Below are 144,179 nucleotides of genomic sequence, written 5' to 3' on the forward strand. Positions count from 1 at the left end.
TTTCTGTCAGGTCCCTTTGTAAATCATAGATTCATTAGCAGGGCATAAAATCAGCCAACTTTCCAGTGTTGCTTTCTGCAGCTTTAGCATGTTGAAGTGGTTTACAGAGGGACCCGGTAAATATTGGGGACTGAATGGGAGGATTGGAACAGGGAATAAGAGAGAGGAACCAGAAGAAGCGCCTTTCAGCAGGATTTTTGTTGCTGGCATCTCTGTGTTTAACACAGAACCACACCTCAAGGAGAGGCAGGGAGATTCAGGTCTTAGACCTGAATGACACTTTGGAGATATAGGGCACAAAAACAATTGCGTCTTTGAGAAAGTTAAATGTGTTTTGCTGGTGTCTGTGCAAGTTACTACTAGTGAACATTCTGTTTCTTTTTCAAGTGAAGAAGATTGTGTATAGTGCAGATAAAAGAAGTGTATTCATCTGCCACCATGCTCTACAGAGAAAGCTGGCCAAGTTTACCCTCAAAAGAGAATCAATGATAAAGACCTTCTCCTCTTGCTCATGTTGTTTTCCTTTGTCCTTTATTGCTTTCCCTCTACCATATTTACTTCAGTAATTCAAAGCATGCAGTCTGAAAAGTTCCATGAAATTGCCGGACTTATTCTCTCTGTTGGTTGGGAAGTCTTGGTGGCAATTCATATTCATTTCCCTTTCCCATTTACCCCTCCTTGCCTTAAGATATTCTCAGACAGATGGTTTAATTCAGGTGTTTTCTATTTTATGCTTTGCAATACATTAATCATAACAGTGACTAGGTGACACAGTTATATGAGAATTAGTCATCTCCTATTCATTGGCTCACCAGTAATTTGAGTTGTCTGACTCTCAGACTGATTTAAAAAAGTATCTAATTATCCTAGGAAGGCTTCTTTGAAAACATATGAAAGTATTTTTCAGTCCATTAAAACTCTAATGTGATTCTTTATAGATAATTATTCCAGTAGGTAATTGCAATCTATATATAAATAATGGAAATCTATATAGTTGCTAGAACTTTATCCTTCTCTGTTGGAAATGTCTGAGGAGCCCCCAGGGATTCTCACAGAAACTAACTTTAGCTTACAAAATCTCATCTTTTCAAGCTGTCATTGGAGAGGTAGGCTTCTAAGGACCAGACAGAGGGGGAGCCTTCCTTAGCTGGTCTAATCACCCATTATGTTAGATGTTTGATGTGTCTGCACTTCTCTTGATAATAAACTCAGACACTTAAGTAGGCAGACTCTGACTTTCATCCTGCAGAGATGTATAAATAGAATCTCCTGCAATTTACTGGGTCTGGGGGAGAAGGTATTTTGTATATGAGGTATCCTGAATTGTGTGCAGATGCATAACTGTATCTTGTACATGAAAAAATGTAGAGAAAGGTGCTAATGTCTAGGGAAAGTTTTGTGCCAATATATGTTATCCTAGTTGTGCTCCAGTCCATTCCACTACCATCTTCCTATCTGTTCTGCCTGGCAGGTTACTGAGCCATGGAGACCACCTATAGCATTGTTTAAATAATGAGAAAACTGGAGAGAAAATTGTGAAAGTTCAGAGCTTTGCTGTGGATGCTGCTCCAAGTCCCATAGAGTCTCACGGTATTAGGAACGGGTGCCAGTATAGAGGCAGCAGGTGTGATAGCATGAAAAGGTGATTTCAATAGCAGTAAAGTAGTTCACAAATTTGAGATCATGATCCCAAGAGGCTGGTGTCCTGAAAGTATGACATTTTCAGTTCTAAAATGGGATTTGCTGCACAAGAACAGGGTACAAAGCCCAAACGAGCCACTAAGAGAATAGACCCCTCAAAAAAGAGAGAGAAAGAGACAAAGGAAAAAATAAAAGCTCTCTCCTATTGATAGGCAACACTGGAAACTGGACTAAGAAAGTGAGGGTGAAGCAAGATTTTAGTCTCAGTCCTCTGTGTTGTGTCCTCTGCTCATGTTCTCAGAGAAGAACAAGGGACTCAGAAAGCAGTGCAAGAAAACATGCAGAACTGCAGTGGCAATGAGCAAAGACATAGCACAGCTGTTTCCAAATGGGAAAGCTGAATATGTAGTTTTCAAGGAAGGCATGGAGCCTCACCAAAGCCTTCAAGCAGCTAATCAATAAAGGGATAAATGGATATTTCTTTCCACATGGATAGAGGTGGCTGCTATGCCAGGTTTACTCATGAGGATGAAATGTGAAAAACAGAAGAATAAGCAAGAGGAAAACATTTGCTATACAAAAGGCTTAGTGAGGCTTCCAGCTGCAGACTGGGACTCCACTTCCCCTAGGACTGAATGGAGGTGAGTAAGCTTATGTACTGCCACATCCCTGGAGGTGCTCAAGGCCAGGCTGGATGGGGCTTTGGGCAACCTGGTCTGGGGGGAGGTGTCCCTGCCCATGGCAGGGGGTTGGAATTAGATGATATTTAAGGTCCCTTCCAACCCAAACCATTCTGTGGTTCTACGATTCTATTTATAACTGCTTCATCTAGAGGTATAGGAGAATACATACCAAATAATAACTTTCCTGGGAAGTTGTATTTCTGTTCTTTCTTTGTGTCAGTATTTGGAGATCCTCCCCTTCCCTTTCAAGCGAATGAAGTGTCCCAGCTCTGATCTGACTCTGGTCGTATTCAGACAGAGCACCTGGGACTTGGTGGAAGAGAGAATGTTGAATCAGTAAAAAAAAAAAAAAAAAAATAAAAAAAAAATCTGTTAGCCAGTCATGCAGCACAGGTGGTTCGCAGGGTATACATGCCTTGCAAAACACCTGTCCTCTGGGTAGTTTTGCAAAAAGATAAGAGATGACAAAAAAAAAAAGTTGGTAATGTAATAGTAACACCTCTCTGAGGAGTTCCTGGCAGCTGACCACTTAATGTCAGTGGTCCTAGGTCTGCCCAGCAGCCACAAACATGGTGGTTAGCTGCTCGATCTTCCAGAGAACTTTAAAAATAGTAGCTCACACCAATGGGTTCTTATTGTGTTTAAGAATAAGCAAAGTATATCACAAAGCTGACAGAATGAGGGGCTTGATATATTAATTCTTGGGGCTGAATGAGATTTCTTTTAACTTCCTGTAAATGTCTACATTTTTTGTATTAGGAAGTATTATTTTTCATCCAGATCTATCTCTCTTTTTCTCTCTTTTTTTTTTTTTTGGCTGTTCAGCTGTGTGGAAATAAATCATGTTATTATTAAAAGTGAAAACAAGGTTTATCTCACTGGGGTGTAATAAATCTTGGTTAAAATACAGTTTGTTATTTTAATGCAGTGATTCTATATTTGAAAAATGTTAAGGTTGTGACAAAAATCAACAAAAAACAGGAAATTCAAAGTTAATGTTGAATTGCATCCATAAAGCACCTCATTAAGCCTTGTATCCCATATGGAATCATATAGTTTCCAAAGACATATGTAATTGTTCATAATAAAAGGGCATGTCAAAGACAGAATCAGTGGATGTTCCTGATCCAGCAAAAACTAATCCTAGTGTTCATATGCTCTGTAATCCATGAGAGGTGGTTCCATCAAGACTTAAACAGTGAAGCACTCTGTTCAGGGTAATCTGGCAAAAAATAAAGCCCCAAGGAAACAAACAAAACCTTGAGTCAGGTTTCAATGCAAGGTGTATGGTGGATTGCTCCATGCTATTAATTCACTGTGCCTTGCTACTAGTCACAGTTTTCAAAAATGACCTGGTGATTTGGGATCAAAACTTTTGGCTGAAGGAGATTCATATTGAAAAGATTAAAATTTCTCATAAGTTATGTTTTACAACAAGATCTCAATCATCAAGCATTTGCACTGATGCACAGGCAAATGTGGGCTGGAGCCCTCTGAGGTTTCCTGCAGGATCCCTATGGGGCTGATAACTACCCCAGTGCTTCCAGAGTCTGTAGCTTTAAAGCAAACCCACTATGTACGTGCACTGCCAGGCCTTGCACAAAGTTTTGAAAGCTCTTTGAAGTGACCTGGAGAGAGAATTTCCCAAATCCCCAAGATAGGGCTTACATTTATTTGGATTTGTTTCTAGAAAATCAGATATTGGGGGAGGGAGAAAATATGAAAAAATTAAAAATCAATGTTCTGCAATTTCCTACCATGTCCCATATATATACATATAATTTGGGGTTCCACTTTCTTTTACTTTTGTCTTTACATTTGAAATTGTGGGAAAAGACCCTCTATTTATGAAACACACAGAAATACTGTGTAGCTCCTCTGCTGTGCCTGGGAGTGTTCTCCAGTAGGCCAGCTTATAAGGGGAGAGGCTGGCTTTTTCATTAGGCAAAAGGGCAGGATAAAATGGTTTTGTTTTTAAAACCTTGCTTACCTTATTGTGTGAAGTATGTGGGTAGTCTAAAGCTTTAAATGCTGCAGTAGTCCTCGGTGACAGTAGTATTGATTGTCGCCTGATGCCAGGCTGGGAGGAGGAACTGTGAGGTCAGGGGCCAAAGTGAGAGCCAAGACATGGAAGCTGAGAGGGTATGTTCTTCCCTACAGGTCTGAGCTGAGCAGGCAGGATGGGAACTAGCATCTGTATGCTGTTCTGGAGCCAGCGTCAGTGCTGGGAGTTCATCCCTAAATGGTAGGCTGCTGGAGCACTGTCTTAGCTGCTGGAGGGAAGAGAAATCATTGGAGGCATGTGCTGGCCTGGTGGAAATCCCAGGAGAGGAGACAGCAGCAGGGGAGAGCAGGGTGTGCTACTACCATAAATGAAGTGGGCTGAATAAATTCAGGTGAACGTGGGCAGGAGCTCCATGGGAGCTCCTTCTGTCCCATCCATGGGACGAGTGAGGTTTGATTTATATGTACATACTGGAACACTTTAAAGCATTTTTATATAAAACAAAAAACAACCAGGAAGAAGTAGCTCAGTGCTGTCACTGGAGGTAATAACACTCATACCATGCCTGGAAAGTATGGGTAACCAAACTACACTGAATGCTCCCAGAGGCCAAAGAACTTCAAGCAAAGAGGATTAGAGGCTTTTGAGCTTGCTGTCTGTTTGGGAAAGGAAAAAAGAAAAAAAAAATAGAAGGGAAAATATTTTTGTTGCAAGAACTCTGAAAACCTTAGCTACTACTGACCACTTTCTAAAAGCCTGGAAGCACTGCAATATTTCATCTAAAATTCTATCTGTTTGGATCCTGCCTGCCTGAGTCTGGATTTTATAAGTGTTTATTGGACTCTTTATAGGTATCTGAACACAATATGCTGAGCAACTGCACTCTGATTATCAAGATCCATTAAGCTGTCTCAAATCAGGAGCCCCAAAATTGAAATATCCAAAATCATCAGTCATTTTGAAAAATGTAGGCCATCTCTTTTCCTGTCTTTCCTCTTTGCTAGCTAGAGCTCTCTTTGATATATGGCCCTTTTACATTTTTCCCCAGCAAAGAGAGATTAAGCTGTAAGAGAAGAGCCAGATCTGATTTACCTGTCACTCAGAATCAGCAGCTTTTGGGCTACAAAGTGTACAAAGTTCTTTTGAATTGACTGTCGCAAAAGCAGTTTTACTGTTTGTTGTCTTAATGTTTTCTCAATACCATCAATGTGTAGGCTACATTTTGGATCTAACGTATCTATAGACTAGCCTAATGGGCAGAGAAACATTCTAAGTATTTTAGTGTTATTGGTTTAATTTTGATTTGAAGAAATTCATTCAGCCTTGTTTGGGATTTATTTCACTAGAAACGGAATTGGAAACACAGCCTCTAGGTACCTGCAGATAGTACGCCATGGCCAGATTCAAAATCATTCCACTCACCCTTGGAGTGTGCTGGCACAAATTGATTAGTAGTAGCAAGCAGATTAACACATGGTTGGTGCTGAGGTACCGCTTCAATTCAGAGCTTATTTGCCACCACTCATAACATATGTTTAGATATGCTATGCTCCTATATTAAATCTGTTTTGACTACTTAGAGCCCTAAAGCAAGTTGTAGGCTGAGTTTAAGCACCCAATATAGCAATATCGTCCACCCACAGATGTGCTAAAAAGCTCTGGGAGTCTCTGGGGCTTCCCCACTTAGACTTAATGTTTCCTACTTTTTCCTTAGATCTCTCTTTGGACCAATAACATCCACAAAACTAATTTCTCCATTTCCGTTCCCCCAAAAAGCAGGATGTTTATGTCCAAACTGTCTCTTGGGCACTGTCCCTGATGTGTGCTACTCCTCTGGCAAGGGCCAAAACTTCATGCCCGTAATTAAACTTCCCACTTGATTACAATCAAGTGCCAAGCCTTGACACTGTGTTATTAAGTGGTATATATACAGCTCTAGATGCTACTGCAAGGGGACAGGTAGGTGCTTGAGTGCTTAGTTTCTCCATGTACACTTTTTTTATTCAAGCTAATTGTTTAAGGCTTTTTTTCCTGAAGAATACAGAAAAACAAACAAACAAACAAACAAAAAAGACTTTTAAACCTGGCTGACTATATAAGCCACCTAAATTCACGTGTAATCATCTACTGTCCTGATTTTCTGATGTGTTTAACTCCACAGCACTTTCTAAAGAACTTTTTAAGTACCTATGTTCGTTCCAGTCCATTACTGGACTCAAGCTCTCTTACTCATTCCCATTATGGTCAGCATGTTTGAAAATCATATGATTTTTATTTTAGAAACTAAATAGCAAACCAGAACTTCATAGATTTGAATATTTTGATCACAGCTGTCTGTCTTGAAAAGCTTCTGACAATAACATTGTTAGTACTTCATCCTGCTGAATTATCAAACTGACAAATAATCCTCTCTTTTCACTTGTCCATGCCAAAATGTTGATTCTTTAGTAAGAAGTACATAAGCAACTGAGTTAATTATAGCCATGTTTAATGTTTATTAGGTAAATCTGAGATTTAAATTTTATTGTACTTTGAAAATCGTAATCTTATTGAATAGAAAGCTTCTAGAAAAGGTTTTGCAAGCAGGAATGATTAGAAGAATTTAAAGTTAAAAAAAAAACCTCAGTCCTTTTAATATGATCTCTACATTAATCTTGACATTGCAGTAGTATTGCTATAACTATAAAAGCATGTCTAGAGAAAGTGAAAATGTTACACATTTACAATACCAAGTAAACTGAAATGCTCTAATTTTTGCAGGTATGTGAATATATTAATTCCTCTTGTATTTCCAGTTTAATATAATGATTTTTTCCTCACTTAAACTGTTATATGGATCTCTGCATCATGAGACCATACTCAACCTCAAAAGTAGCTGCATTTTGATGGTGAATGAAACAAGTCATTACACAGTTCAGTGTGTTAAAGTGCTCTGAGACCCTCTGGGAGAAGGTATTATATATATATATATGTACCAGAGGTATTATTTCAAGGCAGCAATTCTGCCAAATGTTCAACTGAGACTGAAGCCTTACAGCTGAGTTGTTAACCTCTGGAAACAGGAGTTTAAACTGCATGTGCTGACCTAACCTTACCTCCGGGGGAGCAAATGGTAATAATGAAAAATTATGCAGCTTTCACCTCCTCTCCAAAGACAAAACAACATTTTAAGCTTAATTTTATGCTCTTTTTCTCCACTTAATTTAGGCATGCTTGTTGGCAAAATAATAATTCTTGTGCTTAGTAAGCAGTATTTCAACCTTCTGACTCCCATTCAGCAGGAAAATCATGAGGGCAGGTTGCTTTCATCCTTGCTTTGTAAGCAGAAAAGAATTCATCTCTTGGCCTTCTCAGAGCCTCCTTCAAAGACTGCAACAAACATACAAGGTACTCGTGCCGGATACCCAATAGGTCCCAGCATATAAAATCACAGAAACAAGCAAGGTGAGGAAAAATGATCAGAGGTAAAAGATGACAGGAAAATTATTGCAGATGTATCATCTTTGGTTGTCATCTTTAAAGAGGAGGAAAAGAGAGAAAATACAATTATTTAGTAGGCCATAAGAGAAAGAGCAAAACAAAACTTGTCATCCTTTCTCAGGCAGGGAGAAGGGGAGAGCCTGTCCTGCTCCATTTATAACAAATCTTTACAAACTCTTGGAGGTAATTGTCACAAAGCAGCCTCATGGGGGGTACTGCATTTATTCGTCAAAAGTGGTTATCACTGCATGTAACAAATGCTTTATTTCTTTTTCTCTGAATATCTGACTTACAAATTGAATGTGAGAGTCTGCTTGCAACTTCCAGTAAGAGGGCCTTAACTACTGATTACTGAAATACAGTAAGATATGGCAAGGAAAATATTACTCAAATAATAGTATTTATCATGCTCCTACGCTCTCCCCTGAGCTTCCTCTTCTGGCAGGAAATGGATAGGTTAGTAAAAAGAAAATATGATAATCTTTATGCTTTGAAATCAGTTAAAATAAAAAATAAAGCAAATAAATGCAAGATAATCATTATTGCACCATTTACATAGTCTGTAACCCTATCAGGTTTACAGAGGTGCTGCACAGAAAAGCAGCTTTCTCTTTCCCAGCCTGTCTTCTTCATTAGCTTCAGATTGTGAATCTTTTCACCTGGCCCTTTGCAAGTAAATTAGGACACTTTTCCATTGTGTCTTAGCTAATTGCTAATACAATCCAGCTGGTTTTTACTGCCTTTTTTTTTATTATTATTTGTTTGTTTTCTTCCACAAAAGACACAGAAAGCCATGGACATAGATTTAAAAATAATGGCTACAGCCATGAATAGACAAAAAGGGTAGAAGGAAAGACGAGCAGTCCCATGCACTCCATTCCTGCCACTTTTGTTTTTTCATTCACCACCAATAACATCCCTCTCTGCAGTCAGGCCCTCAACCTGTCCCACTGCTGGTGGGGAAAACTGAGGCAGGACTTCACCTTTTAGCTCCGGACAGTGACAAAGTGCAGCTGTACGACTTCAGGGTGAGAAGGAAAACCCAAAGCAGAGATTTAAAGTGCTGTGCCTTTTCACTTTTGGGGCAGGGAGATTTGAGCTTGCCTGGTTACTCATTTACCAGGGTTTGCTTACCAAATATAATGTTCCCTGGTTAAGGAAAGCATTCCCTTTTCTGTCTTTACTGTGACAACATCCGGGCAAGAGAAGGGAAGTTCAGCCCCAGAGGCTGGTTGGCAGTTCCTGTCACCAGCCCTCAGCTATGGCTGTTTCTCAGATGCCTGTATCCATGTGTCATAACAAGTCACGGAAGCAAACCATGGTCTGCAAACTTCGTGTCTCAAGAGGCTGAAGTGCATAAGACCAGGCATAGTTGGTCCCTGGAACATCTCTGCTGCAATGCTTTCAATCTGATTTGAAGGTAAGGGTACATACTGAGAGGGTGGTAAGTTTTGACAGCTCTCAGTGATCCATTTACCACAAAAATTGGGATCCACTAACCTAAAGTGATCTGTCAGCTTCAGGCTGTTCTCTCCTAGAACTTAACAACAAAAACCCAGACTTCTTGCTGGTGTGTTCACTCTGTCCTGCTCCCAGCAATGTCAGCCAGGCTTCCTGGGTTCTCCTGACATCTATGTCAGCACTCCATCAGAAAGCAAACACACGTCCTTTGTGAATTATAACACAATGTCACCATGATTTCACAAAGCTCTTAACATCTTCTTCTTTCCATAACTGAGGGCATACTCAAAAGTAAATAGTAAACTAGGGTAATCTTTCCACAGGTTTGGAGCAGTCTTTGTTTGGATTCTTGTTAATAAAATGTTTCATAAACCACATTGATCATCAGGATGAGTGGACTTTCTTGTCCTGTCAGGAAAAGAGGACAAGAGGAAAAAAAAAAAATCTAGTGACTTTTCAAATCCTTGGACAAAAAGTTTGGATAAAGTTTAGATTTTTGCATATATTTTACTCCTTTATTGTATTTCATCAATAAAACCAGTTTTTCAAATTAACCATAATTACAATTAAATGGAGGTACTAGTATGATGTTCTGTTGACTTAAGCAAATTGCTCATTTTTATGTTAGGGACAGGCAAAGATCACAATCAGTATCAATTAGAACACTTTTTATTAATTAAACTGCAACTGTTAATAGAATCAAGCTGTTATTGTTAACAGCAAATAACTGTCTCTGCAGTAAATTCACTTACCCCAGCTGTGCCCAGAGACAGAAGCAGTGGCTTATTCTGACATGCCAGTGGCATCTTCAGAAAGTCCCCAGGAGACCCTTGTCCCATCAGGCATACATGTAGTCCTGAAGCCTTTTTTTCACAAAGAACAACCACTGCTTCACCACACAAAGTCCAAGTTGTGCAGCCCGTTGCTGGTGCCCATACATGTTGGTGGCTTTTGTCTGGCCTTTGGTGTCCTGAGTTTCTCCATTCTTGGGGATCTGGTGGGACTGCTGGTTTCTGGGGCTACTCATTTCTTTGGAGAGCTCCCAGCATGTTACCTTTCCACTGGTTGGCCTACTGTTTTCTGGTAACTGTATCTGTACTCACACACATGGATGACCAAGGCACATTGTCATGGTTTAGTGGGTAATACTGGTAGTAGGGGGACGGTTGGAGTAGATGATCTTGGAGGTCTTTTCTAACCTTAATGATTCTATGATTCTCAGACAGAAGGGGCTGTTCTAGCACCCTGTGCTCCTAGGCCACAGCAGAGCTTCCTCTGCACAAAACACTGATGCTTATTTATTTGTACTTACATATATGGTACACATGTAGGAAACAGAAAACATGCTTATGTGATAAGAAACATTTTACAGCTTTGAGTCTTGTATTTAGTAATATCTACAGGTGGTGACTAAAAGTTTTACACGATCCCACAAGAATATCCAATGCATTTTATATATTTTACCTCCACAACGTTTGCTAACAAGAAAAAGGAAGAGGAAGAGGAAGAGGAAACGTGAAAGGGAAAGGGAAAGAGAAAGGGAAAGGGAAAGGGAAAAAAAAAGACCCATTTATGTTTTGTGGCCAAGCTGAATCATCTGTTAAAAACAGAACAAAGTTTACCTTTATTTCAATTTTATAGTTTATGTTACTTTTATCTGGGAACGTACATAACACTAGCTTAAATAATAATAGCAATAAAAACAAATTATCTGAGGTAATATATTTTCACATTGCTCTCCACCATTTTGCCACGATGGAAAATCAGCTATCCTGTCAATATCTTTACATTACTGCTAAGACAGAAGACGAGAAATAGATTTTTTATATGTAATACATTTATGAAACTGGCTTTATTGGAATAAGATACTTCAAATCCCAGTGGTTAGCAAGATGCAGAACCTTAAAATATTCACTGTTTTGAGGTGGATTATTAGCTATATTGATCTTCACTTCAGTAGGCTTTTGCTTAAAAAAATCTGCATTTCAGGAAAGTAAACCAAAAATCTTCTAAAAGATAGAAGCTGTTTTATTTCTGAAGAATAATTTTATTTCTGTTTTTAATAGTGTTATGTTTGTTTGTTTTAATTGGTGCCAAAGGGGGGAAAAAATTAATTGATTTCAATATGACAGTTCATTGCAGCTACACAGAAGCTGAAATATCAGAAGTAAGCATGGCAGTAAAATAATGATTATTAAGCAGATCTAATTTAGTCAAAACCAAAGTCTTCATGATTTTTTCTACAGTTATAGCAGGAAATCACTATGAAGTTATGGTGTCAAGCTATGTCAGATCCACAGTATTTTAAATGTGCCAAAAATTGTAAAATCTTCAAGTGTTGCTCCAGCTTGCTAAAGATCTGTGATCAGGAAGATTTCTCCCCTTCTCTGCTGCTCAATTCTTCTGGCAGTTTCCCACAGTAGAAATCTTTAAGAAGACTCAGAAATGCCACAAACTACATAAAAAAAAAAAAAAAGACAACAAAACAACATCTTCACTAACTCTTTTCCCATCTTTACTAACTCTGTTCCCATCTCAGGGCATTTCTTTGCTTTAAGATATGATCATATTTCTTTTGGCTTTGTTCAAAAAATGGAAATGTGAAAAAAATCTGCTTGCAGAAACATTGTCAGAAAAGGCATATGTTGCATAAATCCCTAAAAACACTTCCAGTTACCCAAAGACAGGCAGTTCCTGCTGGGGACATATGTGTCTCAGGAATTCTCATACCCTAACCATACATAGCTATTGTAGTAACCTTGAACACTTAATAGCTGCTAAGCTCCAGAGCTCAAGACGATGTAGAAACCAAAAAGTTAAATGTGTTCCTAGTACCATAAAGAGGTTGGAGAGAATGAAGATATATTGAAATTGTTTTTTCTCTCTCACTTCATCTAAGCTAAGGTTTTGATTATATGGACTGATGTGTTCTGCAGTCACACTGCTAGAGTTATCTAACTCCTTAGACAGTCAAGTTCTACTGCGGGAGACCTATAGTATGGCATCAAACTGATTGCTGGTAAAATGGGCTGTAAATTGTAAATATCAACCTTTCATGCTGGTTTTACACTTTGATAAGAGCTGAGATAATACATCTGAAATAAAATGTTTCTCCTTTTGCACTTGGGCTTTTTCAGTTTGTAAAAGCCTAGTACTTTTCAGGTCATATATCCTGCTCACTAAAGTGAGATATTTACTAATTTAGAAGGTGTTATCAAAAACAGCAAGAAATAAGAAATGAAGGAGATAGCAAAATAGTGAGACCTTTCCTGACATCATAATCTCTCATGCTTTGACCCAGCAGAAAATATTCTCTGCCTAATCTTGAGTGTGCTGGCAAAAGTTCCAAATAAGATATCAGGAAAGGCAAACATATTTTGTGGTGGAAGAGATTGTGTTAACCTATCTCCTTGTAATTTACTGAAATGCTTACTTTACTTGAAATGATTCTTCCTTACAAGCCAGTGAATTTTGTCTACTATCTAGAGAGGGAAACAGAGAGTCAAAAACTGATACTTGACATTATCATCTAACAGACTGGAATTAAGCTGCAGGTACAATGTGGTCCAAGATTCTACTTTCATGTTCTCTTTGTGTAAGATTTACCTATTGCTTATCTTGGATGCTAATAAATGCATTTAATCATGTCCCAGTAAATGATCGTTGTACTGTGTAAACAGTCAGTTAGCTTCTGTGAGGTATTTTGAGATCCCCAGGGAAAAAGCACAATCACAAAAAAAATGAAGACAATAGATTTCAATAAAATATTAATCAGTGCCTGTAATGATGACATTTTGTCACAAAAAAAATGCTTACTTTTCTGTGCTGCTCCCATAGACAGTACTCAGACAAGTAAAGGGTGCAGCTTTTCACAACAGAATTCCTCAATTGTCAAATGTTTGTCTTGATTTCAAACATTTTTCTTATTATAATTGACATGAGCAGTCTTTTCCTTTTTCTGCTTTATTGTTAGCAGGTGTCATGGTGGTCATGGTGCTGTTAGTATGAAAAACTAAAAGCTAAACATCATATTTTAAATATATGTGTACCCCATATTTGTTGAAAATTATGCTGATATAAAAGTACTAATCCAGAAGGCAAATTTGATGCAGATTCTACATAGAGACAATGACAAGGATGAATGCTGATATTAAAAGAAGTGCTGCAGGAAAGAATTTTGATAAGTGACTTGTGGTTGCAGTATCTTGGATGCAAATATCTTTTGGGCATCACCAGCCTGATGGATGAGGGGAGAGCAGTGCATATTGTCTTCCCAAACTTCAGTAAGGCCTTTAATACTGCTCCCTGTAAGAATCCTATGGAGAAGCTGCTGAAGTATGGGCTGGATGAGCAGGCAGTGAGGTGGACTGAAAACTGTCTGAACGGACGGACCCAGAGGATAGTGCTCAGTGGTGCAAAGTCTAGTGGGAGACCAGTAATGAGCAGAGTACCCCAGGCATCAATACTTATTCCAGTACGGTTTGACATCTTTGTTAATGATCTGGATGATGGGGTAGAGTGCATCCTCAGTGCATTAGCAGATAACACAAAACCGGGGGCAGTGGCTGATTCACCAGAGGGCCAGGCTGCCATCCAGAGTGACCTTGTCAGGCTGGAGAGGTAGGCTGACAGGAAACTCTTGAGGTTCAGCAAGGAGAAGCGCAAAGTTCCGCACATAAGGAGGAACAATCCCACATACCAGTACATGCTGGGGGCCATCCAGTTGGAAAGCAGCTCTACAGAAAAGGACCTGGGGCCCCTGGTGGACACCAAGTTGAAAGTGAGGCAGCAATGTGCGCTTGCTACTAGGAAGGCTAACAGCATTCTTGGCTACGTGAGGCAAAATATCACCAGCATATCAAGAGAAGTGATGTTTTCTCTACACTGTGCTGATGAGGCCACACCTGGAGTCCTGGGTCCAGTTCTGGGTGTCCCCGTACAAGAGAGACATGGACATACTGGATAAAGCCCAATGGAGAGCCATGAAGGTGATTAAGGGACTGAAGCAGCTCTCCCATGAGGAGAAGCTGAAAGAGCAGTTCAGCCTGGAGAAGAGGAGGCTTGGGAGGGATGCTATCAATGTCTATAAATACCTAAAGGGAGGTGCAAAGAGGGCAGAGCCGGGCACTTTTCAGTGTGTCCTGTGCCAGGACAAGAGGCAATGGACACAAACTGTCACACTCTGAACACTAGAAGCACTTACCGGTGATGGAGCACTGTCACAGGCTGTCCAGAGAAGCTGTGGAGTCTCCCTCTTGGAGATCCTCAACAGCTGCCTGGACATGGTCTTGGGCAAGCAGATCTAGCTGTCCCTGCTTGAACAGGGGTTTGGACATGGGGACATCTAGAGGTCCCTTCCAACCTCAACTGTTCTGAGTTTTTGTGCTTAAAATACACTGGGTACACATACTATAGCCATCTGAACAGCACTAAAAATATTAGACCTGTAATTCTTCTGAATAAATCATTGTTTTCCAGATATATTTTTTTTTCCATCAGAACTGTGTTAATATACATTCTAACTTACTATTTTAGCTAACAGAGAATAAAAGCCTCAGAGCTATACTGAATATATCATGGCAGTACTCGTGTGGTGTATTTCTTCCTTTAAAATACATTTGAACAACAATTCTACAGAGTTAGAGGGATTGTCTAAAGTTAATACAGAAAAAACGTTATTTGTTTGGCATCTTGCATGAAACTAGAATATGCAAAAATGTTTTTGTCTGAAGTTTTTTACATGAGAACTATGATCGATATTTACGGGTCCCATATTTCTGTACAGGATTTTCAAGACATTGATCAGTTCACACAGTTTCACCTTCCAAACTAATGTCTGTTTTCCATTTTAGCATTTTCTTTCTCAAAAAAAAAATAGAATATGCTGAAATTTTGCAAACTGAAGCACTTCCTCTTTGTCTTAATTAGAAACTGTAGGATTAGCTGCCTGAATATAAAACCATTAGGAGATGATAATATCTTGATTACAAGCACTTAAGCTCCTATATGCATACACGTTCATCAGAGATTTTAGAAAATGCATGAAATCTTGGAACAGCTGCTGGTTCATTGTGATAATATTAAAGATATAAAAATACTAATAATTTTTTAAAAATGAGATTTGCAGTATTTGTTATGTGAATTTAAAATCATAGTTGACCTTTATTATTAACGTGTGATATGCGTATATCTACTTATACCTTGAGGAACTTTCAGGTCTTTTGTCTTAGAGTACACTGCACTTTCTGCTCTTCATTTTCTATAGCTTGTGTCCATCTTCTTGTTAACTTGGTTCACTTATCAACAAAGGAGTTGGATCCATTCCTGTGTCGTCAAAGAGAGAGCTTGGCTTTCCAGTAACTGGACTGTCACTCTTCCTCTCCATTCCCAACACCTTAAGCTTCTGGTGGAGCGTCAAAGAGCTGTTGCTACATATTTGGTATTTTCTTTGGCATTGTTCTGCACTGGAAAACAATTCTAATCAGACTATGAAGAACATCCATGACTAAATGTATGACAATAGATCATTAACCACAAAAATCCCAAGGGGATAGTGAAGTTCAGTGCCCCACCTTGGCTCATTTAATCATTATTAGGCTGCAAGAGCCAAGTGTTTGAGCTCTTCTGGATTCCAGATTAGATATATTTCTGGCCCTTAGCTTTCACCTTGTGGATTTTGGTCCCAGATATCCTCTGCCTGCAGTTTTCTAACAAAATGGGCAACCATTCCCAAACTGTCTTGCCTCAGCAGTGCATCTCTATTTATATAAGGTATACCTAGAGAGAGGATTCATAATGAATTATTATGCAGAGACATTTATCTTTGCAACAGTGACAAGGATAACAGAAGTAGTGTATAGTAGCCATGAAGATAAATAACACAGCATTTAACATGTATAAAATATTCCTGGTACTCTAGGTTTCATTTTATTATTAGATTTTTTAAAAGAACAATTTTCTTGGTTAGCTTCCAGAGCTAGCAGTCACAGAGGCTAATTTCAAATTGCTTGAAGCCTTGGAAACAAAGATGTATTTGTGAAAACACTGGCTTAAACGCCAATAAAAATGTGAGCAGGACCCACCCAGCCATGTAAATAAATGATACACAAGTGACTTTTTCTCCTCGCAAACTCACATCTCCCCCAAATTTTCAAAGTTTTCTGTCATGCACCAGCATTTATAGGCTGGTTTTCAAAACAGCAAAAGTATTAGGAAGGAAAAAAAATAGTATCTATATAGATAAACTGATAATTTTCTGTAGTGAGCAGTTTTTTATGTTCAGTGGGTGAGGTCCTTCCTCTTTACCTATTTCCGCCCAGATCTCACCTGGAGTAATTTGTGTTGAACAATTCAAGAAGGATGTGGAGGGAAAAAAAAAAAAAGTAAAAAGATCAGCAGGACTTATTAGGTGTTTAGGTGTTAAAAGTTGAATTAATTTGGGTTGTCTCACCTAAAGAAAAAAAGTATGGAAGGAGAACATGGCAGTTAATAGTATACAACATTTCGTATCAAGAGAGAAATTAAATATCCTTCATGTTCACAATAAATAGGGGAACCTTAAAAGACAATGAAGAAGGTTCAGGTTAGATACCAGAAACTGTATCTTGTACAGCATATGCTAGGTGACCCTGCTTGGCAGGGCAGTTGGACCAGATGATCTCCAGAGGTCCCTTCCAACCTCAAACATTCTGTGATTCTGTGAAAACCTTTGTAATGTCAAGGTTACTGGGATGGTTTACTGGAAATGCTGTGGAATTTGCACAGCCTGATGTGAATGTTTATCTAGAGATAGCACAATTGCAGTTAACTCTGCTTTGGAACAGGGAGATAGACCGTGAAACCTGAAACTCTCAGACCAAGGATTTTTTGATGTGTTAAAAACCACTGCATAATAAATATCTGCCTATACATATAAAGCAGTACAAGCATAAAATTAATCATTATCAGCACTGCTGAATAGCAATGCATCTTATCCTACAGTTGTTATCTTTCTTTCAGATGATGGTACCTGCTGGCAGTAGCATGATAAATTTATTTATCCTAGTTAGAGACAACTGAGTTATTTTAAGGTTAATCCAGTATGTAGACTTTAGATCTTTTACAGTAGAGTTCAAGCCCTTGTTTTGCAGCAGAACCTGTTATTTCAGTTGATCGTTTGCTCTCCCTGAACCCCAGTTTTTCGTTGTAAAATGAGGACAAAGTCACTTCCAGACCTTAATTACAATTGAAAGAATATGTGGAATGAAGAAGTGAAACCAGGTGCTTCCAGAGGTAGCCAGACACTTTCCTTGGACAAACCAACTCCCTTGGAAAAGGTAGGAGCAAAACAATGAATGTCTTAAGACTGGAGTCCTAAATACCTACTAAATTGTATTTTGTTTTTATTTGCAGTGTGGAGTTGGTAGTTTGTTGTTCCTTTTGAGAGTATTTCTTCAGTTTCCTAACTTGACATAATTCTGGAATTGTAGCAACAAAATAGGGGCTTATTCCAGATAAGAAAATTTGAAGGATGCCTAATCTCTTTGCTTCCAGCAGATGAAATAAATGGTATCTATTAGTGTAGTAGTTAAACTGCTTCTGTTAATCAAGAAGCATAAGATGGAGCTGGAATGACTTGTACATATCATCAAAAATAAAAGGCCAGCCTTAGCCTATGTATCATTTCATTACATTTTAACAATTTCCCAGACAAACCAAATGTTATGTTCTCATTTTATGGGTAGCATTATAATGAAGATTAGTTATTAAAATTTTGGGACAGTAAGCATGAGAGATACAAAAAATTATTGAACCCTAAAAATGTTTTGTGGACTAAATGACTCTAATGGCCATTAATTTGCTGTGAATAATTATTTTCAGCCAAATATAAGTGGGTTTATGACTGCATAATTTGTATGCTCTTTTCCAGTGAGGTGGATGAGAATTTAGGAACAGCATGGAATAAAACCAGAGATTTGATGCCTCTAAGGAAAAGCCTTCCTCAAATGGTCAGAACTACAAGCCTAAAAGTTTCAGACTGGCTCTTTACTTGTAATTGTTCAGCATGCAAGCTTGCCAAGCTGAAGTGCAAGCTTTCCACCTAGAAAAGAAATTATAACGACCTATTAATTCCTCAAGTTCATTCACCTGAAAGTGCAAGTGTAAGAACTCGATCTATCTCCCCCAGGGGAGGAGACTGAATCAGGAACTACACTCAGACTATATTTGATTTGATCTGAAAGGTGATTGAAGTGCAGCACTCTGTACAGGTGAGTGTTTCCTTTGTAAGTCCTCCCCTTGGTGCTTCTGTGCACAATACTCTCTGACAGAGTTTCTCAGTTTAGTCTGCTGACCTGTGAGCTGAAAGTGGCCCTCTTCTTTCTTTCTGGAAGTGTAGAATGTCAGCTATTTGAGGATTTGTAGCCATAAAGCATTTTTTATACTGTTCATTTTTTCTCACTTATGGTTGAAGGAAGTGGCATATGTATCTTTAACTAGGAGCTATAAAATCTATAAAAAGACACAAGGCTTAACATTTTAGCTGAAATACAGTGAACAAAGAATCTGTCATAAGACCCTTATTAAGAGCTTGATCTATTTTTCTAATACAGGATCATTAATAAGGTAAAATATGTCTGTTCATGAAGATTTGATCCAAAAGCAAAACACAATATTTTTAATAACTTCACTTGTTTCATCAGAGCCCTCCCCCAGACCAGAGCATATTTTCCCCAGGACATTCTCCAGACTTCATAAAAATAAAAAAATGGAACATTTCCATTTGACTGAAAAATTTAGATCTCAGTCTGGTTTTGAAGGACTTACCTTCATGGTTATAATATAGCTTAACATGTTTCAGGATGTCACTAGGAGCCTGACCTGTAGAACAGAAATAATAATTCTTCTTCACTGCTGCCCACTCTTAGAGCTTATAAAGTGACTGCAGTCACAGCCAGACCTGAAGTGAGAGAGAGATCATTTTCCATGGGTCACAAACTCACACTCACGCCCACATGAGTGGGCAAGAGCCAGCCCTGCAGAGAAGGATGGATGGCCCACCTCTAGCATTTCTTTTTTGACATCTAGATTGCATACAGGTACTTCTTTTTGTGAAAAGATTTCCGAGATTGTTGTCATCATCTTCCACCTCCTTTCTCTGTCTCTCATTTTTTTTCTAAATATAATTCACATTAGGTAGCTCATAAGGTTTTCTTATTTGGTTATACTCATGTTGGTGTTTGTGTCATTCTCAAGTTGTATGAAGACAATGTTCATGAGGAAACTAAAACATCTGTTGGTAAGGCAGGACAAGCAAGTCTGATTCACTGACTGACTGTGTGCTACAACACCAAAAGATGTAGATGTTCTTTGTTAGAGCTAGCATGACCTGAGAAGTAAATAAATAAATAGCACATAAAACCTATCTATGACTCTTTTCATGATGTATAGTCTATTTTGGCAAGTACTACCCAAACGACATGCACCTTTCATGCAGCAGTGCATAAAACCAGCATTTCTGCAAGAATTTACTAGTAAATAGTAAATGTGTTCTGTCTTGACATAAAAAAGGAAGAAAGATATTCCTATTTTAAAATCTGATAGTCAGAAACTAACAGAAGTTCCAACCCAAAATCTGATGTATTTCCTCAGGTTAAACGGAAAACTTCTTTCTGTAAGTCATTGCATTGAAACCTAGGGAATTCAATGGGTAAAGAAATGGCTGCATAACATGCATAGTTATCCCAGAATCAGGAACATAACCCATATATCTTCACTTTCTGGTCATTACTTTTCCAAACATATCATGTGCATCCATATAGCTTTTATGTCTTTCCTAAGATTAATCTCATATTCTCTGCATAATATATGCACTAATAGAACTAATATACTAATAGAATATTTCTACAGTTAAACATTCTGAAGACCTAATTTTATAACTTCTTGAATGAGCATGAAATTTTAACTGCCTTTCTTTTTGCCTGTTCATTGCCAAGCAATCTTTTGGTAGGTGTCCCAGGACATATTTCAAATACTTCACTACAAGATTAAATATTTTTGTGGTACACGAGTATTAGAGATACAGTACCTTGTAATATTATATTTTCATTTATGTGTTTTTATGTAGTTTTCCTTCTCACAGTACTTCAATACATCTTTATTGGCTTAGCTTTTCCAGTAGGATGTCATCAACATATGACTTTAAGAAACCTTTTGACAAGGAAAGATATAAACATATTATTGACTTAAATGAATGAAATTGGTAACAGCAAGCAAAGGTGTCGTCTTGAAGGCCACTCTGCAGTGCCTGGCAATGGAAAAATTCCTTGCAGAAACAAGTGAAGCTGTTCATTTGGTGGAGCTACTGGATCACCCAGCAGAAAGGAAGGAGGAAACTCACTGAATAGATATAGTGGCTAGATGCCAACCCTCTATGCAGCTTTGCAGTTCACACTAGTTTGGGCTGTGGAATTGTTAACTATTTTTGCTCCTTTTCCCTTGAACTCCAGGACTGATCTATGTATGTTGCCAGTGCAAGCTGGATTATTGACTGGGGGGTAGGAGTGTCCTAGAGCTTGTTAGGACTCTTAATTTTTTAAAGAGCTGTGCACTGCATTGCACAGGAGAGGTTTGAGATTGGATTCCTGATCACAAGTTGAATGAGTTCTTTGCTGGCCATGGAACCAGTGTAAAAATCTAAGCACTTGAATTCAAATTTCTAGCACAGAGACTTGGCAAAGATGAAGTTTTGAAGTTTATCCAAGCATTTTTCTTGAACCAAGCTTGATGACTTAGGTGAAAAATGACATTAAGCCAGATGGCATAGCTGTAGAAGCCATATAAGTAAAGACAGTCCTAGAAAAGGAACTAAATTTAAATGCTAAATAATAAAAATAGAAACAAGTACAATAAGAATTACACTACGCTACAGAAAGGTTTGAACACTGCCCTAAATTACAGGTAAGATTCAAGCTAGTGACTGAGAGGAACTAAGGCAATGCAAGGACTCAGGGGACACAGGAGGTGGGGAGAAGGGGGCAAGGGATGCTAGTACCATGGTTGGGGTAGAATATGGACCTCCCCACCACTGACCATGTATGTGGTCAGTGACCACCACGCACCACTGACCACTTCACCCTGGGAATGTACCTTAGACAATCACTTAGAGGAGAAATTTTAGCTATAGACAGTATTATACTCTGGAAGGTGAATCCCTTGATGGAAGCAACACTTGTCTTTATGATGACAGAAAATAATAAAAGCAAGTATGTGAGTTGATTGTACTTCTGAAAGGTACTTCTAATTCATTTCCTTGAAACATAAGTGTTAGATTTCTTAACACAAAAAAGCAATCACATCACAAAACAAAGATGAATGTGTCTGTATATTTCTAACGTGCAGGTGCTGAAATATTTCTGTCTCAGTGCAAACACACACAGTGCCTGAAGTACAGCTTATTGCAGCAAGTTGGTGGGCACCAAGGAACACAAACCAGTGATTCGTCAGCATTGCGAGGCTGCAATCTCAAGCCAGAGCAGCAGCTGTTAACAGGTGCTTCATATTCTAAGCTCTTAATATTTGTGTTCAGCCTTTTCCCATTGCTGTGGAATGGAAAATTTGACATTACCACTCCCTGCAAATTTTTCACAGTTTCAGTCCCTGTCGTCATTCTGTTGCATTCAGCATATGCTGGCTGGCTTAGAAAGTACAACAGAAACACAGGTGCAGTGTGTACTGAAGTACAAAAAAAAAAAAAAAAAAGGACAAAGTTATACAAGCTAGGAGGGAGGTGTGGTTCATCTTCCACAACTTGGACAGGTCAACATTCAAAAGAAAGAATGAAGACACTGCTTTCACATGGCCAGGGGTGACTCGCTGTCTGAAAACACAGACAATAATGGAGTTTCCTATGAAAGAAAGCACAGACAAACGTACTGTTGCCACTGGCTCTGCACTTAAAACAGAAGATGAAATGCAGACATTATCATATACTGCTGCAGGTTTCAGCAGTTCCTTTCCTCTACAAATGAAATAGCTGCAACACCAGCTTTTTAACCAACTCTAGAATTATTTTTGACTTCCAGATATTTGTTTCTGCTCTGATCTAAATTTTAAATAAAAACAACAGGAGAGTTAACAGATAATAGAACTAAGGAGGACTATAAAAAGTAAAAGAGCATTTTATTGCTTGTTATTTTTCTGGTTTTAGAAAGGCTATTAAGCCTTTTTTTTTTTTTTTCCAAAATGAAATACATTCTTGTGAAAGTTCTCTCTGTTTATACTGCCCTTAAGACAGGAATGAATTTTATTCCATTAAACACTTCTTCCAGTGATGTGTACAGTTATACAAAAGCAATGAAAAATGGTTACTAAATACTGTTTGATAAATAATGATTACAGAAAAGGTTTTACAAATAGCAGAGCATTCAAGAGGTCAGGAGTGAGAAAAAAAAAATATCATTAAGACAAGTAGGAACAAGCTGCATGAGGAAAGATTATAAAGTAGCCCTCATAAATGTAAAGAAAAATCAAGCATTAGGTTCATATAATCTAGCACAATAATTTGGCTTTAGAAACAGTATATGAATTAATTTGTACAATACTAGAATTAATTTTATCTATAGAAGCACGTATATAAGACTAATTGAGTAAATGTATATCTGACTGCCTTAAATCAACAAGTTTCTCATTCAAGTTAACAATTACTGTTCATGTGAATAAAACTATTCATGTCTATATGCCTACACCACAATGGTCATTATTGAACAATCATAATTTTAGCAAGCCTGTCTTTATTTCATTAATCTTTCGTTAATCAGAGCAATAAATTCTCAGACTGAAAAAAAAAAAAAAAAGGAAAAAAAAAAGAAAGAAAGAAAACACTGAATACATTCAATTGAACATATACTGCCTTAAAAATACCAGTAAAAATCACTTCTTTGGAATGAATTTATATTCTAATGTTATTTTCTGTTCTGTCTTTACTGGGACATCAATATCTCTTAGGACTCAATACTTTATGTATTATGAAATGGAGATGTTAAATGTTGATAATTTCATGAATTAGTTAATGAACTTTAACATGAACACTAAAACATCTTATCCTGTAACGTTTTTCCTATCAAAAACTAGAATTTTACATTCTCCATTACTGGAGAGAAAAAGAAATTTCTTGTGGATAAAATACTGCAGTGAATCTCATAATATCTGAGTCCAGTTCTCAGATTCTCAGGTGCATATGTCTTTATTGAAAAGCTATCAAAGTTATCCATTTTACCCATTGAAAGTTAGACTTCCTCAAATGAGAGCTACCCAGGCCTTGAAATAATATTTCAGTTGCTGTCCACTCATTTATACCATCTTCATTTCAATTGCATTGAGGCATCTGTGGGAGTATCAATTTTATCAGTGTTCATTTCAAACTAGCTACAGAAAGGGGACTTGATTTAGCACTGAAAGCTGCTGCCATCTGAAGTGTGTTACAAGAGAGCAAACTTGATTATGTCAATTCAGTATCCATGCAATTGGAAAACTGCAGGAGAGAATTAGCAAGCACTGACTAAGTGAAATAGATAATACTTTAGACCTATTTGATCCTGGATATTGGAAAAGTAACTGCTGTCACCCCTGTAAAATACTACAAACTCAGTAAAGTAGAACACTTTGTCAAGCTTCACACCTATATCTGCCATGTAACAACATTGTCAGATTAACAGCAACCAGAGGTGAAAGTAGAGATACAAGTCCGGAACGTACACATTATTTTAGGTGCACAGCAAGTGCTTAATTTCTTCATCCACCTAAACAGCTGTAGTTTGCCAAATTTTATCAAAGATGCAGTACACATGTAGTTAATACCCCTCAAACGCATTGTTTCTCTTCTTTCCACACAAGTGCAATTGAGTCATTTATCTGCAGAGCTGATGATGGTAACACATTAGAGTTACTAATGATTGATACATATTTCACTGGAGTCCATGCAAGACTTACATTGACTATTGTGGGCAAAGATATGAGGTTTTTGACTCTTCTACCTACGCCAACTAATGAAGTCCATAGTACAGAAGAAATTCCTCTTATTAGGCTCCAAGGGCATCAGTTTGTACTTTGCATTCACTTACTTTTGGGAATATGCCTAGATTAAAGATAATCTAGGCATATTCCCTCAGAGAGGTCTGTCATTACTGCGTAGTGGACTCACTTATGCTTTCCTGTGTTCTTTTTATTTATACAGCTGAGTAACCTTTTGCTATTTGTTTAATTTCCTTTGTAAAGTCTGGCTCAGACTTCTCTTGGCATGTCTCACATTATCCCCATACTTCTTGATCTCTTGAACATAATTGCTTTGCTGAGCAGGACTTTTTCCTGTTCCTAGTAGGGTGTCTACTTACTCCGGTGATTTGCTTTGAGGTGATTATTCATCCAGTGAGATGTGGAGCCCTATCCTAAAATCCCCCCCCAAGTTCAGAGTATAAATTTCACATTGTTTTGTGTGCCTTTTACACAATAAGATTTCAAGCCGCAAGTTGCTACTCCCTGATCTTTTCAACGCAACTGACTTCAGAAATCTTAACATCCTCATTCACACCCCAGATGCCAGCCACCACGATATTTCCTCAGCCACCAGAAAACAACTCCTGGCCTCACAAGCAATCAAGAGACGTAGTATCTTTGAATAAAATGCATGTACCAGCCCACTGGCTAGACGGCCCATCTGCCACCTTCAGCTTTTTTGCCTTGTCCACTTGCCCTGGTCTCAGGCGACTTTCTTAATAACATTTGCCCCATCTAGCCTGGCCTCTTTGACAATTTTGGACAGGTCTCATCCATATCAGCCTGTCACTGTTCAATGAAGGATCCATAGACCCACGGATCTGTTGTATACTCAGTTGTGAATCTTCTCTAAATAATTCACATACAGTATCTTCTCTTGTGTTTGACAAAACCACTCTTTTTCCATACATTTGATCTTTAAAATATCAAATTTGTGTTATTTATTATTTCAATGTCCTGTGAAAAAAAAAAAAAAATTTAATGGTGAACTTCTGTCATCAGAGAGAGTTCTTTCTGTCCATACATCCTATCTATTGCCAATGAGGACAATGCATCATACCCACAGACAGCTGACCCATTTTCCTGATATTACCTCAGAAATAATAGGTCATGTTAGCTTTGGTCACGTTAAGGAAAGAGGTCATACTGGCTGTCCTTAGAGACCCATTGTACCACAACTACTTTGCATGCACACCTCTACCATGTATCAGTGTCATGCTGCTGGTGGCTCATTCCTTTTCAGGCAGCAGCTGTTTCCTGAACTTCCCAACAGAAAACGTTGGGCTCTGCTCCCTTTCACTGCCACCGTTTTCCCTGAGCACTGTCGCCTGCTCTTGGTTTGAAGAATGTCTTCTCCACCTCTTCCTGCCCTCTTCTCAGGCTTGCACATGGAAGTTTTTATATGTTGTACGTGGAGGGTCCAGTACTTGCCAGCTGACCCCCTGGCTCATTTCCATGCTCTGTGGCACCGCTTCAAGACCAGTTAATATTATTTTGGCAGCACACCCTGACATGCATAATGGTAAATCCTTCTCACTCCCAGGAAACAGACAGTCCAGAAATGATTTTGGTCACAGCCAAAACGATACACAGAGCAGCCAGGAGTGAATTGACCTTTGGTTGTTTCAAACAGTGTGCAACGTGCTCATGTTGACACTTCAAAAATGGATTGTGCGTTGGGTCATATGGTGAGGGGTAAATGCCATTTCCCAGACACGACTGTAACCACTCACTGAGGAGGAATGAGCACCAGGCACTTTGAAGTCTGAGGGAACCACAGAAAAGGTATCTGTTTAGATGGGCTGAGGGTGTTCCAGTCTATAAATGATGCAGAGGGATATAACTACCACGATGAAGAATGAGGCTGAAAGGAGGAGTGGCAGTGGTCAATAATGCAAATTTCACCCCTACAATCATTCTATGGCTGCAAGGATATCTTGATTTCTCCAAGTGAGACTAAGCTACAAACCAATGGACTTGCTTCGCTGCAACAGTGGAAAGAACAGCTGGAGAGGTGCCCGTGGCATCAAAAGCAAAAATTTTACAAGGTATTTTTAAGAATTCTTCTATCTGCACATACTGTTTGGAAAAAGTACTGAACAAATCTTGCAGCCAATCTTTGTTAAAATGTCACCATCTTTAATGCAAATAGGTTTACTTAGTAGACGACCTCACAAGAAGTGCAAAAGTGGATTATTGACTCAGAAAATAAACCTATTAAGCTTTAATAGCAGCACAGACATTAAAAAAAAAAAAAAAAAAAGAAGAATGAAAGAAAAAACACTAAAAATTTCATTAAAAGCAGTACCTTCTCAAAATGTAAAAATTTTTGGACAGTAAGTACTGCAAAGCTTTCATTATCAGTGCCATTCTTATTGTTTATGGTGTATAATTATGTTTAAGACTAGAAAAGTAAATGAAAACTACTCAGTGAAGCCATTAAAACAGCAACATTATCTGAAAAGCAAATTCTAATAATGCATAAATTTAAATCTCATAATAATCTCATAATAGGAGAAGAACTCCTATTATTTTAGCATACACAATACCGGTAGGGTGTAATTTAGCTTGAATCCCACGGCACCGTTAGACCAACCAGTGCCCTGAGTGTCTTCATAAAGTATGAGGAGAACAGATGCATAATAAGATAACAGACAGCTTGCTAAAGTTTCATCTGCCAGTGGGACCCACTTGGTACAGCCAGAGTCAGTTGCCAAGTCTACTTTCTCACGCTGTATGGATGGCGTTGCTCCAGTAGCAGCTCTCATCTTCAATCCAGCTGCTACTCTGTACACACTATCTCAGGAAGAGTGCATTTATTATGCATTAATTACAAAGAACTACAAAGAACAATAGGACCCACTAACTGCTCCTTAGCAGGTCATTCAGCATTTTTAAAAGCTGATTTTCAGAAGTGTTAGAGATAACAAAACTCTGATCTGCCCACTTGGCCACAGATGTGGTTCAGAGCAAAGTGAACCTTGAGCTCAAAATAATGTGAGGGCTCAACATCACAAATAAGTTTTAGGATTTTTTTCATCTTGAAATTTTAACGGAAATCTTGGGCACTGTAGAAATACTGATTTTCTCATGGGTAGAATTCTTGAAATCTTTGGATTTCTCTACACTGGCTATGATATTGTAATTTTCTGTAGAGGGAGGTTTTTCTACCTGTGTGTCTTCATTGCAAAGGCTTAGTTATTCATGTGAATGACTCCTCTAAAGCTTGCCTACCTTGAATGAGTCATGCTGTCAGGAGGCATCTGAGCTTCAAGCATATTGGATCTGCTGTACTTGGTCATAAATGTCTCTGTGATTGCTGGGAGCTCATTCCATGGTTCCGTGTGTTGCAGAAAGCCAAGTTTTTCTATAAATTCTTTGCTAAAGTATACTAGGAGGCCTTTTCTGAAGTTTCTAGAGGATGTTTGTTTGTGAGAAAATGAAAAGTATTAGCAATACCAAAATACCAACTTCAACTAAAAAGCAGAATAACATTGTTAGAAATGCTTAAATTAAGATTTTAAATCTTCTCTTTTTTTCCATGTCAGCTGTTGCACAACTACTCACAGACAGTGCTGCTTGGAAAACAAATTATTGTGGTCTTTACGTAGGGTAATATTTCACACAAACCTCTCAAAAAGGATGGTCAGTTCCTGACCGAAGGTTGAAGTGTCTCTGTTGCAGGGGCCTTTGCAGTCAGATGGATTGGGTGAGACTCCCCCAAACCACCGTACTGATGAATTCTTATCACCCAGAGTTTTGCTGTGTGCAGTGCAGAAGGAGACCTCTTGGGGTCTGCACCATGGTGATGTGATTCTGTATGTTCCTTCCTGAATCACAGTTATGAGTACTCCATTTTGGCATATCACCCTCAAATTGTTGTTCAGACTTCACAGTCCCATGCCTCAAAACATTGTGGATTCTTTTGATAAGTTATGCAATATATTGCTATTTTTATATTTCCCCATTAATATTTGAATTATTTCTGACATCTGGAGAAAAAAAAAAAATCAGCATTACCCTGGTTTGCAAGTGTTTTGTTTTGTTTTAATTGAAAAAATAATAATGTCTCAAAGCAAAGAAATAATGGTGTAAACATTTATAAATCATGATTACTTAGACACATTCCTAATTTACAACTTTAAAACTCCCAGAAAGTAATAGAAACTCTTTTTGTATTTTATTAGTAAACAATTCTTTCTCTCTAACTACCAAAGACATTTAAATAGTTTAATTGGAAAATGAACATTTTAAATGCAACACGTTAACCTCTATTAACAAACAGCTTTTAGCTTAAGTAATAAAATTATATCCAAATACTCCACATTTCTTACTGAAAAAAAAAATATTTGGCATTGTCCAGACACTATAACTGAAGATTAGACAGGCACATGAACTTCTGGTCAGGCATCCTAAAAAAGTATACATGAATTTCAATTTAGGTGCACCCTACTACATTGATCTGTCTGATTCCATATTTTAGGATTTGGTTTTTGTGAGTTGAGATGTGATAAACAGGATAAAAACTTTTTCCCTTTTACAGATCATGAGTAGGTCAGTTTTCTTTGTAATATGATTTCATTCCTTAAGGTGAAAGGCGATGCCTGCAAGTTTAGTCTGGTGAATTTAGTGAAAATTCTGTAGTGAGTCTGGAGTCAAGATTTCTGGATTGTGGTCTTGGAAGCTACTAAATATTACATAACTTTATATGGGTTTTTCATCAGCATCAGGCTGGATTATGGTGAAAATAAAGGATTGTTGTACCAGATCCTTCAAATGAAACATTGTTCACTTAATCAAAACTGAGATTATTTTCAAATGGTGTTGTTTCCTCTTACCATCTATCAACAGACTCCAGAGAAACAAACATTTTAGAGTCTGTATATCAATGGACAAAAAGTTCAGAAACGGTTTGGAGAAAAAAAAATATTTTAGCTTGGGAATTTTTCAGCACAAAACCAGACATGTCAATGATATTTTTATGTCCTTTTTATAGTAAGTTGCAGAGTGAAGCCAGCCAATCTGCAAAAATTGCACATGTACCATAAGTGAGCAAATATTCCAATTCCCTGTGCTGTTTCATCTCACAGTCTAGAAGAGAAGCAGAACTATATTTAATGAATCCCACAGCCAGAATTTCAATTTAAAAAACCATCCCTGAGCTCTATTGTTCTTTGAAATATGAAACCCCCATCTCGTTTTCCTGCTCAGAGAGCTTGAAATGGATGATGGCAGGATCCTTCCATTAAATTGCTGACAGGTAGCTGGCTGCCAGGATTCCAGCCAGGAGCCAAATTCAGAGGGGTCAGGGCTGGAGGTAAATGTTGTGCATCCACAGACTCTTATAATGGGTAAATGCAGAAAAGAAGGCTTTCTAGAAGCAGCCTTCATGAGGATGTCAGAAGTAGAGATTAGAGGATGAGGAAGAGGTACTTGTACTTCTACTTCTACGTTAGCTTTAGATGATGAGGTCTATAATTGAAAATGGTCTAAGGACACTGTTAAGTGACAGAAGTAGTGATGGTATTTTGTCAACATCTCAGTTACCAGGTCCACAAAATTACTCATTTGCTCTGTCACTGTCAGCAAATGGGTTTTTAGAACCAGATTTACTATTTCATTTCTTGGGCTGAATAGCAGATTCTTCATTCCCACAGAAAAAAATTCTGTTTAAAAAAGAAGCTGAGGTTCATCTCTGTAATGCAAGCAGCATAAAAATTTCATCTTTTGGAATTCCACCTTTACCTGTTCAGAGAAAAGGGATCTTCATGCATATTCCCATGTTGTGGCCGTGAAGGGTAAGAGGGGTAGAAGCCAAAGCCCCTTCATCTGCTCTTACCCCAGTAAAATCACACACAGGTTAGTGCAGGACAGATAATGGGAGACCTCACAGAGCTGCTCAAGAAAAGAAGATTACAGAGTCTGGAATAAGAGCTTTTACAAAACAGAAAAGGTAAAATTAATAGAATTAGTAGGAACTGAAAAGGTAAATAGGCAGACAATCCAGATATCTACTCAAACAAAGCAGAAGAAGAGAGCTTTCACCAAAGTTCTGCACATTACAGTGATAATGTTGTGCTAGGGTGGAGCACAGAGATGCTGATAATAAACAATTTGCCTACAGTGCAACAATATATATATATATATAACTTATATATATATAGTTTGCCTACTATAAAATACATTTAGTATTCCTCCCTATTTTCCCCTGCTTCATGTTTCTGTTCCTCAAAAGATAGGTGACACCAGTTTATACTAGCCTGAAATTATTCCTGCTATTTCCACTCTACAAGTCACTTATTTAACTTAAAATGCAGAACCATCTCAGGTTCCAGAACCTAAATGACCATGTAGTTAGTGTAAGAAGTGAGGCATTTGCAGTTCAGAGGATGGGCTTTGATTTCAAAACTGTTTAGTGATAGGGAAGAGTTCGTAAATATTCCTGTCCTAGCCAGTTATTTTAACTGAACTTAGTATGGCAATCTCTGTTCTATAAAGATAAACTTTATTTCCTGAAACCCCCTGATGAAGGATTGTGTTTTCGTAAGTGAGGTAGCTCGATTACATTTTGCAAAGAGGGATTTCTGTCTCTGCCACACTGTAACATAAATCACATATCATGTATGAATGCATCATTTAAACTCACATAGTTTTATGGCACACTGTGACAGGTCTTTCTCTGTAGAGTCTGGTGATAGTTTGATAATGGTCTTAGTCCTTGACATTAGTGCCTTTAGGCAATCGACCTACACAGGACATGTACCAGCAAATTATGTTGACTATAAATAAGGGAAAAAATATACATGATGAAAATAAATCTTCCTTTGTTACTAACAGAAGAAGGTGGTGAAAGTGTACTCAATTACTGATATACAGAGAACTTGAAGAAATAAAGGGCTGTTTACAGTGAAGTGGTAAAGTGCTGATGGAAAATTGTTTTGGCAGCATGTAAGGAAATGGGGAAGTGAACAAAAGACAAAAGAAACAGTCCGTGTGAAACTTCCTGTATAAAAATCCCACGTTGACCTTATTGTCTTTAGGGAAACGGCAAGTTAGATGTTTTATCCCTAAGATTTGTCATTTTAAAGTGTCTAAAATTTATAAGATATTTCCAGAATTGAGTAGTCATTTATGCTAACTAATCCGTGGCATGACGGTAGTGTTAGATGGGAATTGCAGAAGTGCCATTGCAAGTTGGCTTTGGTAAGGTCTCATTTAGAATACCATGTACAATACCAGTTATCTATACTTAAGAAAGATAAAATAGAACTGGAAGAGGAGCAGAGACAATCTTACAATGATATATTGCAAAGCTTGAGTCGTTTAGCCAAGCAAGATACAAGATGGAAGATTGTTTGAGGACCCTAGAAATACCTCTTTGGATTAATATCAAGGAAGAAAGAATCCCTCAAGCTAAAAACAAGTACTGACATAAAGTCAAATTACTGAGCAAAATTCTGAGAGTATCAACACAGACTTTGGGAGAAAGTGAGCCCAAATTTGTTTTAACATGAACTTCAGTCCATATGTGGAAGGAGCTGTACAACACAGAAAGAAAATATTTGGGGCTTGAAAGCTGATGGCTCAATCTCGGTCCCCTAGACAGGGGTAATTAGTCCCATTAGAGTTGTCCTTGGATACTGCCCCTGGTTTCTAGCTGCCATTTGAGGAATGTCTTGAAAAGTTTCTCCTACAAGATCTGAATACCATTTGTTAGACCTGTGCAGATGTTCCAGTTAAGTTACAGCATCTCAAAAGGCATTAGGTGACCATAGTTAAATAGTTAGTTCCATAGTTAGTAACCATAGTTAGTTCCTGAATCAGGCCAAGTGCATAGGCCTTCAGGTATGTCATGTGTTGCATAGGCAGAGATATATCCTAGGAACTGTATCTTTATAAGCTTTTATTGTATTTATAATATTTTCTCAACTTTTATTTATTGTATTTATAATATTTTCTCAACTTTTACTTGTCACATTTGGAGGCAAGAGAGGATTTCCCTCGGGTGAATTTCTCTCTTCCTCTCTCTTTCTCTCTTTCTCTCTTTCTCTCTTTCTTTTCTGTATAAGAAGAAAGTAGTCTGTTTCTGAGGCAGTGGTATTTAACAAACTCTGTGCTAGTACACAGATTGGAGATGTTCTCAGTGTCTCCTTCACAATTTTCATGGCATAGTTGTGACACTTAGGACTGAGGACTGGTTGTTTTCAAGAAATGTATGTCTCAATTTGAAGGATTTTTATTTTTATTTTTAAGTCAAATACATGTTGGAAAGATTTGAAAATTTCTCAGGAAGGTGTTGCCACAGCTGCATATTTGAAAGTATCAGCCAATCGTCAATATAAAATGGCTGTGTACAGAGAATGTAACATATACTACACTAAATCATGAGCATTTTATGTGCCATCTAAGTAGCCAATTGTTTTACCAGAGGCTCCTGTATGATTATGAGGAGATAAGTATAAATGGCCAGGGAGAAATAAAAAGCAAGAAATAAAACATTTAGAGGTGCAATGCTTCTGGGGAAAAAATAAAAACCTACTTAGTATCTGAGAGATTAGTGGGAAAATTCATACCTGACTACCTTTCCCAGGAAATTAAAAGTGGGGTCTCAAGATCTTGTTCCTCAGGCTCAAGTACCCTCTGGAGAGGAGATTTTGAGGAAAGAAAGCTGAAGCTACTTCCTGAGACGGCAGCTGTTTCAGGAGAAGACTGAACGTGGATTTGTGCTGTCACAGGACTGTAGTGCTGAGTCAGAGCATCCTTATGGGAAATGGCCCTGTTTCAGATAGCTCAAACCAGGGAAAGTGAGCCAGCATGTAAATCATGACACTGACCCACCACCCACCCTTCTCACCCGGATGTGAGGAAGCAGCTCAGGATCCTGGTGCAGAAAGCTGTAGCTGTGCTTTCCTGTGTCTCAGCTCCACCACAGATCCCACCTGAGACCTGGTAGCTGACTCCACATGAACCAAGCCAAAATCAACAGGCTAGCTGCAACCACAGAACAGCAGGAATATATTAAAGGAAGCAGAATTACACTTATATTTTATTTTATTGTCCTGTCACTGGGCATAGAGACTGCTGGAGCCGAAACAAGTCTACGCGGGTACAAATGTTTCTCTCTGCTCTGCTGTATTTTAAGCCATCTTCATGGGTAGTTGAAAGCTCTCTTTGACCTTGCCCTGAAATGAGCTAAAAATGCTCACTGAGGTCCAGCAGTCCTCACCTGCTTAGTTTCTGTTGCTGAGCTGAGATGGAAACCTTGACGGAATCCGTATGTCTGGGCTTTGTGGTCATTGACATGCCAAACCTGGAATCAAGTTTAGCATGTCAGCAGGTATGTTGATGACTGAGCCTAGGACTAAAGTTCAGTCATAAAACTATCACAACTTTCCCAGAGAAGAGGGCAGAGGAAGTCTGAAGAAGACAGCTGTGTTTGGCTAACAACTGGAGTGCTGAACTGTGTGTAGGCAGATTACAGCAGAGTATGGATTATTTTATTGCTGTTTTCTTATGTCATGGAGTGTTAGTGTGAGCAGTATCCTGAAAAGGCTGTTGAGTCACTGTCTGTTCCTGCTCGCAGCTCCCAGGAGCAGAACAGCAGGTACAGGACATAACTCAGGCTTGCTGAGGCAATCACAGTTTAGCATACAGGCATCTGACATTCAAGCACTCTTTTTAAAGTATAAGAGCCACTTGATACTATCTGAGGTAAATGACCTCCTCTAAAGTCCCGTTCAAATTGGACAGTGGTATGGGTGGAATGGCAATATGCTTTCCTTTATTTCAGACGTCTTTTTAGCTTTGTCTTCAAAAATTACTGGTAACATTTCTGTTAAGAAAGCTAACATCTCATTTTTTACAGATTTATTGCATATTTATAAGCTCTGGTGCCTCTTCAAGGAAACCGGTGACACCTTCTGCTATTTTCTTCATAGTTACATCAGTTTTAAAAGACTTGATTAAAGAGCTTGTCTTCAGCATTATTTTCAGCTCTAACTCAAGCTTTCCCTGTTGTATATCCTCTCCAGAAAAACACAACTTTATATTACCCGAGAATTTGAGAGGTCCAGAAACTAATTCTAATTCCAGAAGTAATGTGAATGGCCTTTTTGTACATTCAGTCCACCAGAGCAGATAAGATACTGCTTTATGCTGAGTTTTGGTGAAAAAACTGTCCAATGGCAGCCTTCCTACAATTTCAGGAATACAGAAACAAACAGGATTTCATTCAGCAGAGGTTAGAGGTAGAAATAAACTTGAATTTCTGGAGATATTAATCTTTTCTGATATCTGGGAAAGTGGGAGTCAGAACACAGGTAGGATCTTTGTCCCTGACATGCTCTCTCAGTTCATTTTGTTTTTCTTACAACTTTTTTTTTTTTTTCTGCCTTTTCATTCCCCAAGGCGGTTCAGACTGTGAACCCCAAAGTAGTGCTTACCTGATCATCACTATCCTACTAGTGGGACCACGTACTGGGTTTATGTGCCAAGGTTTTGGTAGGAGGGGGGCTGCAGGGATGGCCTCTGTGAGCAGAGCTCAGCAGCTGCCCCATGTCAGATCTGAGCCAAAAGGCTCCAAAATGGACCTGCTGCTGGCCAGAGCTGAGCCAGGGAGTGACACTGGGTGGGCCTCTGTGACAGCAGACTGAAGAAAGAGAAAAAAAAGTAAAACAAAACAAAACAGAACAAAACAAAACTGCTCTGCTACAGCAGCTGGGAGAGAGGACTGAGAAGCAGCCCTGCAGACCCCAGGTCAGTGCAGCAGGAGGGCAGGAGGTGCTCCAGGCACGCAGCAGCAGTTCCCCTGCAGCCTGTGGAGAGGCCCCTGGTGGAGCAGGCTGTCCCCCTGCAGCCCACGGGTCCCACACGGAGCAGATCTCCACGCTGCAGCCCGTGGAGGAGCCCCCGGTGGAGCAGGTGGATGTGGCCTGGAGGAGGCTGCGGCCCATGGAGAGCCCCCGCAGGAGCAGGCCCCGGGCCGGAGCTGCAGCCCGTGGAGAGGAGCCCACGCAGGAGCAGGGGTCTGGGGGGAGCTGCCGCCCGTGGGGGACCCGTGCTGGAGCAGTTTGCTCCTGGGGGATGGACCCCGTGGTACGGAGCCGTGTGGGAGCAGTTGTTGAAGAGCTGCTGCCTGTGGGCAGCCCCCGCAGGATCAGTTTGGGAAGGACGGCATCCCGTGGGAGGGACCCCATGGGGAGCAGGGGCACAGAGTGACCTTGAAGGAGCGGCGGAGACGAAGCTTTAGGGACTGACCGCAGCCCCCACTCCCCAGTTCCCCTGCGCCACTCGGGGGGGAGGAGGTGGAAGAGGGTGGATGGGGGGAAGGTGTTTTTATTTTACTTTTCATTTCTTACTGTTCTAGTCTGCTAGTGACAGGCAATAAATTATATTAATCTCTGTGCTGAGTCTGTGCTGCCTGTGATGATAATTGGTGAGTGATCTCCCTGTCCTTATCTCAACCCTTGAGCTCTTTCCATCGTATTTTCTCACCCTTTTCCTTTGAGGAGGGGGAGTGAGAGAGTGGTTGTGGTGAAACTCAGCTGCCCAGATGGGTAAAACCACCATAGACCACTCAGAAGGATGACTACCAACAACATAGCTAACAGAATGGCCATGGTATGGTTCATATTGTTCTTCCTATACCAACAAAAGTCAATAGAAAGATTTGACTTCCCTATATTTTGGTTAAGATATAGTTTTATAGCTTGAACTTGGAAGTTAGGGCAAGGAAAACAAACTGTAATTCAAAATCAGACAGCACGGTGTAAAACAAAAGATGGATCAAATGTAAAGCTGAAGAAAATCTTTGAAATATATAGAATTTGTGTCCTTGAATTAGCAGTTTGAATTAATTATCTGCTTTATAAACACATTAGCCACCATACATGACAGATCTCTTTTGTCTATTGATTAAAAAAAAAAATCAAAACCAAACATTGTTTAAAAAATAAAAAAAGATTGGAAATTTCTGATCCCATTTGTCAGAGCACCAAGAAGCCTGCTTAGATGGGTATCATCAGCTCGCAGGTCTTATTTTCTCAAGTACCACAGGGGTCCCCTACTTTCATTTTGCCCTTCAGGTTACCACTTTCTTCAGACCTATGTCCCTAGCCTTGCTGCTTTGCCAGTTGATGGTTCCATGAATCAGCCCAAGGAATGAATGGCTGGCTTCTGGAAGGCAGACTTACAGAAGACAACGGATGATGAATCACTGAAGTTAGTAGGTGTTAGTCATTAGCATTGTTTTTTAATGAATGAATCTCACAATGGCAAAAGCAATATTCTCCAGAAAATGAGGGAAGTGGCAGGATGTACTCGTGTAATGCATGGAAATGACATGACAGCAAACACCGTCATCTAGGCTGCAGCAGCATCTGCCTCTGCTCATTCTAATAGAATTATAGAGGGTTTACATTTGTTGCAATATAAACAGGCACAGAGAAAAATAAGAGATGATAAGGAATGTTTGCTTCCACATGCCACAAATAAAGACCAGATGCACAAATACAAAGAGAAAGGTAGGTTGTAATGAAAGCTGCCTTCTCACAGGCCTTGATGCATGCACAGATGTTCAGATCTCTTTTGCAAGTATCTTTAGGAGCTAAGAAAAATAACTGAATTTAAGTCATTTAAGCTACATCTACCTAAGAGAGCAGTGTGTTTCAAAAAGAGAAAATGTGTAAGTTAGAAGAGTTGGTGACAAGGATGTGATGTACATATCCAGTTTAAAGGTTTTAATGAAAACTAGATATAGTCTGATCCTGCCTGTTCACCACCCATTAGCAGTTGGAGTGTATTAGGTACCTTCCTGCAGTATTTTTTCTAGTTTATTTGCATAAAAAAGAAAACCAGCCTGCATGTTCCAAGACTATTCCACAGTCTGAGGACAGTAGGGAAATTCACAAACATGCTCCTGATCTAAACTAAAACAATAGGGTACATATGTACATTTATAGTGTCCACCCAGCTGTATCTTTAGGGCAATCACATCTGGGAGGCTGCATTCGCAACCTTCTCCAACTGCAAAGTAAGACACCATTATTAAGCCATTATAACCCACTAGCTACTATATTTCTTTGGCTGCAATTTTATTGAAGCCCATAAAACAGAATCATATCTTCCTTTCTGCTAAGGGCCTTATTCAGCACCTGCTGAACTCTGTGAAAATCTTTTTGGTGACTTCAAGCAATGGTAGAATAGCCTCCAGGAAAACTGTTCACTCATTTGCTTTGAGCTGGATTTTTAAGTGACTTTCATTGTAATTCATGAGTGCTGTTTTGTCTTAGAACCACTGTAGGACCTATTTTATATTGGCAGGAGCAAACGTTCCTTCTGCTGAGAAGACAGGAGATGGTGCAGAGCCAACTACAGTTTCTGTAGTTCCAGCGCTTTTCCAACGCCTTCCAACACCAACACTTTGACAGCTGCTGCTGCTGCATCTGACCTTATGCACAGTATCTGTTATTACATCTACTGCGCTCTGCAGTAACATCTTTTTTCACTTTTCCCATGACTAGGTGTGTTTTGTATTGTACTTTTTCCTCTAGCCTAATTCTAGCAACAGTCTAATTTCATAGCCAATAGAAATATAACTTAAGTTTAAGAATCAAATATTCACTTGTGTGAATCCCACAGTTACTCTGTATTTCATGTTGGTCTGCCTAATGCTTTTCTTCCCTCAGTGTCCATAGTTTTGCACCGCTATGTCGTGAGGCACGTAACACAATAAAGTACTGCCAGCAAAAGCCACATTGCTGTCCATGGAATATATCCCTGTTCACTCAGCATTTTCTCTGCTGCAATGGGCATGGTTCATATCCTCTAACTGAAAAACACGTCCCTGGAGGAAAGTGCCTGCAGATCACAAAAATACAGTCAAACAAAAATGATGCATTCATCGTTTTTAATGTTTAATAGAATTCCATGATGACTCCCAACCCACATACCAGGAACTTCTAACTTAGATGATACTGGGCAATAGAGAGAATTAGTTAAACAAATGTTCCTTTTTGTTTAGCAAAGCAATCCCTATATGTTCCAACACTGAGCTTTTTTTATTGTTGCAGATTAAGTTTGTTTGAAGAAAAACTGGCAGACAATTTTGTGATGAAATAATTGTCAGAAACTGTTGATGCATCAAAGTAGAAAAGTACCACTCATTACTTTTAAAGGACAAGGTTTTCTGGTCAAACTCAGATGGAAGACAGATGTTCACTGACCTTAAAAGATTTTCAGGCAGCCATATGGGAGTAAGAATCCGACCATGATGTTCTTGCTTTACTTAGTTCATCCCATGGATCTGAACCTCATGCTCTCACATACCCTGCAGGTTTTCTGCTCTCTGGACTATTAAGTCACCATCCCTTACATTGTTTCCAAGTGGATACATACTTATCTATGTGAAGTGGATTATCCCCAATAGGAATGACTGAGAGAAATAGAGATTTACTCAACAGCCTGGTTTAGGCATTTGCCTAAAACCTACCACTCTAGTGATAGATAAGACTAGATAAGTCTAGTCGAATGTCTGTTTCAGAAAGGTAAATACATCAAGTTAAATGTAGACAGAAAAAAAAAAAAGGAAAAAAAAAAAAGAGAAGCTCAAATTCTTTGGCATATTCAGAGAGACCAGAGCCTTCAAAAGATATTTTGATCTCTAGTGTGCCTGTTCCTGAGATATTACTTATTATGGGATAGATAGGTCTGTCTTGTTTTACTAAAAACTTTGAAATGCCATAATGCAATTTCAATGTATTATATGCATGCACCCCCTAAAAAAAATAATCAAAAATCAAAAAATCAAAACTGCACAAAAATTCACAGTGGGAAATGAGAAAGATTTTTTCACAGAGACCTTGCTTAACTGAAGTCTTTTGTAACACAGGAGTGGGAGAATAGTGTCTTGCACTTATATGGTCCTTTGAGATCTCATGTTCCTTTAAAATAGTTGATAAATTCATCTTTGTCACATTCCTTTGAGGTAGGGAGGTAATATTAGCCTCATTTTAAAGATGAGAAAAATGCGGTATGGAGGTAATAAGTTCTCAATATCAAATAAAAAGTCATTGGCAGAACTGCAAAGAGAACCTAAATATATAGCTTTCAGTCTTAACTATGATATTACCCTTTTCCATAAAGTGTTCTTCTTCCTAAAATTATCACAGTCTGCAGTGAAAGAGAAAGATACTCTTTCACCTGATACTGCTGAGGCTTCTCCTTTTCTCCTGTTCCATGAGATCAGTTCAAGTACTGTTTATAAAACAAGGAAGAATCACCCAGATCACTCAGTCCTCAGTGTTTCAAACATATCCTCTAATCACAGGAGTTCAAATTGCTTTGGCCTTGGATCTCTTTTCCTAATGTTGAAGAGAAACTCTACTGTATACTGGAGGAATTAGGGTTTTATATACAGAAAAAAAAAATCATTAGAGCCATCATGCTTCAAAAAATTATTTCAATGAATCAGTTTATTTTTTCAATTGAAAACACATTTTGCTGAGAAATTTCTAACCATTTGACTTTCAGGATAAGTTAAAAACCTATACTTTAATCCTGAATTCCTTCCTGAGGCATATTTCATTCTCTCGGGGATTTGATCTGCCAAATTAAAAAATTGGGAGTAGCATTAGAAATAACAATGGTTTATCATGGAAGTGGTTTATCTTAGGAAAGCAATTTTATTCACAGTGAAAAATCCCCCAGGAACTTCGTTTTGACTGCAGTGACATCTACTGGTACTTAGAAATTTTTCTGAAAATGAAGTAAAAGCAAATGTGAAAATTGTGCTATATATGAGACCTGGCAGCCTGAAGGTTTGTTGTTTTGTTGTTGTTGTTGTTGTTTGTTGTTTGTGTTTTTTTTTCTAAGTATGGGAGCAGAAAAAAAAAGCAGATATTCTGGAGTTCAAACATGTATCATCCCAAAGACTGCAGCCTCTCTCATGTGTTTTGATGTAAGAATAAATGGTTCAAGAGAAGAGAGTAAAACAAGAAGAAAACAGATCACCTGAGACACAGAGAGTGCATTCTTGCTTACTTTCTATTCCAGAGTGAATATAAAGAAGGGAAAAGACTACGCTGGAGGGATGTATTCAGGAATGCAGGAGGGTCTTCTGGAATTAGGGAAGCAGCAGTGCTGGCAGAGGGAGCAGTAGGCTGATGCCTGAAGCTGTCAGACATTCCCCCCTCTGCAGCATTGAGACGAAACACCAACACAGTGAGGCTAACAGGGTAGTAACCTAAGAAACTGAAACCCTGCACGGTTCACCATGCAGCATCCAAAACCCCATCTCCTGTTCACTGTGCATGGTGCACAGTCAACTATTGACCCCTTTCAGAAAACTGGGTCCTCAACAGCACTGGGGATGTCTATGTCCTCCTGCTCTTTGCTACCAGTCCTTGTCCTTTACCTTTTGAGTAGTGGTGGGTGCTTGAGCAGTTGTAAAGAGAGTCCAATGCTGCTACCTGGCTTTAGATGAAAGATATGAACACTGGAGATGAAAAATTGTTGAAAGAAACGGCAGAAAAAATGACACTGTTAAACATTTGTTTATATTTTCTAGCTGGTTGGTTTACTGCCTCTGGCCTCTGAGATCTGTAAGAGAATAAATGAATTGCCCTGACATCCCTGCCCAGCCAGATCCTGGACGAAGAATGAAAGGCTTCCTTGTACCACGCTGTTGTGTTCAGGACATTGGATCAGACTGTCCTGTGAAATGAGGTAGCGCAACAAACACAAGTTTGGACATTAGGAAAACCTTCCTGGTGTCTGTACTTCATCAGTCTACCAAAGAGGATGGTGAGAGCAACCCTCTTGCAGCAGAAGCACAAGAAAACAGAGTTAAACAAAAGGCACCCATAAAAAAATCACCAGCACAATTTAACCATTCAGTGAGAAGACCATTGGAAGTAATTGACAAGTTCTAATAATTGACAATTAATTGACAAGTTCTTGCACTATTACCATCTACAAGATGGTAATTACCATCTACAAGATGGTAATAGTGCTATTTGCATCTTCTGTGTAGCATTTAGAGATTTAGATAAGAAAACACTATATAGGAGCTAAGGATTTTTATAAAATACACAGATAGTCTTTTCCATTGTAAATTCTCTCCATTCGTGATCCATTCAAATTAGATTTCTCTCTAAATTCTAAGCATGTAAGATATGTTACACATATGAAACACCACAAAACATAGCTTTGGAGCTATGCACTGTATAGTAATACGTGTTATTTATACACTAGGATCCCCCCATTTTCTTTCTGTAGAAAACAGAAAATCTTGTATACTCGATTGTAAGCACTCAATTTGCTAATGTGCACAAAGGAAATGTGCTAATGTGCACAGAGGAAAAAGTATGTTAAAATGTTTCCTTTTATTAACAGTGCAGAATAACGGCATATGAGTATTCTGAAAATCATTACTGAATATATTCAGATACAAAATCCTTGCCAGGTCTTTCTGAAAAACATGAGAAGTGTTTCAAGAAACACTGTCCAGTGACAATAATTTACTGTTAGTCTAAGTCAGAAAGCTGCATCGTATAATGCATTAAATTATTCTGTTCCTCTCTGCCTTTCAGTTAAAATCAAGAAGATGTACTTAATAAGAACAGTGGGCCATTTCTCTGGACTTTGCAACCTTCCACATTATGCATGAATCTATCCTGCAGCCATTTGGAGAAGCACTGGGAGCAAATGAATTATGAGTCATGGGAAGAATAAAAGACATGTCACAAATATTGAAATTAAATGCAAAAGAAAATGACAAATACTGGAAATGTGAGCTGCCTAACAAGCAACAGATAGTAAAACACGGCAAATGCTGGAAATGGCAAGTAATACAAGAAGACAAGTACTGGGAAGAAAACACGGTAAAATAAAAGAATGAAAACATGTACAGAACTAATGGTATCACTGATCCTAAGGAATTTTGAAAAGGTAAGACAAAAATACTGAAACAAACAGTGCTCTGGGGAAGATGCTAAATTAAGGCACACTACAAAATAAGAGACCAAAAGATTTACTTAGAAGCTTGATCGGAAGCACCAGAATTGTCATTGATGGATTCTCTGATGCTGTCCATTGTTTTTTATGTAACTTCAGTATACTCTTTTCTACTCTAATCTATTTCTTTCCTGGCATTTATATCTACATGTGCATACCAGTCTGAGTTTGTGGAAGCTTTTTATGATCTTTGGCCATTATTTTAAAGGTAGTCATCCAGACTTTGATTTACACCTTGAGTAGTCTTAGTGACTTGCAGAAACTACACTTGTTAAGCAAGGAAGAAATTTCTCCAAGTTCATTTATTGATTCTAAAGTAAAAAGAAAGAAGAGAGCATGAAAGTAAAGATGAGAGGTCACAGTCTCAGCTGACATATATAAGTGTAGTTAGATAGACCTCTGATTTATATTAATTAGGAAACTTGATGTTCTGTCACTGTGATACTACTTCTGAGAATGACAACTCCTAACAGGACAAGGTCTAGAGAGAAAACAGATTTATAATTAAGATTATTTTTGCAACTAACCTAAGGCAACTTCCTGAGGCATCTGCTCTGAGTCACACTTTACTGGAGACTCTGCATGCACTGACTTAACAGGGAACCAAGAAAGATACAGCAATACTTAAAAGGCAGAGAAGTAAATATACCAACACTTTTATGAAAAAGTTCACTAGAATGAAACTATTAGATGAACGTAAGAATACTGGAAATCTTCAGAAAAAGGTAGAAATGAATTTTCCCGACTCTTATGGTCATACCTGATTTCAGTACAAGTAATAATGGGATTAAAGTGAAACTTCCATATTAGATAAAAGTTGGCAGCATTGTACATCCCAGTTGATTTTAGAGGTTATAAATGAAACATTCTAATAACAGGGACTTTCCATCTTAATGCTGCATACATGCATCTGAGTAGCTTTATAGAGGTATAAAAATTAAAAAAAAAATGTATACATGTGATGGCACAAGACCTGGGACTGGAAATCCAGACCTTTCCTCAATTGTATTAAAGATCTTCTTACATTGTTGTTTCATATTTGCAAGGGGTCTTCACTTGAAGACCATCAAGTGAAGTAATCATCCAAAATGATATAGATAAGAATTAACCCATAAGCATAGCTTATCAAGAACTATACCTCTTTGCCCCTTTTTACTTTGTTTTACGTCAAGTTTTAGTGCCTGCTTGATATGATTTGTCAGTTGAAATATGGTATTTCAGGATAATTACCTTGCCATCTTTTCTGGGACTTCTTTTTTTAAAAATATCTGATTGGAGAGCAGAGGGATTAATATAAGATATAAAATGTTTCAAGTTAACAACAACTTTTAAATTAAAAAAAAAAATGTTTTTCAAACATCAAGTCACACTCTTTCCATGGAGAAATATCACGACTGATTCCATATAACTGGCCAAGAGTTCAATGAAATTTATCATAGAATCATAGAATCATAGAATATCCTGAGTTGGAAGGGACCCTTAAGGATCATCAAGTCCAACTCTTGATACCGCACAGGTCTACCCAAAAGTTTAGACCATGTGACTAAGTGCACAGTCCAATCTCTTCTTAAATTCAGACAGGTTTGGTGCAGTGACCACTTCCCTGGGGAGCCTGTTCCAGTGTGCAACCACCCTCTCTGTGAAGAACCCCCTCCTGATGTCGAGCCTAAATTTCCCCTGCCTCAGCTTAACCCCATTCCCGCGGGTCCTGTCACTGATGTTAATGGAGAAAAGGTCTCCTGCCTCTCGACACCCCCTTACGAGGAAGTTGTAGACTGTGATGAGGTCCCCCCTCAGCCTCCTCTTCTCCAGGCTGAACAGGCCCAGTGACCTCAGCCGTTCCTCGTACGTCTTCCCCTCTAGGCCTTTCACCATCTTCGTAGCCCTCCTCTGGACACTCTCCAACAGTTTCATGTCCTTTTTATACTGTGGTGCCCAGAACTGCACACAGTACTCGAGGTGAGGCCGCACCAGCGCAGAGTAGAGCGGGACAATCACCTCCCTTGACCTACTAGCGATGCCGTGCTTGATGCACCCCAGGACACGGTTGGCCCTCCTGGCCGCCAGGGCACACTGCTGGCTCATATTCAACTTGCTGTCTACCACGACCCCCAGATCCCTCTCTTCTAGGCTGCTCTCCAGCGTCTCATCGCCCAGTCTGTATGTGCAGCCAGGGTTTCCCCGTCCCAGGTGCAGGACCCGGCACTTGCTCTTTTTGAACTTCATGCGGTTGGTGATCGCCCAGCTCTCCAACCTATCCAGATCCCTCTGCAAGGCCTTTCCACCCTCATTCGAGTCCACAACTCCTCCAAGTTTGGTGTCATCAGCAAACTTGCTCAAGTTTATGAGCCTTTTTAAAACAGAAGAGTGAATAATATAGTCTACTAAATATACTTTATGCAAAATATACTTTAATATTTTTAACAAGACACTACAGAAAGAGTAAGGACAGGAAGAAATGAAGAGATTAATGTACAAAAGGTATAACTAATTTAACAGATACAAGATTGCTTTCAGAGCGTAAACAACAGGGCAAAAATAGTACATAAATTAGCGGCTATTTCTGACATAAAACATAGGTTCTGTTTAAAAGTGGCATTGGTTGAAAATGTGTTTCTCCATACATTAGAGAGGACAGAAGGCATTAAGTCATACATCATCAAAGTAACAGATAAATTGAAAGATTTGCTCTTCCCTGTATCACCAGGTATTATTATTATGCACCCACTTAGAACACTTACAGGTCCAAACACTTGACGTAAACACAGTCCTTGGCAGCAGTTTACATTTTACCCGTAGGCTACAAGGAACAGCAGTTAGACACCTGTATCTCTGCTAAGTGAGATTAACTGAAGTATTATTTGACACAACTCTCAAGACAAGAGAAACACGAAAATTATCAAAATTAAAAAAGAAAGGCAACTACAAAGAAGAAGATTACAATGATAGCTGATTTTCCTAATATTTATAGATTTTTTTTGGAATACAATGAATTTCAGTAATATAATTGCTTCCTGAATGAACAAGACACCAAGAAAAATTTACTTGTATGTCATGCCATCACAGTCAGGGACTATAATATCATGATCCATCAGATATAATAGCTCAAAAAAAATTTTTTTTTTAATTCTGTCTCTGCGAAACTAGTGCATTCAGAGACATTATCTTTACCAATACAGAAATACAGCTATATAGAAAATAATTATCTAAAATTACTTAAGAAATGCATGTAACTCCTAATTGCAGTAGTTTAAACCCTGTTTGAGCTGTTTTAAGCAGCCAGGTATTGTGAGATACAATTCGTCAATACTTAAAAACTAAAATCACAAGGGTTTTTGTCCCCAGAAATAATAATGAAACATGGGCTTAACTGAACAGAATGATTTCCAAGGTTGAGCATTTAAAAGTTTGCATACGGATGAGTCATAGAATATTAACACTCACACCAAGCTTTTTGTTATATGCAGAATTTTCACAGCCAGATTGATGCACATGGGACTACCTATTTACACTCAGAGTTGTGTGATTTTTTTATAAAAACAGAAACAAACAAGGCTTCAGTCATGGCTGTGTACTGTCTGCAACTTCCCTGCAGCACGGGCTTTTGAAAATATATGCAGAAAAGGAAAATGAGAATATTTAAAATGAGCTGGAATATACACATCTGAGAAGTTGCCGCAGCATAGTATGAACTTCCTTCTGAATAGCAACACTGATTATCTATTTCAATGACAAGGTAAGAAAAGAGAATATGAAAAAAAAAAAAAAGGAGTAAATACCTATTATATTTTAAACTCAAAGAGAAGGTTTCTGTGCTATTTCATGCCACCAATACTTTATGTATCACTACAAATGGTAATAAAACCAAAGATGATACTATTGTCTTCCACACAAACCATAATAAAACCAAAACATCCCAGGCCCCTAGTATCTCCCTGTGGACAAATCCACATACACAATGCTAACCAAGCCAAGGATGGCGTGTCAAGACAAAAGCATTTTTACTTCAGTGTTCCACTCTGTAGTGCTGGAAACCACAAATTTCTAAGTTCATAGTACTATGCCTTTTATCCAAGGATTTTGATGTGCTTTACAAACTTTAATTAAGCTTCACAGCATGCCTACCAGTCAGGCAGAACTTATACCATTTTCAGAGAAAGCATGGCATGGCCTTCATTCCTTACACCTCTGCTCTGATCGCACACGGCATTTTCTCCACTGTGATATATTGTGGAAACACACATAATAGCAGAGCAAAAGGCCCCAGTGTGCCCATCTTCTATTACCATAACTTTTTTTGATTTCTTACTTTTTTGATAATACCTTACATAAACTGTGGTTTGTTTGGTTTTTTTTTGGTTGTTGTTGTTGTTGTTTTTTCTCTGCAGCTGAATTCATACTTGTATACCTAATCTGAGCTTATGAGTAAGACACACATTTTTATTATTATTATTTAATTAGAAAGAGTTATATTTTAGGTTGCACTTTCTCCTAGAATCAACTATAGAAAATATATGCAGGAAAAACACAACCGAGACAATATGGATTTGTAAATGAATTGCTGCAGGAGTTGTGCTATTCAAAGTAATTACTCGCTACAGGACAGTGGTGTTTTCATAAACTGAAAGGCTGTAAATTGTACACAGATTGCCTGTTGAGCTGGGCGCTACACAAAGACATGGTGTTGGGTGTCCAGCCAGTGTGCAAAAGCACAACAAGGGTCACAGCTCCTCACAGCCTCCATCTTCCATCTCAAACACTATGTCTGTCTTGACAGGTGGAAACTGGGATGCTCAGCCCTGTTTGTTAGCTTGAGAAGCCTGGAAAGACCTATTAAGATAAAGGATGCTGTGTTTGCAAACATGCTGTCTAGTCGTGTTAATGCCAGGTTAGGCAGCAGCATGCCCTGTTGTCTCTTCAGCAATCATTTCAGCTCACAGCAGGGCAACCTGAGCTAGCACAGCCAAAAATCAACCTCTGCTTGCCCTTCCTCTTGTTCACTTGGACTGAAAACTTTTCAGAGCATAAATCCTCTTTTCTACAAGTTAGTGTGCATATAGAACAATACAACTGCATTTTCTTTTGTGACATCTAAACACCTCAATAAGAAACAGAGCACTGTATTAATAAGTTCATTAATAACCTCCTTCAGAGCGTGTCTTGGGGTTTATGCTTCATTTAAATATAGTCTATAGGACATACTGAGGAAGTGAGAGGGATATATTTATTAGCTTTTGCTTAATGTAGTCGCAGTTTTAGTGATCTTGTGATACATCTGACCAAAACACACTTTCAGCTGGAAAAGGGGAAGTTGGATACAAGCCTTTTGAACTGAAGTTTGATATTGTATCTACAAATGAGAAAAATACATTTACAAAATAATTAAAAACAAACTTGGATTTAAACCAAAGCAAGAACTTTGGAATGTACATTAAATCATGAAAGTGTATGTGACCAGATCTCCTAAGGCATCTGTGATTCAGAGCAACAAGTATAAAAGGTGGCTGAAATGTAGCATATGCAGTACAGTCAACTAAACATAAAAGAATTTACTGTACAGTATTAAAACTCTGTAATAAATTTTAGTATCTGGAATATTAAGGAGGAGATTGTCATGACTGGTATTAGAACGCTGTGATGGGAATTATCATGCAAAACTTAAACTATAAAGCCCAAGAAAAAGATATTTGTAGTAAAGAGGTCAAAGTATTTCACAAAAAGATTGAGACACTATAAACATGCACATGAGGCAGCAATGTGCTGCTAAGAAGGCTAATAATATTCTTGGCTGCATGAGGCAAAGTATCACCAGCAGGCCGAGAGACGTGATCCTTCCCCTCTGCTCAGCATTGGTAAGGATGCACCTGGAGTAGTAGGTCGAGTTCTGGGCCCCCCAGTGCAAGAGAGACCTGGACATACTGGAGAGAGTCCAATGAAGGGCCACCAAGGTGATGAAGGCACTGGAGGATCTCTCCTATGAGGAGAGGCTGAGAGAGCTGGGACTGTTTAGCCAGGGGTGGCACCAGGTGGCCTCCAAAGGTCCCTGACAGCCTCAGCCACCCTGGGATTCTCTGATTCTGTGAAATGTTGATAGAAGTTAGCCATAAGGATTTTTAGCTTATGTGTAGGCATTGCTTTATCTTTGAAGAAAGCATATGAATGCAAGTTTGTGTCCCTGTGTTTGTATGTCTGCATTATCTTTCCCTTTCTGATTATACAATAAAATGTCATAAAACAGCCATGTAAAAATGCTGATTATAATGTAACCCAAAAATTTTATGATCAGTAACTTTAAGCTAATTACTAAGGTTCACTTTTTTATCTGTAAAGCTAGAAATACCTGTCCATCACATATATTTTTTTCTAGTAGGATATATTTGGCCTCATTAAAATGTAGCAATCTCTATGAAATATACATTGCTAGCAAAGGAAGGGATCTATCCATGAACCTGTATTGATAAATCTTGGTACTTACAAAATTTACTTTAACACGGAGCTCATGGCCATCACAAAACCTCCCCACAGCCTTCCTCCCTCGTGGGTACACTCGCACGGTAATTCAGGATGGTTCTCCATCAGAACTGTCACTTTGGGTCATGCAGTTTTGCTCACTGGCAGGAACTGGCTCCAGCGTGAGATGGCCGCAGTGAGACACTGCTTAACTGGGAGCGTCGCTGCAGCAGGGGCCATTGATGGGCTGGGTCTTGCCCCGTGCAAGGTAAGCATCTCCCAGCCCTGCCACTTTGCCGCAGCAGCCAAACCCTGCCAGGCTAGAAGCATGCCCTGTCTTTCCCTCCTGACAGGTTCATCACAGGGATATCGACTGCTTGCTCAGCTGCTTTGTTAATGCATAACCATGAGCTCACAGGCTTGCTGCACAGCTGTGCCAGAAAAGTGGAGCGTGGTGCAGGGATCTGAGCTCCCTGCTGCACTAAAATTGGCCCAGCACGGCTCCTGCATCAGCACAGGGCCCCAGTGCTTCGGCCTTTTTCCTCTGCTGATGCAGGGAGCAGGGAGACTGACACTGGAAGTGAGAGATGTGGCATTATCTCCTTTATCCATAAGGGAGGAAAATAAAGGAAAGAAGGAAGGGAGGGACACTGGGGAAAAGAAAAAAAAAAAAGAGGAAAGAAGGAAGGGAGGAACACTGGGGAAAAAAAGGAAAGACGGAAGGGAGGGATGCAGGGAGGAAAGGGAAGGGGAGGGAGATAGAAGGAGGGAAGGAGGGAAGGAGGGAAGGAGGGAAGGAGGGAAGGAGGGAAGGAGGGAAGGAGGGAGGGAAGGAAGGAAGGAAGGAAGGAAGGAGAAGGAAAGAAAGAAAGAGGAAAGAAAAGAAAGAAAGAAAGAAAAAGAAAGAAAGAGAAAGAAAGAAAGAAAGAAAGAAAGAAAGAAAGAAAGAAAGAAAGACAGACAGACTTTTTCCAATCTTTCAGTTCTTAAATTTCATGCAACGTTTTTCTGTTTATAGGTATTGTGTGTTATATAACATGGTTTGCCAAAATATTACTTTCTATACACATATCCACATTATTTTAAAATCCTTCTGCCTGCAAACAGAAAAATTAAGCTGAGGGCTTACAGGCCACAGGATCTGAACTGAAAATCCATGTCTTGCAGTTTCTAGGTATACACTATTTACCAGCTTAGCCTCTGCACAAATTCAGTTGACCCTCCTGAGACAGTTTGGCTGCTGGAGAGATAATAAGAAATCATTAATATTTTTTATAATCTGCAAAATTTTATAATATTTAAGAACATGCTGTCATGGCAATAACTGCTCATGTGAGAGCAGCTCCTAAAAATACTCCTGAATTCATTATAGGATTAGCATATACGTGATCCCTTAAAGAACCATTTCATAAAGTAGCACTTTTGAGGGCCTGGTGCCAATTCATTAAAGTTTTTGGTGCTATAAAATCGCTGGAAGAAAGTCTGTGTTATGACTAGAGGCATTTCCTTTGCGCTAAAGAGGGATCTAACTCGTTGACATGTTCAAACTCTCTTTGCACCCCTGGAAAATCTGATACTTCATAAAATGATGTAGTATGGGCAGTGCCCACACACTGCAATTTTTTGTCAACAACAGGAAACTTTCACTTATTTCTATTAACAGCATCCTGAAAATCAGGTCAGGCTTGTGGTTTCCAAAATGGCAGATTCATCATTTAACTCAAAATACCACTTATTCACAATATTCAGGGAGTTCTGCTGTTTTATTGCAGGGCAAAGAAAAAAATTAGAGATTTCATTTAAAAATTGGACTCCAAAGGGGTATTATGATGTTCACCTGGAGCAGCATTATATAATGCAAATGTGATTTTTTATATGCATATATAGTTTCAAAGCAAGAAATATAACCCCATAATAAATCATCCTGAGTGCTTCAGTTGTAAAAAGTTGCTTGCCTGAGCATTGTGTCAGTAGCTTAGTTATGTTCTTCTGGCTGACAGATGTGGAATAGTGTGCAAAGCTAAGACACTGTCACCATAAGCTTACTCAGCACTTTTCCTCGTTGCATTAAAAGTAGAGCTGTCAAAAAGTATCTTGAGACAAATGCTTATTAATAAGAATTATCAGATCTTGCTGGTTCATGGTGAGTCTCGTTTTCATTTTGTAGAAGGGCAGTGATTAATGAAAATTCTGCATGTGGGATATGATTAGGGAAGAGAAGCCCAGCTTTTCCAATAAAAGCAAGATCTGTCCATACGAGTGACATCAAGGCTGAGCTGTGACTCACCAGCCAGAGAGGGAAGAGTGAGGGATGAAAAAGAAGTGGCTCATCTGTTGGAAACGAATTGCCGGAAATCAGTGCTCCAGGACTGGATCTGTCATCTACATGATGTATGAGCCTTCAGAGGCAGAGGCAGATGTCTGCCGAAGATATCCACAAACAGCTATTCTAAATTAGTTTGATGGTAGAAAAGCACAACAATTCAGCATTTCCGGACTGCCTAATCACAGTCCACCCATGTGATGATCCTTGGGCAATATCTTCATTGTGTGTCTGCTTTGTTCATCCTGGGTAAAATGGTTTGGAGCAGAAAAGGTCCTGCCAATTCCATACCTACTTATGGGAAGACTGCTGTAAGACAACTACAGTGGTTATACAGTCCTATTTGTCTATAGGACTCTCATTACATGGGTGAAGTACACAGCTACACACACTCGTTCTCTGCTGCAAGGCTCAGATCCACCTGAGTTTCAAGGGGTCCTCATTTGACTTCTAATTTTAAAGCACTCCTCTTTTCCAGGCATCTGGAGAGGCAGAAGAACATTGATTTTTACCATGTTTCTCATCAGGAAGACTCGTCCTTCAAGAGATGTGTTTCATGAAACCGCCACAGTACTTAACACCTTTCCCTCAGCGGCTGTTCTTCTTTTGCTGTTCTGCCAGTAAGAAGTAAGATGGAAAATGCAGGAAAAAGAAATTAAAAAGAAAAAAAAAAGAAAAAAAAAGTTCTCACTCTTCATGGTATGTCTTCTTTAGCAAAGGCAGCTCAAGCTTTCTCGTACAAGCTTTGGCACTAAGGGGAGGAGAAGGACAGAGCTAAATAAGGTTCCCAGGAGCCTGAGCTATGCTGAGAGAACAAATTGTACTGACAGGTGACTGCTCCTCAAGACTTCATGCATTTTCTGAAGAGGCCATAAAAATCATAGAATCATAAAATTTCAGAATCATAGAATATGTTAAGTTGGAAGGTACCCACAAGGACCACTGGGTCAAACTTCTGGCTCCACACAGGACCACCCAAAAATCAGACCATGTCTGAGAGCGTTGTCCAAACACTTCTTGAGCTCTGGCAGCTTGGTGCCATGACCACTGCCCTGGGGAGCCTGTCCCAGTGCCCGACCACCCTCTGGGTGCAGAACCTTTCCCTAACCCCCAGCCTGACCCTCCCCTGTCCCAGCTCCATGCCGTTCCCTCGGGTCCTGTCGCTGTCCCCAGAGAGCAGAGCTCAGCGCCTGCCCCTCCGCTCCCCTCGTGAGGGAGCTGCAGGCCGCCATGAGGCCTCCCCTCAGCCTGCTCTGCTCTGGGCTGAGCAAACCAAGTAAGACACCTGACTGAGAAAAATGTATTTTTGTCTCAAATGTCTTCTCCCTTTGTAGCCCATGATTCTCTGCATCATACCTAAATGTCTCTGTCTTTCAAGCACTTGCTCCCTAGGTTTGCAGGGTTCCACCTGCATAAGTACACTGAAGGACACCTCTATTAATCCCTTTCTTGCCCACTTGAGCTCTCTGTACTGGTCTGAAGTTAAGGAATACATTAATTTAATAATTTAAATTCAAATAATTTAAAACATGTATCTTCTACCTGTGTGCTTTGGTTTTCCTTTCACGAACAAATACAAAGTAGATACTATGCCAGGATTTAAAAAAAAAAAAAAAAAAGTATTTATTTTTAAATTTCTTTTCACATTTTAAAGTACAAATACAGTTATTAATAAATATCTATGGGAAATAATGTTCTAAGATAATAATTTTGTCCATCTGCTCCTCAAAAATTCATGCGTTCTTCTCTATCACTGTAAAATGTCCATGAAAACTTAAATCTGCAACAGCTCTGTGAAAAGTAAAATATTGTAGGATCTCTTAAAACGTGTTTGTGTGTAAGAGGGGTAATCACTAAATATATAATGGTAAGTAAAAACATCTAATGATAAACTTGTAATACATATGGCACTTTAAATTAGATTTCCTGTATTTTAAAGGGATTCTGTGAAAAATAGGAAATGCAGATCACAACATATGATTATGTTTGTCCTGTGAGTACTTGAGGAACATGCAGAAGAAAATATGCCCAAGAGTGTTTTAATAAAGCTTATTATTTATACAGCTGTTTGAAAAGATGTGTAATGCTGGTCATCTGCAATGTCACATTCACGTTCTCAGTAATATTAAACCACAGCTAACCAAGTTTTTTCAAATATAAATCTGAATGGCAATAGTGACATCGAGTGGTGATCATTGTTAACTGCCACAGTGTATTGCCATGAAAACTCTGCTGATGCCTTCCGTGCTATGACAATCATAGTCCGGTGAAGTTCCCACTGACTGGAAAAGAAGACACACAATGATAGTACCAGTTGTATAGACTTCAAATAGAATCATAGAATCATAGGAAGGTTTGAGTTGGAAGGTACCTTTAAGACCATCTAATTCCTACCCCCCTCCCACCAGACCAGGCTGCCCAAAGCCCCATCCAGCCTGGCCTTGAGCACCTCCAGGGATGGGGCATCCACAGCTTCTCTGGGCAACCTCTGCCAACACCTCACCACCCTCACAGTAATCTTTTTTTCCTTATATCTAATCTAAATACACTCTTACAGTTTAAAGCCATTACCCCTTGTCCTGTCACTACACTCCCTGATAAAGACGCCATCTCCAGCTTTCTTGTAGGCCCTCTCTAGGTAGTGGAAGGGGTACTGTCCCCCCGAGCCTTCTCTTCTCCTGAACAATCAATCATATCATCATAGAATCATAGAATACCTTAAGTTGGAAGGGACCTTAAAGGTCATCTAGTTCCAATGCCCCTGCTATGGGCAGGGACACCACCCACTAGATCAGGTTGCCCAGGGCCTCATCCAAGCTGGTCTTGAACACTTCCAGGGATGGGGCACCCACAACTTCCCCGGGAAACCTTCTCTGGGCAACAATCACAACTCCCTCAGCCTGTCTTCACAGGAGAGATGCTCCAGCCCTTTGATCATCCTTGTGGCCCAACTCTGGACACACCCTAAGTAGGTCCATGTTCTTATGCTGGGAGCCCCAGAGCTGAACACAGTGCTCCAGGTATAGAGTAAACATATGTAGTATAGCATAAAAATAATATAGAATGTTAAATCATAGAGCATTACTTGTACAAGAACTGTAGGGTGAACTCATAATGAATTTTAAGCATGCAGTTTAAATTCACAGTCACACATTTTAAACAGAATCATAGAATCACAGAATGGTTTGGGTTGGAGGGGACCTTAAAGCTCATCCAGTTCCAACCCCCCTGCCATAGGCCAGGACACTTCCCACTAGACCAGGTTGCCCAAAGCCCCATCCAGCCTGGCCTTGAACACTACCAGGGAAGGGTTTGTGCTGCACCTGGGTCGGGGCAATCCCAGACACGAGTACAGACTGGGAGAACTCATTGAGAGCAGCCCTGCAAAGAAGGACTTGGCAGTTCAGGTGGATTAAAAAGCCCAACATGAGCCAGCAGTGAGCACTTGCAGCCCAGAAGGCCAACTGCATCCCGGGCTACATCAACAGAGGAGTGGCCAGCAGGTGGAGGGAGGTGATTGTCCCCCTCTGCTCTGCCCTTGTGAGGCTCCACTTGGAGTGCTGCATCCAGGTCTGGGGCCCCCAGCACAAGAAGGATGTGGGGCTGTTAGAGCAAATCCAGAGGGCTACAAAGATGATCAAGGGGCTGGAGCACCTCTTCTACGAAGACAGGCTGAGAGAGCTGGGGCTGTTCAATCTAAAGAAGAAAGGCTCCAAGGTGACCTTATCGCAGCTTTTCAGTACTTAAAGGGGGCTTATAGAAAAGACGGAGAGCAACTTTTTGCTCAGATAATGACAGGACAAGGGGGAATGGTTTTAAACGAAAAGAGGGGAGATTTAAATTAGAGGTTAGGAGGAAATTCTTCACTCAGAGGGTGGTGAGGCACTGGAACAGGTTGCCCAGAGAAGCTGTGAATGCCCCAAACCTGGAAGTGTTCAAGGCCAGGTTGGACAAGGCCCTGGGCAACCTGATCTAGTGGGTGGTGTCCCTGCCTGTGGCAGGGAGGTTGGAACTAGATGATCATTACGGTGCCTTCCAACCCAAGCCATTCTATGATTCTGTGATTAATCATGCACATAAGCACTCACCTGGCTAGAGCCATAAGCTTGGCTTTTTACAAGGCTGAGAAGACGTCACTAGACAGCAGGAGGGTAAAGACCAGTAGTCAGGGATACAATAAACCCCGGTGGTTATTTATGGTTCTTATTGAATCCACGTCATTTTCATAATCTGTTCTTTGTTTCGTTCTTCACTCCCCTCCCAATGCCCATAACCACAACATGACAGAACTTCTACTAAAATTCCTCAGCTTCTTCAGTTCTCTATTACTATTTTTATTTCTGCACTTAAAAGTGCCATTTCCTCCTTACTGGCCTTGCTGCTTACATGCTAGTGCTGTAGCCTTAGCTGTGAGAGCAGATACCTTCTCTAAGTGCTCTGGCCATTTCCATCAATAAAGCAATAAATCATCTGGCTTATTTATGGTTTGCAAGACACTGAAACAGAGCTGCTGCAAATGTACCCAAAAGCTTAGAAGCAGGCCTCTACTCAGTGACAATAAAAATACAGTCTCAACCAGTGCTCCAAAAATGTTGAATGACCACTTTTTTCAAAAGACTATAGGTACTCAGGTACTCAGGTACTGAGGAGGCTGACAGTGGTCAAGCAGACACAGCTCATAAAACAGCAAATTGTAGAAGAGCAAGAGTAAGGCTCTGGAAGGAAGAGGTCTATAAATACCTGAAGGGAGGACACAAAGAAGATGGAGCCATGCCCTTTTCAGTGGAGCTCAGAGCCAGGACAAGAGGCAAAGGACAAAAATAGGAACATGAGAGGTTCCGTCTAAACATCTGGAAGCACTTCTTCTGTTCTGTGGGTGATTGGAGTACTGGCAAAGATTGCCCAGAGAGGCCGTGGAGCCTCCCTACTCGGAGATCTTCAAAAGCTGCCTGGACATGGTCCTGGGCAAGTAGATCCAGTTGGCCCTGCTTAAGCAGGGGATTGGACCAGATGATCTCCAGAGGTCCCTTCCGACGTCAACCATTCTGTGAATCTGTGAACCACCTTCTTCAGAATAGTTCCCAGAATGTCAATACTACTGTGTAAATCTTAGTTGTTTTCTTGGCCAGCATCTACAATATTTTATTGATGCTTTTATGCTGAGGATGAAAAGGATTCGTATCCCATATATTTCCTCTGGCATTCTGTCTTTGTTTTGTTTATATGTATGCCACAATTTCCACAACATAAATTCTGTCATTTTGAAGGTCATGTTATAAACTAATTTTGAGTTGAGGCTCTTAAAACTCATTCTTTAGAAAACTTCTATAAATTTATTTTCTCAGAAATTTGCTGAGATATGGCCGTACACTAGAGGTTTTTATTTGTTGAAAATATTTACAGAGGTTTTTATTTGTTGAAAATATTTACATAGGAACATACCTGCAGTTTACTGAACCTGACAAAATTTATTTCCCATTGAAGACCACAAGGTGGCACATGAAGCATGCAATAATCACACTAGAAAGGCTGCAGTAGAAAACTTGTATGCAGTTCTACTGAGATGATGAGCATTACCTGAAAATTCAAAAATTCAAACAGTTTAAAAAGTAGTCTAAATTGGGGGGGGGGGGGGGTGTGGGTATTGTGTTTTCTTGTCCAAATTCCTTACATTGGAAAAGGAATGAAGTACATGGATCTTTTATCAAAAAGAGGGTCTGTTATTGAAGGAATTTCCATGATCAGTTCAGAAGTTTGTAAATATACCTAAGATAATTCAAACAAAGAGCATCCAGAATGACTGCTGGAAGAAGCTCTGGAGCAAACCTAGATCTTTGAAAAGTTTCTTTCTAATATAAAAGTATATTTGGGCATTCTGACATAGACATTGGGTCTTGTTACCCACAAGGAAAATTCAGAACAATCTGTAAACTTCAAAAAATTTCTTTTCAATTGTAGTGTGGTAAATCTTCATTTTAATGAAAACTCCACTACAAGTTTTGTTTGTTTGTTTGTTTCTTAACCATAAACTATATTTTAAAACCAGCAAAATGACTTCTGCTTTTATTGTGCTACACCATGGAAGGTCTGAGCTTATTCACACTGATGTCTCGTTGAGTACAGTGAAAAACCTTTCACTTATGCATGTCTGAATTCAGCTGATTCAGCAGAAATCTTCTGGATGACTTAAAGCTGTGAGGGTGTTAACTATTAGGAGCCATTGTTGGGGTGCCTTCTTTTCATATATTTCATCCGAGATGACAACACCACATTTGGCCACTGTCAATTAAGAGTGTATTATGTTGACATGTCTAGTTTTCTCACTTGTACTCCAGAGAAAGACCTTTATTTGCAAATCATTTCAAATGCATGCCCAAACTGAAAAAAAAAATGTCTTTCTGCCCCATCCAAACTACCATCCCAGTCTGCCATATGTCCCTGTATGATGGTCAGCTCTGGTAACTCCAGGTCTGTTGGATCCCTGTGGGCATTCCACACGCTGGCCAAGTGTCAGCTGGTGGAAGACCCCTACACAAGATCCCCACATGCCCTGGCCAGGGGACTCGGCAAAGGGTCATGCACATACCTAAACTTTCAGGCAATTTGAACTTGTAGAACAGGAGTTTGGTACTCTGTGTATGGGGACTGACAAATGGGGTCCCAAGTTAATATCTGCTTTATATATGTGCTGTTCATGAATATATTCCCTCTTCATTTTTGTTGTTAAGATCTTTTCCTTGAATTTAACCTCTCCCATACTGTTATATTTATGACGAAAATATGCCTTACATATTCCCAGATGATACATGCTAATTAAGTATACAAACAGGAAAAGAGGGCCATGTGTTTATGCCTGAAAACCACGGAAATGATTAATACAGTTGATTCACTTTGCCTTACTATAAATTCCTCCGCATAATGGTACATAGGTATCATTTCTAAAAGCCATAGACCTTCAGTAGAATAGTCATCAGGAATCAGCTGCTCTTAAATGAACGAGAACGAACTGCACCTACTAACAAGATGACTAAGGCTTGGATTATCGGGGAATGCTGGGGAATGTTGTAGTCAACAAACATCAGAGACTTTATGTCTCAAGGCAAGGCAAGGCAAGGAGGAGAAGAGAAAATGAGAAAAGAAAAAAAAATGAGGAGAGGAGAGGAGAGGAGAGGAGAGGAGAGGAGAGGAGAGGAGAGGAGAGGAGAGGAGAGGAGAGGAGAGGAGAGGAGAGGAGAGGAGAGGAGAGGAGAGGAGAGGAGAGGAGAGGAGAGAGAGAGGAGAGGAGAGGAGAGGAGAGGAGAGGAGAGGAGAGGAGAGGAGAGGAGAGGAGAGGTGTTAGCATTACCATTAGTTTTATATAAGTAAAATAACAATTCATTAAGTGAAAAAGGACATATTGGAAATGGTTCAGAATCGTAGAACTTGGACAACATTTGAACGTGCTCAAAGCCTGAAGAGTTTCAAACCTGGAGCTGGGAATGGGGGTGGATGCTTCTATTAAGAATTCGGTCTTGTACAGCACTAAACATGCTCAATTCTAATTTTAGGTACTGATAAGCTGCATCTTAATTTGATTTCAAGGTGCACAGGTTCATTGTCAAATAAACATGACAATTTTTTACCCTTATTGAAGGGCCAACACAGAATGCGAAGAAAGTAAATGCAAATGTTTAATATTTTCAGCCCTTACTTCACCACCTTGTTCTACGCACCCACTTGATTTTTTGGACTTCTCCAGTCTTGCAGTAAATTAATGAATGTTATCCTTGATGATTCTGTCATGACTGACAGCTTGACAGCTATTTGGAGAGAACTGTAGCTTCCCAAGTGGCAGGACAGAGCTCCAACAGATTATGTACTTCTGGAAACTGTAATTACCGACCTGGGAGATTTTTGGCACTCTAGACAGTGTTTTGCATCAAGTTTCCAGCACTTGTGTAATAGTTTGGATTTTAAAAGAGAGAAAAGGAGGAAAAAAGACAAAAATTTTGTTCCAAGGAACTGCTGAAAGTAAATTTTCCAGTTTGCTATTGGCTTATATCATTATTAATTTTTTAGCCACCTTTTGTGTGAAACATCAAGAACACTGGCATTTGAGACTGAAAATCATAATAAAGGTTAAAACCCAGAGGCAGAGGGGCAGAAGTTGAAGCATCTGAGGCTATACACCACCTAAGTAACGATCATAGCACGATCCTGAATGTAGGAGACCAGATTAGCATAGATTACTTGTGTTAGTAAATTCAGAGGTGTCAAGGAATGCTCCCAGGCACTCAGACTGCTGCCAGAAGATTGATCTGTTACAATAAACCCTTATGGCTCACAAGAAATACCATTGTCCTAAGCAATCCCCATGCTTCAGGTGTAAAGAGCCAGGAACTGTTCTTACCAGACCTTTTGGTGCAGGTTCTCTGTTTTGGATGGGTGAAAGTCATCCCACACGAGCTGGCCTTGGTGTTAAGGAATGGTCCAGGGCATGTTCCATTTATTACCATGGATGCAGTTATGAGGAGACCTGGGCTCCATTTGGCCTCGGAGAATCCAACACAGCACATGCTGAAAAGGCTACAGAGAAGGAATTACCACAGTGTTACTGTGTCAAAGCAGAATACATCAAATCTTCCCCTCTTTCCCTTCCTGCTTCTCTACCAAGCTTTTGTCTCTGCATCATTTCCACACAGAAGGCTTCACTGGGTTCATGCAGAGCAGGTGGCTAGGAAGAGGGCTGGCATCATAAAACTGGACAGATCCCACAAGCAACAGGAGAAAAAGGAAATCTAGGTGATAATAGCAAAATAAACAAATCAGCAAAATGATTCAAGAGTGGGGTGCCTTTTTCAAACTAATAGTGCTGAAAAGAAATATCATTTATCTTCAATACAGCTCCTGAGTTTATCCTGACGTTATACCTGGGACTTGTCATCACCATGTGGGCACCGTCGCTGCTGAAGCACAGCATGGAAATAATGGATGACTCAGAAGTATTGTTCTCCCAAGGGCTCCCTCCCTCCAAATTGCTAGAAAAACTCAGAGCAGCTCTGCCCCTTTGCTCAGTCAGCTAGGTAGTATCGACATGTTGCAATAGCTGGGTACATGTACTTTCATGCAGATCTTTTCATGTAAAATCGTGTAAACAATCACTTAAAACAATATGCAATAGCTTCCAAAAGAATTCAGATGTTCTGCCGTTCAGGCACAGCCCAGCTTATGTCTGGCACGTGCTAGCAAGGAGGAGTGAAGGCTGGTCTGAAACCACAGAAGTGATTGCAAAAGATATGGGTTTCCATGGTGCTCCCCTGTTGTGGTGCTCATTAACCAGGGATCTGTGCATGTGTACCACTATATTGCCAGGGTGACAGCAGGCAAAGCGATCCCAGCCAGAAGCTGAACACACCACATTTTGTTTCGGAAGATATCAGGACTGGAAACAATTTCTCATTGATAAGAACAAGCACAGTTGAAGAAGTCAATATCAAACTCCTTTATTCTTCGTATGTGGATAATACAAAATATTCATACATACTTGGAAGAGAAAATATTCCTTAAACAAACCTATTATAAAACAAATACACATTCTCTTTTCATTTAAAAGCTTGTTAAATAAGCATTCTATTTTCATTTAAAAGCTTGTAAACACCACAGAAAGCAAGGACAAAGATGCTGCTATTACTGAATGAAAACACATTTTCTAAAACATAATCCTTTATTCAACTCTAAATATACATATAAAATTCAGGATCTGTGAGTAGTTAAGAGAAAAATAGCATCTGTTCTTCAAATGTTTCAGAATATTTCATAGGTAATGAGGTCTGTCATGCTTAAGTCCAATAGTCAAAATATAGTAGAGTTCTATGAGAGATATAACAGCGAAATACAGAAGTCCATGTTCTAACTACTGCCACACTTCTCTGTTACTTCATATACTCATCTAAATAGTTTTATCTAAGTGATACAGATTAGTGTACTTAAGATTAGCATTTTCCTGTCCTCAGGTGAGTCATATGCAATAAATCATGATAATGGATATTAAATGTTACATGTTCACAGAAAATTGCATTAGTGACCCGAGTAAGCGTTCAATTATCTTCATATGACATAGCCATTTCTGCTATATGATTTTAATCATTTACCATTTACTTTTTTTTTACTACCTTGCTAAAAATACAGCAGCTTGCTATACAATCCTCCCCAGACTTTGTGGGCCAGACAACAATTCCATTTTCCTGGGCCTGCCATTTTAAATCCTGCCGTAAAATCCTACTTGCAAAAACCCTGCCACTTAAATCCTGCCGTTATCCTATTTGCAAAGTACCTGTAAATACCACCAAAAAAAAGGTAGTCATTAAAAAACAAAAACAACAACAACAACAAAAAAAGGAAGGTCAATACTTCTTAAATTCGTGACAGAGAATTACGTTTATTACAACACTGATCACGGTATAAGGAAAATTACAATAAAAATACCCTTTTTGTTCTGGACCTGCACTTATCTCACTATGTGGAAATTCCCATGTGAAGAAGCAAGGCAGACCAAAGACTTCTTCAGAATGCAAATGATCAATGGGAATTCTCACAAATAATCAGCAAGTTAAAAACTCAAAGAAGAAACCAAGAGGCAGCTGCTTCTTTGCTCCATGGCCTAAATACTCTATAATTTAGAAACAGTATTTAACAAAAGCTTCAGTTTATCAAAAACCTGATCTACCCTGAGAAGCCCACGTGAAGAGGTATCCTATCTATAGCCACAGTGAAGGATTTTGAAACTTCTCTTTTAGTACCACGGAGTACCTTTTTATTATTATGTCCATTAGATAACAAGCAATGGGAAAGGCACAGCTTGCTGCACCAGGTCATTTATCACCTGACACAATGAGACAGATGGTGGATTACGAATTACATCACCTCCTCATTCAAATGTGGCAGCAGCACTGTCAGAAACAGTGCAGACTTAATTAGGCTAAAAAAAAAAAAAAAGGGTTACTGCATAAATAACGTATTAAAAGGTTATTATCACATACACTAGCAGTTGTTTTTATTAGCAGTTGTTTTATTATTTATGCATCTTCCCTATTGCCAACTGCACGTTTTCAAATCACAGTTTAATGGGCTTGTGTTTGCCAAGGGCCTCTGCAATAACAAGCAAAGCTGTTTTGACAGCCAGCCCCAGGAACAGGAGTAAAGCACCAACCTACTTTTCCTCCCCGGTCCCATGCTCAGGACCTAAATCCTGACCTCCTTTATCCTGGGGTTGTTCAGATAGAAACAATCAAAATTTACCCAGAATGTTTACTTGCTTGCTGCTCTAGAACTTCCTAAAGATTTAAATACTTCACATGGTTCCAATGTACTGGGGTAGAAAATACCAGTGCTTAGAGAGAGATGTGGTCAAGCTTCTTCTAGTGAGCACTGCATCCCACTAACATTCGATGGGAATATGCAGATTGGACTGGCACAAGCAGCTTCAACACGCATTACCTCCAGAAGTCCAGTCCCATCACGCTTTTCTTCTCTAAGACCACGTGCTGGGTAAGTCCATCGCACACTCGTCACTGGTGGGAGTTGTATGTTCTGCACGAGCAAAGTCTGAGGTGCTGCTATGGTTGCATAAGCAGATATATGGAGGTTTACATGACAATGCTTATTTTCTCAATCTTCAGCATATTCAAAGAGGAGAAGTCAACTGGAGTCCAACAAGCAGTTACTGATTATCCTTAAATCTGCTGAAGATTTTTCCTGGTGGTCACTTGGCATTTATTGCAAAAAGGGACCCTGATTACATTTAGAGATACCAAAGGGATTTAAACTAAAAATCAGTAGCACAGAAAACAAACAAACAAAAAAAAAGGTTTAAAATTTTTTACATGTGATAAACTGCTGAAACAAGTTAGGTCTTGTATTGATTGAGAAAAACAACTATAAAGGTATTTCTCAACAGTGGTTAAAACTGAGTGATTAAAAGGAAAATCAACTGCATGTATTGTGACTGAGCATAATGAAAGTCTTTCAGGCACAAGGCCATGAACCAATTTATGGTTGGAAACAGAAAGTCAACAGGTATTGTTACACAGCTTTCCTGTAAGCCATTACAACATAGATTTAAAGACAATTACACTGTTAATCTAAAAATCAGGACACCACAGACAAAACTTCAATTGATACACGATGTATTTGAGTTTTACAACCATTAACAGTTTCAGCAGAATTTCAAATGAATGATTTAAAGATATTTTTTGGAATTACTTTGTATTTTATCTGCAATTTATGTCACTTCACTTGAACGATGAAAATTTAAGCCAGTTATGATGTCATTTAAGTTATCTGACAAAATGAATCTAAATTTACTAAAGGAAAAAGAAGGGGGTTTCCAGAAGCAGCGATATTTTACTCTGATTTTTCCCTTGGTAGCCAGCCTCTTGTTTTGGAAACTCCGAGTCACCAGTTTATCTTCTTCAAACTTCTGTTTTAGAGTGTCAACAAAACAGGCAGCTCACCACAGTGCCACAGTCACAGAACGTGAATCACAGGATTCCTCTTCCCCTTCCACCCTTACTGGCAAGTTTGTCTTCAAGCTCTGACAAAATTCCCAAGGACCTGTAGAAAGCAGCAACTAGCTACTTACTCCCGTTACTCATCCTGTTTTCATACGGTATCTTAAAAGTTTTAGTATAGTGATAATCATAATCCCTTAATGGGAAATACCACAAGTATGGATTACAGAGGTGTTTTGTAGCACATGCTCATTGTGTATGTCCATTGCATGTTATTTTCTTAAGGAAACAAAATCTCTTATATAACAAAGCCAAGATAGGATGACAAATAGAACTACTGACATGGTAAATACAGAAAGGCATATATTTATATTAGTGTCTAAAATCTCTGTATTGCAAACATTGCATTGAAATTATACTTCTGCATAATCATCTAGTGTGCCTGAAGGATACAGACCAAATGAAAGCTGAAAACAGGACACTCCAGGACTTGCTTTATTTGCTTTTTGGCACAGGCTGCCCAGAGAAGCTGTGGATTCCCATCCCTGGATGTGTTCAAGGCCAAGTTGGGTGGGGCTTTGGGCAACCTGGCCTGAAGGGAGGTGTCCCTGCCCATGGCAGGGGGTTGGAAACAGGGGATCTTTAAGGTCCCTTCCAACCCAAGCTGTTCTGTGATTCTCTGTGGGCTTTAGGGCTAAACAGAGAACTGAAAAATAATTGTCATGCCTCCAGCCGCACGCTGTGACGTATCACCCAATATCACAGCCTGAAAACTTGGCTTCTTTCCCTCATTCTCTGCTCCCTACCCACTACGGGGCGAGAAGAGGGAAGGTGAAAGCCGCCAACAGCCCAAGGTCCATACACGTTAAGGCGAGGGATCGTCTCTGTTCGCCTCCGCTCACCCTGTTTGGAGGGGTGGCTGTGAAACTGCCTCTCCTTTGTGGAAAGCCACAGACTTCTAATTCCGAAATAAATCACTTTTAACGAAAAACGTGACTCGGTGCCGGGCCGTGCAGCACCTTCCCACTAACCCTCACGTCGGGTTACCTCAAACCCATCGGCTGAGCAGGCAGCTCGGGCCGCGCGGGCAGGGCCGGCGATCGCCTTCTGGAAATTTCGGCAATGCCTCTCCTTGTATCGCCGCTGTCGCGATAAAACCCCGCGGGACAGCCGCGGAGGGGCCCGACCGCTGTCCCTGGGGAAGCCGCTCCTCGGCGGGTCCGGGGGCTGGCGGGGAGGCGGGCCGGGGTGTGGGGAGAGGCGGGGAAGGACGGCGAGACGAGCCGGGGCGGCCGGGCTGGGGCGCTGTGGGCTCCGCAAGCGCCCGGCCCAGACACGGCGTGGCCGCCCCCGGCACCGCGGGGCCCGACGAGCAGCACGGAGCCGGCCCCGGCCCTGGAACCGGCCGAGGATGAGCGGCGGGGAGGGCGGCGGCGGCGGCCGGGCGGCCGCCATCAGCTGCTCCCTGCCCGCCGTCCCCTCCAGCAAGCTGCCCGACCTGCGCTTCCTCAGCCGCGGCGCCTACGGCACCGTGTCGGCCGCCCGGCACGCCGACTGGAGGGTCCCGGTGGCCCTCAAGTGCCTGCAGGGGCCGCTGCTGGACAGGTAGCGGGGCGGGCAGGGGGGTGCCGGGGGCTGGGGAGGGCTGGGGAGGGTCCGGGGGGACGCGGGGGGGCAGGCGGGGCCGCCTCAGCCCGGGCGGTGGGGGGACGTGGGGAGGCCCCGCTGCTTCCTCCCTTTGGGGTGCCGAAGGGGGTGGTGGTGGTTTTGCCCCAAGTCTCGCCGTAATCTTAAATATCAGGCTTACAGACCCCCGCATACTGCTGGTTTTCACCAGTTCGTCAGCTGGTAGCGACCGCGTTCCCTTTTCCTGGGGGTCAGGTGGCGGCACGTTTATTGCCGAGCTGTCACCCCAGCAGCAGGGAGCAACTTTACAGCCATCTATGCCTCCTTCGCTCTCTATAATGCCAGTTTTTTACCATATCGATGCTAGTTTGCCTCTCCTTAGGGTGTTGCCTCCTGTTTCTTCTGTAGGTGTCTTTCATCTTTACTGCCTCAGGTTTCTTTGATCCGGTGTCAGGCAGATAGGCGGCTGAGACACTCGGGTGTGCGTGTGTGCTTGTGGGCTTGCACGCTTAAACCGGCAGGACACGGGTGTAAAAACGTGTCAGCTGTTCCTCAGTTCACAAGTTTTTTGGGTTTGGTTTTTGGAAAGGTTACGGGCTAGCCCAGAAGGCTTCTAATCCTGTGACCCAATATGCTAGAATATAAAATAAGAGGTTAGATGGCTTAGAACAACTTATTCCCTAGGTGTGTATAGGTGTGTGTAATACACAGGCTTTATCTCTGAAATCTTGCCAGAATGAAGTGAAATCTCAGTTATGTTTTTAAGCAGAAGCATTGTGCTGTTGTTAAGTTTACTGGTTTCATTTTCATTAATGTAAATGTCTTCTTAAATCCCCACAAATCAGAAATGCAGCGTTTTGTTCTCTGAACTCACTTGGGAGAAAACAGTAAATGTTATTTTTAGCCTTGCTAGGATTTAGATTACTGTGACATCTAACCTGTGAAAACTTGACAAAAAGGGCAACCAGGGTAATCAAAACAACTCAGTTACCAACCATATACTATGCAAAGCTCAGAAATATTGTCAGAATAACCAAAAGCTGCAGTAAACCTGCTCTAAGTCTCTGCAGCAAGTAACTTGTGGGTTGTACTGTAGGCAATATAACATACCATCCTCAAAAAGCTGCCGTGAAAACGGAAGACCGGAGAGTTGACAGTGCAGTTAATCCTTCCAACCAGGAAGCCTGTGCTGTGTATCGCAGAATTTGGTGTGCGACCTGCCCAACAGCAAGGCAGCCTGGGAGCCGCTGTGGGCTCCTGCTGGTTTAGGCGTTGCTCAATGCCCCTCTGGTGTGGAGCAGGCAAAGGTGAAGTGACTTACAGGCGCAGGAATAAACCTCCGCGTGTTGCAACTCCTTTCCCGGTTACAGCAGAATCCCATGCAGATGTGCCTCGTGGTCTGGGAAAACCCCTAATTTTTCTCAAACCTATTTTTTACTAGAGAGAGGGAGGGAGCCATGCGTTTTGTCCCATGCTTTACTTGCCTTTTTACTTTGATCACTACCTAGAGTTTCCCAAAATAGAAGCTTTTTTCTGTCTCAAAAGCAAGGACCAACAACTAGCCTTAATTTAACATACCACTAAATTCTAACTTTTGCTGTCATAAAAGCAGCAGGCTTTAGTTCTCTAGGCTTCCATTTTTCCCCATATACTCTGGAGGCCTTTTCTTTGCGAGGGCTGCATCTACACTGAGCAGTCCACATCCCTCTGGACCCATTGGTCTGTGCTCTGAGCTGGATGGACACAAAGCAGCTCTCATCTGGGAGCTGTATCGCCAGGTTGACACGGCGCTGTGCTGAGTCCTGATGGGCATGGACTTGGCTTGGACGCTGCCTTGCCCCAAGCTCAGCCGTACAGCTGCTGAATCAGGCTGGCTCACATCCAAAAGCTCGGTCTTAGATGTGCTGTAGAAGTCTCATGTTTGGTTGTCTTGCAGATATACTTGTACCTGTACCAGTCCCCATTGGTGTAAAGTCTAAATCTTATTTTTTTTTTTCTTAGACTCCTTCATGGTCTGAGTATCCTCACTGTGGGATGTTTGAGATATATGCTTTTTGAGTTCTAATATACAATTGGAGATATAATATGATTTGAAAGACAAAGCATCCAAAAAAAAAATATTTTCAATTTTTGGGGATAGAAGCATACTTATTTTTTAATATAACCTGACCTTCACGTACTGTATGCTGCAAGGTCTGAAGTGGTAATGATGCATCAAATTCACACTTATGAGGAGATTTGACAATAACAAAGGGCATTCACACCACCAAATTCAGGTGTTGGTCTCTCTCTGCTCCCCGTGCAATCAAAGTGTTTTGTTTTGTTGTTTTTTTCCAGAGGGCAATTCAGAGCAGGAGCTGAATTTGAAGGAACAATTTACATGAAAACATAACATAGCTGGTCCTTCCTTTTCCTTCAGAAAGTGAAGGCGTATCCCTTTAACCAGTATTATTTTAGTGCACTCCAGCGTCCTCTAAGTTAAAATACTGGAAAATCACGAGATAAGATCTCCACTCTGTAGGAGATAAATAGTGGGCCATAGTGGACACACAGTGTTTGAAGATGGACAGTAAAACAGGACAGGTGCAGTTGGTTGTTGCTGTTCTGGTTGCTCAGGATGGTGCCAATTGGAGTTCTGATGGTATCCTTATTTACTGGAAACATGAATGAAATGTGTTTTGGTAATAGAGATATTTGTGTAGAACAGCAAAACTAGGGAAGTTGTTTAATATTTGCAGATTCTGAGTTGTCTTATAGCAAGCATCTTGTTATCAAAGTGCAATGTAGTAGGAAAAAGTACTGAAAGGTGGTGGTGCTGCATATAGATACATAGTTTTTTAAACAGAATGTAGGGAACCTTACATTTGCTTAGAGTTTCCTAGTAATGGTATGTTAACCTTCTTTATTTTCTTTTATTTTCTTTTTATTTAAGTGATAGAAATCACCTTCTAAAAGAAGCAGAGATATTGCACAAAGCCAGGTTTAGCTACATTCTGCCAATTTTGGGAATTTGCAATGAGCCTGAATTTCTTGGGATAGTAACGGAGTACATGACTAATGGATCACTAAACGAGCTTTTACATGGGGTAAGTGCACTCAAAGTCGTTAAATCATCCCTGATTGTTTTAAATAGACTGTGATTTCCATACTTAAGGGGAGTAGTATAGTAAAGTTTATTATTAATAATACTTCAAATTAAAGGACAGTCACTGGTAGTTTATCGTTTATGTTGCTCATATAGACTTTCTGTACCCCCAAAGGGCAACAAATCTCAGTAGACTTTATTTGTATTGCACTTTTTCCTGTAATGTTGTAATCTATAACAGGCTAAATGATTAATTATTGTGTACAATCACTTTTAATATCTCTGTTGTTCTGTAATTAGAAGCTGAAATAGTTGTGCTTACTTTAATCTGGCTTTCAGAGCTGTTGGTAGTGTAAATATCACAAAAAGACGACTGTTTCCTGAATTTGAAACTTTTAAAAAAAAAAAAAAAATTATAGAAGTCAGATATTGCTAATCTAAATAGATACAAATATTTCTACCAGGTCTTACTCTCAGGAGTAAGTTCTCCTGTGCTGAACTCTCAGCTGCTGCAATTAGGTTCACAGAATCGTCTAGGTTGGAAGAGACCTCCAGGATCCAACCTCTGACCTAACACTAACAAGTCCTCCACTAAACCATATCACTAAGCTCAACATCTGAACGACTTTTAAAGACCTCCAGGGATGGTGACTCAACCACCTCCCTGGGCAGCCCATTCCAATGCCTAACAACCCTTTCAGTAACGAAGTTCTTCCTAACATCCAACCTAAACCTCCCCTGGTGCAACTTTAGCCCATTCTCCCTCGTCCTGTCACCAGGCACGTGGGAGAATAGACCAACCCCCACCTCGCTACAGCCTCCTTTAAGGTACCTATAGAGAGCGATAAGGTCACCCCTGAGCCTCCTCTTCTCCAGGCTGAACAATCCCAGCTCTCTCAGCCACTCCTCCTGAGACTTGTTACAAGGTTGGTCCGAGCTAATGTAAAGCTACTGTAGCTGTGTATCAATAGCACTGCAGTCTCTTCTGTACCCTTAGTCAATACCTGCCTATGCCTTAAAGAGCTCAGCTCTGTATTTTACACAAATACAGTAATGTTAAGGTAACTTTTAAGATTTGAGTTTCCCTGTTTTTTTGTTGTTGTACTTATATTTCTAAAAGTAGTGTTTTGTTGTTAGTTTCACCACTTTTTTTTTTCCCCAGTGTCAGTAGCAGGTATGATTCGTGTCTTTCTTTGTGCAGTACTCACAGACAGTGGTTTACAGGTTTCATATAGTTCATCTGTAACTCATATTTCCATATGAGTAATTATGAGTAATACGGTAAATGTTCTATATACAAATTATGTGTAGCAGTCATGAACTGTATGGATGTTAGGGAAATGGAAGTATAACATCATAACATGCGTGATTAATATTTATGTATTTGTCTTAACAGCTAGCCAGTATCAACGTGCAGTTAATGTAATATATGTTTTAAAAGATTACTGCTTGTCCAACTCACTTTCTTATTATTATGAAAGCCTTTGTGTTATCTTGTCAGATCAGAACAGAGGATTATATTCTGGTTTTGTGGTTTTATTTTGGCAGAAAGATATGTATCCTGATGTTCCCTGGTGCCTGAGATACCGCATTCTTTATGAAATTGCTCTGGGAGTAAACTATTTGCACAACATGAATCCTCCATTGCTGCACCATGACTTGAAAACCCAGAATATTTTGCTGGATGATGAGTTTCATGTCAAGGTAGAGTTATTTAATTCTTATGTTTCTCAGCATCCAGAATGAGCCAAAGTGTTTAATTACTGTAGCGGGAGAAGACTGGGGTTGTCGCCACGCAGAAGGGACATAGCTGTATGCCAGATGTTTGATTTTTATCTTTTCAGACAGAACTTAGAAATTCTTTGGAAAGCTCTATTTTGTTCAAGTGTGGATTTTTGATCCATCTAAACAAAGACCAGAACTCCAGAATATGGGCTGCTTCCGTTATAGCAGTGTTACTCAATAGCGGCGACACTTTCTGATGACAGCCTCCCACGGGTAGCTCTGTCTGGCCCTTTCAGAGTAGAAAATAGAAAGTTTTCCTGTCTGAGATGCTCAGGCAAGTTAGTTCTAGAGATCAGAAAAAACAAACTCTAATGTTAACACCATTTGATGCTTATCATTCAATATGCACATTTATTTTATTAGTGCAGTATAAGAACATGTAAAACAACTTCAAAATTTGAACATGCTGAGATGGCTCTTTCAAAGCTGCTAGAACAAGCAAATATACATGAAGAAGTAATAAGTTTAAAACTTGAATTCTGTCTTTTAAAATATCATTGCCATGATGTGAAAAAGAGATCAGAAGTACTTCTGACAAAATGGTTAGGTGATTCTATAATTGCAAGAGGTCTTCTGTTAATGAAAATAACAAAAATGTAAGCTTTGTTTTCCCTTCAGATCCTCTGTTTTTTACATTGGTAGAATGTACTACTCGTGTACACAAGAAATAAGAGGTATCTTACACCTAATTTAATCTTGAATGGCTACTGCTTCAGTTAACGTGAGATGAATCTTTCTGTCAGTCATTTGAGCAAAGATCAAAGATGCAGTGCTGATTTCTTCTTTCTCTCTTGCAAAGACATTTTCCTTGGCAGCAAGGCAGCTTACGCAGCATTCCCTTCACTCACGCCCTCAGCAGCTCATACCTCCTCCCACTCAGCTCTGCCAGTGTCACCATCTCTAGAGCTTCCTGATAAACCTGACTGGGAACTGGCCCAAGTTAACCACGCTTTTGTTTTTTTATACTCTAGCAGCACTGGTGCAGTCTGGTTCACTGCCTGACCGCATATAAACAGTTGCTTTGCTAGAGTAATAGGAAGGAAGGTTTTTTGGGCTGTAGCACAATTCTCTGATTTAGGACAGCTGGCAGGAATTGCAAGGAAGGAAATCACGTGTGCTAAACAGAAAAAGTATTGTACATGTGTAAAAGCAACACCATTCATAGAGTGCTTCTGACTGTATCAGATCTACTGAATGAACAAGATAACCTGACCTGTAACAGCAAGGAAAGCTTCAGTGCATGAGTTGTGAAGAAAACAAGGGTATTGTTTATACTCTCCAGAAAGCTTATTTCTATTACATTAATTGCTCACACAGGCATCTCTGAAAATTATTTTGCTCTGATGCAAATGCTGAGCAAGTCCAGAGGTCATTGCTGCCTACATACATTTATTTCTCCCTTGCATGTTGGACACTGCAGCTCCACCAGAAGGCCTGTTCTTCTGACTGTGTGTCTCCCTGCCTGTAATCTCGTCTGACATCCTGCTCCCACCCGGTGGATGTCTGGGAATGTTAACTAAGTCAGTTAATTCTTGATGTAGTTGTACTGTAAACTCTGTAGGAAGGGACAAGGAGACTATTTTGGGATGGCCCCAGAGGTCATGGTAAACAAAATATTTGGTGATTTCTTGCAGCACAGAATTTCGGAATACCAAATTAGTTAATCTGAGATTAATGCTTCCTGGTTTTGGGGATGAGGTGGGCTGTCCTAAAATTGTTTTGTACGAGCAATTGTCCCAGGATATGTGCAGGCTAAGTTGCATAGAGCTATTATGATCCTTATTAACTTTGTGCATTCGAGACAGCCAGTGAGCTGGAAATACTCAGTGTCTTTTGGTTTGCTTATTTTCCGTGAAAGAAAGTGATTTTCATATAGGACAGGCTTCCACCATAGATATCCCAGCCACAGAGTATGTGAATCCATCCTTAAAAGAACAACAGGACAGGGCAGTGCTGTAGGAATAGTGTGAGTCATGAACTGGGAATGTTTTCTGCACTGGAGCAGGTGTTTCCTGTTGTTAAGACAACCACATAGTTTTTATGTGTCAGGTTAAGGATTTTAAACAAGCTGTTCCTTCAGGTGTATTTGAGGAATTTGTAACAAGGGTTAACAGATAAATCCAGTTCTTAGAACAACTGCTCTGTCCTTTCCAGATTGCAGATTTTGGCATGTCAAAATGGCGTGTCATATCCATGTCGCAATCACGCAGCGAAACTTCCTTGCCAGAAGGAGGGACCATCATCTACATGCCACCTGAAGATTACAATCCCAGTCAGAAAACCCGGGCAAGTGTGAAACACGATATCTACAGGTAACCCGTGCTGTCCTCAAGGGGACTTTTCAATCTAAATCAAATCTGAGTTGCTGAAATTAGGTTTTAACATGTTTTCAGCAATTTTATTATTTTCAATAATGTTGAAAGAGTCTAAGCAAAATGAATCGGGAAAAAAGAATCAATTGGTAGCTGGAGTTGTTGATTACCCATTTCTCTAGGAAACACTGTGAGAAGTGTAATACTCCAGAGCTTAAACTAGAACTGTGAAAAGAGACAGAGGAGACTGGTTCCTTTGAATGAGAGTGTATACATACAGGGAATGTGGGGAGGAAAAAACTGTTCACTCTGTTACCTTGCTTCACACGCCTTTGTAATTTGTGTGCATCAATTAACATAATTGCAGAATGTACTGGGGGGAAAGAAGAATTTTTTTTTTTTTTTTTTTTTTGGAAGGGGTTAGAAAAAACAGGGTAATGGGGTTGGAGGAAGTGTAGAGATCTCCTGTCTCTCACTATCTCCAAATAGAGATCTACTTAAGGAGTAGCTTACTTTATGAATGTTCAGGTAGATTTGCTTCAGTCAGTTCTGAGTTATAGCTGAAAGTAGCAGAGTGGTGGCTACCTGTATAAGAACAGAAATGGCTGTCAGGATATTAGAGTTATGATCAGCTAATTTGAAGAGGTTCACAGAGCTCAAAGGTTATTTGAGCAATTGTGGAGGGAATTATCATACACAGATGGAGATTTAAGAGGTATGAAGAGGCATATCAGTGTGACAAAGTCCATCTGTGTTGCGCTCTACCATCTTTAATTTCAGCTGTCTGTGACAGGGTTGTGTTTTGGTGGAAGATAAATCAGCCCCAGAGGGACTCACTAACATCCAGAGAGACCATTATTTCTTTTAATTATCCCTTTACTTTTGAGGAGCACACAAAGTTCTTTGACATTCTGCTTTCCTCACCCTTTGAGGAGAAAGTGGACTAGGTAGACATTGAAAAGGAATACCAATGTATTATGGAGAAGTAGCAGTGTGAAGTTATGGCTTCTGCTCTTAGAGGATTTGAAAGTATGGATTGTGTATTAATGAGTGAGTGGAGATGAGGAAGATAAATGTTAGGAAAAAAAGTTGCATGTAGAAGAATAACAAATGGGAGAAAATAAGAGGTAAAAGGTAAGTAGATCTTAGAAAACTGTTAAGAAGGAAAGGGAGATTATTTGAGGAGAGAGAAAAGAAACTAAGAAAGTATATCGAAAACAGATGGAAGTTCAAGGCAGGAAAATGTAGGGGTAGAGAGACAGTGGAGGAAATGACCACCAGAGATATCATTTAGGAAGATGCCTTCTTTGTGTAAAGTTACTTCAGTAGTTAAAAAGAATGTTTACTTAAGAAAAACATAATTCTTTGCATTGTATCATTTTTTCTTATGATTTTTGTAAAATGGCTTCAATGGAAATTGGATTAATTTTTTTAAATATTAAACTTTACAATTTCAGATCTACATTTTTTTTTAAATAAATGTTTACAATCAAATTTTAAACACAATGAGAAACTGTGGTTGAGAAGGTAGCTTTATAAGGATGTTTGACATTGGAAATGACACTCTTGAGCAAAAATACTCACTGATTACTCACTTCAAGCTTAGAACTACTAGATTTATTCCTCATGCCAAGTTCCTATTCTTATACAGAAAAGCCAGATCTGTTTTCTTTACATTATTTCAGTGCAACACTGACTTAAGTTATATAAAAAAAATCAATGCAGATAAAGCAAATGAAAAAATAAAAATAATCTAATCTAAGTTACAAACTTCTTTAGAATTACCTTTATATTATTATGTCCTGATGACTGAAGAGAGTGACTAGTCTACTAAAGATGGAGCAGATTTGTATGCAGTGGGCCACCTCCATTCCTGTTGATGTGAATGGAAAAGAATGTCACGGGTTTGAATGAGCAGATGTGCATTCAGTCTGGCTGTCTTTCAAAGTAGTCTTCACAGAATGGCTGAGGCTGGCAGGGACCTCTGGAGGCATCAGGTCCAACCCCCTGCCCAAGCAGGGCCACCCAGGGCTCTTGCCCAGGACCACGTCCAGGCAGCTTCGGAAGGTCTCCAAGGTGGAGACTCCAAAGCCTCTTTGGGCAAGGTCTTCCCAAAAGTCTCTTTTGTAAACTGAATGTAAAAGTTACATCTCTTCTTGCAGAGATGATTGCATAAATTGAAAGTATACATGTCTGTGGGAGAAGCCGGGGTATGTCTCCTGGTGCAAGTCCATATCCTACCTGACTCTTGAGTTTGTGTCAGGATAGTCGTGGTGAGAGCCAACCTGTCTGCTGCACCCTGCTCCCTGTGGGGACATCGGAGTGGCCGTCAGGACTAGGAAGGCACCGTACTGCTGACGTTAGGTTTACATGCTGAGATTTAAACTGCACATACGTAATTCACAACATAGAGCAGAGCTAATACAGATTTGGAAGAGGAGCTTATATGCCCTGTAGCGTTTCTGTACTTTAAAATTATTGACTAGTTTCAGCTGAAGTCATTGATTAGAATTCCTGCTAGTTTGCATAGGTTTGGGGCATCACTGTATTTTTCAGCAAGCAGACCAGTTTGTGCCATGCAGGATCATATTAGTGAAACATTTGTAATAAAATGCTAGGCTGAGTACATTGTTTTATCAATGTCAGCAATCTAAAATAATATCTTCCATACTTTTTACACTTCAAAAACAGTTACGCAATTATTATGTGGGAAGTGATGTCAAGGAAGCAGCCATTTGAAGGTAAGGCCATCTTTTCCTGTAATTTATTTTTCTGGCCTTGTGTGAAGGCTAAACTTGATACCTGGGAGCTTAAGCTTTTTAGGGGTTACTTTGTAATAATCCAGTTTGTGAGCATGTTGAAGAATTGAGTTACAGATTAGGCTCTCCTTGTGTTGTTTTTCAAACTACACTGTTGATTGATAAATTCAAAATACTTTTGTTTTTAAAACAAAAAACGCATAGCCTTATTTTGGTGAACTGTAAATACTATGGCTGCAATCTAAACTATCCCTCCTATAGTAAGCTATTTATGTTGCATATATTTCTAATGAATGCACGATGTCTATTTTGACAGAAGTTATAAACCCATTGCAGATAATGTATAGTGTGTCACAAGGACAGCGACTAGACTTAAGTGAAGAAAGTTTATCAATGGACATTCCTCATCGAGCTTTCGTCATAAGATTGATAGTAAGTGGATGGGCACAAAACCCGGATGAAAGACCATCATTCTTAAGTAAGTTTGTCTTGAGTAGTGAGGAAATATTTTTAAATTGGCAGATTTCTGTCTTGACATGGCACTAACAGAGCAAGGTTATAGTCTTGAGAGGGAAATGGTAAAGATGACAAAAGATGCATCTGCACAGTCACATTGCATGGTATAAGATACTTGTCTGCGTTCATTATGCCTATAAACAAATCTTTGGGAATGGAGCTATGTGTGCAATAAAATTGAGTTGTTAGTTGGAGTCTCCTGCATTTGCTGTGTCTAATTTCCCTGTAGAAAAAGTAGCATAGATTACTACTTGTGCTTTTTTTTCAGTTTATTTTGAAGGGAAGACTTCCTTCTAATTTTTTATTCACAGGAAGGATGGGGGGGGAAGGTAAAATAGGTAGTGTGAATACTGTGGGATTTGTAAGCCAGCCTGCAAACATACCAGCAAATCATTGCTCATCAGATGAGCTGTAGTGACTTCACCTTGTGTTTGCATGTATAAATCTTTTTCACTGGGACTTTATCTTTGATTGTTCCACCTCTCAGATTCAGAAGGAGCGGGTTGATGCCACACATGTAACGTTCTCTTTTCATATTTCCTTTGTTTAGCTTTTTGTACATGAGATTAAATATAGATACTTGTAGCCTTTTTACAGTAAATTACAGAATTTAGAGCCTAAGATTGAAGAGCAAGCTTGCAGAGATTAGAGTGGCATGGCATATGAACTGAATAAGTTTTGTTTTGATATAGCACCTGGGTTTGTCATGCTTAACTGGCATACTTGTTGTATGTTGGGTCCAGATTTACTCCCCATACCAATTTCTCCCTTACATAAAAAGCTGCCTAATTTTTTGGTGACTTCTGCCTCTTGTTTGGCCGTTACATAAAGGTAATCCATGAGAGTTAGTCATGAAAAGTCATGAGTGGGTTGGTGTAGTCACATATATCAGCGTAGTGAAGCTAGCAGTGGTTCACACAGCTGCCCAGCTGTGCTTGTTTAATTTGAGTGTGCTTTAAAAAGTCCCTCCCTACTCCTTTTGAAAATGCAATCCTAATTATGTAGAGAATGCTGGATCACCTTGGAGAGACAAAAGAAATACAATATGAGAGTTACTAAAAGTATTCAAGTGTAAAACAGCACAGAGAGCTCTGGATTAAGCAATCCTTTATTTTGAGTTTCTCACTGCTTAGCTTGAAAATGCAATGACTCCTACCTGAAATACCAATTTATTTATTTTTTCTAAATTTTTATTTTATTTTATTTTACAAGCAGGACAGCAATCTTAATGTTTCACTTGAAGATTTGATAGGCATAATTCCTTTGAATTGGAAAGTATTAGAAAATTACTGTTCAGACAGCTCAAAAAGAAATGTCCATAACTTCACTTTTATGGATCAGTTTGGCTGAAAAAAAATGGACACACAGACAAACAGATTGAGCATCTTTATTTTCAAAGTTTACGTTCCAAAATGAATTACATGTCCTCTTTAGAACCATTTTTGTCTTTGCATTAAGAACATTATGAAAGGTTAGTTTATTTTGGTGTGAGTCTGGTTTGTATGATTTTAAATTATGGATGTTTTTTTCCAACTAAATAAACCAATTTATAATATTTTCTAAAATCAAAAAGAATAGATAGATCATAGCATTTACATAGGTATTCTTGCTTTCCTCTGTCACATACCCAAAATAAAATAGCAGCCAGTGTCTGTGGTCACACACAAGGGATAATTACCTAGGATATGACTACAGCGTGAGCTGTCTTCAGCTCTGTTATTAGTGCAGCGCCTGTAGTAAGATGGTCATTGAAGGAAACATGCATTGCTTTTCCTCTACTTTACTATCATAAAAAGAAAGAGGAAGTTACAAAACCGTTGCAAGATTAAGGGAAGTAAAGCTCACTGATTGGGAAATTTTGCAATTACCATAAAACAGGGGGAAAAAAAAAACACCCAAACCCTACTTTTTAAAATAAACTTTAAATAGAAAAGCTTGGTTAACCTAACTGTTCCCCATATTAAAGAAGGGACAAGGATTTATCGTCCTGTTTCTGCGCAGATCTGTAATTCTGTTGATTCTGCAGTCTTGAAACCTGCAGTTTAATTAAAATCAATAAAAATTAACAATCCTAGTACCTCAGTGTGGAAAATGGCATGCCAGACCTCTAGACTCTATGTTAGCTGATGCAAGAGAACAAGAATCCCACTACTGAATTAGTGTCTTGAAGCTGCCGGTGAAAAAAAGTTAATGTGGAAGGAGTGTGGTAAAACTATAATAAATTAAAAATACATTAATAAGAATGCAGTGTAATGGATTTCTAGTACGGTAAATGGGTTTTGCTGAATCAGTGGAATTTATAGAAATGCAGTAGTTACATGCTGTCATCCTTCACTGACATTTTGTTATACTTGCCCAGTCTCGAAGAGATGTTTGTATAATAGTCATCCTCAAATTTGAAATACTTAGTTTCACAAATCTTTCAGCATTGAAAGACAAGGGAGCATTGCACATGTTGTCACTTGCTTATTGAATTGTCATGTGGCTCCCTATGCAGACAGACGATGTTAGCATCTGCGATTTACTGCCTTTGGTGAGCATGCAGATGCTATTACTTGGATTCACTGGATATGGTAGGTCAGTGCTTTGACTATCACCATTTCCTCTGGTCCTCCATCACAGCTTCTCTTCTGGATATTGCTGTGGGGTTTTGTTGTTTGAATTTTTTATTTTCCTCATAATTCTTTGCACCATTATTGGAATGGGAGTAGAGCAACACATTCTGAGGTCTTGCACCTTTTGGTTCCATTTAGCAGATCAAGCTTGTTGGGTCTGTCTTGAAATACAGCAAATCCATTAATCTGTCCATTCCAGGAATGCAAGATTTGGAGTCTGGCACAGTCCTGGATCCAAGCTGCTGAGGTGGCCAGATCAGGGTTGGTTTTAGTGATGCAAAACTGTTGTAACAGGTGAAAGCAAGAAACTTCTATTTAATAACATGAGTAGTTTAGTATGTATTAATAAACCAATTAGTTTTGCAAATATAAGAAAGTAGTTTTAGCAATATGAAAACTTAACTTCCACATTAAATCATTGTTTCTCTGTTTAGAGTGTTTAATAGACCTTGAACCAGTCCTGAGAACGTTTGATGAAATAGCTATGCTGGAAGCAGTAATTCTCTTAAAGAGATCAAAGGTAAGTAGCTTTTGTTGCAGTCATGAACTGGTAAAATAAATTAGCAACTTCTGCTTTTCTTTGCTGAACAAAATATAATGTCCTTTATTATTCAACTAGTCCATTATCAGGCTTAAACAGATCAAAAATTTAATATAAGTAAAAATGTCTCTTTCAGTCACAGTATGAATCGCAATGTATTCACAAGAGTGGAAAGAAAACAGATGTGGAGAAAACATCTCTAAATATACCTCTGAATCCCCAAGAGGTAAATATTTTGTATGTTGAATTTGGACCTTCCCTGGTATGTCAACATCATTAAAAATCCTGAGAGCTTCGAAGGCGGATGTCTTAGTAAGGGGGGATGGTTTTGCAGTTTACTTTCTTGTGCAGTCAGGAAAGGTATAAAATGCATTGGCTGAGCTGGGATGCATCATGTGCACAGCCATATGAGTGAAGATAGGAAAGGCTCAATAAGCAGAAATAAGAAGGGTACATTTGGTGTATCCTGTAAGTGTGGAAAAGGCAGCTATCTGCTCCAGGAGGAATCCAGCACACGGTGTCTTCAAGTGATTGTCTTCTGCTTCCTTACACCTCTGTGCAGCTTGCTTACATAGGGTCATATGGATTTGTTTGTAAATTTTGGTTCTTAGTGCTGCTTCTTTTGATTCTTACTAATAGTTAAACTCATACACAAAATTGCTGTCTGCCTTGGAAAAACACAAGCATTAAGGTTACATATATTTCTTTTGTCTTAGTATATTCTAATTGTGCTGTCTATTGAGTATTTAGAAAATAGGGAAAAGACAGTGATGGGGAAGTACTTGGTAAATCATTGCATCTTCTTATTTATTTAATGTGCATTTATTTATTAAATGTATTAATTTTCATTATATAACTGGAATCGTTTCAGGAAACGTGTTCTGCCTCCATACACTGTGATGCACTTCCCCTTCGAAGCATCTCTCCAGATATATCAAGACTCAAGTCTATTCCCAAGTGTAATATCCTCTCATCAGGTAGATACTCATGACTTCATATAAACTTAATTTGCCATCACAGCTTTATGCTCCCTTTCTGACATTGCATTTGTATAGTAGGTTATTGGATATCTGTTTATGTCAGAAAAGAGATGTGTTTTATTGCTGTCAAGTTAGTATTCTGGCTGAAAAACTAATGTATTTTAGCTCTGATTTTATGTTCCTGTCACTTGACAAATTCTCACAGCGTTAGTTTTCCTATTCAGGGCCGTGAGCGCAGCAATAGCATTTGCTTGTCTCTTCATCTTGGCAGTTTAGTTAATCATTTGTGAAGTATTTCTAAATATAAAAAGGCTAAATATTGTGAGGTGTTCTTAAAGCTGAGTAAACTGAAAGTTTCTAATACAGCCTAACCTCTAGATCATTTCTCATTCAATCAGTAAAAAGGCTTTTTTAAAGAGATTGGCTTGCGAAAGTGTCTGCACATATCTTTTGTATTTATCACCTCTGCCAAATAAAAGTTGGCAAAATTGCTAGGCAAAACTCAGTTTTGAGGTTTTGCTGACGTCAGAAGCCAGAAAAAAGCTCTGGGACTCAGATGGAATAGCAATACATTATGAAATTAAAGCTGCACTTAAGTTTTGAAAGAATGTAAACTTATATTCCAAAAGAATGGGGCATCCTCTGGCTTTGCAGGGACCATTGGTATGAAAGCAGACAAGATGATTAACTGTATTGCTATAGAGGATCAAAAGGTGTGCTGGGACACTGCAAAACTGGAGATATTCTACCAAGACCCATGTCCCTTAGTGCCATGTCTATAAGTCTCTTAAATACCTTCAGGAATGGGGACTCCACCGCTTTCCTGGGCAGCCCATTTCAATGCTTGACCATAATGGTAAATGTCAGCCCTTGTTGCTGCTGTTTTTTATTAAAAGTTGCCAAATCTTCCTGTGAAGATCATTGACTGTGAAGGTACAATTAAACTGACTAATCAGTTGGTGGTCCTTTATAGAGTTACTGCTTAGATGTTGCTGTATGGGTGTGGAGAAACCGTAATGTCTGTGTCTACAAAACCCCTATTTTCTAACAGCAATTAGAATAAATGGAATTGTGACAATGGCTGTTCAAACCCAATGTATTTTGACAGAGGTGACAAGATCTTGTTGACACGTGCTGACTAGAAGAAATATATGAAATTATTTACATAATTTTCATTCTTTCATTCAATTCTTTGTGAGAAGTCACAGAAGATACTATTACATCGTTTGTTAAATTATTTTGCTAGGACCCAGGTCTGCTGTCCTTCTTATTCTGGACACTGTAAGCAGACAGATAGCTATGGTCTGTCCTGAAAAATTTGTTTTCTAAGAAAACAAGAAATTCATGCTTGCGACATCAAATCCAATAAAAGTATAACTTGGAATTTGTAAAATTCGATCACCAGGAAAAAAAAAAAAGCCAGGACCTGTTGTGTACTCTATGCATTTAACTGTTGCCTGATTCGTTTCAAGTACTGTTGCCGAAGTGGTACCATTATATCCCTGTTGTTATCAGCAGATAGCTTGCTGTCACGGTCTTGTTTGCAGCCCTTTAGTAACATTCCAACTATTTTGTAGCTTTGCCTTTTTCTGAATCTTATAGCATACAAATGCTTTCAGATTTGTAATTTACCTAAGTCTAAGTTTTTGCAAGGCCCAGCACAACACTGAAACATTTTTTAGACATTTTATGAAGCAATGCTTTGAATCATTAGAATCATTAAGGTTGGAAAAGACCTTCAAGATCATCTGGTCCAACCATCCCCCTACCACCAATGTCACCCACTAAACCATGTCCCTAAGCACCACGTCCAACCTTTCCTTAAACACCCCCAGGGACAGAGACTCCACCACCTCCCTGGGCAACCCGTCCCAATGCCTGACTGCTCTTTCTGAGAAGAAATGTCTCCTGATTTCCAACCTGAACCTCACCTGGTGCAACTTGAGGCCATTCCCTCTAGTCCTATCACTAGTTACCTGTGAGAAGCGGCCGACTCCCCCTCCCCACACCTCCTTTCAGGTAGTTGTAGAGAGCAATAAGGTCTCCCCTGAGCCTCCTCTTCCCCAGACCAAACACCCCCAGTTCCCTCAGCTGTTCCTCATAGGACTTGTGTTCCAGGCCCTTCACCAGCTTCGCAGCTCTTCTCTGGACACGCTCCAGGGCCTCAATGTCCTTCTTGAAGTGAGGGGCCCAAAACTGAACACAGCACTCGAGGTGTGGCCTCACCAGAGCAGAGTACAGGAGGACGATCACCTCCCTGGTCCTGCTGGCCGCACTATTCCTGATACAAGCCAGAATGCTGTTGGCTTTCTTGGCCAACTGGGCACACTGCCAGCTCATGTTCAGGCAAGCATGTTAACTCCAAATCTAAGCAGGTCTTGCTTTTATTTCATTCAAGGAATTCATCTATTGTTCTAGGATTCTACTGAGCATGTTTGGGAACATTGTATTTCTTCCTTTCAGAAATGAGGTTTTATATTGCAGTTGATGAATGTGCTCATATATAAAAAGGATGTTAAGGTACTTGAACATCCAGAGAAGGGCAACAAAGCTGGTAGAAGGGCAGGAAGGCAAGTCCTTTGAGGAGAGGCTGAGGACACTTGGGTTGTTTAGTCTGGAGAAAAGGAGGCCAAGATGCAATCTCATTGCTCTCTGCAACTTCCTGAGGAAGGGAAGTGGAGAGGGAAGGGGGCTGCTGGTCTCTTCTGTCTGTGAGCCTATGACAGGATGAGTGGGAAAGGCATAAAGCTGCACCAGGGGAAGGTTGAGAGTGGTTCAAATTAAAAAAAATTCTTTATCTTGAGGGTGGTCAAAAACTGGAACAGGCTTCCTAGAGAGGTACTTGATACCCCATACCTGTCAGCGTTCAAGAGATTTTTGGACAATGCCTTCATTCATGTCCTTTAACTTTTGGTTAGCCTTGGTTAGTCTGGCAGTTGGACTTGATGATCTTTGAAGGTCCCTTCCAAGTGGGGCCTTTTCTGTATTCTAGAATTGTATTATGCCTTCAAACCATACATCCATATAAATGGATACTGATGGGAGCAGCATCTCATTTTATGACTTGCTTCTGCACTGATATGTTCTGAAAAGGAAATTATTTTTCCATCTACAACTTCTTAGTCACTCTTAGAATCTGAAGATCTATCTGTACATCAGTTTAGTACTGTGTCTAGAAAGTACCTCCTGGGCCATCAAGTTCATTCTTTTATAATTGCAAGCATTCATTTCATAGAACAACATTTATAAACCAATCAAGTTGCCAGTAAAAGTGTATGTTATTACTTTGCTCAATAGCCTTTTTTCTAGTCAGCTAATACACATTTGTTCTTGAGTATTGCTTTAGGTTTAAGTAGTTCTTTCCCTCTTTTCCCATTTTATTTCCAATGTAGAGAGTAATCTCTTACTACACTTTGTTTTACTAGATAAACAGGATAAACACTTTTGAAGTCCTTTTGTAAAATAAGATACTTCATTGTCGTTGTATCCTGCTAGTCCTTGCTGTGCATCATCTAACTTAAATTACTGAACTAAGGCAGCTACCAGACCTCTGTACTTAATATTATAAAAAAGGTGTAACAACTGTTTTGTGTGAAATAAAACCTTTGCTTAATATGTCTTAGAATTTCTTTTCTCACATTATCCTTTGTTACAGAATAATTTACCTTTTTTTTTTTCCCTCATGTCAATTGCAAATCACCAGGCACCGCTTGAAGCTAGATCTCATATTTTGTGCTACTGAATTTCCACTTCTTTTACTTCTGTGTCAACTAGGTTCTTTCTGAATAACCTGGGTTAGCCTGTTCTTTCTGAATGACATCGGCAAACTTCATTAGCATGTTTCTTTTTTTTTTATGCTGTGATCATTGGTCAGGGTCATTCTCTCATACTGGTGTACAGTTCCAGTAGTTTTGTCTCTACTGTTACTAGAGATCTGTGTGTGCCTAGAGATCTAGAACAATCTAGCCCTGCAGAACTTTTTAAAATCCTTTTCTAAAGCTTTTCTTCTCCCACCAGTTCTCTCCTTATCATTTCTCATTTATGCAGCAGATAATACCGCATCACAGTACATAGTTCTGCCCTGCTTTCTTTCTTTGCCTTCCACGAAATAAAATACTAGCTACTATGAATTCTAGTCCATTTAGAATCATGAGTTTTAGTTCTGTTTAAATAATTCGTGTATATTTTTTTTCACGTTTTCCTATTCCTGCTCTTCACAGCGACAAGTCAACATTGCCATCTAAGCATACACCTTCAGAATCCCACATTTGTCATGTACCCATAAATCCCAAATCATGCATGGAGCGACATCTTATTGTCATTAGATGCTCTCCTGATTCTTATATCAGTATCTCTGTTTCTTAGTTAACATAGCCAAAGCTCTTTGTCAAGTGAGACTGTGAAAGTCTGTAATGAAAACTATGTTCAGAATTGGGTATATGCCCTGTAATTTGGTTCTGATCAGCTGTTTGTCATCTCTTCTCTCCAACTACTGCTTTTGTATCCATCATCATCTTTTTTCTGCTATTAAAATCCTAAAAGTAGAAACTATTATGTTCCCCACCTGATAAAAATCCTTCTTTCCCTTTTTCCATAAAGTTTACACAAAGCTTTCTTGATATCATATGCTGTTTCATCAGACTACCAAAACCTTCCATTCACATCCCACTGAATGTCTTCATTGGTCTTCATGTTCTTTCCCTCCACCTGAATCATTTTTAATCTTTCCACCTTTGTTACACTACCAAACTTCATAAAAATAAATTAGTCAGCTTTCATGCTGACTCACACCTCTTTGCAAACACTTCAGGAGTTATTTTGTTCTTCTAGTCCCCACATCAAATTTCTATCCATCAGAGCTTTGACAGTTCCCATCTACTGGATTTATTCTCTGTGTTCTTTTAAAATAAAACAAGACCCCCCAAAAACACAATCAAGCCCTGGTAAAAGACAAGGGAGAGAGATGTGCTGAGAAGCTGAGTTGAAGGAATAATGTTGTTGTATTTGAAATGATGTTAGGTTGTTTACAATTTGTGTTATAGAATTGCTCTAAATATTGTATTTTACAAGCATAATGAATGCAGAACTATTACAGCTTTTTTTCTTCTTTCCTAAGATGGAGATTCTGGTAGTCTACACTCTCTCAGCTGTCAGAGCGTGGATGAAAATCTCTCCGTAACTCAAAGTGCCAAACTTTTTGTGCATCCATATACTTATCTTCCCTCATCTGACAAGAGTATTTCAGTTCCCTCAAATTCCTCATCATCTATGCTGCGGACATCACCAATTCCTTCAGGTATAGCAAACACTGGTTTAATTCAAAGTCCCATAGTAAGTGTCCTAATATTGAATATATGCACGTATGAATTGGAAACTGGAACTGTTGTTCATCTGTAAAATGCAAACAAAGCATGTTGCAAATTAAGAACGCAAGTGGTTCTGTCCTTGTAGCCTTCTATTACAGAGTAAGTAAAAATAATGTAAATTGTGGCGTAGTAGATGTACCTGTAGTTCCTAACTTTTCTCCTTTCATTTTAAGCAAATTTAATTCCTACTGCCTTGGGAGCATTCTCTTTGCTAATGTTATTTTTCCTTTCTCCTACTGCTGTAGCAGTGCTGCAGTCCAGCAGAATACAAAAAATAAAAATAAAAATAAAAATAAAAAGTTAGCTGGAGTTTAATTCATCTCATTGCCTGACATTTTTCCCTGCTTTTTAGGCCTGTAACTTAGGTAGTAACGGTGGGGCAAATAGAAGCAGCATCTCACCTTTAACAGTCTTTTGTGTTAGTTGAGGTATGCTGGATAGTTTTCCTGTGCATCAAATAACTGCTAAACATGTGCTTCCAAAAGAGTGATAACAAAAAGAAACTAATGCATGATGAGTTATTGAGAGAACTTTTTTATGGGCCACACAATAACTTGGAATTTTATAAAGATCTGCCGCATCATCCCCCTGCTGAAACTTACAGTTGCTAATAAAGTTCCATATTGAAATTTGAAGTGCTTTTTTTGAAGCTGTCTAAATTCATCCAAATCTTGACAATTCTATAATTCAGTTTTAAATGCCTCATACTTCTTGCAGTCTGTCGTGACCTAAACTATTTCCTTTAAATTTGCTTCAAATGGAGCTTATAACTTCTCATAAGAAGTGGCATGTACTTTGTTTGTGAAACTAGAGGAAAGGAATAGGGGTATGAGAAGTTGTCTGAATTCACAGACAGATGTGGGGCAGGCATTTATCAACGTAGGGGTTCTCATCTGTATAGCACTAAGAGTAGTTACGATTACTGTGGGCACTTGAGAATGGAAAACACATTGACTGAGACTGTGAGTGGGTTATCTGGAAGCATTCACTTAAAAATTACTTTCTAAGAGTAAACCAGAAACAATTGAAAAATGTCAAGGGAAGGGACAAAGCTTTCTACAGCCTTCTACACAGAATCTTGGATCCACTGTGGTGGGGGACTCCTGGGAATATGAGGATCTGTATCTTTTCACTGTATAAATCCTCAACTTGAGGAATATATGCTGGAAGCTACACAGGCTTTTTCAGTACACTTCCCAGGGGGATTTTTATTGAGGCTAAGTTAGCACCTCCCTCTTTTTATTACCAAGTTGGGTCAAACACTAGAACAGTTTGTCTAAGTCTATAGAAGTTCCATTTTTGGAGATGCTCAGAATTCACCCAGAGGAGGCCCTGAGACACCTGACTTATCTTTGGGTAGCTTTGAGTAGAACATTAGATCAGGTGAGGGTTCCTTCCAACTTAAATTATTCTGTGATTTGGAATAAAAATTATATTCTAACCAGCAAATTTGGCAACTATCACAACATTTTAAACGTGGAATGTAAGAATAACCAAGTGAATATGTGACCAAAAAAAAAGACTTTTTACCAGCTCTTTCTCAGCTCATTCTTTGTTTTATAGCACTATTTATTAACAAGAAGTGTTAAAATATTAATATTTTTTTCTTTTTTTTTTTTTAATCCTCCTTGATCTCAGATTTTGTTTTGGAAACAATGCAACAGAATGTAGCTCATCAATGGATCCAAAGTAAAAGAGAAGAAATTATTGATCAGATGACCGAAGCATGTTTGAATCAGTCACTGGATGCTCTTCTATCAAGATTTTTACTCATGAAAGAAGACTATGAACTTATAAGCACCAAACCTACAAGGACATCAAAAGTCCGACAACTACTCGATACCTCAGATAGCCACGGAGAGGAATTTGCCAGAATTATAATACAAAAGTTGAAAGACAACAAACAGCTAGGACTTCAACCTTATCCAGACATTGTATCTAATTCTCTAAGACTGCATCTTTAAATCTGTTTGGGTTTTTTTGAAGCCCTGTGAATATTTCTTAATACACAACCATTGTTTCTATTTAGAAGTTTTATATCTGTACTGCTTTGTCTTTACTACACCTTTGTAGAGTCTCAGAAAAGACACTAGACTTTTCATCTAGGCTGCATTTGGTGAGTTACCAATTGAATCAGTTGGAGTGCAGCCAGAAAGCCAAACACTTGACACTTGTTGACTGAATTCATACAGGTGTTTTGTTTATATGTGACAAAGTAAAATCATTAAATGATCCCTGTTTTACATATTTTGTGCTTATACATATCATATTTTGTGTTTATACATAGCTTTTCCTACCATTGCACAGGACTGAGACAACTTATCTCAACTTGGTATTAGTTGTCTTCTCTTCATCTGATCTTTCCTGTAGACAGGGAAAAAAACTAGGTGCTCTATTTTCAGGCTTGCATGCTGTGTTTGTAAATAAATTTCCTTCTTCCAGCTATACTGAGTATTCCTCCCAAGATACCTGTGAGGAGCGGCAGGTGGGTGGAAGTTTACACTGCATTTTCACAGGATTTCTATTATTGTTTTGTTTTCCCTATTTTGTTGCCAGGGTAAGCACTTCAGACCACTGCATGAGAAGAACGTGAATCCAAAGAGGAGCCCCAGGGTGAGGAAGACCTCGTGCTGATCATCATTGTCCTAAGAACTGATACACTAGAAAGGGTGAAGCTCTAACCTTATATTATTTGGTTACACGTGCTTAAATTCCTCTTGAAATTAGAGTATGATAAGATCCACATCCAGCTTGTACAAGGGAACCCTCAGTTAAAGCCTCACTTACAGTCACAGTTTTGTGTACATACTTCTTGTTCATGCTGCTGGATCAAACTTCTAATTCAATTCTATTTTTCATATTTACATGAGAAGCAGTAGTTTGGTTCTGTACAAAGATCAAACATGCACTGCACTGGCAGGCTGGAAGTAATGTGCATGAGCCTCTCCAGTGTGGCAGCAGAAGCAAAGTGCTCAGCTGTTGAGGGGAAAATGCGGTACCCTGAGCTACCTTAACCTTCTCTGGACAACATCTCTGCTAACCTTTTATGTCTCAGGGATGGTGCTAACATGTTGAGACACAAGTGGGGCAACCTGAGAGCAAAAGGTATGTGTTGGTTTTATTATTTATTTATTTAAAACTCATTACTTTGGTGGGTTTAAATCCTGTAAAGTAAAATGATTTCAATTTGCCAGAACACAGCACAGGCAAATGATTTTTACAGGTACTAATAAATAATTTCAAATACTGTCACTACTATAAAATCTGGGAAAATCCAAGCTTCTGGTGCAAGAAAGCTGAAATCTACCCATGCTGCAACAAAAAGGAGCAGATAAATGAGAGGTCCTAAATGATGGCTCTTTGTAAATCGATGGAGGTATGAGATCTGCTCCATTTCAGTATGATTCAAGCCTCAGTGTTTACAGCATTATTGTTGCCATTAGCTTACAGTTTTTTTCAATATTTATCTTAACTTTGTGAAATTAATCACAAGAGTATGATGTATAAATTATTGGATGGAAATGAAGTTTTGCAATTTTTTAAGTAAGTTTTTGGCATAAGCTGTGAGTTTACATTTTATCATGCTTCCTTCTAAGACTGTAAAATTCTAGCTAGATAGCTGAGAACAGGTTAATAGTGCAGTGAATGGGTGTGCTTTTTTGTAGAGCTGACCTGATGATGTCTAGCAAGAACAGGCTCTGAGGAATGCTACCAGCCTTGCCAGTTGGAGTTCGGTGCCAGACCTGCTCGTTTCATTGCACATCACACTCTCAGCCATATTTTCTCATTACTACTAGTGCCCAAAGAAAGATTTGCATCGTGGAAGGTAGCAAAATCCTGCTGGTTAGAAAAATCTAAAATCTGATGTGTATTAAGAGCTTTCCTGAATTGCAGCTTTAGTAACTAGAAAAACAGAAGCTTTTTTGTCAGTACCTTTTTACAAGCTGGTACATTGTGCTTGTAGTAGGGTCTGCATGAGTTGCAAAGTTTGTTATTTTAAATTATGTGTAAGAAGATAAAAGCAGTCCTGTTATGCCAAAAATAAGCCAGAGTGCTCATTATCCTGCCATGTATCACCTGATGTCTCACACATCTACACAGCTGGAGGTGTCAGGGTCTGTACCTCCTTCCCATTTCTCCCAAAAAAAAACAGTGTGAATGCCTCCTGCAAATGATTGCGACCTCTGGCTTGGATCAATGTCACAATGTTTTGCCCCGGCAAAACTTGAGCATATGAGAGATGCTGTGCTTCATAGCTGTCCGTGCTGTGCACAATACATGATAATGTCAGCAGGACTTATTTAAAAATAAATAATAATTTTAAAAAAAAAAAAGCAACTGTCTGTGTGCAAGCTGGCAGGCTCTGTTCCAGATTTGTGATTTGTTCTCTGGCTTCTTCTTGGTACTACTGCTGTACCTATGTACTTACTCGCCTCTGACATGCTCTGCAGCTTTCCTGTATGCCTGCTGCAGCTTTTCTGTCAGCACTTGGTGAGCTGCTGATTCCCAGGTATTCTGTGTATGGATGGAGCCCTGGAGAATAGATGGGACAGATCCTAAAGCCATTCCAGGTACTGCCAACCGACTGTGTTAGTTGCCCTCCCTCCAATCTCTTCATAATGCAAAGGAAATGTTAGACATGGAAGATGACGACCCACTGGTAGGACACACAGCTGAGTGAAGTGTCCTGCTGCTTTCTGAGGTCTCTTCCTGCTTCTGCCCATTGCCTGTCAGTAGGGAATAGGGTTGGAGTCAGTTAATAATAATAACGATAGGTCTGGCCTACAGCATCAGATTCAGGAACAGGGCTGTCATGCTCCTGTAATCACTGTGGGCAGACCCCTTAATGTGCCATCACCTGGAGGTGGCACAGCTGCAGAAAAAGTATTTTTCTACCCCCAAACCTAAATATATGTGCATCTATAAATTCGTGAGTGTTGTTCTGGCCAAAGCTCAGCACTCCAAAGAAGTCCTGAGGCCACTTATTGAGCTGTTTTCTATCTCCCTCCTCTTTCCTTGGACCATGAGCCCTCCTCCCTGAGGAAGTAGGATCCATCAACCTGCCTTCTCCAACACATTAGGCATGTGCAGATTTCATCAAGAGTGAGGTAGAGGAGGGGGCAGCCGCACTGTGGACTAGAGGGATACAGAAGGAGGGTAAGGAGAAAGCTTTGGGGTAGGCATGGGGAAAGGGAGGTGAAGTCTGTGTGCCTGAGCCATGGAGGGTGTTTGAAGGGTGTATGGAAGTGACAATTAGACATGAAAGTTAATTAGTCAACGTCTGCCTCTGACGATTCTGTTGTTTCATTCCCGTAGTATGAAAGAGGAACAGTTTCTGTGCAGCTGGAACACAGCACTGATTTTGACTGCGGCAGCACGTACAGGGCTGGCCCAAGAGCCAGGCACAGTCATGCAGTTCACGCACAGCTTCATCAGGAAGTCCAAGTCTGGTGTGTTTGCAACAGTCGTGCTCAGTGGGACCCTGGTCTGTGTGTAAAATGGTTGCAAGCACTCAGGAAGATACTGCTTGAAAAGCTAGCTGATTTCTTTATTTACATGCACACACTCTGCCATTACACGACAGTATTCTGTGCACTCCTTACCTCTTCACTAGTAATTCCTAAGAGATTTTTCAGCTTTCCCACTCCCAAGGAGGAATGCTGCTGCTGTTTCAGAACACTACTCTTGCTGACAATCAGAGCTTTCCTCTGAATTGTAATAGCTCTTGGACAGCCTTTTTATATGTATATTGGAAAAGAAGGAAACGAAAGACAAATTGTTTTTGTACTTCTTACCATTATATTTCATATACCATATGAGCACCTAGCCCTTTAGTACTGTAACTGCTTCAACTATCTGCAATCATCTTCAATTTTCACTTTAATGAATACCTTGTGTTATTAGAATCACAGAATATCCTGAGATGGAAGGGACCAACAAGCATCATCAAGTCCAACTCCTGGCTCCACACAGGACCACCCAAAAATCAGACTTTGTGTCTGAGAGCATTGTCCAAGTGCTTCTTGAACTTGAGCAAGCTCCAGGCCATGACCACTTCCCTGGGGAGCCTATTCCAGTGCCCGACCACCTTCTCAATGAAGAATCTTTTCCTAACATCCTCTCTGGTTATTTTTCACCATCTTTACTATACTTGTCTTCATTCACAGCACCCAGAATCCATCTGGTATTCATGATGTGCTTAAAAAAAAATACAAACTTCATAAATAGTCTGTGCTTCTGCCAATATAAACTGTTGCATCCATATAATGAGGAGCAAGCCCAACCAGAGCTCAGTCCTGCAGCTCTTGCTGCATCATTAACACACTGGAAGGCCTTTGACACGGTTCCATGCAACGTTCTAATCTCTAAATTGGAAAGATTTGGATCTGAAGCGTGGGCTAGCAGGTGGATAAGGAATTCGCTCAATGACTGCACGCAGAGAGTGCTGGTCAAAGGCTCTATGTCCAAGTGGAGACCAGTGATGAGCGGTGTCCCTCAAGGGTCTGGCTTGGGATCAATGCTTTTCAGTATCTTCATCAATGGCATAGACAATGGGATTGAGTGTACCCTCAGCAAGTTTGCAGGTGGCACCAAGCTGAGTGGTGCAGTTGATACCAAAGAAGTACAAGATGCCATTCAGAGGGACCTGAACAGGCTGGAGAAGTGGGCCCATGTGAACCTAATGAGGTTCAACAAGGACAAGTGCAAGGTGCTGCACCTGCGTTGGGGCAATCCTGGACATGAGTCCAGACTGGGAGAAGAACTCATTGAGAGCAGCCTTGCGGAGAAGGACCTGGGGATTCTGGTGGACAAAAGGCTCCTCACATAAGCCGGCAGTGTGCACTTGAAGCCCAGAAGGCCGGCTGTGTCCTGGGCTGCATCAACAGAGCAGGTGGTGGGAGGTGATTGTCCACCTCTGCTATGCCCTCATGAGGCCCCACTTGGAGTGCTGCATCCAGGTCTGGGGACCCCAGCACAAGAAGGGTCTGTTAGAATGGCTCTAGAGGAGGGCCATAAAGATGATCAAGGGGCAGGAGCACCTCTCGTACAAAGAAAAGGTGAGAGAGCTGGGGATGTTCAGCCTGGAGAAGAGAGGGCTCTGGGGAGGCCTCATTGCGACCTTTCCATACTTTAAGGGGTCTTATAAAAAAGATGAGAGGACTCAGGTAGATAATGATAGGACAAGGGGAATGGTCTTAAACTAAAAAAGTGGAGATTTAGACTAGACAATAGAAGGAAATTCTTTATGGTGAGGGTGGTGAGGCACTGGCACAGGTTGCCCAGAAAGGTTGTGGATGCCCCATCCCTGGAGGTGTTCAAGGCCAGGCCAGATGTGGCCTTGGCCAGCCTGATCTAATGGATGGCATCCCTGCCTATGGCAGGGGGGTGGGAGTTGGATGATCTTTAAGGTCCCTTCCAACCCAAGCCATTCTATGATTCTGTGATGTGATTCTGACCAGCCACAGAGTTTGCTGATCCTCGTGTTCCTTGCTGATCCTCATGTTCTGCTCCCACACCTTGAGTTAATGCAGTTGGCAGAGCTCTGTACGCTATGCTCTGTCCTGTATGAACTTTATATAAAGATCTGTTTACCAAGTCAACACAAATATTGTCCCGATGTTGCTTTGTTAATGGCAGCGGACATCATCTTTTCAGTTTGGGTTAACTGTAAGTGCATCTGTTGTAGACAAGGACTGTGGGGATCTATGCTGCCTGAAACACCAAGATGCTTGGTGGGAATAGGAGGAAGGGGACAGAGGTAGGAAATAGGAGGAAGAAGAGGAGTTGGCAGTGGCTTGGCTATGCTGTTAGCTGCATCAGGGCAGTGGTATGAATGAAGGGGGCTCTAGAAATAGCTGGAGTGCTCTTGCTTGCAGTGCAGAGTATAAAAAGCCTTCCTGAGCAGAAATAGAAGTGTAAGCAAGAAACCAGAGGATGTCACAGCCTTTTCAGGCAAGTATACTTCCCTTTGCTGCTCCACAAGAAACTGTGTATATGTGTAGCTACAACACAGAGAAGAATTGCTATGTGCAGTAAATTGGAATGAAGGGAATCCTCATTGCTGAAGGACTAGTCATATTCTGCTTGGCTTTTAAAATGAATAAGAAAAATGTTATGAAGAACTGAATGAGACTTCCTTTATGTTACCTATACTTACTTAAAATGCAAGGTAAGGATAATCATCCTTAGCAAAGGACCTAGAATTTGTGTTCACAGAGGAAATGTCTGAGAAAGAAATGTTTTTCATGCAGGCTGCATGCTTAATGATTGCTCAATGTTGATCTGTGTGCAGTTGCTCTAAATTTGTGGGAAATGTCAAATACAACATAACCATTAGGATCAGGCCAATAATAATACGGGAAGCATTAATGAAGAAAACATTTTGTTTCATGTTCCAACATGCAGCCTCTACCGAACTAAAGCAGTGGACTGAAGCTGGCTCAAGGGGTGGGTATATGAACAATGTAAAGGTGCTCGCCAGCTCTAAGAGGGGGCAAATGCCTGATGACAAAGGTCCTCAGCGTAGCACACAAAAGCCAGTCCAGTGCCCAAACTGAGAAACGTGACAAATTCAAGTTCAAATTTCAGAGTGAAATTAAGTATGCATTCTTGAAAATAGGATTGCAGACCTGCTTTTTAGGCTATAGTCTGTTAACACTGCCCAGATGAGAGCAAAAAAAATTTAAGATGACTGAGTCTCTGGTTAAAGAATGTGGCACTCGGCCTCTTGGCTCTCCCAGCAGAGAATAACATGCCTGCAAAACAGTTCTGTTGCCAAAATGTGTTTTGATATATTATAATGTGCATAACCACAGGCTTGCAGGCAGCTGAAGTTGTGCAATCTTTCCATGCAGACTGAGAGAGCTTTCAGGGATAAATAACTTCTTCACAGATAAAAAATAAAATAACTTGGAGGCTGTTTATTCAAAATACTTACTGTGTACCTGCGTTTAATAGTGTTTAAAAAAAGAAAACAGCCATTTCCACGTAAACATTAACTGCAGACCTCTCTCAGTCTATCTCAGAAAGCATGTTTTTACAAGATGTTACTTTAAAAGGAAGAAATAGGAGGAGCACTGACCTAGGATAGGAAGGTTTGGGTTGTTAGTATTTTTCCTTTGTCACTGTGGGTTACAGAAGGGAACGTGCAGCACGATGCAGCTCTCTTGCTCGTTTTCCAGTCGGATTACCGAGGCTGACTGGAGGGATATCTGTGTTTGAATTCAATTAGTTCACTTTCCTTTCTGGATTAGTAGCCCATTCTGATTAAGTCCTGTTATCTGGTGCTTCAACTCAGTCCAGCGACTGAAGACTCTTGATCTGCCGGATCAGCTCCTTCCAAATGCCCTTTGACACGCGAATACAAATCCATGCCTTACTATTGGTCTTGTTGTTCATGGAAAACAAAAATTCCAGGTTAGTGTTCTTGCATTCATTAACTATATGATCTGCCCAGAAGACTTTATTTTCTGAGGTTTTACCTATTTTGGTAGATACTGTGCTGCATATCGTACTGGCTCCTTTTTTTTCCAAAAGGGAGAGCAATATATTGTTTCAGAAGACAAAGGTGAATACATTGGGTAAGCTGTTTCAGTCTTTGCTTATTTTTTATCCTTTTTTAAAGTTTATTTAATTTAAATAAGAACTTTACACCAGATCAGCATGTTTTGTGTATCATGCATCTTGTCAGAAATTATTACAGAAATATTACAGAAAGTCCACAGATACATAATTTTATGGGTAAGAAAAGTAACAAAGTTGATAAATAATTTAATAATGAATAGAATTAAAGAAAACATAACAAAAACTGCACAGATAAACGTTGTTTGAAATGAAATAATACCTAGGTTTTTCAACTAGCTACCATTACCATTACTCCTCTGAATATCCTTCTATTTTGCCAACTCATCAAACAAGAATAAATGTATTCTTTGTGCACGGTGTTAGAAACAAGTCTCATCGTGCCTTTCTAAATTAACAGGAGGGAATTAGACTGCATTCACTTACTGTTAATGTCTGGGAAACTGTTCTTGTCTTCAGTGGCACGTGGATGAAGGGGTTTTGTTTTTATTTGGGTTGGTTGGTCGGTTTTTCACCTTCCTTGTTGTCTTATTTCTGTCACGACTTTCTAAGGAATAGAGAGCAGCTGATCTGCAAGCTGTCTTCTGCCTGCTAATGACCTCAGTTGAGGTTGTTTGGAGAAACCACGTTCCAGGAGAGTCTGGGATCTTCTTTCTTGAAAGCTGTCATTGATTTTAGTGTTCACGTAATACCATAATAAAAATAGCAGCTCAAGGCTAAACTGAGAGTGCGAGAAGAGGCTATTCATACTAGGAATAACTACGCTGCCCTGGTGAAACAGATGTGTGCGTATGTAGAGCAGCGGTAGGCAGTCCCTATTCAATTACAGTAGCCTCTCTGCTGAACGAAGCAAACATGTAAGCTGCCGCTTTCTCTTTTCATCTCTTTCTTAGATTTGGACTAGAGTAGCTTCTCTCTCAAATATCCTCCATGCCTTGCTTTGGGGTGGGAATGGAGTACTGGGGGTGGAGCAGGTTCCTCATCTGGGAAAATCAGCCTCTGAGCACGCTAATGTGGCTGGAGCATTTGAAGCATTAATTCGTCAAATATTTTTATAAACATAACATTTAAAAAACAAAAGGAAAGCTGATCACTTCCTACTAAGTGGGATGTTTTCTTCAGAGGAGGTCAAAGTGGATTATTTTTTCTATTGCTTTTTTATTTCATGCTGTTCCTTCATAATGCATAATGTTGTATTTTTTCGCTTCATCTTCTCTCACACTGGAAAACGTTCGACAGTGTTACTTATCATGAATACTCCCTTTAAGATTTGCTGAAGTTCATGCCTAGAAACAGTGTTTTAAAGTTCGATCCACACATTTTTGGTCATGTTGAAAACTTAAGGCTCATCTGATTTCATTCCCAGGTAGCTATTAATACAAAGTTATATGTTGGTTGTTTTTTTCATTTGGTTGGTTGCTTTTTTAATATATTTTGTATTTTTTATGTTATTTTGTTTTGTTTTCTTCATTTTTGATCATTCTACTACACACAAGAAAAAAATAGAGTGTACTTGAAGAAGATACTGAGACTTCTCACGATTTTTTTTAAATGTCTTTCTACACATATATTGGCTTATAATGTAGACATATTTAAAATATTCTAGATTTTGTTTTTAGATCTCTTTAACATCATTCATTATCTAACAAACTAGGAAACCTTTTTTTTTCCAGTTTTATTGCCTGGCTTGAGTTTGCTATGTTTATTGATAGTATAGCAGACTTTCATTATTGAGAAATTACATGGCAGTAGATAATCAAGTAATTAATAGATCATGAAGTTATTTGAAATAACATTAAGTAGTAAATTTGATGCCTGGCATGTTTCCAGCATCATTGATAGGATATGACCTTCTAAATGCCCTCCTTTTGTAAGGGAATCTATTAAGGGGAACTATGTTGGCCTTCAAAAGAGATCCTCTAAGCTATCTACTAGTATTTCTTGAACTAAAAGCTAGGAATTTCAAAGCAGCCTAATGAATAGAAGCAGCTCAGTCCCTCGGGAAGTCTCTGTGAGCAGTCCTTTAGACGTCACACTTCCATAACCCCTGACCAAGCCTTGCTCAATCATTTGGCAAAGGTTAATTACCTCCTCAAGAAGGAGGCAGTCACTCATTAGGCGGTAGATCCCTGAAGGACGGGGAAGTGTTTGAGAAAATCCTACCCTGCCAAACCAGTCCTGAGCTAATTTATGGAAGAATTGGCTTTAGTTCAGCTTTGGTTCTCAACTATTAGTAAGTTGTCCCTTCTTTCTTCACTTTTACATGACTTCTGGTGGTGACTTGAGGGGAAAAAAAATGAAAAAAAAAACTGTTGAGAATTATCCCTTTATGGTATCATTTTTCTTAACTTTCCAGCTGACAGTCTACAATTTCCTTTCTGCTGCTTTTTGTACAGATAGTTGTTGTGCTCTTTTTTTTTTTTCAGAGAGGTTGTGGAGCTCCCTCCTTGGAGATACTCAAAAGGCTCTTGGACATGGTCCTGAGCAAGCAGCTCTGGGTGGCCTTGCTTGAGCAGGGGTGTTGGACCAGGTGGCCTCCAGAGGCCCCTGCCAACCTTACCCCTTCTGTGATTCTCTACAATACAGCTGGGAGGTAAACATGAGACTGCAAACAATTCAGGGCCATCATGCCTATGTATGCTTAAGGCTTTCTGCTTTTTCTCCAAGTGGAAAATTTTCTTCAATTTGTTGAGGGAGCCCCTAAGAAAGAACATGACCTGCATGCAGACAGGATTTTGGAGTTCTGTGGTAGAGATCACTTGCCAACGCAAGGCACAGGCAAGTGTTTGCAGCTGTTTCACTTGCCTGCTGAAACCTCTGAGGCACATCAGCATGTTCATACCTGTCTGAGCCTCTGATTTCCACAGTCCATGGGGGCCCATAGAGCAGGGACTTCCCTTCGTGCCATGAAGCTTTTATGTCCTGCATTTCAGACTTCAAACACAGGAGTGACTGAAATACCTGTACATATATTTTCGATGTCACAAAGTTTTCTTATTGCAATAAAGTTAGTTTTTGCACTTTCAGACATGTTAAAGAGAAATGTCAGAATAGAAAGAACCTCCCTTTTTTAATTACTGCGTAAATTATATCTTAGGATGGCACTCTTAGGAAGCCATTCTGATTTCCTGTCTGCTAAAGGATTTACTGTAAGGACTTGTTGCCTGTTATAATGAAGGTTTTTGCAACTGAATATGGACACCCCATGTAAGAAGTCAACTTGTTACAGCTGTGATGGGTGTCGCCATCGTGAAAGCCCTCCCACGCATTAGCTAGTACTGGCTTTATCTTGGATTATGTGCCTTGAAATATCACCTACAGGGATGCCTAAGTGACAGTGAACAGAATCATGTTTGACCCGTGAGTCTTAATGTAAGCTTTTCTGCTCAGCAGTTCAAGGCAGAAGCAGTAATGATGGTCCCAAGAGGGGGAGACAACAGGATGAAGAGTACATGACACATGAAGGTGAAGTGACATTAATGATAGTATGGCAGGGCAGAAGACAAGACTGTGGGTCAGGGTTGGTAGGAATAAAATAGCAGAAGCTATAAATACGGGAAAGGATTAGACCATGGCAATAGACTATGGCACCCCTTCAAATGTTTTTGCCATTCTCTGGATTGTAACAGCAGTAAATTCTTCGCACTTGTGACAGAAGTGTCATAATTCTTTTGCTATGATACAGGAAGATTTGTACAGGAAAGCAGTTCCTAATTTTCTTAATATCTTGAAGACTTTGCTGGGAACTAGTATGAGTCCTAAGTAAAACCTTGTTTATTTAAGGAAGACATAGTCCTAAAGAAGGAAAATAAGAAGAAAAAACTTCAATATCATGACCTCACCGAGTGAGACCAGTGCACTGTCAAAGCTAGTGGGAATACTGCGACTTGGAGTAGGGAGGGAGCTAGGCTCCCCAAAAGGCTTTGTCCTTAAGGAGCTACTTTCTTGCAGATTTTCAGCTGACATAAATTGGGGAACTCAAGCACAGTAAAGTCACACCTCTTTGTTATGGAAACTGAATCTCTTATCCTTTGATTCTCAGGCTGTTCCTATTTGTGAACTTAGTGTCTGGTTAAAAGTTTTGCTAATGCGGCATTTCTCAAAGTACAGAAGTTTGAACTGTTTCTTGTTCTAATTTTTTTCTTTCAAAATGTTTTTATCCAAGGTCACTTATTTATGAAAGAAATATTTCCCTGCGCAGCTCTGGTTACACATTTTTAGAGATCTGAAATAATCTTTTGCTAGCACAAGAGAAGAAAAATATGCAGAACATTGTTACTGAAAAAAATAATTTAATCTTTAACTAAGCATCAAAGTTCAGGTTTGATATCATGCACGCAAGTTACCTGTACTACTAACAACCTATCAATTGCATTGTGTGTCTTACTTTACAGGCAAACAACTTTATCTCAATTATCAATGAGACTTCATTTCAGGAAAACAGATAGCCTCTGGTTTGATCTCTCTACTTGCATAGCTCCACGCTCAGATCATCTCAGGAACAGCTGCATTTCAAATTCTGATTCCCTTTGAGCTGTGCCCACAGTTGTGCATTTTGGCTTAGACCCAGAGCTGTGAGTGACCCAGGAAAAAAATGTACACATAAAGCCCAGATCAGGCAGAAAAAGCACAAGGTGATTTTATACCAAGTCTGCTGCCAAATAGTGGATTTTGAGAGTTAAACCAAACTCTGCCTGAAGTTCCAGTGTGTTGCTGTCCTGATGGGCTGTCCAGACAGCTGCAGTCACAGGACAGGGCTCCTGCCAACATCTTGTGTAGCCATGGAGAACAGAAACAGAGACAGGAGCTTCTGGAAATACTACCTCTCCTCTCCCTCTCCTCTCCTACTTCTTCCCTCTTTTTTTTCCCACCATCAGAAAACTTGTGTCAGTGGTAAGAAACTGGGTATGCTCATTAGGAATTTTAAGGGAGACAGGACTGGTATATTTGATGCCTGAAATTTCTCCCCCAGACCAAGGTGATGTTTTTTATTCTTCAAGGGACAAAGTGAAAAGTAAAAGGAGTCACCTGTGTGTGAAGAAAAGGTCAGCACAGGGTGGAAGACTCAGCTGTCACGCTTGAACACCTATGGAAAAAATTAATATTTAATTTTACTTCATTGTTCCCCCAGTGCTTCTGCGGCTAGAGAAATACATTTGGGATGAGGAAAGCATTTAATCTTTAAAGGGAGTTTGACATCTTTTAATCTTTAATCCTCATCAGGCCTCATTAGTTATTTGATCAACTAGGAGACTGAGTTCATAGAATCACAGAATGAATATATCTTTGAGGTCCCTTCCAACCCAAGCCAAATATATATTGGATATATATTCAGATATATTTTCAAATGTGGTGACAGCCAAGGGCAGGGATGTCACCCACTAGATCAGGTTGTCCAGGGCCTCATCCTACCTGGTCTTGAACACCTCCAGGGATGGGGCAAAGGAGTTGCACCCAAAAAAAAGCTATAAAGGAATGCATCATTATAAATTATTCAGGGCAGCTAAAACAGACATACATTACAAAGGAAAGCAAAATTTTCAGGAAATTTAGGATTTTTTTTAATGGATATTGATCCACATTTTAACAACGTATTTGTAATCAAATATTTTCAGCCAGTGTCCTGTGGAAGAGTTTTGTTCTGCACTACACACACAGCTTTGCTTTATCTCATAAGATTTTGAGGAAGTTTTCTTTGGAAGTGCTTTGGAGTGAGGGAGGGGAAAGGAAGGAGAAATTAATTTCTCTTGAGACAGGCACCAAAAAAAGTCATTGTTCTAAGCAAGCATTAGTATGAGTAAACCTGACCCAAGAATGGGTGTAGTCAGGGGACAATCACTGCCATCCAGGCTGTTACCCTTCCCTTCCCCATCCCATCCCTCACCACTGCAGCCCCCGAGGGGTGTGATGTGTGCACAAGGCTGATTTATCTCTGCAGCTACACAGTTGGGTAGTTTTCCGCAGCTCCTGCTGTATTTGGATCTTGCCCTGTGAGCAGTGGTGCTGGAAGCTCTCACAAACATGTTATATTGGGCTCCCTTGTATGAAAGTGTTCCAGGAACAGGGTGTTCAAAATTCAATCCCTCTGCATGCTTTCGCCCAGAAGTCAAGTGAGGTTAATAACTAAGCAAGATGCATTATTCACTGCAGCTGTAATCTCATCTCTTGGAACAAACAGCTCAAGCTCTTTTCCTCATCCTCACATTAACATTAACCACCAGAAGCTGGAGCTTTTGAGTATCTTTTTTTTTTTCTTTTTCCTGTGTTCTTCAGTAGATTATTTTCAGATGTATATGATTTGATTTATATATATACATATATTTGAATAATGAAACAAAGTTCTTCCTGGGCTATCAGCATAATTTACGGAGAGGTATACCTGTGTGGGACACTTCAGTTCTATTAGAGCATGTTTCCAGAGGAAGAGTGTCTCTTTCTTCCTTAAGATTACTTCAGTAGCATCATGTAGACTTACAAGTCAATACAAATGACAAAGGTGAACTCAGAGTTCAATTTCAGGAATGTGAAATGAAGAAAGGAAAGTTACAGGGTCTGTGACCAAGGACAGTGACCTCTCACTCATCCATTAAAAAGGTACGCAAGGGTGAAAGGTAAGAAGATCCACTAGTATGTGATTCCTGGACTACAAGATGAAAGCAGGCAAAACAATTGTTCTTTGTACCATTTGTGCATTGTACAGCAATTATCTTACTCACGTCTCTGATGCCACATGCTTCACAAAAGATGTCCTCTCCTCTTGTTTTCAGGTAATGGTAGTTGAAGATGCCGGCGCCCTGGCGAATATGCTGCAATAAAAAATCCAAATCCAAGACTGGAAAAGCTGAAATTGACGATATGGCAGACGCAAGTGATAAAATGCAGATGAAAAAAGAAATTACATTACTAAATGGAGTTTCTTTAATTGTCGGGAACATGATTGGCTCTGGGATATTTGTATCTCCCAGAGGGGTTTTAATGTACAGTGCTTCCTACGGACTCTCTCTAATCATCTGGGCTCTTGGTGGAATGTTTTCACTGTTTGGAGCTTTGTGTTATGCTGAATTGGGAACATCCATTGTTAAATCTGGAGCCAGCTATGCCTACATCCTGGAAGCATTTGGTGCCTTTGTGGCTTTCATCAGACTGTGGTCTTCTTTGCTAATTATCGAACCAACAACTCAGGCAGTGATAGCAATCACATTTGCTAACTATATTGTTCAACCAATTTTTCCTCATTGCGAGCCACCGTATGATGCAGTCAGGTTGATTGCAGCTGCTTGTATTTGTAAGTAAAGTTATGATTGCTAGAAAATAAGGATTATAATTGTAGGTGCACAGAGATATTTTTCAGAATTTCTATGCCTTTATCTTTCATGAAAATAATTATTGCCTCTGTAGAACATATTCTGAGGAACTCATATGCTTTTTGTTTTGTATTTTATTTGAGGCTGAGATTATTAGAGGGAAGAGGAGAATTCCAACAAGTTGAGGAAAATTGTAGCTGCTGATTAAACATATCTCTGTGAATCATGGGTCTAATTTGCAGCCCACACATGGTCTATGTCCTCTCTCCCCTATTTCTTGCAAATCATTTAAGATGAGTAAAAAACTTAAAACCCATATGAAATTAAAAAATATTCTGCCTAATATGAGCTTTGTCTCAGGAAATATTGAGTAGCAACCACATACTCCTCAGAGTTGATTTCGTTAAACACAGGGATAAGCGTTACAAGTCTGTCCTCCAGTAGCTGGACCGTACTCAAATTCTTTGCCATAAGATTTGTATTTGTCAAGATAGGTCATCCTTCCCTTCCCCTTCCTTTCCCCTCCCCAATATGCTATAGCGTGATCTTTTTTAAAATGGTTTAAATTGTATAACAACAAAAACTTTAATTTTAACTTAATAATTTTAACTTAAGTTAGTATAATGTATACTGACAGTTCTGCAAAGGTGTTCTCTCTGTAGCCCTGACTCTCACCAGCATGGTACAGAAGAAGTTCGCTTCTGAAGAAGGCTCCATGATATAACTTGAGACCATCGTGGCCACTCCACACTCTAAAAGGCAACTAACCCTTTTCCAAAAAAAAAACCAACAAAACTTTTATCAGCTGAAAGTCTCCACTTGCACAGGAAAGCAGTTATTTATTAGACCAAAAATAATTTCCCCAGTATTCTACATGCCTCTCTTGAAGTCACTTAAGAAAACCAGTCTTCAAATACTGATGTTTCTTTAAGCCTTTTTTTGGGGGGGTTATTCTTGCTGCAGTCTTCATGTGAATCATCTGTGGTGTACTCTAGTACCTCTGATTTCCATGAGCTCATGTACCAGGTGTGGCTGGCAGCTGCTGCTTTCTCATACAGAAAATTAGCTGCCTCACCACTGACCAGGCCTACAACCAGCATTTTGGGTAGCAGCCCAGATTGCTCAGAAAATTACAGTTTATTATATTGACTGTGATATGCAGTGTCATATAGCAAGCTTATTACTAGCTTGAACAATTTTGACAAGGCTCAGGAGCAGTAGAGTTAGTTGGCACCTCACCAACACAGAGAACATTTACATCTATACATTGTATGATTTACTGGGAATCTTATGGCAAGATCCTGATGCCTTGAACTTAATGACACAGAAGCACATAATACATGTTGTGTTACATACATATGCAGTAAATGTATCCCTTGCAGTGTTTCAAATAGCACTTTATAACATCACAAATAATGCATAAATGTTCAGTTTTAAAAACTTCAGTCAACACATATTCTATCCTTTTTAAGAAATACTTGCTCCAGTTCTAGCACTTACTGGTATATATTACTTTCTTTTTAAATGAGACGTATGTTATTAAGTTATTGAAAGCAGATTTTTTTTTTTTAATTAGAGCATAAAACATATTTCAATGTCTATGCCACATTTACTAGAGCAAGATTTACAGCAGTCCTTTATTTACAGACAAGTTTAACTTATATGCAAACCTGACACTGAGCAGGAACAATTATTATGTAACCTCTTGGGGTTTTTAACACCAGAATAAAAATAAAATTTGTCCCTGTTGCACAACGTTGATATGTTAATAGGGAATAGTGAGGGCACATCAGGTCCTGATGCCATAAATAGTTAGGTGCATCATTACTTTAACAGCTGGCTGGACACCCAGTCAAATATGCAGAGTTGCTCATGACAATGAAGACAAAAGTCCTGTGAGCATCTGCAGTTGGATGCTAATTTCCTTACTATAAAGAAAGGTTTCTAAGTGGTTTTCATTTTAAGCATTTACATTTTTTTCAAATCTGAAGTGCAGGTGATAGGCAGGTCAAAGAAACAGAAGTAAAGACCAAGAAGCGTGCTGGAGAAGAAATAGCCCATTCTGATCTGTGCTTGAAAGGAACCTGAACTGCCCGTGCTACATTTTTTTTTTTTTTCTCCTCCAGCAGCTGGGCTTCATACCTGATACCAAATGCACACCTGTCTCTGTTCTGAGTTACAGAGTGGACAGGGATATGAGCTGCCTGTGATGCTGAGTGGGTGCTAGAAGGTCAGGTGGGCACACCAGCAGGCGGGCAGCACTACGGTACACCGTGCTCCTCACAGTGTTTTATCTGCTCCTTGGGTCTAACTTGTGCAGCAAAGCTGGATGCAAAGAATACGGCAGGAGGAGGAAAGGAGAACAAGTTGACACCACCCGATCTCTGCAACCAAACTTCTCAATTATTTCCATTAGATACTGTCAAAATTAATGCTTGAGAGAACTCTCTAAGTAGTTCTGTAACCTTCAGGCCTGGGCTCAAAGCATGAGTGGCTCAGCTCCTAATCCATGGGCACAGTGAGAGCACACTGACACAGCTCAGCTCAGTGTCCTGAAAAGAGCATCCAAACTCCTTGGTGCAGAAGTTGTCCTTACTCTGTATGCAACCAGAGCTTGAATCAGCAAGGAGAACTTCAGTGCAAAAAAATGGATATAAAGAAATCACATCTACATGTGAGCAACTCTGTTGACTTTAAGAAAATTTAAAGGTTTAAAGATTATTTAAAAGGAACAGGACTTATCCTAAAATTCAAAATCAGGTGTTTTCTTCCTACCTGTTGTCATGGAGTAAGCATCACAGGTATTTCATTCATCTTCATAAATCTAGGTGGTCCTGAAATATTGACATTGATTCTGTTGTATTTCTTGAAAGAAGGGTGCTCTGTGGAAGGAAGCATTTGAAATAGTGATGCCAAACACACTGCGCTCCTCTCATGCATATTACATTTCTCTACAGGTTCCTTAACGTTTATTAATTGTGTGAATGTGAAGTGGGGAACCCGTGTACAAGATGTTTTCACATATGCGAAAGTTATGGCTCTTATCTTGGTGATAGCTGTTGGCCTTTACAAAATTGGTAAAGGTAAGAGTATTTTTCATTTACTTGAATTCTTAAAAATGAACCATAGATGAATTTCAAAATCCATTCAGGAAGATCAGACTCTATAAGACTTGCATACAAAGTATTATTTATTCTGAAAAAGTTGTCTGTCATAGCAAGATTAGAGGAATTTTATGGCTCACTAGGCACTGGAGTTTAATTAATCTTCTGTCCTTACTGTGGCAAACCAGCGCACACCAAGTCCTGCATTGCAAGGCTGAATAGCAGATTGCAGCTGAATTAACATCAGTTTGGTGTTAACCAGATTAAAGTTAGCCTCGGTGTCTCAGTCTCTTGCTACTTAAAATTAGTAGACTAGTGTTGCTCCTCCTGGAGCGCCGCAGCATGGCAGATACCAGAGGAAGAAGGAACTTGCTCTTTTCTCCAGCTACAGTAACGAGCCCCTGGTCAGTGGTGAGAGGGTGTGCTCGTTCCTAGAAACAGGGGACAAAACTGTAATACTGCGCTCCTGTGAATCACTGTGGTATCATAAGGCATCACAGGATGGATGAGCCATCTTTTATGAGCAGTAACTGGGCTGAACTGTATTTACATAACAGCAAAATGATCGTTTATTCCAGTGCTACTTCTGATCTTTACATATGACAACAGATTTGATTTTATTAGTTTGGGATCTGGTGCAGTGAAGTCTCTTCCAACTCCAGCTCTGTTGCTTAGTTACTAAGGTTTCTTTTTCATTTTCCTTTCCCATGAAATCCCTAAATAGCCATTGTGTCTTTATTCAGTTAAAATAGAGATGGTTTTCTCTCTTTGGTTTGGGAACTGTCTTTTTCTTCTGCAGAAACTAGCTTGTAAAACCTAACAAGAGTGATTGTTTTCCTATATTTTCTGGCCTTCTTCTTTCTTTGGCTCCAATTACTATACTGTAAAGCTACATCAGACTTTAAGGGAAGGGTTTTGGTTGGTTGGTTGATTGGTTTTGTTTGTTTGTTTCTTTAGCCATAGTGGTGCATGTCAGTTGTCATTGATCTGTTCAAGTCTAATGAAAACTGAATAAATGAACGCAGTCCTGAGGTTGGTTCCTTTACGTTGTTACCTGGGGTCAGGAGGGAAAAAGGCGGAGAGGAGGTCATCTTGCAAGGAGTGCAAAATGCTCAGGGCTTGTAATAGTGGTAAAGGTCTCATCTCTACTCTGTCTGAACAGAACCAAGCACTTAAATACAGCAAGGGCTGGGAGGAGAAATGATCTAGACTTCTGGAGGAAGTTGTGATCAGGTCAATGCCCTCTTTTAAACTCAACAGCTGCTTCAGTCTATGATTCTGTGATTCAATTGAAAGAACAATTGTCACATTTTAGCCTTGCCATACTCCTTCTGACGTGCTCAGATATGCCACTTTAAAAGAAGAAAAAAAAAAAAAGAAAAAAAAAACAACACTGTGAATGTATCTGATTTTGAGAAGGTTTGACAGTTAGAAAGCTTTTCTTGATCCTATGGGATTTTTCCTTTATTTGTTCCTTCCTACCATTTTCTTCAGCCATGTTGCTGAAGCATGTTTGGATCATGTAGGTTCACCTTCCTCTATTCTTGCAGTCTCCAGAGAAAAAGACTTTATTATGAATGTGAAAGACTGGTATTTACTGTTCTTCAAAGATTGCATTGCTTTTGTGGTATCAGTATATTCCTTAGTTTAACCACATGGTGAAGTTTCTTCATTTTATAGCAAAGACCTTACTTTCTTCCCTAATAGATGTTTCAGCGTATTTCTGTCTTCCTTAATACCTAAACCCACTTCCATTTACGTTAGATAGTTTGCTTTCCTCTGCAAATTCAGACAGGCTTTTCTTCCTCTTTTCAGGACTGCAGTGAAGATTCATGCAGTTTCATGAACATTTCTTCTATTTTGCAACTTTATGCAGGTTGTTGTCTCATCTGATTGAACTAAACTAGAGGAGAATTTTGAAAGGAAAGATTTTCCCGTGTCTTCTCTTAATTTTAGGGAGCAGCTTTGTGGGAGAGAGCATCCTACTGAGAATGGTGTCCCAAGAAGTTCTCTCTCCATTGCCCACCAATTCATCTGGTGATAATAAAGGCATGGTTAGGAGAGGAGGAAATGTGAGACAGATTCAGGAATTGAAATTGGGTTTCCCAACCATTTCTCCCTGGCTGAGAGGGTGTAATGCCACTTCAGCACATCACCCTCCTTTGGTAGGCTAGGGGTCGGTGCCAGGCAGGGGAAGCTGTGAGTTCTGGTAGAATTTCACAAGTGACATCCAAATAACAAACATGGGAAAACATGTTCTGCTGTCTCCCTGTTAGAGTTGCTGTCTGAATGTCTGTATTCCTCTCCTATCTGTCAAGTTAAAATGCGACTTTTAGGTATAGTAATGAAACCAGGAATGAATGGGTTTTATTTGGGGGGCAGGTGAGACATTTAGCGTAGTGTCCTTCTAGGTCATAACCTTTGACGTGTAATAGGTAATTGGTATCTGCTCTTTGTACAGGAGAAACAGAAAACCTGAGAGCTCCCTTCGAGGGCTCAGCAACAAACCCGGGAATGATTGCACTGGCTCTGTACTCTGCCCTCTTTTCCTACTCGGGGTGGGACACCCTGAATTACGTCACCGAGGAAATGCAGAATCCTGAGAGGTAAATGGATGTTCTGCTTTCAGAGCTCTGGAAAGTGTTCTGCTAAGGCAGGCGATTGCAGGACAAGCTGCTTTCTATTTGTTTCCAACGGAAGTTATTCCAACCATTTTCTCTACAAAAGCTCTAATTTCCAAAAGTACTAGTAAGCGCGAGAACTCTTGTGAATTGTTGTCATCTCTCACCAATTGTATCACACCAATAAATCATTTTCCTACACTTATGTATTTTACACCTTACGCTTTGGGCCAGAATTTTTAAATTAAAGCAGGAGGAGAACAAATCTCTGCTAAAAGCAGAGAAAAGTGTGGGTCTACCCAGCCTTCTAAAACCTCTCACTTCTTCTCAGTCAGACAAAACAATTACTTCGTTTTCCAAGACTGCTTTTGCCACCAATAGAGTAAAACTCTGTTAAGTTTATGACTGCTTTATCATGTGAAATTCAGCTTAACTGTTTATGGGGAAAATGTTTAATTTTGCTAACGACAAAAAGTTAACTGAGAAATGAAAAAAGTCCACAGTAGCACTGGAAATGCCATCTGCTCCTCTCTGTAGGGATGTCCACCCCACTGATACAGTCCACCTTGTTTTGGGACATGCAAAGGCTATGAGTCAGGAAAAAATCCTACGATCAATAAAACACCTAAGCGTGCATATTAATCTCATTGCTTAAGTGCTCTCTTACACTGCTTTATATAAAAGGCAGTTTATAGTTTACAGCTACAAATGCACAATTTTTCTCCAAAGCTTATGGCAGACCCACAAGCAGCCAACTAAGCTGCTTATGGAATTGTTCTACACATGGCTGCACTTTATTTTGTAACCTCATGATTAGAAAAGGTTGGATTGCACAAAAGTGATGGAGGTATACATTTACAAACGTTTGAATTTGGGAACCATCTTCTATTTAAATTTAAAGAACATGGAATAATTTTGCTATTTTCCTTTTGCAGGAATTTACCACTTTCTATTGCAATTTCCATGCCTATTGTGACTATTATTTACTTGATGACAAATATAGCGTACTATGTAGTGCTGGACATGTCAGCTCTCCTCACAAGTGATGCAGTGGCTGTCGTAAGTTAAATAAAATGATAAAAACAAAAGTTACTGTATGTAAGTAAGCTCCATACTCTTCCTCTGTGGAAGAATCTCAGGTAGCATACTTATCAGGAATACGATTGAAATATTTCTATGCTGATGATTTTTGCTTTGTTTTAATTTGTATGTGTGTATGTATAGGAGTCCTGGTATATTAGAAGTTGCATATAAAGCTCGTATCCAATAAATCTGCTCTTTTAAAATCCTCTTTCATACTTCATAAATCCTGCATCTTACAGTACTTCACTATAAAAGATGCTTTCACTAAAGCCAAGCAGAGGAAGAGCTATGGCAAATCTGGGTAATTTAAGAACCAGGATTTGGGTGTGGAGTTTTGTTTGTTTGTTTGTTTGTTTCATCATTCTAATGTACACTGGGTGATTTTGAGTGCCGTAGGACTGCAGCAATATTTTCAACACAAAAATTTGCAGTGAAATGCTTTTTTTAAAAACCTTTTCAGTATTTTATACAAAAGTACAATTATAAGTCATGGATTAATGAAAACAGGATTTGTCAGATTACACTGTAATCAATACATCTTCATCTCATTAACTTGATCTCAGCTTAACTTTTTTTTTTAAATCCCTTTTTTAATTTATCTGTCGTTTTTATTTTTATATTGATCATTTTTTCCAATTTCTAATTTTCCTAGTCATTGCCAGTGTTAGAGAAAAGCAATGGCTGTGACGCTATATTTGGGCTGGTTATGTTCTCATAAGAGCTTCCCGGGATTGTCCATATGTTTAATGTAATGGGCCTCACTATTGTTTTCTTTTTCCATTGCAGACGTTTGGCAGTGAAACCCTTAGTTATGCTAAGTGGATAATTCCTATAGCTGTGGCCATGTCCTGCTACAGTGGGTTAAACTCTTCAATAATTGCAGCATCTAGGTACGAAATATAAGATGTATTTAAAATAATTGAAAATGAATCATTTGTTATTAATCTGAATTCTTTGCATTGTAAAAGTGACAATTTTTTGCCATGGTGAATTGTTCGTTTATGCTGGAGGGATTGTTATGATCTGGCATGTTATCTCGTGCCAGCACTCGATGATCAGCACCAGCTGATAAACAGAAGGCACCAGAGAAAAAAGCAGCATTTACAATAGAGTAATACAATAATTAATGTTGTCTTTGTCAAAAAGCAATAAGATATTCCTCAGCTAACTGTCTGGGTTTTGTGTGTGTGTGTGTTTTTGTTGTTTGTGGTGGTTTTGGTTTTGTTTTTTTTTTTAGGCTTTTTTACGTTGGAGCCAGAGAAGGACACCTCCCGGACAGTTTGAGCTTAATTCATATAAAGTGTTTCACACCAGTCCCTGCTCTTCTCTTTAATGTAAGTGAAAGCCTGGCCCAGTGCCTGGCGTGGTTTGCTGGGGATGCAGCCCTGGGGATGCAGCCCTGGGAACTGCTCCACCTCCTCCCTGCCCTACACTGCTCCCTGCCTTCTCCTGAGTTGGAGGGGGAGTTCTTCCTCGAATGGTCAGGATTTTTAAAACTCATTGAGGGCAGAGGTGGGGAGGTGTTACTTTGTCTGGTGGATTTTCTTCAGTCGAAAGAGAATTGCCTGATTCACATTTATGTGCGCTCTGTTTGTACAAGTAGTCAGAATTAACAACAGAAACACTACTTAGAGATTGGCTCTTTGTAACACGTAGACTGGAGTTAAGTCTATATGTGCATCTTCAGAGCGTCCGCGGGAGAAGAAAATGACAGGAAAATCTCTCAGACCCTCTAGTAGGCTGATTTTCTAGGGCTGTAGTTACAACACTTGGCTAAAGCATTTAAATTTAAATACATATGGTTGGATGCCTATATCCGTATTTACATTTTCCTGCTCTCACAATACAAATAAATCTTGCAACACAAAAGCAAGGGAGTGTGGCCCACAGAATTAGTGCAAATGATTTTAATAAATAATCCATAAACCTAGTAGATTAAAATGGGGGGAGGATATGCACAAGCAGAGAAAGTGGAATCATTCAAGAGTGTTTCATTGTTTTTTATTTGAACGTGTATTTTATTTGGTATCTTCCCTTGCCCTGTGTTACATAAAGTATCATACTGGTCCTGTTTGACACCAGATAATTTATTAATGGTTATTGTCTCTTTATGGATACCCTTCTTGGATAAATTCTATTTGCACTAGTACAATGAGCTGTGTACTCCCTTAGTACACCACCATTCCCCTTTTTCCCAGTGGATTTTTTTTTCTTCTGTGCATCAAAAGAAGACTGTATAATTCTGTTCCTCATGTTTGTAAAAACAGGCATTAAATTTCTGCTATTTTAGGTTTTATTTTACCCTTTCCATGCAGAGTATATAGCATACCTGCATAGCACAGAATTCACTCTAACAGTTTCAATCTGAGTGCATTGTGAGTGCCTCCAAAAGACAAACTAAATTAAAAGCTAGTTTTCAAACTGAAGACAACCAGAAGAGCAAAGTAAGCTGTTGCCTGCAGAAGGCTTCTTAGCAATCCTCTCCAGCACCACACAGCTTGGTGTCATTGGCAAACTTGCTGCAGGTGCACTCAATCCCACTGTCCATGTGGCTGACAAAGACGCTAAACAGCTAAATGTGTTTGAAACGGGTCCTTTTACAACTTTACTACCTCTTTATTTTAGATGACATGTATTTATTTTCCCATTAAAAAGTCTTTCTTTTATTATCTCTAGGGCTTAATGACTTTGCTTTATCTCCTCGTGGAAGATGTTTTCCTCCTCATTAACTACTACTGTTTCAACTACTGGCTCTTCGTGGGTCTGTCTATTGCAGGGCTAATATATCTGCGATATACTCAGCCACATAGGCCACGGCCTATTAAAGTAAGTAAATGAGAGGAAATAAGCTGCAACAGTCAGCTAATGCACATGTTTATCTTACCCATACTACCAGAACCGTAATATTACTTATTATGTTATAGGTTATTTATTTCAGCCATAGAAATCCTGTTAGCATACAAAATAAGAAATAAAGAAGCAAAACTTATCTGAGTTTGCACAAGAACATTTGTTCTGATACTTTGTGAGGTTGAAATGATATTTTCAGTTTCTTTTTTTCTTTTCATTAAAATGTAATCTGACTTTTCAGTATAAATAGACTAAATAAATATTTGGGGTTCTTGGCCCATTCTTGGTCCTTAAGGTTTTGTTCACAGGGAACCTCAATATGTGATGGGGGCTCGAGGGAAGTTCACACTCTGCTCAAACTTACAAATTCAGCAAGAATCCCTCCAAAGCCCATAAACATCTCAAATTCTGCTCATGCAGAAGTTCAAAAGCTTGAATAATAGGCATTCAGTCCTCCTGCTGTATAGGTCATAGGCAGTGAAATGCTAGCTTAATAACTGCCTGCAGAAGAGCATCTGGCTAACAGTTAGGAGAGGGAGCCAGCACAAAAATAAAACACACATACAGTTTGTTTCTAGTTTAATCCAGGAACCCAGGGAAGCAGGGATGGGCACCCAAAGCTTTCCCCAGGCACACAAAGCTACATGCTGGCTCCCACTTCACTGCGCTCTCCTGGCTTCATGACCTGCATCTCAGCCCTGCAGTGTTGCAGCAAAATGATGAAAAATCCAAATGAACATCACATCTTTTCAAGCCTTTCTAAATATTTCTTCCTTGTTACTCTGTCTTCCTAACCTCCTGTGCTGTCTTTACCAGCACTTTTTTCTGTTTAAGTGCAATATCCTGATTATAAAAAACATTCAGCTCCACATTTCAGCTAGTATTCAAATGCCATCTTCTGGACTCTTGAGGAGGCTTATTACTGCAACCAGTGAAAAATATTCTAGTGAAAACAAATTCCATAAAGAAGTTATTGCAATTTCCTTTATTTGTGATATAATTGCTAAGTACCCCAGCAAAATGGTTGTAAATCAGCCATTAGGTTTTGTGGAATCAAAATGGTGACTGAAAGCCCAGCTGAGTTTGTTCTGTTTCAAATTTACAACAAAAAAATTGCAATTGAAGTTAGAGGGAAAATTACCCATTACTTTATTATTAATTTTAAAGTACTGCTTTCAAAGATTAGTCTCTTACTAATGTGGAAGGGAACTGTGCTTGTACAGGTCTGAAAACCCCCAAGTTTTCAATTACACAGGCATGTACCAAACAAGAGGCTCTCAGCAGCATACACTATCGTAATAATACTGACTACTGACTGTAACCATTCAAAAGATATAGACAGCACATAGTAGTCATGTAGTTACTAATTATATTTTTATTAATGACTTGTCTAATTTTAATCTGCAAAACTTGACATTTTTTCCAATAGAATATTTACTGTTTCTTTTATTAAATGTTGATTTTTTAATAATTATTTTTCTTTTTTGTCTCCACAGCTGAACCTCTTCTTCCCTATCATATACTGTTTATGTTCCCTTTTCCTGGTCATAGTTCCTCTCTACAGCGACACAATCAATTCCCTTATTGGCATTGGTATTGCCCTCTCAGGTATTCCTGCATATTATTTGGGAGTCTACCTGCCATTTGAAAAAAGACCTAGATGTCTGCAGTGGCTTTCCGGTAAGCAATACCATCTTGTCTTAGTCACTGTGCCAGAATTCTGAATGCTTGGTCAGAAGAAAGAATAATTTTTCCTAAATTCTTTTTTCCCTATGAAGTTTTGCTATGCTGCGCACAGCTTGTCTGAGATCATTTGCTTCTTCACATGACCCTGAAAACAAAGCTATGCATAAATGTACAGAACAGTCCAGTATGTGGATGTAATATGGCCATTGGTGGTGCTGAGCCATTTCAAAATGTTGGCTCAATAACAGCCCTGTAGGATTGCAAAGAATAAATGCATGCAGTTTGATACGTTGGAAGGCAGAAATACCAGGACACCGTTTACTGCTCAAGGAGTGGAATCTCTGAGTCAGAAGAGTCCGTGTGTTTTCCTAAATTATGAAATAATGATTACTGGCCTGAAGGCTAGCTTCCACCTCTCAAGTTCAGGCGATCTTGAAAAACAATATTTTAATATCTTTACTCATTTTGAACTCAGATGTCAATCTGACAGTTTGATGGAAATATTGGTCGAAATAAGAAAGACTTACTGTATAATTATTGATTTTTTTTGCATTAATCTATTCATTACATGTGTTTAATACATTTCATTAATGTTCTTTTAAGATTTTCCTAATATCTGCGTAGTTCTTTCCAATACTTCAAAATCGACATATATGTCTAAGATATTATAACTTTGTCTCAACTACACATTTTTGTTCTGTGTTACAGTTAAAACAACAAAATGTGTTCAACTGCTCTTCTTCTGTGCGCTGTCAGACCTGGACATAGACATGGAACCTACAGGAGCCAAGAGCAAATAGAGCTGCACCTTGACATTGAGAGTTGCACCTTGACACGTCCTATCTGGAGCATTTTTTATATCCTGAAGTCCTTCCTGAGTATCCTCAGTTAAACTAAAGCACTAGCAATTGTCCTATGCATCAGTTTGATGTCGACTAATTTGTGCTTGTTTTATAAACCACTCGCCATCCTCTGTTTTACAATTTAAAACTAAAAAAAATATGTCTGTTAACAGTTATCGAGTAACATTTTGAAACTACAAAGCACCTTATGAACAACTATTTATCAGTAGATAAGTGTTAAGTATTAGGTTAATTGCAAAAGTGTAATGAAAAGTATTAAGTCCCATCAGAATCCTAACAAATAAATTGACAAATATAACAAAAATCAAATCAAATATTGCAAGATTCAAAACCTGAGTTGGGAAGTAGAAACCGTAATGTACTTCTAATAATGTCATTAAATTCTTAGCCAAAGTAAATAACATAGTTCATACTGATAGACATGCTTTGAATCATTGTAGCATTAGCATTAGACTATTCTAATGCATAATTCCCACCATATATATGGTACCAAATGGAGAAAATGAAAGTTTTCAGTCATTTAAGTTTTGTGAGAAATTTTCATTTGGTGGTATCCCACATTCATTACCCTTTTGCAGAAGCAGTATTTTCAATAAACAAATGACAGTGTTGTAATTGAAGTATTTTTGCTTTCTAGCAGAACAACCTGCTGTGGAGCAGAGTGTTGTAAGGGACTTAGCCATGCTTCGACTAGAGTATATTTGGGGAAAACACATTCCCATAGTGTCCACTGCTTGCCTAGAAGTATCAAGATCAAGTGTGGCCCCATAAATCACATATTTTTTTTTGCACAGTAGAACTTATTTAAGGAAATCATAAGGCGAAATTAAAATCTATTGATATTTAGAAAATCCCTTGAGTCACTGCCCAACCCTGCAGGCTGATCTATCGCAGTCACAGAATTGTTGATGTTGGCCTCTGGAAGTCTCCTGGTCCATCCCTCTGCTCAAGCAGGGCCACCAAATGCAGGTTGCCCAGGACTGGCCTCACCAGTTCCTGCTGGCACAGCAACCTGCAGCTCTGCTTTTCAGCACAGAGAGCCTCCTGCACCAGCTGCCAGCTCTTCACATCGTTCAGATGCCCATCGCACAGTTGGACGAGTGCGTTCACCAGCAAATGCCATGAAATAAAAGGACAGTGAAGAACTACATTCAGTCTCTTGAACATTTTTCAGTTTGGCACACAGAATGTGAAACCAGTCCTAATTAGCTGCCTGCAATGGAAGAGAAAATAACTGTCGCGGGAAAGAAAAAAAGACAATCAACTTTGCCACCTAGGCCACAAAAATGGATGGTCCATTTCTAATCTTCTTCGCTGATATTTAACACCATTTGTTATTCTTGTTGGCAAGTCATACTTCTTTCTGTAATTATATTTGAATGTAACATATATTGTTTCTAATTTTAATGTTATCATTCCTATTTAATTAATCCCAAGTAAGGTACTTTTTTAATCTTATACAAATCCCTGTAACTTCTAGCACTGTCTTTTATTTATGTCTGCCCTGAGAAAGAGGAATGGAATAGGGAAGAAGGCAATCGTTGCCTCTGAAACCTCTCTCCATTCCTTCCATGCAATGTAAGGTCGTTTGCCATATGATAATTCCGTGCATCTCCAGCCCTGTGCGTGCTGACAGGTCTCCTGAGAAACCTATTTGCGTTTCTATGCCATCCATTATGGCAGTTGTGGTGGGACTTCTTTTGATTCAGAGTACAAATGATAAAAATGCACTAAACTAAGGTAAACATGAAGCTATTAGAGCTGCATGTTTTGCTTTTTGGAAGCTATGACTTTTATGCACTAAAATCACTTTAGTATCACAGTCACAAAACATTAAGAGGAAAAGGGTGTGATTTAGCTTTCCCAGCTCAGAACACTCCCACATACGTGTACACAAGTGCCTCTGTTACAGTACAGCACTATGTTGATCCTGCTGTACAGTTTTACAGAAATACTGAATTTTCACCTCATTTTTAAAGGCATCAGTTAATAATAGAGTCGAGATCTCAGACTTTATCAGAGCACACGGAGAGTACAAACCCTACAAGTCAGTACCAAACAAAACCTGGCAGTCTTTGTCTCCACAGAGTTCAAAGCTGTGCTTAGTGCTGAGCTATGTGTCATACCAGGACAGCACTGCACCATCCTCTGAAGTTATTCTTAACAGGACCAAAGCTACCAAGTGATTTGAGACAAATGAGGTGATGTATCAGCTGGTAACAGATAGCAGATACCAAAGGTAGTGTAATAAAGTCTATGAACTAAGACCATTTCCATAGAGAATTCTGAGCTGATAAGCTTCTTCCTGTGTTTTTTTTTGCCAAAATCTGTTTTTGCATGAATCTGTTAACTTTCTGAGCATAACACGCAAGCCTCCATTTTCTTTCTTTCAGGACAGGAGACATGTTGAAGAATATCAGTAGTCAGATGCAAAGCTATAAATGTGAATAATGTTATTGAAATTGTGTATGGACATTGGAATCTCAAAAATGTTCATGTGTTTGTTGATTTTTCACTCCTTTCAAATAATATATGTAAGTTATTTTCAAATATCTAAAGCCAAGTCTTAGATGCTGAAGTATTTAAATAAATCAACATTTGATCCTTGGCAAATGCAATAGTTGTCTGGTTTTAAAGCATAAAAAATAGTATTGCAAGTGAAACTTGCTCTACCTTACCTCTTGTAAGTTGGTTTATCAGGAGAGCAATGAAATTCCAGTTCTTTTTTTCCCCTGGCTTCCCTGTCTGTACCAGGGTTGCCCCATGCTGTGTTCTGCACCTGGGACGGGGCAGCCTCGGCTGTACGTACAGACTGTGGCACAAGAGGCTGGGGAGCAGCCCCATGGAAAGGGATCTGGGGGTTCTGGCTGACAGCAAGTTGAATTTGAATTACGTGTAGCCTGGCGGCCAGGGGGGTGACCCTGCCCTGGGGCGCCTCAGGCCCAGCACCGCCAGCCGGGTGAGGGAAGGCATTGTCCTGCTCTGCTCTGCGCTGAGCAGCCTCACCTTGGGCACTGTGTGCAGTCTTGGGTGCAGCGATAAGAAGGATATAAAACTGTTAGAGAATGTCCAACGGAGGGCTGCAAAGATGGTGAAGGGTCTAGAGGGGAAGACACATGAGTAGCGGCTGAGGTCCCTTGGTTTGTTCAGGCCAGAGAAGAGGAGACTGAGGGCGGACCTCGTGGTGGCCTGCAGCTCAAAAGCTCTACAAATAAAAAAGAAAGTTGACTGAGGGAATAAAGTGCAATACTGAACAAGATGCCACATAATTTCTCTGTCTTGTATATCAGGGAGCCTGAATTATAACCGCAAGAAATTTAGACGTGCTTATTCATGAACACACACTTAACATAATGTATGTCTCTGAAAGACACAATACTTGAGTGGGCTACTAAATTATTTGGTTATTAGCTACCTATAAAGGTCTGTATTATAGTCAAAGGAAACGTGTGGAATTTGTTTTATGTGACCATGATTTTTAAACAGGAGAGGTCAACATTAAAGCAAATGATCATGAATCAATCCTCTCCTAACAGAAAGAATACATAGAAATTATCTGTTTCATGCTACAATTCAATAAAAACACAGTAGAAATGACTCGGTGTTGGGGGGGGGGTAGGGGGGGGGATGAAAAAGGTTGTTTAAGAACACTCACTACCTACATGCAGAAACCAGAATAAAGAAAGGAATATGCACTGGTTCAAAGTTGTACTAAATCCTTCATCTTTATAGTGGAAGTGTAAAGAGCTGTTTATAAACAGAAGAAAGGCAAATTTTCTGGTAATGACCATAAGTTCAAAGATAAGCTGCAGAACAAAATGCCTGACCTGTTTAGATATGCTTTTACTGTAGTGCAAGGGAAAAAGTTCAGAACCTGCTAGTAATGATGCAGCATGAGCTTGAATCAAAACATCCTTGTTAGGATGATGATACCTTTTTTTTTGCTCTTTCCCATACCACACCATCATAAAAAGGAAAGCTACGAATAAATTCACCTCTCTCTTGCTGTCTTAGGAGCTAGGTTCGTTCTGGCTCAACGTGTGTGCGTGGCCCCTGAAGCAGAATTTAAAATTTCCAGTGCTGTTACATTTTCCTCCACAAGAGGGAGATGTCCTTTGCTTGATGCTCTCGTGAAAAGGAGAGAACATGATTTTGAGACGCGTTCAAAGCAGCAGAATCAGAGCGGTGCGTATATACCCGTGCCCACAGCAATAGTCCTAAGAAGGACAGGCTTAGCTCCAGTGGAGAACGTCAGCGACACGTTCTGAGTGATGCTCTATAACAGCCTGCTGCAAATTCAGATCCAGACGAGGTTAAAGTCCAAACATGCCCATCTCCTTACAGGATTGTCTTTGTGCTTGAATTAGAAGAAAGATTTTTTTCCAATACTATTTCCAGTATATAATACCATATATAAATACCTAATTCAAAAGAATGATGAACATCCTTTTTGGAACTTCCACATTAAATATAAATAATAAAGCTAATAATAGCTAATAAATTAACTCTTTCATGGAAATTTAAAAAAAAAAAAAGTTCTGTTTGAATATTGGGGACATTCTCTGACCTCAGACTTCCCCTTTTTCATTTTTTTTTTTTTTTCACATAAAACCTGTGAAATATCCTAGTCTGTCTGCTGTTTGGTAGTGAAGACCTATTTATAAAGCCACTCTTCAGAAAATACAGCACTTAGTTCAAATCAGTTGTCTGCAGACCTTCTGCCAAAGTGATATCACTACATGGTCAGCTCTAGCTTTTGTTTTATATATATGAATGTATACATATGCTGTTTTTCCATATCATAGTTGGGTTAAATTCTGCTTTAACTACCTTCTAGAGTAATTTCCTAGCTCTGCCCACTTAGTGGAATATCAAGCTATCCTTGCCTTTCGTCTCAGCTGCAGACAAGTTTATGACACCCACCTGCTGCCAGTAGTTCTGTCGATTCATTAAGGTGCTCTGAATTAGCTCCTGCCACTAATGGTTACAAGGGTATACACAGAAGGGGCAAGATCCCTGCAAGCAGTTGCTAGCAAAAGGTAGCAAGTACAGAAGGGTGTGGGTGATTCATATTCCTTTCTTCACTGTGCTTATTTTCCTCTCAGACAGAGCAGCTGTATTAGTTGTAGTTTTGTTACAGATCTGGATGGCAGAGATACATGCTGGCCTATTGACCTCACTCCATATGTCTCAGCTATTCTTCACCAGAAATGAGTAAGTAGTAGCAGACTTGACAGTCTTCCCACTTTCCATTCATGCCCTTGTTTGTCAGCTGTGTGGTTTCTGAGCCCTGTCAGGTTGCTCGCTAGGCTTGGCTAACAGCACTTGTGCTAGTTACGACAGAGTCATCTTACACCTTTTCATTGCACAAGCTTTGTCTCTTCCTTCTTCTGTGGGACCCACGTTCAGGCATGGACTTACGCTGATCAGAGGAAGAAGTTACTGATGCTGCAGCAATTCCAGTTGACCCAAAATATACGTGGAAAATATCCTATAATTTGCCTCATGGCTGAAGGTGAGAATGAATAGAGCAAGAAATTGAGAGTTCATTCTTGTTCCAGGTAAGAATCTGGACAACAAACTTTCAGAGCCCAGGGTCTGACCAGCCTTAGATATTGCTGTAAACCTCCTCTTTCTGGCAGCTCAGGAGCAGCAGAGAAAATTAAAAGTAGAAAGATGAAATCTCTCTGGAGTTATAAGAATTAAGATATTAATTCTGTTCAACAAGCAGCAATTATTTTCTTCCACAACAAGATTCTATGCCAAGAAAGTCAACTGAGTACCTTGAACAAATAAGGCATAGGTTTATTCCCCTAAAAGACAGAATGCTAGAAAACAGTTAACACCAAACTGCCCCAGGACGGGTTCAGGGAATCATAAGGAGAAATGTGGCTGAGATTTACCCCCTCTCCTCTGTTAGATAGACTTGTGCTCCTACAGTTTATCAAGGCAACATAAGTAAACATTTTGACTTTGAATGCAGAAAACATTTACTTTTACAAATGGCTTCGCAAGTAATCTAGCTGCTGCCTGTGGGACTAGTCATGGAATAAATAGCTGCCAAAACAGGTTTAAGCTGTGGGAATGTGGAACAAAGAAGAGGATCTAGAAAACAATTTATTTTGGCTTTATTTAAGGCATTTCAGAAGCTGACTACATGAAGTATCTGGTTTAGTGAGTCATTGTAAGAAATACGCTGCCATACTGTTGGATGCAACCTGCAAAGAAACACAACACAGATATTGTTAAAACTCATGCCAGCTTTACTGGAACTATTCCAGCCTTGTTCAGACAAACATACTCTCACAGTAACACTATTTTAGCTTAGGGGTGAGCAGTGTTAACTGGTTCTTATATATCAATATAGCAAGAATTGGTCTGACCAATTCACAGTGGTTAAAAACTATTACAGTCAGTGGAGAGTTGTAATTAACTTTGTTTGTTTGTTTGTTTTAATAACCAAAATAGGTATTTTTCCTAAGCCTTTCTCTTTTATTATCTTTCCTTCTAATGGTCAGTAATGAAAGGAGAGTAAAAGCAGAAAATACTACAGAATCAAAAGAGTCAAGTTAGGATGTAACTAAAAACATGGAATGGTTTAAAGCTAGAAATAAACAGATTTTAATTATCACATTAATTACGAAAGTCAGAGAGAGGAAAGTCAGGCTGCAGCTGTGATCACCCTGCAGTTCCCAGCTCTGGCTAATGGCCACTTCTGGCCCTATCTTCTCATCACTGCCCTTCACCTCCTTCGTTAAAGTCCTTCCAAATGCTGCAATGGAAATGCATAGAAAGCCAATAGTAAAGGAGCTGATGTGGAACCAGGGAAGAAATCAGCACTGCATGTGCAGGAACAATACCAGCCTTTCTGCAGCAGCTATACTAGCAGAAAACATACAAAGATTTAAGGAAGCAGTTTTTTTCCCCTTTTTCCCTTCATATACCAACAGTTTATTTCTTCTTTTCAATTTCTTTTCTTTGTTATTTTTTCCTAATTTTTCTCTCTTTATTTTTTTTTTTGACCTTTTCACTGCCACAATTAGATTCATTTGAGAGTTAATATACTCTATACAACTTTAAGGACAGCAATTTATTTTCATTGCCTTCTTCTTCCCCTCCTCCCCCTCACAATTGTTGTAATGACTTGCCCTAATTAAGTTTGAACAAATTATTCATTATGTTCCTAGATTTTCTGTGGTGTGATCACTTAACCTGCAAATTATAATTGCAGGTTTGGTGCCCATGCAGGTTGTTCATTATAACTGGTACCTACTAACTCCCTTTTAGTTGTCATTATAGCTTTACAATCAAGGAAGCTCAGACAGTTCCGTTTGAAGAATAAAGAGGATACACTCTTAAAAGAAGAAGCACGTTTCTTCTTCAAATCCATATTGCTTTCATATAATGTCTCTACCTTTTACAAAAAGAATCTACTCAGTGATAGCTGGGTGAGTGTGGTAAGAATTAGAACACAGTCTGAAATCAAACCAGTACCTTTGAGCATATGAGAAATGGGCCAAAAATCAAACCAACATTTTTAGAGCTGAAAATTTGACCCAAGCATATTTTCAGGAGGCAGCTCCGCCTCAGCACTTGCAGCAGTAACTGTAGTCCTCTGCGCTGAAGAGATGTCTGGTGGATGTTATAGGTCTCCTCGCAGTGATTTAACTTCCTTGCAGCTTCCCAAATAATGAAGAGAGTGGCCTGAGACCTGAGCTGGTGATTCAGGAGGAAAATGCCACAATGCAAGGAAAACTCAAAACCAATAGATTTGAGCTTCCCCAAGAAAGGAAGGATGAGGTGGGAGGTGAAAGAAGGCTCTAGAAAAGGCTCTGGATGGTTCTAAAAAAGACTAAATAGACCCCAAAAGTTTGTGGGTTGTGTTTAGCAAGGTGCATAAATCCTGGACATGTATGCAAGCTTCTTGCCCCTGCAAAGCACGTTTACATGTGCCATTAGAAGCTGCCACTCCTTCTGCAGAAATATCCTGCCACTGCAGAAAGTTTCAAACATGAAAAATAAATCTAGTAATTTTCACAGAATTTACTTAAAGTTTTAAATGGTGAGCAGCAAAGATTTTTTTTATTATTATTATTTTCTGTCATTCACTCTGAACTCTGGTAAAAGGATGGAAACAAAGTTACTGAGTTAGAAAATTATTTGGATCTGCGATATTTTTTAATTACCAGAACACCACCGATGCTGGATAAAAATAGAACCACGTTCTCTTCTGCTATAAATGGCAGAAGTTCATACAAATTGACACTGCTCTATTGCCACTTAATAACCTGTCTAACTTGGAGATGAAGAAGTAATTTGCTTCTTTTACTTTTTTATCTTTTGTTGCTTGTAGCATCTCTTGTGCATTTAGCTTTTCATTTCCAATAGCACCTAGAAACCTTCTGAAAGGTTTTTAAAAATTATTGACTTAGTGTCTGTACTTGTAGTCCTTTATTGGCTATGTTAATTAAGCTTTAGTTAGTAGTCATTTTGCTCTGATTTAAATCTAATTTTTTTTTCTTTATCATCAGACCTAGTCTGACAATTTTGCTCTGTATTCTCAGACTCGAGAGCTGTTGTGAGAAAGAGAGACAGCAACTTGTGGGGTCATAACCTTTGTGATTTCCTACACAGTTTAGATGAAGGCAGGGTGAGAATTTAAGCTAGAACCATTATTCACAGGCAAACCCTCTTAATAAACATGTTTCAAAACAGATTTCAGCTGTGCCATCCTTTAAAATACAGGATGGAAGTTGCCCAGGAACTACAGAAGGAGATATATTTAGAGACTAGAGTAAAATAACTATTTAAGCAAAATCTGCTTGCAGATCTGCATAAACAACTGTCATGAGTGTATCATTAGCCAAATGGAACTGCATTTATGTGTAACTTCTTCAGGCTTCAAGAACTGAAGCATCACTGATATTTTTTTATAATAGAGACCGTGCCATGGAGTCATTGAAAACGGGTAAAAAGGACTTCAACCAGACCCAAGGAGTTCATCTCCATGGCAGGATCAAATCTGCTCCTGACAGAGAACCTCATCTCCAAATCATCATGGAAGAGACAGTCTGTGGTACCGGAATAAGTAAGACAGTGGTACTGAAATAAGTCTCTACAGCGGATCCACTTCTCTATGTGCTTTTCTGTCTGCACTATATTTACTTCTTACAGGAACTTGTACGAAGTGCAGATTTGCCGGAGAGTAGCGAAGGCCTCTGATAGCCCTCACCAACACATCATTTCCACCAGCAGGCCTTTCTTAGCCCCGTGCAGACTCCATTTGTTTGGGGGCTATTCCTGCACAGTTACTGAGGAAGGCAGTGAATTCCCATGATGAAACAAATCTTGCTACCAGCACTAGCTCTGTCCTACGACCATTTTATGCAGTGCATTCCCAGGCTAGCAGAGCTTTCTCAGTGCAATCATCACAGGAACATTCTGCAGCTCACCCAGCAGAGTCCAGCAAAGTGGTGCTGTCTTCTCCTTTCTAAATTGCCTTTTCTCTCTGGCTGTTCTCCTCCCTTACTAGGCAGTTTGCAGTGAAACTTCTTTACCTGTTTATCCTTTGTTTCTTCCTCATTCCTCCTTGCTGCTGTCCTGATCATGGCCAGCTATCACACAATTCTCCATCCTGCCATACTTCAGCCTTCTTCCTCCCTATCTTCCATGTTACTATCTCCTATGTTAATAAACTCTCTGGGATCTGGAAATCTGTTCAGTGTTTCACATTGTATTGCACTTGTGGTTACTACTGACTGGTGCAAAACTATTGTGTGTAACACTCACAGTCATCCTAAACTAGATGCAAGTCCAAAAGTTCACCGTTTCATTGTATATTGACAAACATTCAGCTAGAAAGTGTCCCTGACTTGCTGTAACCCCGACTTCACACCATGGCACTAACGAATTACCCCAGCTGAGCAATCTGTTTCCACCAGTGAGTATGCTGCTTCAAAAGCATAGAAAAACCCTGTTGCATCGCGGAATGTGTCTAGATACATTTAAAGCTGTAATCATGCAGCTGCTGCCAAGATTTTCACAACAGATAATGTGCAAAAACAATAAAAAATCAGATACTGAGGTGAGAGGTTTGCTGGAAAGTTTATTTTAGTTGTTGCCAGATCTGGGGAACAGAAAACTTTCAGCAGTTCACGGGGAGGAGCACTGGCACCAGCACTGGCAGAGTGCTGCATGTTCCTCTTGCAGCAGAGGGGGGTTCGCTGCAGTTCAAGCTGGCAGACTGGAGAGAGATGGGCAGGGAAAGTCCAGCCACCAGGGGAGAAGATGACACTGGGCTAGCAAGGTCCCAGGAGTGAACCAAGTGGCCCTTGATGGAAATTGCTGGCCGCCCTCATCCAGGTGAGCACATTCAGAATGGATCTACACCCCAAACAGAACAATGCTACTTAAATGAATTAAAATAAATAAATAAAAAAATAATGAAGCAAGACTTGTGCCAATAAATGGTAAAAAATAGCTAAAAGGCCTGATTCACACTCGTCTAGAATACAGCTTCCTTCAGGAAGATGTAGGCTGCTAGGTCATGGAGTTCGGTTTACTGGTTGTATTGACGCTGGCTTACTCAACTAATTAAAATCCTCATTAGTGATCTTAACTGAAAATTTGCTATTTTCAGGTCAGGTTTCTGCCTGCGTTCATTTGTACAATCCTGGGGTTAAAGCACAGAGGCTCAGCAGCAGAAAATAGCTCTTCCCAGCTATCTCACTGTCTCCTGGTGCGTCCTTGACAAATGACTTACCTCCTTGACTTTCTTTGCCATGCTGTAATGTGCAGACAAGGACTTCCTACTTGTCAGACACACAGAATCTAATTTCCTGGTATCCGAAAAATAAGGTGACGGAGAAAACAGGATTAGTTTTATATATTCAGACATTGACATTAGTCTGAGCAGTCTGTGAGCATAAATAGGGCAACTGGTTAAGCACCCAGAAGAGTTTATGATGCAACAGATTTGAAGCTGTATGTGCACAAGCCATAAAAGCTCTCTGAAAGCCTGTGACTGGCATACCTAGCAGTAACACTGGTGTGTGCAACACAGACTTGCTTGATTAAGGAAGAAGAGTAGAGGACTTTCACAGGGAGGTGTATAGATCTGTACATGAATACTGCTAGAAGTCAGGCTCTGAGTCACCACTTTCACCTAAAGCACACTGAACAAGTTTTCCTTGGCTTACTATGTCTTTAAAGGTTTTACACTGGTGTTCTTTAGGTAATCAGTTCATAATACTGTGTTTATGCAGCACACTGTAGGATTTCTACTTTTAGAGAGATTTTTCCAAGCAACGGATGCTAAATAGGACTGTTAAGATTTACGATGAATCTCCATTAAATAAGCTGAATATGCTTACTTAAAACAAATAAAACGGTACGTACATTAGCATTTAAGTTGTCTGTCTCCTCCCCATTATATTATGAACAAAGTTCAAATTGGGTCTAAGAATGTTTGAAAATTTTGTTTCTGTAATGAAAACCTTACCTTGTTTTCTTGTCACCAAGGATGTTTTGCAGTTTCTTTGCTCCAAATTCAACCCATACTTGAATATGTGTATTCTACATCTGGAGACATGAAAAACAATATAATGAAGAAACCTTCACTTTTTTAAATTTTTTTTTTTTTTGGTAATTGCTATATGGCTATTTGTATGTCATCTCTTTAAACACTGTTGATTAATATTCCATTTTCTAATTAATCGTTATTACTAATTTCCCCTTTTAATAAAGGAAATACTAGTGTAACTCCCACTAAAATAAATAGCCTTTGGCTTTTGCTTTACTAGAGAAGAATTGGACAGTACTCAGTTACTCAGATAACAACAAATCTGTATATTCCATTATTTTTAAACATGGAACAAAAGTTCTTTTATAAATTAAAAATCCAAATACTTTATAGCACTATATGGGTCAACTGGAGTTAAACTTTTTTTTTTAATATATATGAGATAGGAAATAATCACTCAGACATACTCAGAAACGACTTCCAGAGCCCAAATAAAAATATAAATCAGGAAGAGGGGAAAAAAAAAATCTTGTACAAGGTACAAGAACATGTACCTTGTCACTAAGCTAAATGATGCATTAAAAAAAAAACCTATTGGCAAAAGAACAAGATTAAGTGTTTGCCCTACTATTTTCTACCTGTAAATCTCAGACAATAACCATCAATGCAGCTGCACCAATCGGGGTTGCTGAAGAGTTTGAACCCCTGGCTGATGTACCTGCACCAGCCATTTCACTACATCAGTCCAAGAAAAAGCCTCACCAGTGCAGCAGTGCTCTGGGGCCCATGGCAATTGCATGTGACAGCTTGCTAGAGAAGATATTCCTGCACAGGCAGCCAAACTCTCAGCAGAAACAGCCCTGTGTTGTCCTGGGAAGGGCCATCACAGCGCTTTTGGGCACAATGCTGGCAGAGGGCCGGTGCAGGGCAGATGGACAAACCACAGCGGTCCTTCCCAGCAGCTCCACGGGGCAGCTGCATGTCCCACGTGCTGAGCCCCACGTCCTCCGGAGAGTGCTGGGTGGGTGGGTTCAGGAGCTGTGTCCTGCACGGGACCTGGCTATGCCATATGGGAAATCCCACATGCTCTGGGATATTTGGCAAGGCTGGCATCTGGCAATGCCTAAGCAATGCCTGCAGCGGGAGCCCAAGCCCTGAGCTCTGTGCTTTCAGAGGATAAAGAGGACCCTCAAAAGTCTCTGACACTGTTGGGCACTTGGATGGACTCTACAGCTATAAGCTCAGGGGCTGCTGATTTCTAGAGACTGTTTAGTCTTCCAAAAAGCATTATGAATTAGTGTCATGTTATATGCTGTATTAAGTATACAGCATTATCTTTACAGATGGTTTTCAAAAAATGTATGTCTCCACTTGGAAGGAATGAAAGAACTCTGGACAGAGCCAGATGGAAAATATAGAAAATGCTATGTGAAGCTTTGTGATGACACAAGAAGCAATTTGGGAACCAAACAAACAAACAAAAACCACCAAAAAATCTGCTCCATATTTTTAAATCAGACTATAAAGCACATGTCATAAGAGCTCTTATTCTTATATTAGTGTTCCCTAACTGCTGAGAATACTTGCTGAGAATACTTGCTGAGAATACTACAAACTCAGCCCCAAGCTGGAAGTTCCTGGGATCAGAAAACAGAGGCTCCCAAGGTCCTTCCCTGAGATGTCACACAATGGGTCCAAGTTTCACTGTCATTTGTGACATAACTGCTAGATCTTTTCTCTATGTTCCATTATGGAATACTACAGCTTTGTAGAAGTTATCTTATAAAACACTGCCATCCCCAAACATTGAAGAATTATGCCTCCAGTCAAGCCTCCAAAACCTGGACTTAAGTGGTGGCTTCGAAGGCTAAGATTTACAGTATTTTCTATTAGTTTTATTTTCCTGATCCAATAACTCATATTTGGAAGTTTTTGTTTGTTTGTTTGTTTTGTTTTTTTCTTCAAGCATTTTAATTTATCTGATATTCATAATAATATGTCTCTTAAAAATAAAAATAAAAAACACATGACTCAATAAAATTTGAAGAAATGCAACGGTGCTTGCAGTATTTATAATTTTAAGGTTAACCATTTCGTAGCAACAGAAATGTTGAACAATACAACAGTGGTGATCTCATTTTAAAGATAGACAAAATGAGAAAATAAAATTAATGGCTTTCAAAGTTGCACCAGAAGTTACCACCCAGCGCGGAACTAGAGTAACTGTCATTTTCCAGCCAGACCATTAAGGTTCAAGGGGAAGAAGGAGCTGGGCAAGGGACGCTACACAATAAACACAGTGCATGAAACTGGTGTGAAACATCCTGTACAAAAATGGAGAATAATAAGGAGTTCAATATTCAGAGCAAGGAAAATGTAAGAGCTACAAAGGTGGGCTAGATGATCTCCAGAGATCCCTGCTGACATCAGTGAGTCTGTGACTATGTGCACACACAGTTCTGTGCATCTTCTATTCACTGTTGGCATGTGGATTGTTCACAAAAACTACAAAAAAGGTGTAAGGTATTTTCTGCCATGCACTGACTGCTGTCAAGTCAAATAAATAATGTCCTCCGTAATGTAGTAAGCAACATCAAAGGAGAGCAGGAAGAAGTTTTGAGATCACACAAACCAAAGAAAAAGTAACTATAGCATCACTTCAATAAATCGTCCATGGTTTAGTACTAGTATTTTTACAATTACTCAGTTTAATACCGATGTTAAAAGCATCACAAAGGTAAGCCACCCACCTTTACTATGTGTAAAATGAAACTCTAAAGACTCCCCTCTTGCGGATAATTTGATCCCGTAAGGGCAGGATACATATCTGGAGGTTTGAAAAATGAGAATTTAAGGAATATTTTTGGCTGAAACAGCAAGCGACATCATGGGACAGCTTAAGATAAACCAAAGATAACTGAGTTATAAATCATTATCCAAATCAACAATGAATTTCTTGGAAAAGGCCAAAGCACTATGTACAATTCTCTGGTTATTTAGACACAGATTGGATTCCTTACGGTGAATAGGATAGTGTGGGCTGTTAACTTAAACGGTTCAGGCATTGTATTTCAACATTGACAGTAGTCACCAAGAATGTCCATAAGTAACAAGTAAAAAAAAGTCAAGATATAGATGAGGTTAACCAATGTTAACAACAATCATACACTAAACATCATGTCAGGATCATAACTAAACAGAAGGATTTAGGGAGTAGGTTAAATGCAACAGTATTAGCAAATCCTCCCCCACAGAGTGATTCAATCCAGTTGCATAAATGTTTTAACTATAGTGCAATCAACATACTCAACGCATGATGACGCAGGCCTTACGAAAGCTAATGTTAGCATCATTTATTCTCTTTTCTTGCTGTTAGGGCCTGTTTTTTAAAAGGCAAGGACATGTCCTTTTTGTTAGTATGTATTAATATAAATAAGAAGAAAAACAAGAAAAACTGTTGGGTACACGCAATGTTGAAATAACGTAGTGGGAGCAGAATATCATCAAACTCTTACACATCCTTCTCACTTGCAATTCCATATACTGGAAATTACATGCAGGCAATCGTTGAAAGATTTATTAGAAGGCAATCCGATTTTGAAATTCTGCTCTCCAGAACAACCCTTCTAATTACATAGGCCCCAACCTCACTTTCACATTATGAAAGGCAAGCTGCCTGTGGCCAAAACAAACTAAACATATTTAGGCCCTTCCTGAGTACAAAATGTAACCAACATCTCTCCACTACCAGCATATTAAAAACCACTTAACACAGAACAATCACCAGCCCCCGATCCTATACCTGTACTTCTGGGGACATTCACGTTTCATCAACCGCATCAAATGCTCTCAGCTACGCAGGTGAAATGAAGCAACTACTGTGCACCAGAAACAGCTAGCATTTACAAGCTGTAAAGTACAGAAGCAACCAGTTATCAAGGACGGAATACTTCTAAGAAAGTAGTCACTGCATTTTATTTTGGGTGTCTTGGTCCTGCTCCTCAAGGAATCCTACAACATTTCTTTCTAAAGAAAAAAATGGGTGCTTTCACAAATCTGCTGGATAACAAACACTATGGACTCAGAGACAGGGATTTTGTTAGATTAAAATCTCCCTTCCCCTCCTGATGTATTTATTCCTCAGTTTCTTCTTCCTCTCTGTTTCTTCCTCCCTCTTTCTCTCAAAAACGTCAGCAACTTTGTCTTTGAAATGGTCTGAGACACAGCTGATATACTAGAAGACAATGATCTCAGCTTGTACTTAGCTTTGAAGGCTGATGTTTCTGTTTCAGACCTGGGAACGGACTCACATGCCGAAAAACTTGTTGAATTTTCCCTGTGATACAAGCTGATCTAATAAAAGATAATTCTTCCTCCACCAGCAAACTTTGTCTTGATTATGATTGTAGGCTGTCATAACAACAGCACCACCATCGTTATTCTCCATGTGACATAGTCAATCACTACATATTTTTTGTCTTTCTATAAGCGGTGCATAAATCTAAAATAAACCAAGAACTGTGGGCTTTTTTATTTTAGATAAATGGCTCAGAGAGAGCAGGAGGGAGCACTCCAAATCGTACTCCAGCCAGCCGAGCTGTAACTCAGACAGAAAGTGGAGGAGGCAGTGAGTGGGGCAGGGGTGGGTGAATTTGTGGTTTCAGAAGACATATACAACCAACTGAATTAAAAAATTAAATTCAGAAATTAAAAAATTAAATTCAGAGTAAGGCAAGAACAGAGAGAGATATTCAACCAATGGCACCAAAATGGCAAATAACCTCTTGAACTAAACTGGAATTACTTGTGGAAAAATGTTCAATTAAATTGAATACCAAACTTAACCAAACAGAGGATATACGGTTGAAGACATTGGCGTCCAGGTTTCTTTTTACTTCTGCTTTAAAGGGTTGGCATCTGCCAGGAGTATCTTTTTGATGAGAAAACAGAAGAGAAAGAAAACTTGTCTGTAACAAGAGGAGATCATTTGCCAAACAAAGACAGGGGAGAACACAAGCATAGAGTGAAAAAGGACATGAGCAAAATAAGGCTGCCAAGAGAGGCTGCCTCTTGGGAGTGCTTGAATAAGTACACCGTGGGGGAAGGGAAAAGGAAGGAAATAAAAGGCATGCAAATATTTTGGCTAGAGGTACATGAAGAAAAAAATGAGTTGGTCTTAGAAACCCGATGCAGATCAAAGGGATCTGGTGAAGGAGATGGAAGGAAATGCCTCATGGCTTGGTCAGTGAGAGAGATTTCTGGGGCAGCATTAGAACCTCCATCCAAGATCGTACAGAAAATAATAATAATAATAGCCTTACTAATCATGGATCAGGAACAGAAAATTTTAAAGTGTATTTTTAACCACTGTTTTCACATAACTTCTGTTATAAAATGTATAAATTTAATTTCACGTTTCAGCATATGTTATAAACTTCAGTTGCTTCTGGACCTGATGACTTTTTCACACATGCAGATTAGTTTATTTTGTTAAATGCTTGACCTGCTAAAGGTACAGCAGACACTACCATGTCAAATTTATTTCATTGATGTTCGCTAAAATACCTTTAATGAGTAATGGAGAACTGTTCCTCAAGTGTCTATTTCCTTGACTAAACTGCCTATTTAGAGAGGCATGTGGGGCCTATTTAAAGAGGTGTGTGGGGGATGATCTTCACACATATTTTCAAACATCCATTTGAATCCATCAGGGTTTTATCCACACATTCATTCTTCACCCTTCTTTAAAGGACAGTCGTAACAAGTAGACAACTGAATTCCAGCATAAATGCGCAGCTGCTAAGTGTCACCTTCTGCACAGGTGTAGTTGTACTCAGCAGTGGAGGGAGAAGCAATTCATGGGCTTGTCAGAGGTATAAGGAGAGGATTTGTCTAAAGGATCAAAACCACTTATTTCAGTGATACACTACAAAAAGGCAGGGAGCTTAAAAGAAAACCTTTTGAGATGTGCATTGCCTACTGCATTTGAAAGACTATTTCATTCTCTTTTTCAGGGTATTTAAGACATGAGTCTTGAGCTCCCCAACACACTCTGAGCAGTCCTGAAAAGACTGAGAACTGATCAGTAAGAAAGCTCACAATGTTTTGTGCATTAGTTTTCCTCCACAAAATAGCTCACTTTAGTTTCCCTCTAGGGGTTTCTTTTCTCTTCTTCAGGTACAGTAACCTCTGTCGTTGATCATGTTCCTCTCTACATAATACTCTGAACTGTAAGGAGCTCATTTTCATTTCCCATTTTTATTTCAAAGTTATTTATAGGCTCCACCACACCCATGCTTGCTAAATCTCTAGCATCTCATTTATTTTTTCAGACTTTACGGTTCTCCTGAAAAAAGAACTACATTAAAAACATCTGATCCCATGTTCTCTCCCAAGTGGTTGCAAAGACCTATACACTGTTTCAGGGAAAAAAAAAAAAAAAAAAAAAAAAAAAAAAAAAAAAAGGGAAGGAAAACAATACTTTTAATGTTAACAAGGACAGTTATACATCCCTGGGAGGGACAGACTCCTTAACTAGTTTGTTACCTGCCAGAAGTCTAAGAGGGCACCAAATGGTGGATAGTGGGACAATGTGGAGAGATGAGTTTTAGTGGAGCCAATAGGAGAGGTATATCAAGTATTATCTTAGCTCAGAAATGGGGAGTTGAAAACGATTACAGTTTGCTGGCTTTTAGTTGAAAGGAATGTTCTTTTAGTTATGATAGACTTCTTAGATAGACGCCTCAAATATTAAATATCTATAATTTAACCACCACACTTTTCTTTCCCCTCTCCAATGTTCACACCATCTACAAACAACTGGAATGTCTACCTCACCCAAAAAACGTATAGTGAGAGTTCTCCAGAATCTAACTTAGTGGATTTGAAACATTTAAGTATGGTTGTTTGTATGAAACTATGAACTTTAACCACAGTCTTGCCTCATGTAGCCTCAGCAGCCTCTATGGCTACTGAACCTGCGCTCTGTTCCCCCTTGGATAACCATCAGGAGAGGGCCTGTTGACCTCTCTGCACGTACAGCCATTCTTTCTGCACCTATTAGTAGCTCTCACATATTCTCACAGAGTACTGAGCTAACTGCACCAGTGGGTTCATATAAACTACTCAGCATTTCTCAAGAGGATCAAGAACTGCTAAAGTCACGAGCATGTTACAAGAAAAGCCTTCTGATTTCTTAAAATAACACTGCTATTTCTTGCTTCGTTGCATATTTCTCTACTGATGCATATTTTGTGAATTACAGATTTTGGTCATTTATAAGTTACCTAAATAAGACTGTTTTTGAATGGTGTACTATGTGAATATACATATCCAGAGGTCATTTACACGTCACTCTTAAAGCTGCACAATGGCATAAGAAAGCATGTACAAAACCATAGTCACCATGGAGTGTCCCCAGAGGTGCCTAAGCAAATAACTGGCTCAGAGTAAAAAAAAGAGAAGTCATTTATGTGCTCCTGAAAACTCCATCCTAAATGTCTTCCTATTAACAGAGAACAACCTGAGTGCTGTACAATTCTGAATCTTCCAAAGAAACTCAAGAAATGTCATCTTGAAACATTTTATGGTTCCTTAAACTTTAGAAAGCTAAAGCTTAAAAAATATCTATATTGTTATGAAAATGCATCAAAATATTTTTTAAAGGCAGACTCCTGCTTTAAATGTCTATGGACTTGATTTCAGTTTAGAAGGTGCCCTTTGGTAGCCCTTACTGGCATCCCTTGGCAGCATGTCATGGACAAAGCTACCACAGGCTTCAGCAGGGCCTCTTCTGGACCAAGGAATCCAGCACCAAATCAGACAGGTAGAAGTCATGACCTTATTTCACCATATTTAAGAAAGCAGAAAGGTCAGATCCGTTAAAAAAATAATAATAATAAAAATATTTTTAGCCAATTCATTGACCAGCCTGTGGGCAGCAGATGTGACCTCTGGAAAATTCAAACTCTGTTTTTTTTTTTTTTTTTTTCTGAAGAATTCCTGTTGGATTTTCTGCTTATGTTTTTTCATTCTCTGTTCATGTAATCATCTTAACAAATTATTTTGGTAACAGCTTTCCTTCACAAGAATGAAGTGTCAACTGAGTTCATTTGTAATCTGAAATATGCCCACTTAGCAGCCAGACCTATAAAATAATGCATTAAAATTCCGAAATCTTGTATTCAAAATGACATCCAGAATGAAGGAATCAAATCAACTCATTACAGTAATGGAAAGTCTGCAGATGTAAAATTTCAATTCAAAACTATTTTGGTAAATTTTGTGTTAAAATTTATATAATTCTCAACAAAGATTTCATTATACATGCTCTTAAAAAAAATAAACTAACAAAATATCAATATTTTTGCTTTTTAGTATCTCAAAATTACATTCTTAATACTGAACATCCACAAGCTGAACAGTCTTTTAATAGTTATAGAAATAAAATTAATTCATAATTTTATAATGTCATCAACTTTTACCATGTATCATTAAGTTTTATGACCATTTATATATTTAAACTGTGATAAATAATCTAATTGGTTCAGGTCAGGCAACATGACAAAATTTCTCTCTCCTTTATTAGCTAAAATCTGTTTATATACAAGCTCTCTTAAATGACATGCATTAAAACAATTAATGTACAAGATAATTTCTCCTTGCCCATTGCAATGCACTTATAATAACACAACTGTGCTGCTCTCTCTTATGTAACCAAGCCACAATAATGAATTCCCTCTGGCTTTTGACAAAAACCAGATTAACGTTTTTGCTTTTTTTGCAAGCAGAGGCTGTTCAGACTGTTGTGTCATAACGTGGCACCTGATGACAGGAATGTTAAACCCGGTCTGAGACCTTGGTGGAAACCTACTGCTGATACGATAAAAAGAGGGCCTGCAGTGGAATGTGGCCCCAGTCTCAAAATCCATCATTTTTCTGTTTTATAATGAATTAGCAGTAATAATTGCAGAACAACCTTCTGTGTTACACCTTCTGCTACCTTAATTTTAATGAGTCTGTTGGTATCAACACAAATTTTACTGAAATAAGCCCAGTGGACTAAAATCTGAAAACATTTGTACCTTAACAGCTTTAGCTATTGGTATTTGTGCAGTTGCCATCTCATTCCTGCTTCTGGCCACGAGCAGATTGTGCAACGGTGCATCCATCAGTTAAATTACATTGTATGTTTCAAATACAACTTATGGTCAGGCTTTGTTGATGAATGCAGACAATTCGTTGGTATCAGGTTCCTACCTGGCTGTGGGAAACTTTTTCATTACAGCAGTGCAGTGCTCATGCAAGTAAGGTCTTCTGGAGGGCACTGCACAGACAGAGCACTTCACTTACATGGTTACCCTGCTTTCAGACCAGACCAGACATAAAGTCTGGCCACCAGACTATGAGGAGAGCAAAAATACACCAATTTCCAGTTGCCTGTCTGGATATATCATTTTATTTTTCTGTAATGACAGAAGATGTCTTATGCCACACGCATGCTTTCTTTCCAGGTATTTGGCAAAGCATTAAAATTGAGAATCAGTAAAGTAATATTGTAGCAAATTCAACAAGAGCATGTTTTGCAGGCCTGATAAAGAGTAAGACTCAGAGGCTGCTCATACTGAGAATCCTTACAAAAATGAAGCTGCTTATACCAACAAATCTGATCTGGACGTAATTTTTATAACACCCCTCAGTTCTATATATATAAATGAAGTTTTGGCAGTATTTCTCACATGATCTTTCTAGCAAAGGTGACTTTTATCACCTTAAGCACATATTTTGTATTATTACACTTGTCAGCTGATTTAATTAAACAGATTAAGTTGTATCCTAGTGGTAGTTGGTAGTTATGTTATGAAACTATAATTTACCACTTGGTGTCTCAGCTGTATTTGCACATCAGATTTTCCACTGCCCTCTGTCCCCAGCTTGATACCTGTTCTCAGTGGATGATGTTTCAAGGAAACAATCAGACACCAACTGTTTTTACCAAACGAAGGTCCGGATTCAAGTTTTTAAAAAAGTGTTTGCTTAACACCAGTTACTACCAACCACAGATTTGGTGATTTAAGCTGGACTCAGCTGACTTGCATGAAACAACAAATTGACTAACTGGTAAGAAATGCTTCTCACAGCGGCCTGCTCCCCAGCTGGATAGCTTAGCAGCTCAGCTGGGGTCAAGGGTTGGCTTTGTTTCTTCAGAGGAAGGAGAGGGAAGGAAAAGGAGGAGTGTTAGCAGTTCAAAAATACACAAAATACAGACGAGAACGTATGTTCTGGAGCAGGACCTCCATTGCAAGCAAGGTGCTTCAGTATGACCTGAGAAACTTGGAAATGAAATAGAAATCTGTGCTGCTTTAAAATAATCTATTCAGTTTTGCAATTAGTATATTTTTTGGCAGAAGAAGCTAAGGGAGTGTTTTAATTAGCAAGTATGGTAATTTGGTTTAAACAGCAAGTATCAGCAAGCATTGTCAATTTGACCAATACGTAGTTTTTTACTTTTTTCTTTCTGTGCTAAACACCATTGTACTTATGAGGTGGGTGAGCAGCACTTGTAGACCAGTCTGTTGAAAAGCCCTGTGATCATGAGACTATGAGATTTTCCAGTTATTTGAGTCACATTAATCACAGATCAGCTAATTAACAATTTTAAAACCCACTAACAATTTAAAAGAGTATCCGTATACAGAGAGAGTTTGTTCTGTTTGGCTCCAGTCTTGATAGTAATAAATAAAAGCATCTATTGTGTGAAAGCAGGGAAATGTCTCATCTGTAGATAGGGATTCGTTTTAGAATGACACAGTCGCAGCTTCTATTTTCTCAGTGTTTTGTGGGGTATGTTTGGTTTTCTGCTTATTGAGAGTGAAATCGAAGGTCAGGGGCTAAATGATGTCAAAATGCCTTCTTATCATCTGATGTGACAAGGCAGCTGAGCTGTTCGGGGCTGAGTCCCAAACACCAGGAATGGGTGGTGTATAAGGGAATATTTTTGGTGCACTTGCTGTTGCAGTCTGCAGCTCAATTTTCAAAAATAAAATGACCAGTGAGGACATCTGTGAAAATATTGCCATGTCCCTCTAAATGGGGAAGTGCTGTTATTCTAGCACAAACAGATTGCCATAGAAAAAGTGATTCAGGAGGTGTTGGCTTGATGCCTCATTGCCCCAAGCACTGTGATGGCTTTCATTGATGCTATGAAACATTTCAGTTTGCCTTGGATTAGGACACTGGCAGTACAGGACATGTGATCCCAGCCTCAGCAAAGCATTCTTTCTCTTTTCCTCATAGATTTGATGAATTTAGCCTGGGCATCTGCAGTACTTTTTTTTTTTTTTTTTTTTCCTCTCTCTCTCTCACATGATAGAAAGCTTTTAATCAGAACATTGCAGTGCTTGCAATGCAAGCTAGTAACAGGAGCCCTACTGGTTTTCTCAAATCAAAAATAGAGAAAGAGACCCCCTGAAAAGTCTGAAGATCCTAAACGTAGGCAACAGAGCATCTATATAGTTCAAAGAAAAAAAGAGCCACATACTCCAGAAAGAGATATTCAGAAATGATTCTACAGGCAATCATACCAACTACTTGCTGGCATAACGCTATCCCAGTATCACAACTGAATACTTGTTAAAATAACTTCAGAACTGCTAGTCTGCAAATACCAGAAGTGCTATGAGCACAGCTCTCTGGCTTCCAGGGAGTGGGTATCAGGCACTGTGGGTATAATAGAAAGCCAAGCCCTCAGCTCTTCAGTCTGTAAGCAATCCCAAGAAATTATGAAGTCAATAGATTTTATACATGGATGCCAGATATATAGATTATATCTCAGCAACTTCTGAGATTAAAGTTATGGAAATATATTGATTTTCCTGTATGAAAACCTGTTTTTTTTCCTCAAAAAGCTCTGTCATCATCTGCCACTATTTGTGACAAGACCATTCTGTCCTTGTGAGGATGATAACTCATTGCTGACATTGGTAATGTCATAGGAGAAGAGGCAACATTTTGGCTGGTGGATCTGCAAGGATTGTTTTTTAAACCTTGCAGGAAGAGTCTCATCAGAAATGAAGAGTCCTGTAGGTTTTCCTTGCACCTGAAATGACATGCAAAATTCCATTCTGCTAAGATAAAAGAAATAATTTCCTAACTTGTCGAAGTTTTCTTGTTCTCAACTGAAGTATTTCTAAATTGTATGTTAGATAAATCAGGATGAATAACAGCAAATAAAGGAAAGGTATTAGTAAAAAGAAGTTCTGCAGGAAATAATTTAATAAAAAAAAAAAAAAAAAGAATTTAATAGAAGTGACCTGAACACAGCTTTTCACATTTTCACATGCTCACAGTCTAAGGGAAGAAGGGTCAGAGAAAGGGACTGGAGAGATTTAAAAAAAAAAAAAAAAAAAGAAAAAAGTTTAAAAGCAGAAGAGAGGGGGAGACTATACTTGACTTCTAAAATTAAAACAGTATCATGTATAACTTTCTTCAAGTATTTAAACCAAAGTCATGAACAGCTGAGAGAGTGGAAACTTTTTTTTTTTTAATAAAGAACATAGCTTAAGAGCAACAACAAATTAGATCAGATTAGATAAAGCAATTTTGGGGAAATAAATACACAAATACATATAATCAATCAACTAAACACAACAAGAAATCTGCTTTTCATATTAAGAATTAACAAAATAAGTGATTTTAATTGTAACTAGGGATTCAAGCTCAGGAAAAAAAAATCACAAAAGTGAAACTAAAGAAAAAAAAGCATTGTTGTTTTTTTCTTTCCTTTTTTTTTTTTTTTTTTCCTCCTCCAGGCCATGATTTAGTTTACGTCTTATTTTAAATGTAGAATTTACAAACATGAGCTGTTCAGGAATCCACAATGACTACAGGTACAAATAAACAGCCTCTATGGTCTTTATATTACAACATGCTACAAGTCCTTTGCTCACTTACCAATGCATGTGCTCTACAGAAGAGCTCCATAAGGCAACACTCATTTTCATTTTTTTTTTAATTAAACCAGCTGATATAGCTGCAGTAAGCAAACCAGCCATGGATCCAGCTCCATGGATGCACACTCAACTTAATTGGGTTCTGCAAGCAACAGCTGGAAGTCATCCCTGAGTCCTGTCTCAGGTGGGCAGCACCAGCTGCAGAACCTTGGACCTTCCTTACCCTGCCAGGCCAGTTCAAAACAAGCAAGCCTAAATCCTGCCGAAGAGTACCTGGAGTTTCAAAAAATTTCAAACCATTTCATCAGTTTCACCTGAATGCATGAAAGCAAAATAGAAATTTCTATAATGTCTAATTTTCCAAGGTGAGGTTACCAATATTGACTAAAAGAATGTACATTTCTGCCATTCCACAAACAGTGTGGAAGCACCAGGACTATATATTCATATCCTGCATCCCTGAGTAGTTCTGGTTTGTATGTCCTGAAATGCTAAATACTTGCAATTGTTTTCTGTAATAAGCAAAGGCCAGTTGGCCAGCGTGTAGAACAGTTAAGCCTTTATTGTTACTAGACTTAACATTTTCATCAAGGTTGAATAAAGCTATTATCAGCCTTTTGCCTGTTGTTTCAGTAATGTAACATGGGGCTTTTCAAGCAAATGCAGAGCCCTATACGTATTACTGAGCACTGATCCCCAAACAAAGTTGTAGCAGAGAAACTAAGCCACTTAAGAACATGCCAAATTACAAGCCATGTCTGCTTCTGTGCCGATTACTCACGTTAACTTGTCCCAATGGATTTTCACACAATCCCAATGAGGAGCTGGATGATTTTATTTTCATCATGCATTCATCCAAAAATATTATTTGAAGATGAAAATCAGTATGTCTGGTCACTAGCAAACTGTATTTGACTACTGAGATAAATACAGTCTGGGGGATGTGACAGCATCTGCTTTTGTCTGGTACTGAATGCTGCTTATTCATTTAGAAAAGTATTATAAATACGTCTTCATATTGTAGTATTCCCCAGGATTACAATCCAAACTAAGGTGTAGTGGTACTAGATGCTCTACAAAGAAAGAAGAAAACACGACCCCCTCCTTCAAAGCCAGCATAATTCAGTAGTCAAGTGACAAGACAAAGAACGGAGTGATGAAGATACTGGGACAATACATAACATCTTATGTATTAACAATACATAAGCCTTTTAGAAGCTTTATTATTAAATATCTATTACACTTGAATTCCCCATTTTTTTCCAACAAAATAATTGTTAGTTTGCCTTCAGACATAGCTGTTGAGGTGAAGCAAGCCTTACTGTTGGGTGGATTCATTTTGCCAGTTTTGATTTTTACATCTAATTTTACCTTCACTGTGTTACTCATGCAGATTTAATGCAAAAATCATAAAGTCCATTCAGGGCAGGGTTTCTTATTTCTCTTCCACTTTTTTTCAAAATTGTTTGCACTTCCACAGCTGAAGACTCTAAAGACAGAAAAACTACATAAATGAAAGCACAGATTTCAGTCATGAGTAGGAGGTGGCCAAATGTTTAATTTTGCTCTACAATCTGCCAACAAAAATCAAGATTTTCAGTGGTGAAACAGCTAATTTTGACAGACTGATGTCCTTATGTATTACTGACCTGAAAGTTTCCAAGGACCAGCTTTTTCTAAGCTTTCTGTCTGTGACTGATCACAGCTATTGCAGATGGCCTGGTGCCCTGGTCTGACTTCTGTTTCAAAAACATGTGAGCTGAGTGAATACTGTCTACTAAGTTTCCTTTGTCTTACTGATAATGTGGTTTAGGTGCATTCACCACTTCTTATGTCTGATACTGAATATGGTAACAATATTGGGACAGTCAATTTGTTTGGTTTTAACAGGCCATGTCATGCTGCTTTGAGATTTGAAGGATTTGGTGCAAATAAAAAATGAAAATATTAAAAACGCATCAGACATACGACTTTAAAAAAAAAAAAAGTATGTAGGACTCTTCTGTGAGAAATTCTGATGGAACTTTTTACTGTGTGGATCTAAGGAGGTAACCAGACAATATATGGATCCAAATTTTACCTTGTTATAGCTCCTTCTTTCATGTGACAGCATGAAGGAAGTTGTTGCCATGAGCAGTTCCCACCAAAAGATCTGTGTTTACTCTCAAAATGTGTGCTTGAAGCTATAATACATTATGTCTTTTGTCTAATGTGAGGTAAAGAGAAACAATTGCATTTGAATCCAGGAAATACAGCATGTCTTATACAAACTCCCATTCTATTTACAGTAATGAGAGAGGAATAATCACACACTCAGACAAATAATCCTTTACCCCACATGCAAGGAAGTCAAACAGAGTGAGAGCGAGCAAGCTTAGGGAAAAAAAAAAAAAAAAAGAGAGAAAGGTAAACTGTACCTCAGTGGATTGTGGAATAATCCATTTATTCTCAGATAGGAAAACATATAGTCAGTACTTACTTATTTATGTGCTTTTAGCTACATGTTTTCTCAAAATGGTCCTTAAAAATGCCCATCTAGCACACTACATACTTTCTTTAGAAAAACAAACAAGCTACAAGTACAGTTATTACTGGCATCTGCTTCAAAAAATGTTGCCAAGTCACCTCGCAGATCAGATCCCATTCTGTCTTCAAACACATGTAAAACTAAGTGCAAACTGCACACCATTTCTGTGGTCCAAGACAGGACACAAAGCAAAAGCCGGTGTGACAAACAGAATGAAAAAAGTAATGTCTAGGAGTCTTATGAAAAGCCTGCTAATAAATTTGGGACACAATAGAAACCCCTCTTGTCTTTCCTAAAGTTTCTGCAATAGTTTTTCACTGGTTTGATTTTTTTGACCGGATTTTGTCATTATTTAAACTCGTACTTGCATAAATTATATGAATTCCCTTCTGGCTCTACTATTCATATATTCCACTGTGGTCTGGTCCCACCTTTTGTTTCACTACACAAACTCCACAATTCTTGCAGTATTTTGTCTGTTACAGATATGAAGCAGTTAAAAGCTGTGACAATTAAAACAGTGTGATTTAATAAGGCACATTCATATACCACCGTAAAGTGTGGTCAAAGTGTTGTTGCTAAGGGGGTGTAGCTATAATTGAATTGTCAGTGGGTACTGTGCTATTCTTAAATTTTAGAAATCTAACATTTAAAGGGATAAAACCTTTTGTATGGTTCTTTTTATGGGTTTTCTTTGATGCCAGAATGAAGGAAAGGCAGAAGGTTTGAAACAAATATATGACGGGTTTTGGGTAGGATGAAAAACGACTTCCACTAATTTTCAGCAATTGCATTTCCCATTTGGTGACATAGCTGTAAGTCACTGAACAGAGTGAAAGAAAAATGCATTTGTCACTTTTAATTATTATCGGTTAACTACGGAAATGAGACTGTCAGATTAAAAATAGAGGCTGACATTATGACCATCTTGCAATGGAATCAAAAACACACTGCCAGTCTCAGCTACACTAAAAGTGAGATTTACTGCCATGTAAGTGGTTACAAGGCTCAGTGAAATGCCGTATCAGCAGCAATTGTACTTCTCACCAAAATATTTTGATCATACAGTCTTTTTTTTCTTTTTTGCATTCTCACTGAATTTGGTTTACAGAACAAGTCGAAAGGCCTAATCAGAACCAAGGCTCCAGGATGGTAGGAGCTGCCCAAACACGCTGTCACGCATTGCTCATGTAAGAATGCAGTCAGAAATAAAATGCTACAAATAGCTGTGGCAGATAACAGGAGAAACAGAAAAGAAAACCAACCATGACTCTGAGACCCTGTAAGTAATTACATTGCCCCATTCAGTGACTGAAGTCTTATGCTTTCCTTTTCAACTAACTACCTTTAAGAGCTATTTCTGAATGCAAGATCGTTCAGTACTTGACACCATTGTTTTGATGTTTCTCTCCCACTCTCCTTCACTTCCCATTTGGGCAACACAAGAAAAGTGTGATTCAAAGAAATGTGTGAAACAGCAAATGCATTAGGATGCTGATGACAGCTGCATTTGGAATAGATTAAAGGAGGGAGGAATACAGAAGTCACAGCAAAAAAAAAAAAAATGTTGGAGGACATTATGCTGTAGCCTATTGTAACTGAAGAATTTCAGCTGGCTTTTTGTCCTCATTTGAAAACCATTGGTAACTCCCTTTATAATCTCCAGATCCCTCGCAGTTTGATACATGCCAGCCTTGACCAGTTTGCTTCTCTCACAATCTTCTCCTCGCCCTTGTAGAGCGTCAGTGCCACCCCAGGGATTTGCCACTGTTCCTGAGAGGTGCAACCTGACTTCCATAACAGGCAGGCTCAGGAGCGACTGGGCACACTCTGTTTCATAAAAGAAGAATGGAAAAACATTAGGTTCATGATGAGTTTAACTGCAATTGTGACATCTTTACAAGCATGTTATTCTTTTTCCAGCTTGCCCCATGACAAGCCTCAGCCCTCTATGCAGTGTGCAGAGCTGACTCTGAGAAGGTGGCATGAAGCCTGCAGTGGACACTGTCAGGAGCAAGCAGTATGTTGTTGCCTTTATTTAAAATGCTCTTTGCATCCTGGTGTTATGTCTAAGAGAAATTACAGCAACACAATAGAGCTAGCCTAAAGTATTTAAGAAATTATGAGGAACACCACAAATTATATGCAGCTGAAAATCATTTTTACGTAAGGAGTTACATTTGACAGAGTTTTTGTGCATCAGATATATGATTGAATCATATTTTTCAGATTTTTTTCAGGAAAGAGGACAGGCCTTCAGGAGATGGACTTTGATAAAATAACAAACACAGAGAAAGACCTAGCAGAACTGGTAGTAGGGAAGTTCTACTCTTTAAAAATAAATAAATAAATATGGATTTACAAATGAAAACCCATGTCCTAACATATTTTTTTATAAGAAAAGGTCTCAGGTAACAGGAAGCCTTTCCTAATAAACAATTACAGAATTGCTTCCCTCCAAATAAATATGCATCTGGATAGATGATAGACAGGGATACATGATAGAGAGTAGCACTATTAGTTGTTAACATTAAGATTATCATTGAGCTTTGATGGGATTACAGAATAAGACTTCTTTAAAAAAAAAAAAAAAGAGAGAGATGAGAACTATTAAACTATTAGTTGTGTGAGGAATGTATCTTTACTGGAATGTTGTCACAGAGTGGAAGCATGCTTGCACTTCATGCAGGCCAGGTGCTGAGCAACATCCATCGCGGAGCCTACAGAGATGGGCAGGGCCCCACAGCAGGCATGGACATTACCCCAGAATTCCACCAGCAGGCTCTGTGAGGGCATTTTTGCAGTGCTGAGGGTCAAGTCTGTTAAATGTTCTGTTTTTTTCATGGAGAATCTAGTTTTTACAGAATGGACATTCAGTATCACATTGCTCTTACAGCAAAGTAAAACATACTGTGCACTACCACAGAGAT

The 144,179-nt window shown here is 39.3% G+C and overlaps 2 protein-coding genes and 5 long non-coding RNA genes across 13 annotated transcripts; 4 read left to right on the top strand and 3 right to left on the bottom strand.

Annotated features, from left to right (window-relative positions):
• Positions 1–17,450: 17,450 nt before the first annotated feature.
• On the top strand, positions 17,451–52,925 carry LOC125184160 (uncharacterized). The gene is made up of 5 exons (XR_007167634.2): positions 17,451–17,585; positions 18,179–18,518; positions 40,865–41,022; positions 41,889–42,246; positions 51,564–52,925. It is a non-coding gene; the product is annotated as an uncharacterized lncRNA (long non-coding RNA).
• Positions 52,926–53,264: 339 nt separating this feature from the next.
• On the bottom strand, positions 53,265–60,460 carry LOC136789775 (uncharacterized). The gene is made up of 4 exons (XR_010828699.1): positions 59,995–60,460; positions 59,480–59,650; positions 56,528–56,662; positions 53,265–53,367 (listed from the first exon to the last, which is right to left on the bottom strand). It is a non-coding gene; the product is annotated as an uncharacterized lncRNA (long non-coding RNA).
• A 2,928-nt stretch (positions 60,461–63,388) lies between these two features.
• Positions 63,389–64,758, bottom strand: LOC106030540 (uncharacterized). Its single transcript, XR_010828698.1, has 2 exons — positions 64,621–64,758; positions 63,389–63,676 (listed from the first exon to the last, which is right to left on the bottom strand). It is a non-coding gene; the product is annotated as an uncharacterized lncRNA (long non-coding RNA).
• A 78-nt stretch (positions 64,759–64,836) lies between these two features.
• RIPK2 (receptor interacting serine/threonine kinase 2) lies at positions 64,837–87,390 on the top strand. Its single transcript, XM_066990578.1, has 11 exons — positions 64,837–65,178; positions 68,132–68,285; positions 69,833–69,988; positions 72,224–72,381; positions 75,073–75,122; positions 75,457–75,618; positions 78,706–78,791; positions 78,949–79,038; positions 79,684–79,789; positions 84,909–85,088; positions 86,797–87,390. Exons 1-11 carry the CDS (start codon positions 64,985–64,987, stop codon positions 87,120–87,122), a joined length of 1,662 nt encoding a protein of 553 aa, XP_066846679.1. The 5' UTR covers positions 64,837–64,984; the 3' UTR covers positions 87,123–87,390.
• LOC136789774 (uncharacterized) lies at positions 77,028–95,320 on the bottom strand. The gene is made up of 3 exons (XR_010828697.1): positions 95,167–95,320; positions 94,241–94,545; positions 77,028–78,553 (listed from the first exon to the last, which is right to left on the bottom strand). It is a non-coding gene; the product is annotated as an uncharacterized lncRNA (long non-coding RNA).
• Positions 94,436–116,869, top strand: LOC106030538 (Y+L amino acid transporter 2-like). 7 transcript variants are annotated; one of them, XM_066990579.1, is made up of 11 exons: positions 94,436–94,575; positions 94,653–94,739; positions 101,508–102,025; positions 105,002–105,127; positions 107,610–107,754; positions 108,705–108,828; positions 109,639–109,742; positions 110,090–110,186; positions 111,529–111,678; positions 113,199–113,382; positions 114,097–116,869. In XM_066990579.1, the coding sequence occupies exons 3-11, from the start codon at positions 101,524–101,526 to the stop codon at positions 114,186–114,188; spliced, it is 1,524 nt and encodes a 507-aa protein (XP_066846680.1). In that variant the 5' UTR covers positions 94,436–94,575; positions 94,653–94,739; positions 101,508–101,523; the 3' UTR covers positions 114,189–116,869. The 7 variants fall into 7 exon arrangements, with proteins under 7 accessions (XP_066846680.1, XP_013027833.2, XP_066846681.1 ...); XM_013172379.3 differs by lacking the exon at positions 94,653–94,739 and having other exon boundaries at positions 94,437–94,575; XM_066990580.1 differs by lacking the exons at positions 94,436–94,575; positions 94,653–94,739 and adding an exon at positions 95,474–95,597.
• A 2,367-nt stretch (positions 116,870–119,236) lies between these two features.
• Positions 119,237–124,828, top strand: LOC106030536 (uncharacterized). The gene is made up of 4 exons (XR_001203808.3): positions 119,237–119,290; positions 119,392–119,465; positions 119,661–119,812; positions 123,191–124,828. It is a non-coding gene; the product is annotated as an uncharacterized lncRNA (long non-coding RNA).
• Positions 124,829–144,179: the final 19,351 nt, after the last annotated feature.

The sequence above is a fragment of the Anser cygnoides genome, chromosome 2 (assembly GCF_040182565.1).
Source record: "Anser cygnoides isolate HZ-2024a breed goose chromosome 2, Taihu_goose_T2T_genome, whole genome shotgun sequence".
Taxonomy (NCBI): Eukaryota; Metazoa; Chordata; class Aves; order Anseriformes; family Anatidae; genus Anser; species Anser cygnoides.

Bases quoted from the DNA above. Each gene is read 5' to 3' on its own strand.
- RIPK2 (XM_066990578.1), top strand. From the start codon at position 64,985: ATGAGCGGCGGGGAGGGCGGCGGCGGCGGCCGGGCGGCCGCCATCAGC. The intron at 69,989-72,223 runs GTAGAGTTATTT...TGTCCTTTCCAG, and splicing joins ATGATGAGTTTCATGTCAAG to ATTGCAGATTTTGGCATGTC. The intron at 72,382-75,072 runs GTAACCCGTGCT...CTTCAAAAACAG, and splicing joins GTGAAACACGATATCTACAG to TTACGCAATTATTATGTGGG.
- LOC106030538 (XM_066990579.1), top strand. From the start codon at position 101,524: ATGCCGGCGCCCTGGCGAATATGCTGCAATAAAAAATCCAAATCCAAG. The intron at 105,128-107,609 runs GTAAGAGTATTT...CTCTTTGTACAG, and splicing joins CCTTTACAAAATTGGTAAAG to GAGAAACAGAAAACCTGAGA. The intron at 107,755-108,704 runs GTAAATGGATGT...TTCCTTTTGCAG, and splicing joins GAAATGCAGAATCCTGAGAG to GAATTTACCACTTTCTATTG.